The sequence below is a fragment of the Cottoperca gobio genome, chromosome 22 (genome assembly GCF_900634415.1).
Source record: "Cottoperca gobio chromosome 22, fCotGob3.1, whole genome shotgun sequence".
Taxonomy (NCBI): domain Eukaryota; kingdom Metazoa; phylum Chordata; class Actinopteri; order Perciformes; family Bovichtidae; genus Cottoperca; species Cottoperca gobio.
The window spans coordinates 3,152,511-3,287,510 of NC_041376.1; the positions used below are offsets into that span (position 1 = coordinate 3,152,511).

Genomic DNA, 135,000 nt, shown 5'->3' on the forward strand with positions numbered 1-135,000 from the left:
CTAAAATAGCTTAGTTAAATGTTAGCGGATAGCTCAGATTAGCAGCTAAAAGAATTTGGTTTTGCTTAAATCAGTTAAATAGTTAAATAGCTATGTCAGGTTGGCATCTAACCGTTTGATGTTAGCTACTGAGTTAGCCGCTAATACAGTTAAGATAAATGTTAGCTAATAGCTTATATGTATGCTAATAACTCAGGTTAGCAGCTAAAAGAGTTTAGTTAAATATTAGCTAATAGTTTATATGTAGCGCTAATAACTCAGGATAGCGGCTAAAAGAGTTTAGATAAATGTTAGCTAATAGTTTATATGTATACTAATAACTCAGGTTAGCAGCTAAAAGAGTTTAGATAAATGTTAGCTAATAGCTTATATGTATGCTAATAACTAAGGTTAGCAGCTAAAAGAGTTTAGATAAATGTTAGCTAATAGTTTATATGTAGCGCTAATAACTCAGGTTAGCAGCTAAAAGAGTTTAGATAACTGTTAGCTAATAGCTTATATGTATGCTAATAACTCAGGTTAGCAGCTAAAAGAGTTTAGTTAAATGTTAGCTAATAGTTTATATGTAGCGCTAATAACTCAGGTTAGCAGCTAAAAGAGTTTAGATAACTGTTAGCTAATAGCTTATATGTATGCTAATAACTCAGGATAGCAGCTAAAAGAGTTTAGTTAAATGTTAGCCAACAACTTATATGTATACTAATAACTCAGGTTAGCAGCTACACGAAATTCTTCAAAGATGAGAGAAGTTATTACAAGAGTTGTCGTCTTCTGAAGACAAATTCTATTCTTACTTTCGTACGAATCAACAACAATTTGATGGGATGGCGATCGTTAAAGAGGACATCAGTTAGGACCAAACAAACTTCAACAACCCCATCAGCGCCACAGACCGTTAAAATACATGTGTAGGCCTATGTATAATTTGCAACCTGATATTACTTAATATTAGGCGAACAGTTTTATAAATTGTATTCCACAAGTTTTGGGTGATTAGAACAGTAGACCTTCTAAAAGGTGTCACCTAAATGCCATCATTTATGTGGACCTCGCCAGTTTAAAACGATATATTTGTAGTTATAGTCATTCGTTCTTGGTGTTGACGGACCTTAACTGTTTTTACTTGTGTGTCTTGAAAACAAGGCGTTTCATTGGTCTCAACAGCCAATCAGAGAGCTCTTTGCCACGATAGACTGCATAGGGCCCAAAGACGGCCCACTGAAGGCTTGGTGTGTCTTTGGTGGCCCTTTGTTGAAATAAAAGAACACCAGGGTAAACAATGAAATGGATACTATTCATCACGGTTAGTCTTTAGTGTCGACTTGATTTTAAGCAACTACAGCGTTTCATGGTAAATTAATGGGGTTTTTTTTATCATTGCATTTAAGACATAAATTGACAATGTGGACTCAACCGGGCCGGTTTTTTATTTAAGTAATTTAAACCCTGAGTGAAACCTTACTTCTGACTTCTAATCTTATTTTAAACATTTACAGCCTAGTTTAAAATATAAAACTATTTTTAATCATTGTAGAAAGTTGGACTTTTTTTCCAGAAAGAAAACCTGTGACTCATATCAACATGTATAAAAAGACACGTCTTTAATGTGTAACTTTATTCAAACTAGATAAGTTTAACACCCTAATGTGATGAATAGATGTTTATGCAAATAAAATAACTTAATTTTATGAGCTCAACATTTAGCTTTACATCATTCACTCAATGTTAATGTAAAATAAGTTTTAAAATGAGCCTAAAAATGGAAAACAACATTTTTAATTTGACTGTAAATCTATGTTTTATAAGAGACACGGGTTCCGTATCGAGATGAAACGGCCTCCAATAAGATATCTGTGCGCTGTGAAAAGATGAAATGGTGCTGTGAGCAGATAAAAAGGAAGTGCTCTGCTGATCCGTCCCTGTTGATGCTCCATTGACAGGGAGCAGTGGAGCGCATGGGGATCAGCGGGCTTTTTAAAACAACAAAACCAAAGATCACACCAGGTTTAAGAAAATATTATTATGTCTTGTAATTGGCAGGACTGAACCAGGCGAGGGAGGGGGTGGGGGGGTCGGATGAAGACAAGGAAGGAAGGGAAGGAGGAAGGAGGAAGGACGGGGGGGCAAATTGAAACGACACCACTTTGCACTTTGACAATCGGATTTGGTGAGTTTGTTTAACCCGACAGGCCCTCATCGAGCCGCCTGCTTTTACACACTCATTAAAACGATTATTCACGACCCGTCGAGTGTTTTCTTGCTCGTTCACATGAACACCCCCCCACCACCACCAGCTACCCCTCCCAAAACCTACCAACACACTCACTTCTACTTTTCATGGTAAAGTCCCACGTTCTGGCTGTTAGTTCATACTTAGATACTACAAACTGTGTACTGTTCAAACAAACTATGTGCAGATACTGTGCAGTATATCCCACTTATGTGATGTATTATTGCATATATATACTCTGCATTTGTAGCCAACTGTACCAAAATACGGATAACTTTATCATGTTCGGAAGGGAAACAAACAAAAAATGACATACTGCTACAAAATGCATCATCACATTTGCATAGAAATCTTGACACCAGTTAAACCATTAGAATGGCACTCGGAGAGCACAGACGTCCGCCAAGTCTGTTTATATAAGTGAAATATAATGCTCGTATCTGCCCCGGGATTCGAATCCGCTCCCAAATGTAATGGGTTCTTCCATGGCCGATGCCACACGCATACGCATACACTAATTATTTTTCACTTTCGTTGACATTACGAAAAAAGGGAATTTGTGCTGCATTCATGTGGTGTCGCAACAATCTGAAAAAAGGAATTTCTACGTAAACACCCGATCAAGTTGGAACAAAATACTTAATTTTGGTACACTACTTTGCCAAATTTCCGAAACATGGTGAAGAAAAGGAAAGGAAACGTTGGGTGGGTCTGGGCGAAGAAATACAACATCTTCTCTGTAGCGTCCATGTTGTTCCCACATTACAACTTAATGCTCTTAAACACACCGAAGTCAGATCAACGACTTCCCAACTCGGGAAATGGAACCATGCGAGGAGCACGTGATTGGCGTTGGCGGAGGTCTGCGCTCTCTTAATGAAATTTTGCCGTATAACTGATGAGTCGGGCAAGTTCACTCTAAACACATGTACAGCCGGATGGTTTGGCTGTTATCACAAGAAGTTTGGGGTTTCAGTCATGAAATAGCCAAGAGTCGTATATAACAACCAACTGAGTACATTTACTCGATAACAAGTAAGTGTATAACAAGGGATATTGCTACTTTTACTTCCATAAACGATCTGATTACTTCCTCCACCACTGATGACAACTAAGTAAAACTTCATCGACTGCTGAAGTCCATGAGATGTGGCTGAAGGAACAAGAAAGTAGTGCTGTAAGAAACCGGCTGCGGTTGCCTTTTGATTCAAGAACAAAACAAAAATTACAAAATCCAACTTTACTGTTTTCAATATGGAAAGTAACTAAAGCTGTAAAAAGTACAATATTTACCTCTGAGATGGGTCGAAGTATAAAGTTGCATAAAAGGGAAATACTCAAGTAAAGTGCAAGTAGCTCGAATGTGTACTTAAGTACATTAATTGAGTAAATGTAGTATGTATTTTGTAACAATACTTGCACATTCCAGTCCATGTGACACAGGTCTGAGGTTCAGTGCCTTGCTCAAGGACACGAAGAAAGTTTATATAAACACCTAACATTTCAAATTTACATGAGACCACAAAGAATGTTAACTGACCACAGTGAAGACTGAGCTCCTGCTGAGTGAGTGAGTGAGTGTGTGTGTGTGTGTGTGTGTGTGTGTGTGTGTGTGTGTGTGTGTCCTGCGGTCAAACTGCTGCAGGAACCTCAGGCCTCATCTGGACCAATCAAATCCAGATTAGCTGTTTAAAGCAGAATGAAAAACAGAGCAGTCGACATTCCCGATCTTAATCGTCGTTGATCGACAGCCGGTCCGACGAGGCTGAAGAAAATAATGGAGACTTTACACACACACACACACACACACACACACACACACACACACACACACACAGTCTCACTATACACTAATCCTAATTATTTTTTGGTATTTATATGCTGCTCTTATGCCTCAAATCAGCTTTTTTCCACTCTAAGGTCACATGGCAGCAGCAGGTTTAACTGACCACTAACCCCGGGTCATCACCAGTGAAACCAAATCAAAGAGCTCGGCCTTAAAGCGTCTCCGGGCCCAGAGAACACAGAATAACATGTTCCGATAGCTCGACAGGTCACCTGTGATTCAATAATCTCTGTTGGGAAAAAGAGACGTTGGGAGATATATATATAATATATATATATATATATATATATATATATATATATATATATATATATATATATATATATATATATATATTATAATAGCTGCTTGTTGCTGTGCGTCATCACACCTGATCGCACTGGAAACTCGCACTAATTTAATAGTTTGATGAAACTTTACGGATCTCTGAGGCCAAAAGCGATCAGCAACATGACTCAGCAAAGGAACCAAATAAAGAAATCAAAATGATGCCAGTTATCATTATCACAGTATCATTATCTGCTGTTGAAGATCATGTGATACGACTGAAAGCTCCAGAGAAGGTACGAACTGGATCGTTTTGTCAGGATAAACCTTAAATCCAACATGAGCGAGACGTTCTTACAAATGTTTAGAAAAGCATCTACACTACTGGACAAACTCCATGTGCAGATGAAGACCATGTGATGTGATTGAAAGCTCCACACACACACAGCTACTAAATGGACCTTCCCGTCAGATGGTTTTGTTTCTGAGCGTCAGATTTACTGAAGGTTTTAAAGCACACATGGAGCTTTAAGATTTTATTCTTTCTAGTGTTTCTTTTAAATGTACTTTATTTGAGTCTTCTCTTTTAATGCCACGTTCCACTTCACTATATTTATCTGACCATTTTAGTTACTTTAAAAATCTAGATTTCTTTCCACAAAATATATGTTTTATTATAAATAAAACTGCCCCAACAGGTTATTCAAGAACAGCTGAAACAATTAGGTGATTAACAGAATATTTGTTTTTATGTCAAAAAATAAAATACTGCTTTTACAATAATGCATGAGTACTAATCTAATTATTATATATATATATATATATATATATATATATATATATATATATATATATATATATATATATATATATATATATATAATAAGAGTCACGTGGGACATTTTCAATGCAGGAACGTTACTTGTAACAGAGTATTTTCACAGTGTTGTAGTACTTTTACTGAAGTAAAGGATCTAAATGCTAGTATTTGTTTGTATTTATTATAGTTGGAGAGTCTGACAGTGGGGACAACAGAATTAAAGTAAGAGGTGATTTAGTGTAACACTCCAACTTATGGGACTTGAAGGAAAGGATTAAACTATAGAGACACTTGATCCTACACTTCCCAGAATGCAACTTAATCTGCAGCTTTAGACCAAACCTACATTACCTGGAGACCACTTGGCACTTCTCCAACGCTAAATTTCACATTTAATTCACACAGGTTTAGACTGTTTTTCCGACCTCTCTGCGCATGTGATTTTACCCCTCGGGGATCAATAAAGGTTCATCTTATCAAATTTAGAAAGACTTCCGAAAGAAGCTATTTGTTGTGAGATATCAGGAGCGTGCCGGCGGTTTGTTGAATATTAAACTTAAAATAAAGAGATCATTTTTATGCTATTTTGCAGCCAAGCTAGAAAATGAAGACGGGGGTAAAAGGGATTCTAAACATGTAGGGAGACTTGTTTTACTAATCTGGCCTGAGGGAGTGACTGGAGAGATCTGAAACTGAAATTTAAGGCTGGGTCACGGCTACAAGACCAACTGTGGCCTCAGACCCTGAGGGGCCCGCAAAGCCCCAAGTTCACTGTATGGCAAATGGTTCAGGGTACAATGAGTCATCGCAATTTTGTTTGTGAAAATGGGACTATTAACTACCAGAGTGGAATAGAGACACGATAAACTTTTGGTGCTATTCTATATTTGCCAATTGGTTCCTACTGAAGACGTAAATCTCGAGTTAAAATAAACGTATAGCTCATTAGTGAATAAATTAGGCCTAATAAATGAATCTTTAACCTGATACTGTGTTAACGTGTCCTATATTCCAAATTGAGTTTAATCTAATTACCACACAGCAACATTTTGGGACCATGATATCTGAGTCCAAATCAATTCTACCCTGGCCTTCGTCTCTCAGGCTACATACTGGCCTGTTGGACTGTTTTTACACCCTGACAGAAAACCTGCAGGTAGTCAGGGCTGCAAAATGCACTGGTGATATTTACAGTTGGTATCTCCTAAAAAAAAAGATTTAAAACTCAGAGCTCACAGCATTCATCACACCAACATGATTTTAGTAGAGTTAGTGGATAATAACACAGAGGTTAATGGCATTTATTTGTGTGCTGTAGTAGTACTTCAGTAAAATTAATAATTAAATTACCAAAGTACTAATTATGCAGAATGTTATATATTATAGGATGATGATTATTGATGCATTAATGTGTTCATTACTTGTATTTTACTGACTTTATATACTGCTGGTTTAATCTATAACAATAAATAATAATGTAATGGTTTATTTGTATTTTGCATTAATGATCTGAATCTGTAAATGATATTCAGCTGTCAGATATATGTGGTGTAAAATATTGTTAAGTACCTCAAACGTGTGCTTAAGCACTGTACTTGAGTATACTTAGTTACTTTCCACTGCTGATTTTTGGTTGTCTTACCATAATGGAAAGCATATATATATATATATATATATATATATATATATATATATATATATTATAATTTTATATATATATATATATATTATACATTATATATATATACATATATATATATATATATATATATATATATTATTATATTTTATATATATATATATATATATATATATAATATTATATTTATATATATATATATATATATATATATATATATATTATATTTATATATATATATATATATATATATATATAGTTTGAAACCAAACCTGATGTTGGTTCAAGCTATTTGATTATATATTTGTATATCCGTTATTACAACACGGACGAGGAGGAGACAATCAAAGACTTCTTTCCATTGATGTGAAGAGAGAAGAGGCTGCAGGTGACCACGAGACACCAACAAACCGACATTATATAATGCATCATAATCACTCAAAGCCAAACATCATGAAGTCAAATATAGAAAACAACTTTTACAGCGAGCTGTGATCTGCGGCAGCTTCTGCAGATACAACGTGTCTCTCGTGGGAGAAACGGGAGCCTTTATTCGGTAACGGAAGGCAACTCAGCGGGATCAAAATGTTTTCTGATGATAAAATAAAAGAGGAACAGAAATGTGTTCACAGCGGCGGCGGTGAAGGAGCGAGAGGCTCCAAGGCTTCAGAGGCCTTTTTCTTATTTATTTATTTATTTATTTTAAAATTGTGTCCCAGGATACAAGAGAGATTTATTTATTTTATTTCTGTATTTGTGTTAAACATCCTGACTGGAAGAGAAACACGAGTGTGGACACGGATGACTGAGATTAATGGACCTCCATTCGTGCGTAAAAGTGCGTAAAAGTGCGTAAAATCTCTGTGAAATAATAAATAAAAAGGGAGACCACGTGCTTCATGTTCACGCTGCACACGCCTCCTCTCTGAGCGCAGGTGGAACTGATCAACATGTGGTCACGTGGTGTTTGAGTCATCATATCAGATGGGGAGAATAAATAAAAAATAAATCAGGAAACACACACACACACACACACACTATATAACAGCCTGCACACTAATTTGGAGGAATTATTTATTTCTCTAAATATTTTGTGATTTTTTTTTCTCTTATTCATTATTAGTACTGTTTTAGTTTTTCAAAATAAAAGCTCGACGATTTAATGGAATTTTAAATGAAAACAACTATTTATGCTGCTGATGCATGATTTTATATTTTGAATTATAATTTTACATTTAGATTGTTTTAACTTGTGTTCTCTGTTTTTACTCATTTTGTATTTATATTGAAGGTTTTGTGTTTTTTTTATCTTCTGTTTCACCCTGACTGACGAGAGAAATGTTCATTCTTACGAAATTATGAGGAAACATACCCTGAGGGATTATATTAATAGAACATTTAGAGTGTTGTCTATGTGACATAGTTAAATACACAAACAGGGAGACAATGCCAATAACATAATAAATCAATAAATGAATCATCTTCCAATAACACATCTCCACTCTTAATGTTCGATGCACATCACTGTCGAACTGCAGTGTGTTCTTTATTCTGTGTTTCAGGAATATTTAGTCCAAATGTCCCTAAAATTCTCTTTCCACATTGTCTTTGTGTAGGTATCTGTTGGTGCATATTGGCTGATGGTGTAAATAATCCCATCCTTTCCCACACTCAATGTCACAAATGTCAGGGACACAGGGTTTCTGGTAGAACATAATTAAATACTTTATCTTAAGCTTGGTTTTAGCAGTGATCTCTTTTTCAGGAATTAGTTGCCACTGAGCAGCTGGGTTTTAAAGTCTTGCTCTGCTGGTTTAGGGATCAAACCGACAACCTTTCAGTCACCAAAGGAGGAAGAAGAAGTACTCAGATTATTCACTTCAGTAAAAGTAATACACAGTGTAGAAATACTCTGTACTGCAGATCATTCACTGCTCTTAACACTAGATTCATTCACATGTTCTCCTTGTTTCAGACATTTCAAAGAGCAAAGGTTTGATGAACCATCTCTAAATAAAACATTTCTGCATCAATACTGATGGTCCAGGAAGTAGCCTGGCCCGGCTTCTCTCCCCAGACCTACGGAGGCCTGATCGGGTTCAGTCAGCTGACCTTTGACCCAGAGGATTTAACCCTCCACGCCTTCAAACAGCCAATAGCTGCAGCCTCCACATCTGAACCCACGGAGAGGGATTAAAGACCAGTTAACCCGCAAGTAAACCAGCCGGTCAACAACATGTTCTCCTCTTCAAAGGAATCTGTTTTCATGTTAACTTCTACAACTTTGACACATTTCTGATCCTTTTCTGCGGTCAAATGACAAAAACTTCATTTCCAAACGGATTTAGTTTTTTGTTAAATTTTGGGATTTAAACTAAAACTATATTATATTTGTTTCTTACTTAAAGAAAAAGGATATGACCCCGTTTGAGTCCACACTCTCCACTTTATGATGAAAAAAAGGGTGACTTGGTACACAACTGATTTCTCATGAATCAACTGTATTTGATCGGTAAACCACAAAACTGCACAAATTAAATTTTACTTCAGGTCTTTTTTAAAGTTAAGGAAATTGTCTGAGTGGCTCACAAGAAACATTTGAAAAGGTTTCAGTCTGGTATATATGTGACAAAACCAACAAGCATTCAAAATCACGTAATGACCATTAGTCCCTGTTTTAAGGGATGCAATGGTTTAATATTGTACTTCTAAAAAGTAGAATTTCACAAAACACAGAAGAATTGTCAGAATCTGAGCAGCAGATATCCCGACTTTTAGCCCAAAGACTCTGGATCCTACATTTCCCATAATGCAACTGGATGGATTAGGTTCATCAGAGCCTCCGTGCCTGGTTAACTCCACACCTCCAGTTTGTAACACAGACTGCGTGTGAGACACAGAAGAGCAGGACTAAACCACGATGAGTGAACTGAACTTCATGTATAGAAATGTTGCTTTTCATCTTTAAAATCGCCTCCTATCAACTTACAACTTTCCAACCGTGCCAAAGACCTCGACTGTTCAACCGACGAGTCAACAAGTCAAACAAACTAGTCAGACGGACAAACATGGAGCGAAAGAACACCAAAAACAAACTGTGTGTTCTTTTATGTCCAACAGATCTTCAGGTGCTGCGGATTCAAGGCATCAGGGGAACAAAGCAGTAAAATCTGTTTGGCAAATTTCTTGAGTTTTCTCCAATAAAGTTTCATTTGAAACCATTTTGGGTCTATATATACGTTTTAGTTTTTTTTAACAAGCATGTTGTTTATCTATAAGTGGATAACGCACTTTCCAAAGTCTCCACAAAATCCCTGGTTTGGACAAATTGTTTGTTTTAAAGACTGATATCAATATGTTTTAAAGTGTCGCATTTATTTCTTTCAATTTTGATGCCAAAATATTCAACGTTTCTCTATTTCTTCTAAATTTAAGAGCCTTTAAAACTGCCCTCAGAGCAGCGTCGGACGACACAACTCTACTGAAACTCTGCTTTGGACAGTTTTGGGGTTTGAAGCCTGATACCAATATTTTTAAGCTTTGGTTCCTGATAAAGTTTTCAGAGATTTATCTTCTTTTTAAAACTGGATTTAGAGCAGCATTGGACATTTAAACTATAACCCAAGCTTGAACTGATCTTGGTCTTTGAAGGCGGATATATAAATATCCGAAAGAGACTGATTTATGCAGCGTCTTTACATTTCACAATTTGGAGCCAAAAAATAATCTGAATTTGTGTTTTGTGTCCAATTTTCCTCTTAAACGTGAAGATATAATTATTCTGCCTCCAGCTGCTTCAGACTTTTATTGTTGCAAGATTAAAATCTTTGTCATTTCTTTTCCTTCTCTGCTTTAAAAAGTAGAAACTTCAGCAGCTTAAGCTTGAAGAGCGACAGCAGAATCAAACATCAGCTACAGATCAGAAATATTTAGTGTTGCAGAAAGAAGAAAGTAAAAAGAAAGAAAGAATATCTCCACTTCCTCCCCCTTTCCTCCCCCGTGTCCTTCTGTTGCTTCTTTTGTCTTTTGACTGCTGGTCACCCCATTTAACATGGGACAGATAGCATCAGGCTGACAGAGATTGGGTTCCCCGGCAGTTCCATTGTTGGGGGGTGAGGGGGGGTGAGGAGGGGTGAGGAGGGGTGAGGGGGGTTCTTGCGTTACAGTCGGACTCGTTTAACTCGCAGCCTTCTTTTAGGAAATGAACAAATTGCTGCTGAAAGTCTCTCTTTGTTATTTTCGGCGGGCTGATCCCAGAGCAGCCGACAACAAACAGGCTGCAGAGAGAAAATCACAGCGAGGCAGAACTCAGATCAGCCGATAAGAGCTGCTGCTGCTATTACTGCTGCTGCTGCTGCTGCTATTACTGCTGCTGCTATTACTACTGCTGCTATTGCTGCTGCTGCTATTGCTGCTGCTGCTATTACTGCTACTGCTGCTGCTATTACTGCTGCTGCTGCTATTACTACTGCTGCTATTACTGCTGCTGCTATTACTACTGCTGCTATTGCTGCTGCTGCTATTACTGCTGCTGCTGCTATTACTGCTGCTGCTGCTATTACTGCTGCTTGCTGCTATTACTGCTGCTGCTATTACTGTTGCTGCTGCTGCTATTACTGTTGCTGCTGCTGCTATTACTGCTGCTGCTGCTGCTATTACTGGTGCTGCTATTACTACTGCTGATATTACTACTGCTGTTATTACTACTGCTGCTATTACTACTGCTGCTATTACTACTGCTGCTGCTGCTGTTGTTACTGATGCTGCTATTACTATTACTGCTGCTGCTGCTATTACTGCTGCTGCTATTACTGCTATTACTGCTGCTGCTATTACTGCTACTGCTGCTATTACTCCTGCTACTGCTATTGCTATTACTACTGCTGCTGCTATTACTGCTGCTGCTGCTGCCATTACTACTGCTGCTGCTGCTGCTGCTGTTGCTATTACTGCTCCTGCTATTACTACTGCTGCTGCTGCTATTACTACTGCTGCTGCTGCTATTACTACTGCTGCTGCTGCTATTACTACTGCTGCTGCTGCTATTACTACTGCTGCTATTACTACTGCTGCTATTACTACTGCTGCTGCTGCTGCTGCTATTACTACTGTTGCTGCTACTGCTGCAGTTGCTACTGCTGTTTTCACAGTTTTCTTCAAAGAAGGCTGAAAAAAGGGAATTTGAGCCAAAGTTTGGTTACTAAAACTGATTGTGTGATTATCAGTTACATGCAGGTGTTTATTGTTGTTCTTTTTCAGTTTGGTGCCACGAAAATGTAATTGTTTCAAATTTGAAAGGGTTTTTCTTTCTGTAAGAGCTTTTATTTTATTTTTTGGATTTAGAGCATCACCTAAAAGTCTCAAATTAAATCCCATTTTGTACAAATATATGGTCTTTGAAGGCTGATATTAACATATGTAAGACTGTTATTATCAGTTACATGCAGGTGTTAACAGCCTTTCAAATAGATGCAAAGCAAAACTGAAGAATAAAACTCCCCTCAATTGCAGCTTTTGACACCCGATAGATATTTATCTGACAAAACCAAATTCTGATATATTTGTTATTTTCCAATTTGGTGCAGTAAAGTTGGACCAGTTTGGTTTGTTGAGGCCTGATACAGTTCTCTCTCAGACAATACAACATTGTTTAATGCCAAACATTTCATTTAAATTCAAAGGATTTTTCTTCTTGTGGGAGTGTGAAATTTAGAGCTTCACTGGACACATAGTCCCAAATGTAATCCCAGTTTTGTCTGATTCTGTTATTTTAAGACAGGAATCATCAACACTATGTGATTATTTGATTAATTATTGTATTAACTTTCCAATTTATCATAAAATGGAAGTTTTGAAGCCCAATAACATTCATTTTAAGATGATAATCACCACTAACATGAAATTATCTTTTATAAATGTCCAATGTGGAGCCAAGTCCTCCGAGTTCAAGAGCTTTTGGAGCATCGCTGATAATAAAGACCTGATTGGACTGATTCTGGTTTTTAAGATTGAAATCATCATCATGTCTGATCAACTCTTTTCTTCAGGAGTTCTGACGGGTCTGAAAGCTGATATACAAATTTATATATAAAATAAATTCCAATTTGTTGCAACAAAAAAAATCAACCTTTAAAAACTGCATCCATTATAAAACATGTAGACATTAAAACTATGCTCTAATCCTAGTTTGTATTTATTTATTTATTTATTTATTTTAACACTGATTATTTTAAACATTGTCTCCTGATTATTTATTTATCTTTTACATTTTCCAATTCGGTGCCAAAGAATCCCAATATTCAGTATGATCCTTCAGTCTCCACTAAACCTGTATTTATATAAACATTTATAGAGTTTGGACAGCAGTTGGTGACATCACTCAGTACCGTCAAATGTTTTGCCAAAAAATGTCAAATTATTCAGAGAATGAAGTGAATTTAGATTGTGGGGCGCTGTAAAGTGTAAACTGTGAAACTGTGACGGGACTCATTGAGCTTCTTAAATACCAAACCCAACATTTTTAAGACAGCCGTCTCTACAATCGCTCACTTATTGAAACTGAATTCAGAGCATCGTGGGGCACTAACTAAGTCTGCTGAAAACATTTTTTAAGGGGGATAAATATTTTAAAGATCACCTATAACATCCAGCTGCTGAACTGAAACCCTGAGAGGATGTGGTGCAGACAGCACTCCCTGACATGTTGTCTGTAACATTTTCCAATGTGATGCCAAAGGAACAGCATCCAGAGCCTCGCTGGACACAAAGTCTTCTCCGACATCAAAGCTTGGATGCTATTTCAGTGTTTTATAAATATTTTCTTCTTGAACGTGAAGGAAAAAAATCCTCCGAAACAACATTTACAGCCACAAATCCACCTCCGACAGAGATCTTCAGCGTCAGTAAGCAGAAATATTCAGAACACTTTGGATCCAAACTTCCATGTGGACATGCAACAGTTCCCTCTGAACCAGAACCCCGGAGCATCATGGGTAACTGATGTCATCAGCGGCTCTTTCAGCCTCACAAAGAAAGAAAAAAACAATGCTTGCAGCTTGTGAATGAATTCAGACGTCAGGCGGATGATGAGACACAAACGTCCATCAGATCACTCAGATATCAGTGAGAGCAGCAGATACAACACAGAGGAGAGATTATTGATCTGTGCACAAACACTGAACCTGAAGAAGAAGAAGATCAGAAAGATACAAGCTGAATGTTTCAACTTCGTTAAACTGATAAAAGAAGTAAAAACAGAATCAGAGGAAAGTCCTGGATCATCACCACCAGAATAAAAACCTGAACAGCCGCCGCTGTGATTCACAGAGAAAAATAAACACATTATCATTATTATTATTATCATCTGTATACTTCTGAACCTCTGACTGAACACTCAACACAAATATCCACTAAATGATGTGGAAAAAAGTGGTTTGCTTCCGTCTACAGACTGTGACCTTTGACCTCCAGCAGCATGTGAGGTTTATTTTGTATTTAATATCCAGTATATTGTTCTTAAAATAAAAAATGTTTAAATGATGCCAAAGAAAAAATATTATTTTGTTTGGGGGTTTTCTGGTAAAATAGAATATATTCAGAAATCGTTGGAAAAACCATAAAAGATCAAATAAAATAGTAAAAATGTGCATTTGTGTGCAGCAGGATGCAGGTTTGACCTTTGACCTGCAGACAGACTTCAGGCCAAACAACCAGCAGTACAGAGAATACAGTCAGGCTTCATGTTGCAGCCAAAAACTGATTCCAAAATATGTTCCATGATTCACAACTGAAACGTCCAGTTTCCTGTCGTCGCGGATGTCTTCTCCTCACTTTAAAACATTTGTAGCAAAAAAACTACACGAATTTCAGATTTTCCCAAAACGAATTTAAACCAAAAAATTAATTCCGTAATTTAAACGAGGTCACGGACAGAGCACGTGCACCTGTACATGCATTATGGATTACATTTCAACAAAACAAGCGGATGAGGCTGAAAACAAACATCCTGCTGCAGCAGCAGCCGGACAAGAAACCCGGAAAACGGTGATTTTAAAGCAAATGTTTCATGAAACAGAAACGTTGTCAGGAGAACAGAGAGAGAAACAACCTGCAGATGTAAGCAGCAGCAGCAGGATGCAACATGTGTTATACATTCATCCCAAAACAAGCAGAGAGGCTCTCAGGTGAGGAAGAGGAAGAGGATGAGCGTCTGCATCATCTGAAACACACATTTGAATGTGCGCAAAATAACCGAAATATTTCTGATTCTGCAACATTAGAAGATGCAGGAGGAAGACACATTTAAATATATGAAATGCACTTTGAACTCTAAATATCCTGGTTTTATTTGTAGGCTTTAAACCCTCGGAGGACGCGCAGCCTGCAGGCACAACACGCAGCGGCTCACTTTTCACTTTTTCACTGCGACAAATATAAACTGTAGAAATATCTGTTGGAGATTCTGCAGAATCACAACCTGAAGACCAGCTGCAACAACAAACATGGTCACGATCATCTGAAGACACAGATACAGTCTCGTGCAGATATAAAACTTCAAAAAGAAGGAGGATGCGCAGAAACCAGCAGCATTAAATGTGGAGACATCTGCAGATGTAATGGTTTGATTTCATCTGCTTTTTAAATAGCCTACATGTCACAGCAGCTTCTAAAACACACACAACCACAGAGAAAGTGTCTTATACGTTTTATAAATGTGACGAATACACACCAGAGTGCAGACACAAGGAAACTAACGCTCAAATTCAGCTTTTAGTCAAATAAATAAATAAATAAAAGGCAAATCTGCAAATTTCAGCTGTTCTGAATTCAAATTAGATTTTATCTAAACAATCAGTCAAAGCGAAGAGGCAAAAAACGGAACCCAGAAGTCTCATTTATACAACACGGCGGAAGTGGCACCTTCAATTCTGAAGAATCCGCAATAAGATACATTTTTACTGGTTTCACCAGAAACAGTGGAATGAGATTAAAAAATATATAAAAAGATAAGTAAAAAAAATCAAACAGCTTCGGCAGAAAATATTCAAATGTGAAGCATTTAGAACCAAACAATAGCACAGAGCGAGAGTCGCCCACAGCAAGTGTCACACTGAGCCTTGAAATCTGAGTTTTGTTCAAGAAAAGGTAAAAATGGACTAAATTCTTCTGTCAAAGCACACCAGACAGTCTGAATGAGGCAACCCTAAACCAGCTCCACTTAAAATATTTAAATGCTGATCACAGCAGTTTCTAAAACCGAAAAAAGAACTAAAGTCCCTTTTACAAATATATAAACAGTGAAACATGGAAAATCTTACATTTTTAAAAGGAATATATTTCTGCAGTTTAAAGTTCATCTGTTAAAACAAGCGGCAACAGACAACATTGAAATCCGGATCACGGCAGCAACAGAACAGATCTGAACACTAAACACACTGGAGCTAAACCAAACTGACACCACGCAGCCAAAACAACACCAACGCCCAAATCCAGCAATTAATCTGACGATCATCGAAGAACAAACGCAACATCTGCAAGTTTAAATTCGACATTTAATCTTTTTCTGACACAATTTAAAGTTTGAGCTGTGAATTCAAACCAGCTTAAATGGGGGAAACGACACCAGCTGCACCAAAAGCTTCAAATGCGAATCTTTGTAAGAAGACATGAAGACACATGAAGTCGCTTTTACACATTTTGAAATGTGACGAATTTCAGGAAACACGCGGAGAACAAAACACCTCAAAATCTGACTTTTGTTTGAGAAAAGGCTGACAAATCTGCAAGAATACATTTCAGCTGTTTGCAACATAGTTTTGGTTTGATCTGCAAATAAGGATCCAAACACACACACACACACAAACAAACACACACACAACAACAAGCCAGAGCAGAAACAAAAACACGCTCAAATTCAGAACCAAAATCTGAGTTTTCTGCAAGAAATAAGGAAACATCTACACATTTAAAGAATAAATCAGATGTTTAAACACAGTTTGAGGTTTGAGATGTGAAATCAAAGCCAATGAAGCAACTGCAATACATTTAAGCCCCAGCAGCATTTGAATGATGTTAAAACAGCGCATGTGGTGATGGTCTGGGTGATTTCTGCACAAAAACACGCAGTAAAGCCCGCAGTGAGCCCCGCGGGCCGCAGCCTGCAGCGCCTCAGATTTCACTGTTCAAAAGGAGAAAATGTCACACAGTCAGTCAGGCTTCAGCAGCCTGAGCGCGACCTCTGGTTGCATCATTTGACACAGTTTTTCCACCCAAACGCGCGTAAATCTTTATGCGTAAAAGCGTTACGCACACGCGCTGCTGCGGCGCAGTTTTCGCTGTGTGTGCGTAAACAACAAGAAGCAAAATCCCCCCCAAAAAATAAACAAAAGACACTCATGTGGACGAGAGGGAATATTTCAGAAGTTTTGCTGTCGTCATTGAAATCACGGCCTTCAAAAGCATCTGTATTGTAAGTGATGTTTGCTGTCCAATAAAAGCATAAAATGATTTGGAGCAGTGAAGAACCGCGTTAATAAAACTCCAAATTATATTTCAAATTCAGAATAAAAGCTAATTTTACTGTAAAATGTTAAAATAATGATTAAAAAATAAGAACTAAATGTATTTTTTTTTCATTTAAGTACCTGGTGGTATAAACATTGACAACACGGAGGTCAGGAGTAAAAGAAGACAAAAGGATATGCGTTAGTTATGAATACAACCTATTCTTTTATTTTTATTTTTTTTATGATTAAAACATTTTTTTCTCTTTTTTTTTACTTCTGTAAGCGACAAACACGGGAATAAGAATAAGACCACAATAGTATCACAACCATGAAAAATTGTTTTTAGAGACGACAATTAAAGGACAATCATTCCAAGTAGTATTAGATAATGAGGCATTTTTTTCTTCTGTCAAACAAACGGGGTTTTACATTGTTCTTCTTTTTAGAAAAGAAGGAAACCCCTAAATTCAAATTACAAATAGACATTGTTTTCTCTCTCTTTTACTAATTATACAAAAAAAAAAAGTAGAAGAAGAAGCGTGAAGGTCCGTTGTTACCGACGATCACGTTTACAGTCAAAGAAAGCAAATCACAGGCTGCCACCGCGGAAAATATCCATCAAACAACGAGATATTCACGCTCAAAATTCAGTTTTTAAATCAGAATTTTTCTGTTAGATGAGGAGTTAAATTCACGCTGTTTCCAACGCAGTTTTAACCTTTAACCTGAAGACGAGGCGGATTAAGGCGAAAGACCTCCAGCTGCACCAACAAAACATTCATGTGTAAATCATTTGAAATCGGCGCCCACCAAACTCCATTCAAATTTCTGCTAATTCAAGAAATCTAAAGATTTCCTCAAATAAATTCTATAAAAATCTCGTTTAAATGGACATTTTCTGCAGTGAGGGAGGCATAATTTACCCCTCTATTCATTCACTCACTCATTTATCCATTCACTCTAATTCCTACGACATTAGGCCTCTGTAAGCTGAATAATGAACTCTAAATTTCCTAAAAACCGATTCTTTGGTCTATAAAAAGTACATGAGCAGTTCTTGAACTGGGAAATGAAATAATGGAGAAACAGCCTCAGGACTTTAACGGCGGGAGTCGCTTAAAAAAAAAACACATTTCAATGTATAGAAAATAATAATCAAAAAAGAAAATTAGTGTTTAAATTTTGTCAAATAAAAATCATTCTCCGCCGCTTCTTTTCTAACCAGCATGATACCTGATAATACTGCAAACATGCGGGCAAAAACCGGCTATTAGAGATATTATTATTATTATTTTAACCTTTTTTAAATCTCAAAATTAGACAAAACTATTTTTAAATACACATTCTATTAAAAGTAATGCCTTCTCGAACAACAACAACAACAGAAAAAATCAGCCTATCATCATTCTCTCTGTTTTAGCTCAAGTCACATTGCACGTCGCTGACTGACAGTACTATACAGAGACACACCCCGGACACTTATAGTAACAGACATTATGTACACAGAAATTAAAACTGCAGCAGAAGATGGAGCAGGAGAAGAAGAGATAATAATAATAATAATAATTATAATAATAATAATAATATTAAAAAATACCTGGAAACTTCAGGGCTGCTTTCTGTGAGTTTCTCTGCTGCTCTTTTTTGTTTTGCAGTTTAAGTCTCTCTTCTTTTTTTCTATAGTAGGTAGTTTATAATAATTTTGTTTTTGTTTTTTACAATGTAAATGTTCAGTGTAAAATGTTCAACTTACAGTTCCAGTCATTTTAAGAGTTTCACTCCTTCAGGGGTGGAATGGGGAGGATGGATGGATGGAGAGGTGAGGTAAGGTGGAGGGGTGAGGGTTTAGTGTGTTAGTGTATAAGTGGGTTGGAGGTCGAGCCCTGGTTTTGATGCGTAAAATAGTCAGACAAACCCCCGGAAAGTCCCGAGGAGAAGGCCGGCAGAGAGCCGGACAGAGCCGGCCTCAGAGAGTCACAGGGCAGCGAGGAGGACGGAGCCTGCGGGGAATTGGAGGCCGATGCCCGGGCGGCCTGCAAGGAGCTGGACTGCGTCATGGACGGGTGCGGGACGTGGGGGAAAAAGTAACTTGTCTGCCCGGCCAGCAGGTTAACCGAGCACGGGTTCAGGGAGTAAGTGGCCCCGGAGCAAGGCACGGAGAGGCCACAGGGCACCGCCGAGGCCGCCAGGGCCGCAGCCGTCAGGTGGTGCGTCGCGTAGGGGAGATCCGCGCCAACCAGCCGGTCCATGCTGAGCCCGTTGGAGGACGGGAACGACGAGTGGTTGCTGGCCATGTTCTGGGTGAGCATGGTGCTGTAGGACATGGGGTGACCGGGGTAGCCCGAGGGGGTCCCGTTGTAGCCCAGGGTGCTGCCGGCCCGCGGGTGATGCAGGGAGAGGAAGGGAGACATGGGCCAGTACAAGGAGCCGGCACGGTCCATGAAGGTCAGCCCGGAGGTCAGGCGGGCGCCCCGCTTGAAGGCCAGCTTGGCCCGGGAGGTGGTGGACCGCCGCCGGAGCTTCCCGGTGGTTCCACCGATGAAGACGTCGTCGCTGCTGGGGTCCAGCATCCAGTAGTTCCCTTTGCCCGGGTCGTCGTAGTGCCGCGGCACCTTGACGAAGCATTTATTCAAGCTGAGGTTGTGCCGGATGGAGTTCTGCCAGCCCTGCTTGTTCTCCCGGTAGTACGGGAAGTTTTTCATGATGAACTCATAAATGCCGTTGAGGGTGAGCCGCTTCTCCGGGCTCTGCCTGATGGCCATCATTATCAAAGCGTTATAACTAAAAGGAGGTTTTTCGTACTTGCCGCTTTTCTTCTCTCCGTCCTTCCCTCCGGCGCCGCCGTCCCCGTCTTTCCCGTCCTTCTTCTCCTCCTGCTTCTCCTTCTCGTCCGGGCAGCTATCCTGGCTCGAGGAGTCACTTTTAGGATCCGCTTTGCTGTCCTGCTGCTCGGCCGGGAGAGGAGCTTTCTGCTCGGCTTCGTCCACGCCACCGGGCCGGTGGTGGTTCTGGTGGTGGTGGTGGTTTTGGTGGTGATGCTGGTTCTGATGGTTGTTGTTGTCGCTTTGCACGGCCTCTGGCACCAAACTGTTTATACTGAACGACGATTTAGGAATCATTTTCACCTCTTTGCGCTCTCCCATATCCAACATCACCGGGCAATAAGGGGGGAAAATGGCAACGACCAAAAGCGACGAACACAGCTGGGTTTCAATCTGTCCTGTCTCTGCCTGCGAACCCGGACGGGAAGGAAGGAAGGGGGAACGATAGGAAGAAAGAAAGTATAGCCCAACAAACTATTTCATGTTCGGTTTGGGGAGAGAAAGGGAAACACACACACACAACACACATGTACACACACATCGATAGGAGACAGATAGCTGCAATTAATTAGGGAGCCACAGCCACTAAAGCAAGTAAAAAACATTGGTTGGACCTTTCCAGTCCTCAGCCAACCAGGGGAACATTAGTATTAAATATTAAGGCGTCCTCTGCGCTTTCAGCCAATCATGACGCACAGGGAAACACACACATCCACCAATGCCGTGCACGCTGCAAAAGATGTCTTTTTTTTGTATGTGCTATTGAGTCTAAAAATCATAGTTCGATCAAAATAAAGGTGAAAGTCTGACAGATTGTTTTTGAATTGTTATTGTTTCAAAAGCGAAACGATTGTTTTGGTTGTTGTGTTGATTGTTTTGCATTTTTATGTGGAAACTAGTGTCCCCAGCTCACATTTTAGCATCATTTTAAAACACAATCACGTTACCAGTCAAATAAATTGAACTTTATTTGAAGATTCATAATTTCCAACATTATTGTGTATTTTTCGGATCCTTTCTGGACAAAGATTAGACTTTAAGAGCGTCATACACGCCCAGAATGAGTCGCCAAATAGGACACTTTTTGCAGCGTAGAAAACACACTCACCCCTATCAACACTTGCCTGCCTTCCCCTCACCCCTCCCTTCTCTCATTCTCTCCCCCACCTAAACTAAAACCGTCGCTGGAAAACACACACCGTGCATGCGTACACCCAAATCCCCGCCGCTCCTATTTACACTCCTCCGATTCAAATATTTTCCCCTTCGGCGTGTTCAAAACTGTTTACATCCAGACTTGGAGGGAAAATAAACAGAGGAGAGGGGATCTGGAGGGCACGCGGACACGGTCAGGACACGCGGAGGTGATTTGTGTGTCAGATCGCAGCAGACTGTACGGCACAGAAAGGCTACGGGCTGTTTCTCCAAAGCCGATTCTCCGTGCGTAAAATGTGCGTAAAATATGCGCCGGAGATGCGTAAACACGGTGTCTGTCATTTCAGTCTGCTGCTTCCTGGAAGGTTTTTTAGATTCCTCCCGGTGGTTCCATGTTGGAGGACAATTTGACAACACCACAAAGTGAACTGGAGGCAGAAAGACACGCAGTTGAATGTTGAATGAATAAAAGACTGAAAGAGTGGAGAGCTGGAGGCCGCCGGCGGAGACGCGCGGGTCATTTATAAAAACGACGATTTAATACCAAAATGTGTTTTTAGCATTTTGAATTATTACTGATATTTGTGAAAACATTTAATATTATTTATAACCTCTGCAGGATGATTATTTGTATATTTCTAACAGGATTTCTTTCGGAAAACATCTCGACACATTACATCTCAAGTCTAATGTTAATACTTTGGTGATATAGTTACTACCATCCACCACTGTGCCTGATAGTACTACTCTTCTTATATACAGTCTGTGGTACTACTACAGGTACCAACTGCACCACTACTCCCTCATGTACTGCTGCTACAATGATACACACTGAGCATTATGTTCTTGGGATTTTATTAACCTGAAGACACTTATATTTATTTATATTAAACATTTATTTTGTTGGCTGATTAAAGTATATGTTGCACACAATGAATATTTAAATTTGACTTATTTTAGACCAAGTAGTTTATTTGTTCTTTGCAGTGAAACTAAATTATCTTTAGAGGTTTACACACAATAGCATATAATAATAATAATAATAATAATAATAATAATAATAATAATAATACTTTGCTAAATATATTTCCTACGGAGCTGCTACACAATACTACCAGAGCTGCTGCCATCACTGCTAGTACACCAATATATTAGTACTTCTTATACTACTTGCAGTAAATCATTACTAGATTATTATTCTCACTGTTACAGTTATGAATAAGGTTTTCAATTAAATAAAAAAAACGGGTTTATTAGTATTATTCTAACAGCTGCTACTAACAGTATTACTACATAGAAGTGTTGTTTTTAAGACATGACCACGAGGTCTGCAAACATGTGACCAACATAAATAAACACTGATGTTTCTCCTCAGCGATTAAATGTGTTTACAGATATTTTGTTATTGTTACTGATATTAAAGGAAACACAAGATATTATATTCAGCTTCTGTTATTACAACCACTGCGGTATTATTACTGCCACCACAGTTAACACTGCAGTTACTGCTGCTGTGGTGATGAAATGTTCTGCTACATTCACTTTAGTGTTACTGTTATTATCAGCCTGCTAATATCAGTATCGTTCATTCATATTATAGACAGAGCTGTTGTTGCTACCGCTTTCCCCACACAGCAGTCCTGCATGTATGTGACCACATAATGAAAATGAAACAAGCATATAATTAACAAAAAGATGCGAACTCAACAAAATAAAAGCTTCTGAAGGAAAGATGCTGCAACAACACAGCAAGTTAAACTTAAACACGTTGATCTGAGACACGTGGAGGCAAATCTGTGAGTCCACAACAGTTAATTTAACACTTTTAAGGCGGTTTGAAAGCATCAGAGTGACGTTTTAACTGTAAAAACAATCATTATTGTCGCTGAAATTACAAAAACTTAACCTGGGGACGTGTTGGCTCTGAAACAACAAAGTAAGGAGTCTGATGATACATTTATTCAGGACTTTCCTGTCACTCAGTTATTTAAAATCACTTGGAAATCTGCCAATACACAGAGAACAACGCAAAGTGTGTCCGAAGTGGTGAAAATCTGCCAATCAAGGAGATCAATCTCTTCAGAATCGAAAGTTTCCTCCAGTTTAACAAACTGAACACAAACTAAAGATATCCGTGTCTTCCTTCCTTCCCCCTGGAGGAGCAGCTGAAGGTCGGACCCATGGAGCCGCTTTTACTCACAGAAACCCTGAAGGGTCACTGAGCCGTTTGAGCTCCGCGACCAGACACAGATGTGAGGTTACTTTCTCTCAACAGGCTGATCTGCAGATCTGAAGTAAAGGCTGCGAGTCTCTCACATTCTGCTGATTAATAATAAATACAGGGAATATGTGAGACAGATGAAGGCGGAGCACGCAAACAACATCCAACAATTTACGTAAAACTAGTGATTTTATTTCAGTTCTCTGTGAACCGCAACATTAAATCTGCAGCAGCTGATTAAAACATAAAATATCAGTTTTAACTAAAACATTTAAATCCATTTGAATGAATCTCCATTGTTTGTCTGTCTGAACGTGTTTAAGTAGATGTTTCTTTCTCGTTCTTTTCCGTAATTTGTTGTTTGTTTGATGCTTTTACACTATAGAGTTATTCTCTTATTTGTTTTATTATTATTATTATTATGGTATTTGGACATTAATGACACAAGTGTGTGAGCAATGAAGGCAGAACTTCAGACAATGGGGCGGGGGCAATGCAAACATAAGACTGTAAAACATCATTTAAAATGCAATATTATAGTTTATTATTAGGCTGACTACTAAAGTAAATGCATAAATAATAATATTAATTGACCCAAAGAAAACCACAAGGTCCACTTACTTGGCTTTTCCGGAGCTCTCAGTCACATCTCGTGGCCTTTAACAATTAACTTTTAGTTGAACGCTCATTAAAAAAAACAAGCAAGTCATTTTGTTTTGTCAAAGAATAAACCTCATAATAATAATAATAATAATAATAATAATAATAATAATAATAATAATAATAGGATGCAGTGTGTAACTAACACCTTCCTTTATCTTCCGTCCTGAATGCGCATTTTGCGTCCGTTCATAGAATCTATTTTGAGGAATATTGTTGTTTTTCGTCATGCTTTTATTTTGATGGGGTAGTTTTACTTGCTGCTCGTTTGTCAGCTTCTCTGTGACTCAGTGAACTAAACATACTGCTTGTTTATTTATTGTTGTTGTTGTTAGTTTGCTCACAGAAGCTGAAGATGTGAGCGCAGTTTGGACCGTTCACCGGCTCTGCCTATGTTTTCTGCAGCATCCAACAGGACTGAGGAGGAGGAGGAGGAAGAGGAGGAGGAGGAGGAGGTGCAGAAAAAATACATCCATCCAGCCCCAGAGAGAGAAACCCTTGAAACAAACTGTGGTGTTTTAGCGTCCATTTCACCTGCAGGTACGTCACGAATCGTCTCTGTTTCCGGTCTGATTTCATTATTTCCTGGGATTGAACCTGTAAAACAAAAGCAGCAGGTGGATTCACCAGAGAACATTTGCAGTGTGACGGATGAAAGATATTTACTTGTCCTTGTCTGTTTTGTTGGTCACCTAACAACTAGGAGGTTTCAAGTTGAACCAGACTCAATTCGTTTTTGTCTGAACTTTAAAAACACAACGTACATCCTCCAAAGTGCAGTGCTCAGGAGAGTGACAGAGAAACCAGACTCCACATGTTCTCCATGTTCTTTTACATCACATTTAAAAAGCACATATGTGCAGTGTGACCTGCCAGGGAGTTTAACTTTATTGTCAAACCAACCAGACTCCATTCATTTTCTACAGAATTTTAGAACACATTTAAAAGCTTTAAAAGGATAAGAGGTTGACTCATGCCTCTTCTGTTGGCCATCTAACAATTGGGAGTTCAGAACAGCCCAAACCAGACTCCATTCATATATTTCTGATTTGTAAAGCATGTGTAAAAGTTCAAATTTTCAGCGTGACCTACGAGCTGTCTTGTTTCTTCTGTCAACTACCAACTGGGACTTCAGATTCAACCAACCCAGACTCCATTGATTTTCTTCCAAATTTTAGAAGACACTTAAAAGGCTGAAATCTGCAGTGTGAAGGGTGCGGGAGGTGGAACCCCCGTGTCTCTTTTGTTGGTCAACTATTTCAAATTGGTACTTACCAGACGTGGTTCATTTCTCTCCTGAATTTGCATCGGAGAGAAGGGACTCTCACCTCTTCTTGTTGGTGAACTACCAACTGTGTACAAACTCAGGACATTTAAAACATTTGTATTTCCTTAGAAAGGTAAAACAAAGTTGTGGCAACAAAGAGCTGCTGCTACAACAAGTAAGTTTCGAACTAAACTTCCCTATTAAAGTGATAAACATCTGACTGTTATTTAAATCTATGAGGAAACATTAAACATGTACAGCCTCCAGGTGTCCATCACAATGACATACTTGTTTGCAGCTTTAAACGTTTTTCTTCAATACAATAATTAAACTATGGACTTTATGCTCTTTAATCTTGATTTAAAAAGGTCAATCTACAGAACTACATTTATTGACTGATGTGTGTTTGGGTGGAACAAAAAGAGGGAAGAAACATGAAGGTGATCTCTGACCTCCATCATAACTAATATTTCAACCATCATTAGAAACAAAACTTCATTCTTTTTTCATGGATTATATTTAAACATCTGCTTTCAACTTTAAATCTGCAGTCAAAGGGAAACACAGAAAGATGTTTTATTCAGCAGAAACTTAAATATTGATCAATGAAGCCGAAGGAGTTGCCGATCCAGAAGAGTTTCAAAGCATTAAGGGGTTCAACAGGTTCTGTAGGGAGTCCTCGATCGCTTAAAGGGGTTTGTTAGGGAGTTCTTGGAGTTCTCAACGGGTTTCAGGGGTTCCCAAGTCAAATCTAATGTTATTAAGAGGGTTCCTTAAAGTAATACTTCACCCCCAAACGGAACATTTGTATCTCAATAACTCGCTATGTGTTGCCTTGAATTCTTCAAGGAAACTGTTTTACTTGCACGCCCTCTACGGAGAACCCAAAAGCAGAGAAAGTTCACTTCCAGATTTCAAGGTAACACATGGTGAGTAATTGAGATAAAGAAGAGACATTTGGGTGTGAAGTATCCCTTTAAAGAGGGTTTGTAAGGTTTTTATAATTGCTCAAAGGGTTTTAGGGGGTTCTTTAAGGGGTTCTAGCTGCTCTTAAAGGGTCCGTTGAGTTCTTGAGGAGGTTCCACTGACTCCTAACAAGGGTTGTAACAGGGTTATGGAGGTCTTAAGGAGATTCCAGGGTGTTCCTGTGGTTCTTATAAAGAATAAAGAATGCTTAGTGGCCTCCTCGGGGTCTAGAAGCTGTGTAAGACTTATTATAGGGTTCTTATAGGGGTACTAGCACCCCTTAAAGGGTTCCTTGGGTTTGTATAGTGGGGTTTATAAAGGGGTTCTAGAAGTTCATAAGGGATTTCAGGGGTTCTTGGCAAAGCCCAGGAGGTTTTTTTTAGAGATATTCAGACTCCTATGGGGTTAAAGGAAGTTTAGGGGTTTCTTAAGCGGGTCCATATCGTCATGAAACTGGTTCCTGTGTGTTTTTAAAAAGGGGTTCAAGAAGTCTTGACGGTGTTTAGGAAAAATGTTACAAGGTTTATTGATTCAGTTTTTCTTTTAAGGGGTTTGGTGGTATTCCAGGACATTTAAGGGGGTATATAACAAAAGACAGGTTGGTGACATCGTGAAGTGGCGTTGGATCATTGGAGCTGTTGTCCTCACCACCATCGCCATCATTGAAGTTAGCTTCTCCCGGTTAGCATTTCTTCAGTGTCCATTGTTCAAGAGGTTTTTACCGGAAGCCAAATCACATTACAGGGATAAAAAGGAAAGTATGCGACTCTTAAAGGTGTACTGGAGGTTTTTAATGCGGCTTCAGGTAAATGACTTGTCACACGGAACCAAACGGACCTCGTTGATCCAGTTTGACCCACTAAGGAGGAATGAAGGACGTTAATCTGCAGAATGTGTTTCCTCTGAGTCTAAAGGATTTCTCAACGAGCCGGCTGCATGTAAACAGCCTCAGTATTATTGTCATTGTGATTATTGGCTTTAAGGCTCAGAGGAAAGTTGTGAGCAAATAAATGAGAAGGATCAGCAGAGAGGACAGAGGGCGCCCCCTAGAGGCGGAAACAGAAACTACACTACAGCCAATAGTTTAAATTCAGTCTCATCGATTTACTTTAACGTTTTATCTTTGATTGATTGGTTATTCTTGTGTCACGCTCTTCTAAGCTTTTATTTGATTTCATCTCGAGGGATAAAAACATTGAAATTAGACTCCAGAAGAAACTTTCTTTAAAATTGAGGAAGAAAGCAAACATGATTCGACATATTCAACTTTTGAGACGTGAAGCTGAGATCTGTTTTCTATCAGATAAGTTAATGTATAAAATAAGTGAATGTTATAATATGAGTGTTTTAGATACACGCGTCTGATGAACACGTGTTAACAGATCAAACTCTCAGGTTAGATGCGTTAAAGGAGCCAAATAAACGCGTAAATAAACACTGAAGTTCTGAATTTGTGAATTATTTCTTCTATATAAATGAAATCTTGATAATAGCACTCTTCTTTCATCTCTGCTCATTGTGGCGTTTCATTGTGCTTTTATAATAATCTGATAATATCACCGTTGTGTTCTTCTTGTATGATATAATAACCTCATTATTTCAGTGTCCTGGTGCCACAGCGACGTTATTTCATTATAATGCCGTAATGTTTCTTTCAGCATGCGTTCAAACGAAAGGTGAAAGTGTTACACAAGTTTATTCAAACTCAAATGATGTCCGATTAGAAACAAAACGGTAAACTCTCACTATTTTCTTATTTTATTTCTTATGAGTGTAAATGTGTGTAAAAGAGATCAATAAATCCTGCAGCTTTTAGTGCCACAAACTCGCATTATGTGCACTGATTCAGTCATTTTGTTAACCCAATAAACATTTCACATTTAAATATATTAACACTAAATAACATCAGAATCAGCATTTAAAAACTCATTTAAAAAATGTGCAAAACATTGTTTTTGTTTTGGGCATGTTTGAGTGCTAAACCGATTGTATGAAGAGGATGAACACGGTGGAAATACATTTTAAATCCTCTGCAAGCAGCTGAAGCTTCAGTCTGTGGAAAAAAAACCGACTTATTTTGCAAATAAAAACATTCTGATATTCTTTACTTCAAAAACAGTCTGTGCAGTGATGCATGCAACATTAAACTGGTTGTTGAACTGGTTAAACTGGGTTTAAAAAAAAAAAATCTGCAGCAGAAACAGACATTTGTGTCTCGGATCTCCTGCTGGTTTCTGTATTTTCTTGTCGCCGTGAGCTTAATGGTGAAGCGAGAACCAGACGGAGGCCTGGAGGGACAAAAATGTGTCCAATACAAAAAAGAAATAAGGGTCACAGTGAAGCAGTTGGTCACTCAGTTCATTAATACTAGAGCCAAGATATCACAATCCGTTTTAACGTCATTTAATTAAACCTTTCATTTGTTATAAAGTACATTAATGTCCCTTAAATACAGTCAGATGTTATTAAGGGAAATGTAAGACTTAATCAAAACAGATTACATTTCTGATTTAAATCGCATTATATTCATGAGGACAACAAACATTTAAGAAGCTTTTAACATGTTAAATAAATGTTATCGATCCTGTTGCAACAGTTAACATCAACACTGGGTATTAATATTTCACTATTTTGGGTATAAATTGTATTTTCTTTTTAGTTACTGTTCTGTGTGCATGGAATCGATTATATTTACTTTAAGTAATTTTCTAATTAAAATTATTACTACAATTAAATACAAATTATTACAATAATATACTAAATATTACAGTAATATACCTTAGTTGGCTCGGCTCAGATTTTTAGTTATAGTTATCTATTTATTTTACTTTAAATATTTTGTGTTTATTCAACATGTGCTAAAGTGACGTATTTTTCCACCAAACCTTGATGCTGAATTTGTGTAATTGATGTTGAACCTTTAAACTTTATCTGAGAATCTGTAAACCAAATCAACAAACACCTCCAGCAGTGAAAACATGAATTCATGCAGGGGGAAAAACGGCCTCGGATTATTAAATTTAAAAAAAAGAGGACATGTGAGTGAAGGTGCAGAGAAGAAGAACTTCCTGCTGCCCTGCAGCACAAAAACAAGCAGGACAATCATTAGCTGTGTTGGCGCCGCAGGGTTAATGGTTCAATCAATGTCAAGCGCTGAAAATAAACTTTTGAACCGGACAATCTGCCGGCTGGAGCCCGCAGGCTCAAACTGAGAGCGCCGGGAGGAGACGAGGCTCATTACTGCACCGACAGCGCCCCCGTGCGGCCGCAGGAGGAACTACACATCTGCCTCATCAGGTATCAGACAGGAGGGAAAGCACTAAAACCACTCAGTTAGGAAAAAGGGCCCGCATGTACTGTTTTAGTATTATAAATTATATTATTATTATTATATTATTATCACTCAGATTAATGTAAAAGAAGGACACCCTCAAAAAGGTTGAGAAAGAATTTAATTGATTCTCTATTTTTGTCCATATTGTATTCTCTTTGGCGTCCAAATGCATTTCTATTTGTTCCCGTTACCTCCTCTGAGATTATATTCTATGGTACAACATACTTCCTTCTTTTTATCTAGCTTTGAAATGGTACCATATCATTTATGTCTTTACTATAGATTTGATTCTTTACATCTTGTAATGTACGTAATTTAGTGCAAATACTAACAACACAAACTATACAGAAAAACATAACCATATATACTTTTGATATGTTTTCTTGCATGTTCTTGTTGAAACTTTGTCCAATTGTGTGTTTTCTTGCGCTGCTGTTAGTTCGTAGTTTTGTTTTGTATAAGTAATGAATCAGATTGTGTGGATCCAGCAGTAGACCGACTGAAAACATATTGTACTTTACTGTTATGAGAAGAGGAAAGTTTGGAAGTTTGTAAAGTTCGCTTTGCATTTTTGTGGCAGGAGGTGAAATGCTGCCCCCTGTTTGGAGCACGAGCACACACACACACACACACACACACACACACACCAAGTGAAAAATAAGTCAAGAAACATAAATATAGATTCGAAAACACAACAGAAATATGAAAATGTGCAATATATCTGTTTTTAAAGCAGAGTAAGTGGAAGAAGGTGAGTTTTTGTCAGAGTTGGCTCTGGCTATTACCTGGAGATACTGATTCACTGACTGAATGAAAACTATGACCCGTTCTGGATCAATAAATCGATGGTGTTGCACAACATGTGAGGAAGAAAAAGAATCCGAAAGTTGATGAAATGTGGAAATATTTAATTAAAAACATTTAGTGCAATTCAATCAAAGTAATGAGTTTGCTTTAAATCCTCTACATTACGTTTCATAATCTGCTTTATTGTAAATGCAGTGAAGAAATCTTACAGTAATCAGTACAATGATTTTTACTTAATACAAAAATATGAAGAGTTTTAATTTAAAACCTTGAATACAAACATCGTCCTAATCAATGATGAAGTTACGTCACATGTTTATGATGTTTATGATTCATAAACTCTGAATGACTCTCACTCAAATCACTTCAATTGGCTTTAATTCCCCCAAAACTGAATGAAGTGTTTGAACTCCTGATTTCTCTCAAACGTCTTAATCTGACTCATTATTTTTAATGATTGACTTATTGATCTGATTGAATGCAGGAGGCGATGAGTCTGAAGATGTTTGGATTTGTTGCTCATTAATAAATAAATGGAATTCGTTTCCAAAAAAAACATTGAATATCATTAACCAAAGTTCATCTTTTAAAAATCACTGGAGCATCGTCTGCGTTAATGTTTCCAAATGTGACACATTTGTTTGCATTGATTTGCCGTCTGTCACTTTTCAGAAAAGGTGGAGATCAAAACCCTTCAGACGAAGTCGCTTCAAAAGTGTTTTAGAATCAAAAAACACACACGAGCAGATTCTCAGCCGAGGTAAAGAGAATGTTAACCGGCAGACGTGACATCCATCTGTCGCTGCGTTTCATTCACAAAAACATGGAGCCGGTTTGACAAACACTTTGACTCTGAGATTAAACTGATAGTTTTCAGATAGACGTCGAAACTAATCTGAGGAGTTCTGGATAAATGTGTGCGAGCGAGATGTTTACCTGCTGCAGGAAGGGATTAGATCCAAACCTGTGACGTACCCCGGATGGAAGTAGCAGCAACACGACTATTAATCGAGCAAGTTTCACCAAACAGGAGCGAGGAATTGTTCGGCGGAGCTCGAGTTAAGTTAAATATTTTCTACTCGACTGTTGAAAGGTCAAGAATGAATCTTGCGCTCATCTTCAATCACTGGTTTCTTTATTTCCTGTGAGGCACTTAAATAAAAAGCACTTTGTAAGTAAAACTATTTCCACTTAGCATCTGATAAGGTTTTTGTGACTCCTGCGTCTGGGAAGAGATAAACCTCATTATTCAAATATTAATGTCTTGGTCAGCTCAACTATTTGGCGGAGGAAAGAGAGTCGTGATGAGTCAAAATAAAGTTTTACTTCTTCGTGAAAAACTTCCTGAAGACGCTCCTCTTCGACTTGTCTCTGCTCGCGGTGTCGTCTGTTAGCTGGGGGGTCACAGTGTGGGGGTCCTGGGCATCGTGGTGGGGCGGCGGCACTGAAGAGGGACGGTGTTGATCGCTCTCTGTACCTGCGGAGCAATAACTAACAGTTAATTCACACGCTCGCTGATAACCGGCCGTTAGCATTAAAGCTGTGTGGCCTCACCGGTCCCGACCTCCCCTTCCTCTTGGTAGCGATGTTTGTCGTAGTATGTGTGGGGGGGTTTGGGAGGAGGCTGCCCCACGGTGGAAGATTGTTTCTCCAGGCTCTCAGCTCCGTCGAACGGTTTGGTCGAGGCCGAATCCTCCTGCGTCGTCTCCGTCAACTTCTCCAAGCTCAGGTTGACTGACGAGGCTCTCCTGAACAACAACAACGCTAAAGTTAATCATCACTAATGGCGTACAAAGAGTCGTGTCACAATGAGCTGATATCTTAGCGAGAGAGCTAACATCGCCTACGTGACATCACCAGTAGATTTAAGACAGAATTCAAACCAACAACCTCACGAGGAGTTCAGAGACGCTGCGCTTGTTGGTCAAATAGCTCCGACACTAACTTCATTAAGTCCTTTTTACATTTCCACTTCTACATCCGCTAAATAAACACATTTCTCCTGCAGAAACCATTATGAATACATTTGATTCATCCTTTAGTCATGCTGCCTCTGCAGTGCTTCATCTCCGCGCTGCAAACTAAACCAGATGTGATGCGTGACAGCTGAGTGGACCCGCGGCTGTGTCCTGAGCCGCCGTGTGTTTTAACACCATTGTGTGCCCTCTGAATGTAATCCACCACGTCAATGTATCTCATTAGAGGGGACAAATCCAGCCGGCAGGGATTTTCATTTCTTTGGCCTCTCACCCACCTGAGAGGTGCCCGATGTCCCCACAGTGCACAGTGTGAACATGCGAGATGTGAAAGTCAAATTACCTGACGCAGTTTGAAGGAAACCGTTTCGGTCTGAAACTCCATCAAACACTTCAGCGGCGACTGACAGACGTCGAGTGTGACTCCAAATCCCAAAACTAGTCACGCAATGCTTTTGTGTCCGTGTTCGTTTCAGAAAATCATTATGGAGTAGTTCAATCCTTTAAATTTAAATCAAAGCAGGAGTGAAATAATAAAAAATGACAGCCAGGACAAAATATTGATGAATCAAACGTCCATACTTTGAGTACTGAACAAAATCACATCCGCGGCGCAGCGTATCCGAGACTGTCGGGTACTTAAATTGGCGTTGAAAGCTCGGGGGGGTTGGGCAGATAATTATAATAATACCTAATATAAATTATTTTCTTGATTTTATACTTTATTTAAAGTTCAGGCTTTTTAAAAAGTTAAATTCAAGCCTTCAAGTTACCTCCATAAATAACAAATAAAGTGACCGTGTCGATCAAACACGAGCGACGGTGTCGATCAAACACGACCGACCGTGTCGATCAAACACGAGCGACGGTGACGATCAAACACGACCGACCGTGTCGATCAAACACGACCGACCGTGTCGATCAAACACGAGCGATCGTGTCGATCAAACACGACCGACCGTGTCGATCAAACACGAGCGATTGTGTCGATCAAACACGAGCGACCGTGTCGATCAAACACGAGCGACCGTGTCGATCAAACACGAGCGACGGTGTCGATCAAACGAGACGGGACAACACGACCGACCGTGTCGATCAAACACGACCGACCGTGTCGATCAAACACGACCGACCGTGTCGATCAAACACGAGCGATTGTGTCGATCAAACACGAGATCATGTTGAAAAATCAAGTATTTTTAACAAGTATATTCAAATACAAGCGTATTCCTAGCCTTAAAAATCATACGTTTTGTACGACCCCTGAGAGAATTTGCTGTGTGAGCTGCTTTTCGTTCTTTCTTTCCATTTCAAAGAGGCGTGAATGACTTTGTTGGTAAATATGTTCTTAAATCATTGTGTATTTAAAATATTTCCTCATTTGCGTGCTTTTATAAAACGTATATAACGTCTTATATGTGTTTATACGATTGGTTTTGTTGTCAACTCTGAATAAAGTGGCTCTAAATACCACAAGTGTTTCGACCCTTTATGCAGTGAAGAAGTCAGACGGACAGAGTTGTGATATATTTCAGAATTCATTTAAATCAAACAGAGGCGGAGGCGAGATGGAGCCATCACTGGTGAACCGTTTCACATTTCAAACTAACTGAACATGAAGCCCATTTCCACCTTTCGTTAATCACACACATGTAGCGGCTGACTGGCTGTTTGTGGTGACTCGACGTCTGTGACCGCTCAGATCAGGAACTCCAGTTTATTATGAAGTAAACAAACAAAGAGAAAACACAGAGGACTGGGCGATAGCGAAACGTCATAGCAATAAGACATGTGTTCGATAGTTTCACTTGAATGCATTGAATGCAAGCCGCAAGGAAAGCACATAAAGCGTGCTCCCTCACAAAGAGCCAATCATATCCCTTTATAATGGAGCGTACTCCACACAGCCAATTATTTAACAGGGGCATTGATCAGTTTTACACGTAAACATGTAACAACAACAGAAACAGCATGGAGTGAGGACATTGTGGATAAAAAGAAAAAGGACACGTCAGCTGGTCAGTATGGCAGGGTCTTTTCTCAGAACACCATTGTTCAGAGAAGTGTGTGTGTGTGTGTGTGTGTGTGTTTACCCTGAGTCGTCAGAGTCGCTGCTGGCAGATTCTGGGCAGTTTTGGAGCTTCTTTACCCAAAGCAGCTGGAGTTCTCTGCTGGACGCTGCAAAGAGGTACTGACTGCCGTCCTCCAGTCTGAGAGAGAGACACACACACACACACACACGAATATATATTTCAAATATGCAACAACAAAATAAAATCTACTTTAAAGCCACTTTTAAGGAAAATTGACATCAAAAATCTTCAATGAAAGCGTTGCTCTGCAGCTCACATCAGTTTGAACGTGTTGTCCTTTCTCCTGTAGTGAACGTTCTCCCTGCAGACAACTCCATCCATGTTGATAGGAGGCCACCTAGAGGTCCTCTGTGGAAACACAACACACTCCAGTGTTTCGTGACTGACGTTATAAAAGTGGGACTTTCTTTTTTGTCTGTTGTTTGGCCATTTTTCTCATTAAAGTCATGAATATATAACGTCTGTTATGTTCTGTGTTAACATGCAACTAAATAAAGACACGTCTGTGGTACCTCTGCAACAGCTGCTCTGTCTTTAAACAGGCTGAGCGTCTCTCCTTCCAGGACAGCAAACACCTCCTCCCAGTGCTCCAGACCCTGGCAGCCAATCACAGAGACACAAGACACACCTGTCAGTGGACATTTTAGTCATTAAGAGCTTAAATGTATTGTTCCTGTTACCTGTAGTGCTGCTTATCAATCTAGACTGTTTTGGTGTGAGAAGCCGAGTGTTGGAGACGTCGGCAGTAGAGATGTCTTTCTCTCGTATATATTGGAACTAGGTGGCACTCGGCTTGTGGTGCTCAAAGTGCCAAAAGAAATACATTTTTAAAAAACTCAACAGTAATGTCTCTTTCCAGAGATCATGACCCGGATACTCAAGATAGTCCAGAGAGCTCGTTGTGAGCAGTTTCAAGTAGGAACCATTTGTCTTTTTACCGAAACCGAAAATGTATTTTGTTTTCTTTCTTATTTTGTCTAATTGTTATTTTCCTCTCTTGTTTTTGTTTTTCATATTGTTGTTGTATTAAATGTTTTAGAATAATATTCTTTCTGATTCTGGAGCTCAAAGATCAAACTACACACCTTGATGGCGGACCCGCTCTACCTAAGTTACAGCCACTTCACGAGTTTTCATTCTTTCCACCGACTTTATATTCAGTCTGAATCAGACGTTCCTCACCTTGTTCCCTCCTTGTTTCAGTTTGATCTCCAGCGTCCCCTCCATTCTGATTGGCTGCTCTGCCGTTGCCTAACAACACACAGTTGGAAAGGTGTGAGAAAGCGACCAATCAGCTTTCAATAACGATATGACAGTTGATGAGTGAAGTTTTACCTCCGGTGTGGAGCTGGGGAGGCTGTCCTCGTCCTCTGGTAGATCTTCTAACTTCCTCTGCTGCGGAGGAGATTCTGCATCCTTCTCTGTGATTGGTGCAGCAGATTCTGCATCCTTCTCTGTGATTGGTGCAGCAGTCGGGGAGTCGGTCGGTGTAACCTGTTCTGCAGGAGGATCAGGCTCGTTGTGGAGCTCTTTCCTTGTTGAGTCAGGGGGAAAACGTCTTTGTGCGACTGGTGGAGGCGGCGGTTCACTGGGAGCAATAAGCTCTCTGATTAGCAGAGGCGAGTCAGGTGGTGTAGCAGGCTTCTCCAGTCGGTCCGGGGATCCGGGTGACGTCCGAACGTCTGCTCTGTAGAGGAGATTCTGGGCTTTGTAGCCAGAGGCGGTTTGGATCTGGGTGGAAGGTCTTTCTCAGGAGACGAAGAAGAGACAGAGGTTTGAGGGGGGGAGGGTGGAGGTGACTGAGGGCGTCTTAGAGAGGAGGAGTCGGGCGATGCTCTGAGGGGAGTGGCAGACGTCACGTTTGAGTGGCTGCTTCGACTTCTCCACGGGTTTACAGTCGGGCTGGAGATGGGACTAGCAGGAGGACTGTTGGCGTCTTCTTCCACCTCCTGTTTGTTTCTGATGGTACCGAAATGTCTCCGGGTGTCGGAGTCAGGGTGGAGGGACGGGCTGGGTGGAGGACTAGCAGAGGTCGTGACACTGGTTTGCTTGTCTAGAATGGGCGATCTGATGGTTCTGTCTGTTTTCCCGCCGCTGCTGATTCGACGGACGATGTCTCTGGAGGAGGAGGTCCACGGGGTCTTTGGATCAGACGGTTTCCTCCTCAGGGATAAAACTCTGGCCGGAGGTTTTCTGTCCTGAAGGTCCGTGTTCTCATTTCCATGAAGTCTCTCCTCCCTCTGAGGAGAAATATTTATATTTAAACTCAAATCAAGAACTAATGTCAGTCTAAATTTCCAAACAACTACAACGAAGGCCGATTAGTGCCAGTACAAACCATCACAAAGTAGCGGGAAAACTTCTTTGTGAGGTCATATTGTGATGTCATCATATTGCCGTGTTTGCTTTGTGTATTATTTTGCACGTGTTAAAAAAAAAAAACACTAAAAAAAACTTTAGAGCAAAGAGAGAAGACAATAGAGTTCAAAGAGGTACCAACCGACCTGCGTTTTCTTCTTCTGTAGTGCTATGAAGCGGTCGCTCTGGGCCTGGATCATGGCCTCCAAGTCCTCCTGCCTCTTCAGGAGCTCCATCACATCTGATACAGAGTCCTGAAGGAACCAACAAACTATCTGTTTTTAGTAAAGCTGCTGGCACCAGGGCTGAATGTGTCATGGAGACTGGTGGAGACCTACCCCCCCTCTCTGCTTTTCGTATATTTTACAGTCATTTGCAGATATTTTCCGTGTTTTAAAAGTATAAATACACATGTGCAGATGCTTCGTGGCAGTGCTTTAATGTATAAAACCTTCTGTTATGACTCATTGTAAAGAGTCACACTGAAGGACCTACCCCGTAGTCCTCGGCCATCAGTGTGTTTTCGTAGGAGCTCAGCCAGCGCTCTGCCTGTTCCAGCTCCCTCTGGAGAAGAGAACGCTCCAGCTCTTCCTTGTACAGGAGCCTCGTTTCCTCCCAAACCTTCTCCATCTGCGCCTCCAACTCCTCTAACTCACACACACGCTCCTCCACCTGGGAGCAGGGAGACAAAGACCCAGTTGTCAGGTAAGGAGATATCAGCAGACGATTTTAGATGTTAACATCTTACCTCTGAGGCCATGAAGCTTCTTCCTTCTATCAGGCACCTCCCTTCCTCTTTCACAGCCTGTGATTTGCTGAGCTGTCTGTCAATCTGGACGCGGTACTCCTCGTGCTTTTTAGTAAGATGCTCCAGGTCGGTTCCCTCCACACTCAGCGCCTCCCCACGAACCAGTGACAGCATCTCCCTCAGCCAGGCCCTGGGACACAAGACAGGCGTCCAGTTTCATGAACACAGACAGAATCTGCTCTACTGTGACCTTTAACGTATCCGGTCCCAGTCAAAGAAGTCCTCTCTGATGCGTCTTTAAAAAGATGTAGATCTGTCTTTTTCCAGCTAAATATTAGGGATCACTAGACGCAGAAAAGTGCTGACAAGAGACAAAAACACTGAGTCCCAGATGATGTCCCCGTTTATAGAGCAGCAGGTGATGACTTCCCTTCACATTGACTTGTTTCATTGGACTGATCATTTTATATTTCAGTGTTTAGGTTGAAATAAACCATAAAAACAAGAGTGCACCAACGTGCTTTGTCCATCAGAGGTATTTTTGTACAAAAAGGGGAATTTCTATTTATTTAGTTTAGTAACAAAAGCTCATTCAAAACTTTCAGATCGTTTGTATCAATATTATACCCGTTTTAAATAATGTTAATGAATCTGGATATCTTCTCATTTGTGGGTTTTATTCATCTTAAATGCTTGAATTTAAAGTGAGAAACTAACATCTGACATACGCTGATGCTCTGGTGGATAAATGAGCTTCAAGAGCACATATGAAGTGTGTTAACTGAGCTGATCATATACGACCAGCTGATGCTGCTCTGTAGTACACGTAGAAATGTTACAGCTTGTTGAAACAAACGCAAGCATAAAGCTCTCATCTGTTTGTGTTTGTATCAACACTGTGAGATGTGCGGAGGACCTACATGAGTTCAGTCCAGTGGGAGAAGTATCTCTGCACAGTCTTCGGCCTGGCCCAGTCTGGCTCGGCGTTGGGAGGCCTTGTCCTGGATGTTGGTCCAGCAGGCCTCCAGCTCCTCCAGCCTCTGAGTCACAGCGGCTCTAACCTGAGGCTGTCGTCTGCTCAGAGCCCGGCCCTCCTCTCGGCTCCTGGTCACCTCCTCGGAGATCAGAACCAGGTCCCTCTGATGGCACGCGTCAACAACAAGGCAGGTAAAGCTTAAAACACTACTCTAACCAGCAACATGATAAATAATCTTCCTCACTTCTTCACAAACTATTACACAAATCTGGTCACATGAGTATTTCTAACTTCTGCTACTTTCCTTACTTTACATTTCAAGGCAAATAATGTACTTTTTACAGCGCTATATATATTTAACTTTAAATTCTGCATTGCCCTCCCCTCCCTTCAGGCTTCCCCACCTCCAGCGCCTCGTGTTGCCTCAGCAGAGAGTGGATTGAGTGCAGGTCTTGCTCCTGGTCCTCTGAGTCCAGCACTGCCTCCTTCTCAGCCATCCAACCCTTCAGCTCGTCCACATCGTGATTGAACTGATGAACCTCCCTCGCTGACTGCAGACTCTGGAGGACACGGGACAGACCGTTACCCTCACCACCTGCATCAGATCAATGTGTATTCTGCAATGTTTACTGTGTTCTACCTTTTCTCTGGTCCTGATGCTGCTGTTGAGGTCGTCCCACAGCCCGCTGAGGGCGTCATCCCTCCTCCGGGCCTGGCCGTCCTGCTGCAGCCCTCGGCCCAGCTGCTGCACTGAGGTCAGCCGGCTCCGACCCAGACCGGACATCTCCGACACCAGAACCTCCAGCTTCTTCTGAAGGACCTGCAAGTGGAGGGAGGAGAAGTGAGGAACAGGAAGATGATGAGGAGGGAGATCTGGGCTGCTTTACAGTGTGAAGGAGTTTCTACAACAGCGAATTAGTGCCATTGGAAAAACAGTATAATGAGGATTCTAGTGCGACTCACTTCTACAGCCTCCAGATCTTGTCCGCAGTCTTTAGACTCCGCCACTGCCTTCTTGGAGGTCAGCCATGTTTGTAGTTCTTTGGCTTCTCTCTCAAACACGTAGAGGCGGAGCTGATCTTCCAGAGCAGCGCGACGAGTAGAGGAGAGTCGGACGAGAGTCTCGAAGAGTTCAAGGACACCTTGGAGAGACTCACTGACCAGGTGGCTGAGACAGACACAGACACAGACACACACAGACACACACACACACACACACCAGTAATTCCCGGTTTTAATGTGAAAATAATTCCCCCTAAGCACAATTTGAATTGTATGAAAACAGGCTAAAATTTCATTTCTAATCATCCTTCTATATAAAAAACATAATCGTAAATTATTATTATTATGAATGTGTAGCAGTGAGAGGGTCGTCTCCGAATCAAAACAGCGCAGCAAAGTTGCCTCGGGGAGGACAAGGTTAAACTGTGGAGACACACGTGGCACTTTTGATTTTAAGTCATAGTTCAAATGTTATGAGTCCGATTTAAATCTTCCAGGACAGGTGGACCGGCACAAATGGAAACACTGATCCTAAACAAGCGTATGAGGACCTCATACACACCCCTGTCTCTCCTACCTGTTGGGATGTCCGAGGTGCTGCAGCGAGGCTCCGCTCTCCTGCAGCCTCTCCACCGTCCTCCTCTGGTTCTCCAGCTCCACGTCCACAGAGTCCAGCCTCCTCAGCAGAGCCTCCGTTGCTTCCTCGCTCCTCCCACAGTCCTGAGACTCCAGACCTGCCCGCTGCTCCTCTGACCACAGCTCCAACTCCGACACCTCAAAACACACACACACACACACACACACACACACACACACACACACACACACACACACACACACACTTATATAACAATTCTTGCACAAACAAGGAAATCATCCGACAGGAAAGCCTCCCAGTTATGCACGAAAAACTTGATACATTTTTATTTTTACCTTCGCGAGGAAGGTGTGGATGCTGAGCGCCTCCTGCAGGAGTTTCCCTTTCCTCTCCGCCTCCATCAGCAGCTCCTCGTGGAGACTCTTTAACTCCTGCAGACGCTCCCGTATGTCGTGAGACGCAAAGTGACGACCTCTGACCTGCGGGGGTCGTAAACCTTGTAATTTAATTCTTCTAAATTATATCAAACAGCGACGAGTTTTAATAATGAGCGATGGCTCCTCACCAGACTATGTCCCGCCTCCTGAACTGCCTGGACCAATGGGGCGCGGCATGAGATCTCCTGTACCACAGCCTGAGAAACAAACCAATTCCATTATATCCGGCTTTTAATCTAGAAGCATCTTCAAACTTAAACTTCTTTTACTCATTATTCTCCACCTATATGATTGTTGCATTATTTCCGTTTCCTCCATAGTTATTTTATCAATGGTTAGAGTACTGTGAGGTGAGTACCTGGTGTTTGTGGAGCAGCTGCTGGGTGCTGCTCAGGGAGCTCCCCCAGTCTTTAGCAGTGATGGAGGGCAGCCTGTCGCTCAGCCAGGCCACCTCCTCCTCCAGGTCTCTGTAGAACTGGAACAGAACCTGCCAGGCCTCCAGGGTTTCCCTACGACACTGCAGGGGCTCCGCCAGACCATTGTACCTGCCAGAGCGGAGAACATCTCTGAGGTTAACACTCAACTGTTACTAACACCTCCGGACATGACGTAAACTTCTGGTGTTTATAATTGAGTGCAATGTTAAAGGATCATTTCAGTTCATCACCACTTGGGTCTTATTTTGTTTTGTCAGTTAGAATAAATCTCATATACTGTATATGTATATATATATATATATATATATATATATATATCTTGTACTTCGCTGTATAACACTGACGGCTTTAGTTACTTTTCAGATTACAGTGTTTCATCTCCTTCCTGTACAGTGAGCACCATGCATCTCCAGACGTGTCGATTCTGTGATTAATTGATGGTGTTCCTTCTAATCTTCGACTTCTTTAAGCTAAATAAACTATTATTTAAAAACCCTAACTGTTGGATAAGCAGGAAAATGCATCACATGGATGTTTTTCAGAGCAGATACGTGGTTCTCATAGGACAGCATCGCTACAAACATAGGTTGATCTTACTTCTTCCATCACTGGTTACACAGAAAACAAACCCAGATTGCAACAGTCTCACACCTGTTGATGGTGTGTGCCACTCTCGTCTGGATCTCCTCAGCCAAGAAGTTTCCCTGAGAGCGGAAGCTGTTTGCCGTTTCCAGCAGACCCTGTTAGATTAAACGACATGATAAAACAACCTGCACTAAACTATATCGTCGCTCAGATTTCCACATCAGCTGGTCTGAACGTTGTGCACCTGGATTCTGTCTCTGTGTCCGTCCACCTCCTCCTCCAGGCCCTGCAGAGCCTTCAGCAGCCTGTTGACAGACGGCAGGTCGCTTCCACAGTCCTCATCGGTCAGCTGGCTCTCCACTGAGCCCACGCACTGCTCCATGTCATCCAATGAACGCTGGAACTGCAGCGCCTGAACAAAGCACACAAATGGAGTGATCTAATTAGGCCCTAGGCGATAAGGAGAACATTTTAATACGTTAATATCGATATTGTAGGGTTGTCTTTTTGTGCTTTCACACAATATTTACGCTAAATAATCATCAGTTATGTGGATATAATGATAAAGTCAGTAAAGGCAAAACATAGCACAGCTAGAACAGTCTGATAAGTTCAGAAAATGACATCACTTTACGACAAAGCAGTTTTTAAAACCAGGAAGACACTTATGCCAAATATTGTGTTGATGATCTGATCCTCTGCACAGTTCATGTTGGTCCACAGAGTTCATCACAAACACAATTGACTGAATGCATCAGAGTCAGTACGTGGTTGTGTGTGTACCTGGTAGGCCTCCTGCAGTCTGGTTTTCTTCTCTTTACAGTTGTGGATCAGAGCGTCCCAGCTGTCCGTCAGCTCTCTGAGTCGAGGTCCAACCTTCACGTCGGCTGATCGAGACTCAGACAGCAGCTTCTCTGCTTCCTGCAGAGACATCAAACACACTTCCTGTCAGTACTCTGATCCTTTATTTCAGTAAACATATATATTAGCATCGAAATATACCAAAAGTACTCAGAATGCAGAATGACCCATTCTAAAACTATTTATATTATATCATTATTAATGTGTCACTTTAATGTTGCAGCTGCAACGATTTATTTACAGCATCACAGACACACACACACACACACACACACACCTTGGTGAGTGTGTCCATTCTGTAGCGGTTAGCGAGGATCTCGGCTTCGAAGCTCTGATGTTTCAGCAGTTTGGCCTGAAGGTTGGTCGGTTCCCTCCAGCTCTCATCCAGCGCCACAGCGTTACGCTCGTTCAGCCACACACACACCTGGAAAACACACACATTTACTACACGCACCTGGAGAACACACTGCATTTGCTACAAGGTAAACGCACACAACCACAGAACAAAAGTGAACAGATGGAAAAGAGTCGGACACATTAGAGATTAACGTCCAGTAGAACTTTGAGCAACAAATATTAACTTAATACATTAATAATACATTATTGTACGAGGTTAAATATGAAAGCTCTTAAAAAAGTTTAGAGATAGCAAGAGTTGGTAATAGCAACCGGAAGATTGAGATGAAACAAATGTGACAGAGCAAAGGAGGAACGTTAACAGTAAAGTACCTGGTAGCTGCTGGACAAGAACTGCTGCAGCTTCAGTGATTGATCCAAAGCTTTGTGACGAGATTTGCTCTGCTGCTGCAGCTGGCTCCGCCTACACACACACACACACACACACACACACACACACACACACACACACACACACACACACACACACACACACACACGATCAGAAAGATTGGTGATAACAATAACAATCTTGTAACAGCAGCAACATCTCTGTTGATAAGAAACTGATCTGATGATGTCACCTGGCAGCGAGTGCTCTGCTTTTAACTCTGATGTTGTCAAAGTCGTAGTGTTTCTGTTGGATCATCTTCTGGCCCAGTTTCTCCACCTCGTCCAGCTGGTCCACCTGAGCCTCCAGAGCCTCCTCGAACTGAGCATGCTTCCTCTGCAGGGTCTCCACCTCCATCACCAAGCTCTGCACCAACACAAGAGGAGATGACGCTGATGCCGAGCTGTCGTTTTACATTAAATGATCTTTTCCACATCAGAAAGGCCGACGGGTGGTTCTTTCTTACCCCCAGGTCCTGGTTGGAGAGGAAGGCCTCTTTGTTGCTGAGCCAGCTCTCACACTGCTCTACAGAGGCCAGGAAGACCTGCAGGAGGGATAAGCAAAAATAAACTGATGAATTAAAGTAGCAATCCTGTGATTTAAATGTGTACTCTAATGTTTTAAAGTTAAACTCCGCTCCTCACCTGCAGGGTGCGGGCCTGCTCCAGGGTCGTGTTGCGGTTCAGCCAGGCTCGGTCCAGTTCGGATTTGGCTTCCTCCAGCTGGTTCAGTGCCTTCTGGATCTCTGCCTTCGAACCGTCACCCGACCGGATCAGACTCCGACCGTAGTCCCGGACGGAGTCGATGCGCTCGGCGCGGGCGTCGATCTCCGTCTGACAACACAGTTACATTTGATCTGTGTTAAGTAGAAGTACTCCACAGTACTACACAGAGCTGGGACTCTAGAGATAACACTCACTTTCCAGTCCTGATGCTCCACGATGAGCCGGTCCGCCTCGGCTCTGGTCTTGGGGAGGCCTTTCTCTGCCATCTCACTGCTCTGTTTCACACTCCACTCCAGCAGGAGGCGCTGGTTGGCTTTGAACAGCTGCAGATGGAGAGCCTCCTGCAGTTTCTCCTTCCTGAACAAACAACATTTCACATGAGTCTCTTTTGCCTTTGAAGGTTGTTAACAGAGTGAAATGACCCAGAGGCATTAAGTGGCAGCCGTGATAGGAGCCGGTTGAATTCTCTAAATGCTAAGCAAAGGTGCTTCCTTTCTTATCTCGTTCAGCACCGGGTACACTCGACCGTCCTAGCAAATAGTTGTTTGCTGCCATTTTAATTCTCCAAATGTCTAATTGAGAACCTTAAACTAAATCTAAACTTCTCCTCACCTGACTTTCACCTCCTTGTCCAAAGTCTTCAGAGCTTTCTGCACCTCCTTCTGTTTGTTCTTCAGCTTGTCGCTCATCACTGATCGAGCCTTCAGGTGGTCTGAGACGTCCTTCTCCAGGGCCTGAGTGAAGAGAGAGTGAGGAGAGTAATCTCTACGACAGCGGTGGGGAACCTCCGGCCCGTATACGACCCGCGAGCCCATTTGATCCGGCCCTCGAGGTAATTCGTAAAACGCACACAAAAAAATCGACTAGCAAAAAACGGCAATATTTTTAAACGGGTTCCGCTCGTGTTGAACACAACACGAGCGGAGCGCCCTGCCTGAAGTTCAAGGTGTTTTTTTATTTTTTATTTATTTTTTAATATATTTTCATTATTCACAACTCACTTTTCACAGGTGCTCTTTTATTAAATAAACTAAACGTTTATGCTATTGATCTAATTTATGTGCACGTTTCAGTTTGTACTGTCTACTTTGCGCATTCACATTCTCTCCTTCGCTCCGTTTTACGAAGGGCGGGGCTTCACAGCTGACACACACTTGCGCACACACATACAGAGCGGAAGAAAGGAGAGGGGAGAACTAAATAGAAACCGCACGCGCACACAATCTCCCCGCGCCACGCACGCAATCACGTGCACGCAACCCCCCCAATTTCTGATAAAACAGATACATGGATATAAAAGTTGCTTTTTTGCACAGCATAAAAGAAAGGTGAAATGAATGAGATGCGTCTTAAAGATTTTTTGCAGAGGTTATGAGTTCAATAATTAGTACGGCGCTCGAAGGATGTTGTAAAAAAGAAAATGGCCCTTGATAGGAAACAGGTTCTTAACTTTAAATACACACCGAGATCCAGATGAATCGTAATAATGCGTGACTTAGAGAAACGTCTCCACGCTTTCATCCAGCAGGTTAGATTGCTGCCACATCTCTTTCTGGGTTTCCCCCCCCAAAAAATGACTTAAGTGAATTCAGAGTGCAGTTTAAAATAATGCATCAGGTCTATAAATCTCTCAAAAGCTCCTTAAAAGTTTAGTAGATGTTGAAACGAGCCCTCCAACTCACCTTTGACCTCTCCTGGATGACCCCGGCCTCTCTCTCCGTTTCCTCGTGGCGTCTGATCAGGTTCTCCACGCTGTCCACATCAAACCCGCAGTCCTGACCCTGCAGCAGCAGCATCTGCAGAGACAGTCCCCCTGTACGTTAGTCTCAGAGGTTGAGACAACATGTAGTTTTCAGGTAGCATCAGATGACTGACCTTCTCGTTGGCTCTGTCTCTGACCTCCTCCAGCTCTCTGATCAGGGCGTGGAGCACCAGCGCCCCCTCCAGCTTCCTTTTGTAATTGTTCAAATCTCCGTGAAACTTGCTCCACCTGGAGGCGACGAGAAAGTTAGTGTAAAACTGAGAGACTAACCAAGACCGATAAAAGTGTAAGTATCACCTGTCGTTGAGCTGCTGTCTCCTCTGTCTAACAGTAACCAGTTCATCAGCGCTCTGTCTCTTCTCCAGTCTGGCGGCCAGTCTGTTGATGGCTGTGATGTGAGCGTCGTCAACCGTCACGTCCTACAGATCGAAGATACCGAATATAAAGCCTTTTATTCTAATTCCCTCTGTTTGATATTTGCGGCCTTCTTTTCTGATCTTCTACCGTTTGCTCTGTTAAACGTTACAGCATTATGCCGTTACTACAAACTCAACGCTTCCTGTATCGGTTTCAAATTCGAAACCCTCAGTGGACAGAATCCCTCCTTTTCTTAACAATGCTTTTATTGTGAAACATTTTCAGTAACTTTCCGTGACTTGTGACTCTAACCCTACCTGACACAGTTAGCAAGATGATTTAAAATCTGCACACAGTGAATGAACAGATTCACACTGACAGAATTCAGTGGCATTTTCTCACCCCATCTCCAGTTCCCCTGAACTCGCTGAGTTTCTTCAACAGCTGAACTCCATGTTCGTAATCCTTGCCAACGTCTCCAACATTAATCATCACCTCCTGCAGAACAGACAGGTCCGAGGCAGACATTAGACACTGTGAATGCATTGTAAACACACCATCCCTCCATTATCTTCCTACCTTGTGTCTGATCCAGGCCTCCACCTCTTCGACTTTCTGCAGGAACTCCAAGAAGTCTCTGTTATCTTCCAGAGCTTTCCCTCGGGTGGCCAGGGCCTTCTTCAGCTGCTCCCAGTGGAGCTGCAGGGCGGCTGCACTCCTCTTCACCTCCTTGGACCTCAGGTGTCGAAGGGAGACCAGCTCCTCCCCGGCCTGGAGGCAAAGCACATGAAGAAGACGGTCTGCACCAGAAGTTTGAAGCAAGAGAAGTCAAAGACGCTTTCTAAAGAGAACATTAATCTCATTTTACCAGCAGCACAGAGCTGATGATCTCTCTGTGAGCCAGGATCTCGGCCTCAAACACTTGATGTTTCTGGAGAAGCTTCATCTTGGCTTGCAGATTGCTGAGGTCGGCTTTACCGTCCTCCGCCATCTTCTGCATCCGCTCAGACACCCACTCTTCAGCCTGACACAGAGACAGGTAATCGCTTATAACAAACACACCGGGTCTCTGAACATGTTGTAGAAAAGTAGAAGAACCTTCACAGAAACACAACTCAGCGACGGTTCTTTGGTTTCATATCATTTTGGTCATGTTATTTTCATTAAAAACTTCCTTGACGATATTGTCGTATACAGATGGAGAGTCTCTGATCAGTAGGTCACCTCAGCAACGTCTCTGTTGAAGATACAAAGCATCCTGGAGAGTTCCAGCTCCTCCCTGCGTTTGATTGACAGCTCCTTGATCCTATCACGTCGCTGGAGGAGGGCCTCGAGTTTGGTTTTGACCCGTCTGCTCTTCTCTTTACTCAGCTGCTTCTTCAGCCGCTCGGCCAGCTCCTTCAGGGAGGACAGCTGCACCAAACAGAGGAAGGGAAGATTTAAATGAACAGCCCGACACGTTATCAAACCGCCACCATGCCACGCTTAGATTCACATTTAGATGTATTGTCCCAGAGGGAGGTTTGTTTTTCACAGCCACTCACGGATATAGACGGTACACAAATCTTGAACAGACCTTGTCCTCCTGCGAGCTGAGCAGCTTCTCGAAAGCGTCGTGACGTTTGATCAAACCCTCCGTCTCATCAACTGTGTTTCCCAGAGTGCTGTTCTGCAACAGGATCTGTGGAGGGATTTAACCGCCGATCAGACACTGAGCGTGATGTTACTCTTTGCCTCTGGAGGACAAACACAGAGGATGCGTTTACCTCCTGTGAGCTGGAGGTTTTGTCCATGCTGTTAACGTCTCTGTAGAAGACCTGCTCCAGGTGAATGGTTTCTAACCAGCTTTGTTTCTGGTTCCACTGCTCCTCCAGTTTGTCTCTCTCCCTCTGCAGGGCCTCTAGCTTCTCCAACACCTGGAAGAAACACAAGTAAAGACCTCCGGCACCAGACTGGCGCTGATAGCTCCATGACTTGTTGTCTTATTTGTGTAGGTTTAGAGGCAGGATATCGACGCAATCCATTTGTGGATTCGCCCCTCAGTAACTCTCACCTCCTTCCTGTTGGTCCTCTCCTGCGTCTGCAGCTCCTCTCCCATGTCCAGAGCCTGTTGGAAGGTTTCCTGTCTGGCCTCCATCTCAGCCCACAGCTGCTGGTGCTGGGCCAGCTGGAGGTCGGCCGTCGCCACGTCGCTGATGCTCTCCTCAGCAGCCATCGCACCGATCAGCTGGCTGCACCACAGGAAATAATCCTGCGCCTGTAGAGCACAAGACGCAGTTAAGAGCTGAGAATCATGAACGTTTTTAATGTTTGTTCATCCAGCTCTGTCTTCACCGTGTTAAGGAACAGGTATCTCTGACACGCCAGTTTTAGCTCCTCCTCCCTCTGCTCCGCTTGGAGTCGGAGCTCCTCCCACCGCTCCACCACTTCCTGCTGCACTTCCTGTAGGCGGAGCTTCAACTGAGGAGTGCAGAGGTCCAGGATGGAGTCGACGCCGTCCAGCTGCTCCTGCAACTGCAACACACAAGAAGTACAACATCGCCAACAACATAACTGTGATTGTCCACGAGCATTGTAACAGGAAGCCATTTTGATGGATCGCTTTTCAACTTCAGAATAAAAGTCCTCTGAATTGTTTTGGACCTGCCATATACAAGTCTGGTCTGTTAGTGGGGAATGAAAAGAATGTTATTTATTAAAATCCACTAAACAGCAAAGCATTGTTTTAAGTTTTGAATCTGTGAACTACCATCTCCTATCCTACACTTCAGGTTTGATACTGTACATGTATATCTATATGCAACACACAACAGGCCTCATTGAAACCCCTAAAACCAGCAGCACGCTCCAAAGCACCTGCATCATACTTTCATCTCTCAACAGGTGTCTCTACCTGTTGCTCCGTGGCAGCCAACTCGTGAAGCAGAGCTTCATGTTTCCTCAGCTGTGACATCACTCCTCTCAAATTCTTCGCCACGTCGTCAGGGATGCTCTTCTGTCGCTCCTACAGAGAGAGGGAGAGAGATCCTGAGGGTTTGACTTCAACATGTCTGAATGGATGCATGTGATGTACAGATTTATACTGTACCTTGATGAGTGTCAGTGCGTCGCTCAGATCTTGGTAAAAGCGGTGACATTCCTCGGCTCTCTGCAGCTGATCCTGACGCTCTCTTGCCACGCCCTTCAAATCCTCCCAGCATGCACTGCAGACAAACAGAATTAACACAAAGGCAAACACACAATGCTGCATCTTCCATCATCTAACTATTCTCTCGCTGACTGCACCTCCCATGTGCATCGATTCCCTGAAGAAGTGAAGAATTATTTTTGTATTCTATATTAGTGTGGTATAACTGATTACTTATCAGGCTCACTACCTCACTGGCTGTCTGAGTGAACACCTGAGTGAACACCTGAGTGAACACCTGAGTGAACACCTGAGTGAACACCTGAGTGTATACCTGAGCTGCTGCAGTGTCTCTCTGACTGCAGAGCTCTGTGGATGTTTGTTGTGGATCAGTCGAGCAGCCAGCTCGCTGCAGCTCTGCAGTCTCTCCTCTCCAACTTCCAGCTGCTTCAGGAAACCTTCAAACTTCCCACGGAGCAACTGAAACGTTCATCACAAACACAGAACCTCTTTACTCTACTGTGACCTTTACCGTCTTTACCCTAAATCACCTGAATCACAAGAAATGTTAATGAGATGTAACCTGAATATGTTGGTAGTCGTTGCCGAGGTCCTGAGACTCTGCCGTCAGTCTCTGCTGGTTCATCCAGTCCTCCAGCTCCGATGACTCCCGTCTGAACTCGTGCATATGGAGGACTTCCTTTAACCTCTGGCCTCTGGAGGGAGCAACATGAGGTGAAAGGGTAGGTGAAAAGTAATCCAGTGATAGTTGTCTGTACATCCTAGAGTACACTGCAAACAGGAACTGCTGATAGCTTATTTGGTACTTTTAATGGTGCCAGCTCAAGTTGTAGTAAAGCATTGAATCAGAATTTACCTGAGAGCAGCCTGGTGCTGCAGCTGCTGGTTCAGACTGCTGAGGCGACTGAAAGGCCTGTTGAGCTCCTCCAGGCTCCAGTTCTGGATCGCCTGCTCCACCTGGTCTCCTAACTCCTCCACCTCCACCTCGAGCACCTCCAGCTGGCCCTCCAACACCTACAGCCAGGGAATCATCAGGATACTGTTCACAGATGCACACGCTGCTACATTTAATATATGCTATGTTATATGTTAATATATGCAAAAGATACAAAAAAGTTGACAAATACAAAGTAAAGATACCTGTAAGTATCTGCAGATTTCAGCTTTACTTTGAGAAGGAGTTCCACAGGGAAGGATCTGAGGTCCCCTATTGTTTTGGTTAAGTACAGAACTCTCAGAGTGTGTGTTGTACCTGGTGTTTGGTGAGTAAACTCTGTGTGGCCAGATGGTCTTTGCCGTAGTCCTCGGTGTTCACCAGAGTGAGTGTCTCGGTCAGCCTGGACTCCAGCTCTGAGCAGTCCAACAGCAGCTGGAGACAAAGTCACATTCAGAGAAGATTCAGCACAAAATGCTTCAAAAACTGTTTCTCAAATGTGTAATTGTATCCCATCTCTACGTATCCCTCTCACCTGTTCTCTGGTGATGGCCTTGCTCAGGTGAGCTGCTCTCCTGTTGCAGGCCTCCTCTAGCTCCTCCCATTCTGCACTCAGGTGCCTGCACCTCTGGAGCACTTCCTCTCCATCTGATTTACTGGATTTGGCCAGGCCCTGTCCCTTCTCCAGGACATGGCTCAAGTGTTTTTGATGGGCGTTCACTTCCGCTTGCAACTCCTAAGTAATCACATCATGTTTTAACGGTTATGTGAATTTGTAAAGATTAAGATAAAAAACCCCCTTAGTTTATTTTCACCATCATTATTTTATTCTGAGCGGTTAAGATTAATGTAAGGAGAAAAATTATCTTTTTCTAAGTGACAAACTGTAATCCAGCTGGTACCTTGTGTTTCTGCATGAGGCTGATGGCTCCAGCCAGAGACTTGTCGTATCCTGTAGATCCAGAGGCAGGAACATGTTCAGAGATCCAGCTGAGCTCCAGATCCACGTCATGATAAAACCCAAACAGCAGCACCGACGCCTCCAGCTGAGCTCGACGCCGGTCCAGAGGCTTCTGGAGAGACTTGAACCTGCAGCACAAAGATCATCAAATCATCTGCTTCATGAACCACTACATCTAAGATTAATCATCTTCCTCCTTTATCCTCTCCTTATTTCTACTGTAGAACCAATATAAACTGAAGACAAGAGGACCAACGATAGAATCCCGAGGAATTCCTGTTTTACTCTCCAAGAAAGATGATTTCTCATCGTTTATAATGGTGGAGCTAGAGGAAAAAGTCAAAGTGGACCATCTAAGTCGGTAAGATTCATCCTCTGGGGACGATGAATGTGAAAGTGGTCAAAGAGGACTCACAGAGTGAGGTAAGTGTCGGTCTCCTGGAGGATCCTCTGGGAGTCAAAGTGATTAGAGGCGAGGTGTTTGGCCCTGCTGACAATGGAGTTGATCTTCTCCGCCAGCTCCTTGGCCTCCTGCTCCAGCTGCTGATGCTCCTTCACACAGAAACCCAGAAGTTACTGACCGCCAACAAATTCCAGTTCCACAGTAAATACTGCATGTAATTAAACTAGAGTGGACCACCACAGATGTTATATAAAATGACTTTACTCACGTCTGCTGTTCATATTTGTAAGAGGTACATCATTTACCTACCTGGAATAACATCTGGTTTAAGAATAGCTGAGAGGGTCCCTTACCAATAAAACATCTAACACTTCGTATAGTGGTAAAATAGATTTTTCAAAAGTTATCTAACAATTGGCTTTGCAAAAAACATGCAGATGGGGGCCGTGATGTATAAAAAGATGTTCTCCTCACCTTCAGAAGCTGTCGGCTGGAGCGCAGGTCGTGACCTTGGGCAGCGTTGTTCAGCATCCACTGGATTGCCTCAATCTTCAGCTTGGCATCCTGAAGTAACAATAAGGAACTTAAAAAATGTACTGAAACATCGTTACCTTCAGCCTGCAGTCGTCGTCAGTCAGTGTTTTACCTGCAGCAGCTCCATCAGCTGCTCCTGCTGTCCCGCCTGTCTCAGTTTGTCTCCTCTGTCGGCCATCTTGTCCTGAAGTCTCCTCCACCGGCTGCTGAGCTGAGTTGACTTCCTGCTGATGCTCTGACTGTCGTTGTGCTCTTCAGTGAGCATCTCCTGCCCCAGCTGAACATAGACATGCATGAGTTAAGCGGTGTTTACACAATGTGAGCTGCACGTCTTTGGACTGGGGACCAGCGAGAGGCAGTTTACCTGAACCAGTCTGTCCAGCCAGACCTGGTTAGCCTGCATCTCCATCTCCGCCGCCTCGTGTCTCTTCAGCTTTCGGAGAACGTTTGTGGGGTCGCGGTATGACTCGTCCTCCGCCACCTTAAACTTCTCCTCCATCCACAGCAGCAGCTCGTCCGCGTCTCTCTGGAACTCCTGCAGAATGAACCGATCATTGATGACTGAATTAACATTATAATATCAAGATATAACATTCATTTAAAAGGTTTCTCCTACAGGAACTACTTTTAAAGTTGTGTCATGATTTTGACTTTAAAGTCACAATATTCAGCACACATGTGTTGAACAGAACAAACCCAAAAGTTGACCAGGACTCCCTGGAAGAAGAGATATTGCATCTCAAATGGGACCTATATGGAAACTAATGGTGATCTGTAGTGGTCAATGTATGGTATATACTGTATGGTCAATATATAATAATAATACCTGATATTTCTTTGAGGCCAGCAGCAGACTCCTCCTCTGCCTGCTGTTCTCCTTTAACTTCCTGTTGTCCATCTGGATGCTCCTGCTCCTCTCATTGATGCTTAAAGATAAACTCAGCATTATACACATATCACTGCTATTGAGGTAGTTCGATGTGTTGGACTTGTACTGGACATTTGTAGAGATTGTTTTTGTCTTTACATCAGCATTGTTGCTCTATTATATATATATTACTTTATTCTTTCAGTGGTGTCATAATGATATCATCAAATCATGTAATGGTTTTAACAAACAAACCGTGATCAACACCTAAAGAAAGTAGTTATTGAAGGTTTTTTATACCTATATATTTTTATCTGATCTCTTTGGAAGCCCATTTCTGCCAATGTGAAGAAATGCATTCATTATAATGACAACTCTTCTCAAAATAATGACTTAGTAGGCACTGTAAAAAAGTCCATGGATCTCAAATTGTGTCTTGTTCATCTTTAATCTTAATCATATTGAACTACATATTTATCCGTCTGGACGCTGATGTTTCGGTTGTGTTCTCTTACTGTTTCGCGGCGTAGTGTTGCTGGTTGACGAGCTCCTGGCTGCGTTCAGTGAAATGATCCACTTGTTGATCCAAAGCCTTCAGGAGACCTTCGAGCTCCTCCTGTCGGCCCAGCAGACTGTGGACACTGTCCACCGAGTCCTGCAGCAATAAACACACAGAAGATGAAACATAATGCTTTCATGTCTCAAGTCACTGTGAATGTATATTTAGGATGGACCATGAAAACAGATCAGAGTGAAGCGTCCTCACCCCGACGTCATTGACCCTCAGTCGGGCTTCGTGTCCAGACAGCGTCGCTTCGATCCGGTCTCCCTCCTGGTCCAGCCTCTGGAGCTCCACCCCCTGCTCCAAATGCTCCTTCCTACTGGTCCACAGCTTGTCAAGCTTGGACCAATCAGCGTTGAGCTTGTCCAGGGTTTGTTGGACATCGACACCTCCCACCTTCCCATTAGCTGAGCCCTGCTGAAGAGATTTCCCCAACTTTTCCATCTCCTTCGACCTGAGAAAACAAAAACATGGCAGATTCAATCATTTACACCGACAGTTTTAATGTTGAGCTTTTCTGTGTGGCTCAAATCTCTTGCATCTTACAAATTAAATAACCACAAATACATCCTTCTCATTCTGCAGCCAACAAGGGAAACTCCTCATCTTTACCTGCTCCTCTGCTCCTCCATCTCCTGCTGGAGCTCCTGGTGTTGCTCCAGCAGGGCGACGGCTGATGCTACGTCAGTGGCCGTCTCATCCTGCAGGAGGCGCTCCTGGACCGAGCCGGCCCAGCGCTGCAGCTCCTTGGCCTGTTGCTGGAAGCTCTGCAGCCGACGGGCCTCCTCCAGGAGCCGCTGTCTGTCTGCAGCCTGATGCTTCAACTGGTCCACAACAGAACAGGAGAACAGTGTGAACGAGAGATGCTGTGAGTTCTGACTGCAGGGTCTTCTTCAGTTTATCATGAATTAAACTCAAACCTGATTCAGCAGAGCCTCCAGACCCCGAACCTCCTCCACGATGGCTGCGCTCTCTGCTGGACTGCAGTCCTGCTTCCTGTAACACAGAAAATATACATCATGGACTAGAAGACAGTTACTTCTACACTGTTGACTTTTCCAATAAATTGTGTGTCTCCAGCCTAGATCAGGCCCGTACATCTTGGCGACGCTCTTCAGGTAGGCGATCTTGGCCTCCAGGGTCTGGATGTCTCTGAGGGTCTGAGTCTGGTTCTTCTCCTCAGCCAGCAGGGTGAAGGAGCTGCAGCCCACGTCCACGGTCTCCAGGCCGGACAGCTGGCCCTGCAGCTGAGCTTTGGCCTCCTGGCAGCTCTGCAAGAAGGACTGCACGTCTGCTGTACTCAGCAGCTCGTGTCCTTTCTCATCCTTCAGCTGCTGGATCCGATCCCACCTGCAGACACGAGGGACGGGAGATCAACGCCAGGTTAATACAGGCCGGCCTGATCCCTTCAGCCCACATCAAAGATCATTTGCAGTCGGAACCATCAGTGTCACTTGTTAATTTGATTCTTTCTGGACCGAGTTGCTTAGTTTCATGTTCAGTTTGTACCTGTTGGAAACCGCCCTCCGTCTGTCCTGGATCTCTCTCTGTTTACTGTGTCGGCTCTTCACCAGCTCATCCGCCATCTTGATGATGTCATCAAACTGGCCACGCCCACTTACCAACTCAGTCACGAAGTTCTAAAACAGGAAGTCAAACCTAAAATGTGAATATTTTACTTGATCTGAGTTTATGTGGTTTCTTTAATAAGTCGGTCCTTTCGATTAAAAAAAAACTTTTCATCATTATTTTATGGACTTTTTTAAAATCCAGTCCAATATTCAAAAAGTTAAATTGCTCATAATCAATTAGTCATTTCAAATCTAAAAACTAAAGTCAAAGATTAAAATGCAAAGAAATGATAATAAATACAGAAAGTGTGTCTGACCTGTAACAATATACAGGATTTTAATGAATGTGCAGATGCTTGTAAAACCGTTTGAAATAATGGGAAACATGCAGAGATATTCCACTTAAAGAAATGAGCGTGATTTAAACACTTTAGGTTAATGTGTCGTGCGGAGTGAAGTCTTGACCTCGTATTTAGCCTGAACTACTCCCAGGTTGTCGCCGTCGGTGCTGAAGGTGTTCAGGATATTCTCCTTGTCCTCAATCCACGACTCAAACTCCTGGCAGCTGTTGTAGAATCGATGCAGACGCAGCGTCTCCTGCAGGCGCAGCGTCTTCGACTGCAAACAAACAGCCATAAAATCTGATTTTTACTTTTCATAGAAGCTGCTTTAAATCTCTTTAAATGTTCACTGCAGCTTCATGACTTCCTTTATTTCAATCTTCACACTAACTATAGTCAATGCTGCCCCTCTCACCTTGACCAGGTTGTACAGGGAGTTGTAGTCCCGGTCCAGGCTGGCCTGCGTACTCTCCACAGTTTCTCTCTGGTACTGAGGGTCCGGCAGACATGTTGTTTGGCTCTCAGCTGTGACGCGACGCATCGAGCGGCTGCTCCTCGGACGACTCAACATCCTGTTTGGGCTCTCTGGCTCGCCATTGGTGGAGACAGGCGGCGAGGAAGGAGGAGCCTGAGCAGAGTGAGGGAGAAAGGACAATAATTAGACTTATTATTGTTTGAAAATGACTCATCTTTACAGGCAGGTCTTAAAGACATAGATTTAAAAGGTTACTGATTGATCTAAATGTTATTGATTACTGATCGTACCGTGGCTGGCAGCAGGCTGAGGAAGGTTTTGGGGACGAGCTGCTGGTTTCCTCGGCTGTCTCTGGCCAGAACTCGGTCACCATCCGGCTCATTGCTGACGATGGTGACAATCTCATTTCGATCCCACAGAAACTGACCTGAAACCAGTTCAGTACACAGATAATGTTGTGTGTTCCTTTGATATTCTTCCCCACAAACACATTTGCTTCTTTGTTATTGGAAGTTAGATTAATAGGACTTAAAAAAAAAATGTTTGTGTCATTTCCCATCATGCCTTGCTGTGACACACAGAGCAGACCTCCAGTACCTCTGCTGTATTTGAAGCGGACCTTGGCCTTGCTGACCTCACTCTGAGAGGGGGAGCTCCCGGAGCCCCTCCCACCCCTGACGGTAGACGGCTGGTGATGTCACCGCTCCTGTCCCCTCCTCGTCTCCAGATGAGTCGCTGCATTGGATCATCTTAATCTGCTGAGGCTCCGCCTACACAGGAAGAGAGTCAGCGTAGATTTTATTTTAGTTTAGTCACTGAACCGTGACTTCTGTGTACCGTTTCACCACGGAAAGTATGATAAAGTATGATTTCCGTGTGTACTTACAGTCAGAGCGGTTTGCTGCATGGCGCTCCTCGCCTGCTCCGACAGTCTCTTTATCTCCGAGGTGTAGGCTGCCATCTCCTTCTCCAACCGCAAGTGTCGCTGCAGCAATGCCGCCGTACTCGATTCATCCTTCCCATGATCCTCGCTGGTCACCAGCGGTTTCCTGTCGCCCAGCCAGGAGTCGGCCTCTGCCACATCTGCAAAGTACTGAACGGAGATAAAGTAGTTAGATGTGTAAAGATTTTGGCGGTTATATTTTTATTTTAATGAATACTTCTGCATTTGTTTTGTTTGTTTTACCACCCATGAAGAACTGCTCATCACTACACCGGAGTATTGTGTTATCTTATATTACCTTTCCCTTATCTACCTGTTTGATGATGGAGGCGGCCTGCAGTCTGTTGCGGCGTCCTGTTGCTTCATCGGTGAGGTTGCTCCACTTCTTCTTCAGGGTTCGGATCCACTTCTGGATCGCTCGCTGGTTGAGCTGACTCTGTTTGGACAGCAGGTCCTGACCTCTACCCAGAACCCCCTGGTACAGAGACTCCTGGGCCTGGAGCTCCGCCTCCAACACCTTTCAGGAAGTAATCAGATTAAATTACAAAACATACAAATCAGTATTATGGAGACATAGGAGTGCCATAAAAAAATAATACAAATATAAAAGAATAAGAAAATAAGAAAATAGATATGGAAATATAAAGAGGAATAATTAAAAGAATAAATAGGTCAATTAAATTAATTAATGTGATTTATGTCATTTATCTTCCCGATAATTTTTATTTTTATGTCTGTATATATGTATTAATATTTTTAATTATTATTTGCATGTAATAGTAGTTTGAATACTATTTTTCTGTATATATATATATTTTATTTTTAAATGTTATTTTTATATAATGTTTATTTATTTGTATCCCTTTACTTTTCCTTACTAGTTTCCTTAGTTTAGATAAAGTTTAGATTAATAATACCCTCCAATCTAACTGAGGCCCTAAAATTACAAATCATTCATTTAAATGATTTAATTTGTGTGGTAAATATACTTATTTAGACAAAGCAATGTGCCAATAAAAGGCATTGAAGAAGGCAGCGAGCAAGCAAACATAGTTGTTATTTTAAATTGGCCTTGCAAATGTTTTATGTTGAAGGAAATTAATTCAACTCGTTTGTTAGACCTCAAGGTTGAACACAGAAGAGTTCTGATCTGAAACCTCTCTTTTCTGTTTTAAATAAGATAATTGGTGAATGCCAACTCGTGAGGTCCACCTTGTGTTTGTGTTGGGCCAGCTGGATGTTGTTCAGGTCTCGTCCGAGTCCGGCCGTCTGCAGCCTCAACCAGCGTTCATAAAGCCAGGCCTCCATCTCCTCACAGTCATAGAAGAACTCAAACAGCCTCAACTGAGCCTCCAACTGTCTCCTCCTGGCAGGGGAGAGGGGGAGGGAAGGGGAGAGGGCACAAGAGAAGAGAGAACAGGAGACAGATGGAGGTGTAAAGAAATGATATGTATTCATGTCTGTTGATTAATAAATTATCAGTTTCTCAATCAGAAATTATAAAAGTGAAAACAGAAGTAAACCTGTTGCTGCTGAGGGACACCAGAGATTTGTACTGAGTCTCAAGAGCTCTCACTCTGCTCTGAATCTGCTGACCGTCTCTCACTTTCACCTGCAAGGCAGAGAGAGACAGATCAGTGGACAAATCACCCATGAGCTCCATCTAAAACTTCTCCTGACAGTATGGTAATATAAACACAATCAATATCACACCTTCAGCACCGTCCTGCCGATGGCGGTGATGGTTTCGCCGTGAGCTGAGAATTGAGCTTCGAGGAGATCCTGCTTCTGAAGGAGAGACTCCACCTCGGCCAGCTGTTTCCCCAGTTCAGAGGAACTGGCCTGGGACTGGGAGACGGGAGGAGATAGAGGGATGAGCGACAGAGAAAGTCAAGTAAATAACGCAGTCATCACCAACTTCTTACATCATAGTTTTGTACATTTTAGTCTAGAATAAATCATTTTACCGTCTTTTTTTCATACAAACAGTCTTTTTTAAACTATAATATAGAATGAAACAACATTTTACTCCACTTCTTTATTTTACACTTCTTTTCATTAATAAAAGGTCATACTTTACATTGCCTAAACTTTAAATCAGAATCAGCTTTATTGGCGAAGTATGTGAGCACATAAAAAGAAATAGACACTTCTCTCAATGTGCTCACACAGAGCCAAGAGAAAGGACAACAAAGCTGCACAAATAAAAGTAACAAATAGACAGAACTATTATGAACACAAGTATGTGAAGAAATAGGCTTTTATTTTGTACAATCAGACTTCCTGTTTTCCTGACATGTACACATTTCTACTTAGCATCTTCCTTATTAATTAATAGTTTCAGTGTGAACTCACGTGCAGTTCTTTCAGTTCCTGGGAGACGAAGTCGATGTCTCGGAGGACGCTGAGATTCTCAACTACATTTCCCAGCAGCCCCCTCTGCTCTTGGAGCTGTTGCAGTAGGTCCTTCCATCGATGGCTAATGTTCTCCTCTCTTAAAAAAAGAAAACCCGCACAAAGTTGTATGTATAATCAGTAAACACACACGAAATGTAAATCTAAGTTTTATTTCCATAACCTCTGTCATTTATAATAAACAGGGCATGTTCACCTCCTGATAATCTGCTCCTTGCTGTGGTAGTTTCCTCTCTCGATGGTCTTTGCCATGTCTCTCAGGGCGGCGAACCGTGGCTCTCTGGCCAGAGCGTCGGTGGCCAGGGCTTCCAGACGGCGGCCGGCGGCCTGAGCCTCCTCCAGGCTGGAGAGACCTCTGTTGTCCTGCCTCCGGATCAGACGCAGCGTGTCCTCCAGATACCCCTCCCTCAATGCTGCCTGAGATACCAAAACAAACCGACTGTTGATTGAATTTAGGATATGCACAATTACAGTCACGCATGTAAAAAGACATTAAAGAACTAAGAGAAAGAAACTTTTAGGAAGTTTTTCTTTTTTGGGACAGACGCTGTTACCTTCCTCTCAAACTTCTGGGCGAGCTGCTCCATGTTCTCCAGGCGGAGCAGTGCCTCCTGCAGGGCTCGCTCTCGCTCATGCTCAGCTCTCTCCAGCAAAACCCAATTCTTCTCTATGTCACTCAGGGTTTTACCTTCTCACACACACACACACACACACACACACACACACACACACACACACACACACACTGATGAAACAATTATAATGGAAGCCACAGAAGTCAAGGGTGTATTTCTTTCATGAAAGTTAACTAAATATAATATTGCCTGCATGTGAATGTGTCTATGTATTGTACACCAGTGAGTGTGTATCTGTGTGTGTGTTTTATACCCTCTGGAGGATTGTAAGCCCATTGGTTGTTGGCAGCCAGCTGAGTCTTCAGACTGAAAAGATGAGCTTCAATTGCCCCACGCTCCTAAAGACACAGAGACAAAAAAAAAAAAATATATATATATATATATATATATATATATATATATATATATATATATATATATATATATATATATATATATATATATATATATATATATATATATATATATATATATATATATATATATATATATATATATATATATATAGAAAATAAAACACTGATTCCTTTGATTATGAGAGACAGTATCATCAATTGTTAAAAAATATCAAATTATATTTATTTATTTAATAATAAAGGATAAACAAGAGATTTGACCTGAAAGCTGAGAAATACATCAGCTTGAAGGCTCAGTAGGTGAAGGGGAGATGCTTGACTCTTGTGTCTTCATACCTGATATTTGGGAGGTTTCTCTACCGTCCTGTAGGTCTTGAACGCCGTCATAAGATTCTGCATCTCTCCTTACAGAGTTTGGGAATCGTCTGTCATTCAGCTGCACCACCTTCAGTCAAACAATCAATCAGTCCATCAGCAACGTAAGAATCGTGTCATCGCATCCAAACATCAACACGTTTATTTGTTTTTGTAACCTTGGTTTTGATCCAGTGAAGCAAATCTGAGACCAGCCTCTCATACTGGACCTTCATGTCATCCAGCTCCATAAGCATCCCGACTATCTGAGGAGACAGAGAGGAACATTCAAAATGATTCTGCCGTCCCATTATCCCACAGAAAGCACATTTTAATATCTCCTTACTATGGATGTAATGGTTATGATGGCGTCTTGAAAGGCATGCCTGTGATTTCAACAATATTCTACTAGAGCTGCAACTAAAGATTATTTTCATTATCAATAATCTGCCAGTTAATGTATACTGTGTAGAATGACCAACCAATGACCAGTTTGAAAAGCAATAAATCTGAACAATTCAGAGGCTGTAACTAGTTTATCACTTTAGCTTGAAAATTACTTTAACAATTAATTAAAAAAATTGAAAAGTATATAAAAATGTAATCTGAGAATGAGACGGTGGACTTTTTGTTTGGTTTCTCTGCAACATGAATTAATACAAAACAAAAATATGTTTTTCCAAACTTGTTATTAATTATTTATTTTAAGAGACACATTCAAACCTGGCTGAGCAGTAAAACATTGTGTGAAAAAAAAAAGAGCATCAATTGTTTCTGTGTCAACAGCAGAAACAACCACAGACAGCAGAGTGTCATCAGCAGATTTGGAAAGTCCACCATCAGGGATCAACATTTAAAAGACAGTGGCACTAAAATGAATCCCTGAGGAACCTCACACTTTATTTTAGAGGGTTTTGAGAAGTTATCAGTCTGTTAAAACCTTTGCATGACTTTACACACAAGACACGTAAACAATAAGACAGGATGATGCTCTAGAGACACATAACAAACCTTGTGGTGGGATCTGGTGGAAGGGTCTCTCCTGTGCTGCCTCTTCCCCCACTGACAACTGAGACTTCCTCCCATTGACATACTGTAAACCCAGCACATACACACCTACAGCATATTACCCCGTTAAACACCTAGAACACAACCTGTAAATGTTTCACCTCCTGAAGAAAACATTTGTTGGTCAAAAAAGACCTGAACCAAGATTTGACCAACCTGCTGGGCTTATTAAAGGACGACATGTGACGTAGGTAAACATGGACACATCTGGTACGTACAGTGAAGTACCCAGAAAATCACTATAAATATTCTTCCTTAAAATATATATAATGGAGGAAATCACGAGAGATCACACTTCATACACCTCCACACATTCAAATTGACTCCAATTTAAAGCTCAAATATACCTGGAACACACCTGGTACAGTGTTACGGCTGGAGATGCTTCTAGATAACTCAACCACAGCTAAAGCACATCTGTGTTAACTCCAATTCTTTACTGAAACCTCTAAACGTACCTGGAACACACCTGGTGCAAACATTATAACCGCTGGGAATGTTTCTAAATACCCTCGACCCTCCTGTTGCCACCAATTCAAACTTTGAAAGCCGTTGTTCAATCTTCTGCATACCTGGAATCATCCATTACAGATAGACTTGCAAATCCAATTTTGCATCTACATAAGGTAAGAAACTTGGGACCACTGCATCAGAACACAGAACTGTTTGAGTCCAAGAACTTGCGTCTGAGAAACAGGAGGAATAATATCTTTTATCCGACACAATGTCTGAAAAGCAACATCTGTTCTCGGTCACAATGAAGAAACTCAACTTTGCAGCTACAACCAAACTCTCAAAACAAACACGAAAGCTTACCAACAACCAAACAGAGATAACTGACAACAACTACAAACAAAAAAACTTAAAATTCCTCTTAAGTCCTCAGTAAAATCTTCAGCTTAGTTTTGAATGAACTGATACAGACATCTCTGAGCCATCAGCAGGTAAAGGTGTGACACTTCAGCAGCGGTCAGCTCTGAATGACTCGCAGCGTCTCAGAGTGTGTGATCTGATCTGATAAGCTTAGTGTGTGTAGCTCCGCCCACAGTGAACTACACCAGATAGAAAGCCTCCATGGTCACCTGATCTACTAACATCAATCATCCATAAAGTACTAATACTACACAGTACAGATACTCTTTTACAAGTAAAAGTGTTATTATGTTATTACGTAGAACAAGGAAAATGTCCCCTGTGACTGTTATACTATTATATATCATCCATTATTAATCCATTGATTGTTTGGTTCGTGAGAGTAGTGAGAAATGTTGTGACAATTATCCAGAGCCTAAAGTGACACCTTCACAACGTTTGTTCAGTCCAACCAACAGTCCAAACCTCAACGTTAATATGTTACAATTAACATTATTAAAAGTGAAGGCCACAAATCTTCACACACTTCATGTTTCTTACATGAAAAATTACTTAAACGATTATCAAAGTATTGCCAAATAATATTCTTAAAATCACAGTCGTATATTTGGTCTGCAAAAAAAATAAAAGCAAATAAAAGTACAATATTTCCTGATATAGTGGAGTAGAAGAAGAACGTGGCATGAGAAGAAAATACTCAAGCAAAGTACCTCAAATTTGTACTTAAGTCCAGTATTTGAGTAAAGTTCTCTTCCTTTTTTTTTTTATCTCTAGTCTACTGCTCCGTTATAATTAAAGTGACCCACAGTGCTGTTGTGGGTTCTGTGTGTTGTAGCTCTGTCAGCAGGTGACTTCCTGTCAGCCTTGGATCTAATCCAGCAGTAATCCACACTGACTGACAGGCAGGAGGTGGAACCTGACGGATTAAAGGAAGTCCTGATGAGAGTGTGAGCTGACAGATGGACTACAGGCGCTGAACGTTTCTGCAGTTACCTACAGTATGCAGGCGAATGCCATGTGTGTGTTAATCAGACAGCTGGCTGCTGCTGCAGTTCCTACAGCAGCCTGCAGAGGGCAGAAGAGTCCACGGTTTGGACAGTGACGATAATGAACTGTATGTGTCTCTCTGTAAATCAAGTCGTAGTAGCTAGTAGTACTAGTAGCTATAGCTGCAGTGGACTACAAGTAGTAGTATTATCTCTGAAATATAGTGGAGTAGAAGTATAAAGTAACATAAACCGTATAACATGCAGCTTAATCAACAGGCCTCTTAGCTGGTCACTTGCAATTTGTATCAAATTTAATTTTACTGTTGTTTTCGTTCAACTTTATTGTTTATTATTATTATTGTTATTGTTATTGTTATTGTTATTATTATTATTATTATTCTGTGGTCTTATTTTTTATGTTATTTTCTTGTTTTTACTGTGGAATTTATAATATCCTCATATCTGAGGCACTGGACCAATAAAAATGTCCCCGTGCGGATATTAAAGTTGACCTGAACGTGAAACGTGAACATTAACTGTGATTTGGGTGTTCGTGTTTCAGTGCTGGTTGGTTCAGACCTTAGCGAGTCTCTTCTGGATCGTCTGGCCCTGCTTCATCTTGGAGAAGTAGTGGTAGTACAGGGACACGTAGGTCATGATGGACTTTTCGTCCGGATGAGGGACCACCATGTCCTCCACCTCCAGCAGCTGCATGATCCCGAACTGCCGCTCCGCCAGAGAGAAGGCGTGCTCCAGGTTTCGGCGGGGGTCGTCACCATGGAGACGGCGGTAGTCAAAAAGGTCAGGACTGGGATGGAGAGAGAGAGAGGATGGAGCAGATTGGATGGAGAATAGAAAGTGTGTGTAAGTGTGTGCATGTGTGTGTGTTTTACCGGTGGGCGTGGATGAGGGCGTTGAAGGCCAGTCCGCTCCTCCAGCTGGACGAGAAGTCTTGCACGTCGACGCCGTCGTAGCCTGACGTTTTCCTCTGACACCAGATCAGCAGAGCCTCCTTCGCCGAGCGATGAGCCACGCTGCCCCCCGCCTGAGGGGGAGGAAAAAGAGAGGAGGGGAGGAGAGCAAAGTGAAGGAGATTAGTTTTTATTTTATTCTGCAAGGATCATTTTGCACACATAAACCACAAAGAGAATAAAGCTGAGGGTTCTGGGTATTATTACCAACCTCTTGTAGGTTGATGGGTCCGATCTGGAACCTGAGGATGATGATCCACAGCAGACCCAGGATCAGCGTACGGTCTCCGTCCACAACATTCTCTGGACCAATCAGTTCCACCCGAATCTGAGGGAAAAGACAGTGATTGGTTTGTGTCTCAGACTGTGTGGGTACAACATGGAAAATATTATACTTATAACTTATTTTATTTAGTGTAGGAGTCAAAATAACAGCTGTAAAGCAGGAACACAACTGTCACTTTAAATTGACTTGTAAATCATGAAAGATCTAAAGTTGATTTCTTGTATAACTGAACAACGGTACACTGTGAAGATAGTTTAGTTCGGCCGCGTTGGCATGCAGTTTGTTTTGTTAAAATGTACGACTTTGAGCCTGTATGCGCAGATAATCAAAGAGAAGCAGGCGGTGAGATGCTCAGGTCTGTGCCTGCTTTGGTTAGTGGATGGGTTTGGGGAGGGGACTTTACATTGTTGATTAGGACGCTGAATGACGTGGACAGGTGGGTTACCTTTGTTTTGAGGAAGGTGATGGCGTTGCTGTTGTTCTCCAGACAGTGGACTCTCAGTTTCCAGCGGCTGGGCGGAGGCAGCTTCTCCTGGGAGATGAGCTCCAGCAGACGAATCAGGACGACTCCGGTCTTCAGCTCCGTGTAAACGTCAGTCAGGTCCACATTCTCCTGCAGGAGGTGAACACAGGTAAACACAAAACTCCACTATGGTTGCATATATATATATATATATATATATATATATAATATATATATAATAATATATATATATATAATATATATATATATAATATATATATATATATATATAGCAAAATAAAACTAACACACACAGTTTTTCTTTTCCTCCCTTCTCTTTATCTGAAGACATTAGGAAACTAAAGATATATTTCCCTCTGGATGCGGATGTTTTCAATATCTTGGAGACAAAAACTAAATTCTAAAAGCAAAGATTAGATAAATAAAGCTGGAATTTAACAACACATTTAGGAAAGCACAACAAGTGCAAGATAAACTTCAACTTATTACAGGAAGCTGAAAACAATTGTGTACTTTTACTTAAAAGGATAGGTTGCCATTACAACACTGATACAGGTTTTGCTTGCTGTAATATTTTCTCCTGTTCATTAACAGGAATCTGAACTTTTACTGGTAATAGAGTATTTTTACATATTGGTACTTAAGTAAAGGATTATACTACTTCTTCCACAATTGCATATGCATAGTGTGAGAGTTTCTCTAAGATGTAAGGAGACATGTTGACAGCTCTGTGCGTGACAGGAAGTTCAAAGTCAAAAGGCTAATTTCCCTTAAATCATCCTGAGGGTCGAGTGCTTCTTCCCCCCCGAAGTGTGTTACATAATGTCTCCCTCCAGTCTGCTTCAGGACATCCTGGTTATCTGCAGGTCAGGTAACATCTTACAGATAAGAGCAGCTCGTCAAGTGGAGAGAATCCCACCAATGAGATTAGTGTCGGTCCTAATTTTAAGACTCAAGTGTTTTGGAGTTACAACTGCAACAGGAAGTCCACCATGTCTTCCAACAACTCTTTTTACTACATGACCACAGGGCCAACAGTCCTGATGATAGCGGTCTTTCAAATTCAAGACTCCACTGAGCTAACCAAGCCCAACCTTTGAACATGACTTACTTCCCTTCTTCCTCTCCAATGTGACAAGGCTCAACAATAAGGAGGAAGTAAAAGGCCAGGTCGTCGGGCTAGCAACTTGCCGAATCGGAACAGAAGATGGAAGTATCACATTTATTATGAATTTTTGATGAATGAAAAAACTAACTGAAACATTTGTTAATGAAAATAGTCATTAGTTGCAGCACTAGTAAACAGTTGTCATAGAGTATTTCTTCATTATAAAGTGTAAACTGTAGTTCCACTGAAAGACATAGACAACAAACTAGTGTGATGGAGGAATTGTTGTATTCAAATAAAATAAATATACCTGAGTCTGTAAACTTAAATAAGTTCTTCAATTGATTATTTGATTTATGTAATGAAAAGATTAACCTTTTTCCATTAGACTGCAAAAGAACAAGTTTTTGAAAGTTGAATATTTTACATTAAACATCCATCATTTGGTTAATGTTGATTTATTTGGTTTTTATTTGTTGTTTCTTAAAATGTTCTGATAAAAATCAACTTAGTTTATATAGCACTTTTCAAAACAAAGTTACAAAGAGCTTTACAAGATAACAACAATTGGAGACAAACAATAATAAAAACTATTTTAAAAAGGTTGAAAAGTGAACACTGAGCAAAAGGAGAGAAAAAGTAAAAGTAGTAAAAGAAAACGAAAAAGTCAATAAATCTCTGAATCTCAAAGAAACTAGTAATTAGCTGTCAGTGAAAGTACATTATTTGGATGGAAATACATGAATTAAGTACAATTTAATTATATTTTACTTAAGTAAAGGGACTTTGTTGACTTACATAGTTGAATACAGGAAATTATTTTAATTGAATTGAAGTGCCATATGTAAAATATGTCAGTGTACAAACTGAAAGAAGCTAACAGTTGGTCAGCTAACGTTAGCTTACCTAGCCTGAGCGGCTGTTAGCAAAGCTCAATGATGCTAGCTTGTTGCCGATGCTAGCTTGTTGCCGATGCTAGCTTGTTGCCGATGCTAGCTGGTTGCCGATGCTAGCTGGTTGCCAATGCTAGCTTGTTGCCGATCCTAGCAACATTTTTGAACTCACAGTCGGTTGAAATATTTTATTTAAACAAAGATCATTTTAAAAAGTGTAACCTGCTCCAAAAAAAACACTTTTTGATGAATCCGCTACGGAATAAAACATTTCAGACTAGTATTAATAATGTGAATTAAGCGGAGAGATACACTCACCGGAGAAAAGACAGTCCTCTAAGCGACTTGTCGGGCGGGGAACATTTGATGTCAGGTGAGTGTTTAGTGACAGAAAACATGATTAACTCCCAACTGTCAGACTTCAATTATAATTCAAACAAACAAGGTTAATTCAAATATGGCGCGGAGTTTCTTCCTCACCGCCAGACTGGAGTTCTGCTCGGCAGCAATGTGTTCAGTGCTGCCACTAGTGGCCGGAATACATATTACAACAATACTAATCAAGGCAGTTATCAAAATGTGTATGGCCAAAAATATGTGGGCATAGTTTTTTGTCTGCCTTTACTGGTTTGTGGTGACTTTGACTGATGACCTCAGTTTTCTAAAATCCTTGCTACAGCCCTGGATGGTACAAAGCACTTGCATTTTTCCTCCCTGCTGCCATCCTGCAGAAAACCCAGAGGAATTCTGGGAATGAGGAGCAGCAGCCTCAGTGTACAGCCAACAGCTGGCATCCAGTTATCAGAGAAAACACGCTAAATCAAACCCAGAACTACATGAAGCGACTGGAATCTGTCAAACCTGCCAGAGACCGAGCAAGAACACATCTATTTTTATTCGACAATGTTTGTGCGAGAGCATGTGGAGGCTGGAACTGTGTCAATTAAACGTACTGGTGATTAATGTGTGTTTGTATATGAGCTGAGACTGCAGTAATAGCTGGTTATCTGACAGGAACATGCAGCACAGTCATAACAGAGAACAGGAGGAATAACACTGAAATCATCACAAAGCACAAGCTCTGACATATTTTCTGTTAACACAAACGTTCTTATTTGTTTTTATCCATTAAGAGATTATTTATCAATCGACTGATGAATTAATTGACTAATTGCCTAGTCAATTATATATAATAATTATATAATAATACAATTCACTGAATATGCTCCATTACAAGTAAAAGTCTTGTATTTAATTTTTTTTTACTAAAGTAAAAGTACAGAAGTATTAATTTAGCAGCAAAATTATACATGTAAATATATAAATACAATATTCTGTTAATTAATTAATATTATTATTGGTATAAATAATTTTACTCTTTTATATCCAGTTGGGTAGTTTAATCTATAAAAAATAAATCAGATTTTATAAGGTGGTTTTGTTTGCATTTCTTATCTGCAAAGTAACTCATCCTTATAGCTGTCAGGTAAAAGTAGTGGATAGGAATATATAGTTACAAGTAGAAATACTCAATTAAAGTACAAGTACCTCAAACATTTTAACTTATGTGAGTAAGGGGATTTACTTTGTGTGTTTCCAAAATCATCACATTACCAGTTTCAGATAAATCTCCTGTCTTTCATTGGTTTCAGGTACATTAAACAAATACATTTGTATAAAATAAAATGTTTAAAATTACTTTTGCAAAATCATCCAGTAAATATTTGAGTGTTTCCGCACCGTCAGTCCTGCATGTTTGTGTTAGTACAGTGTGTTCAGCCCTGCTGTGTTTCCACGCGTTAAGTACATTAACCACACTTTGCTCATAATACATGCTTTCACTTCAGTGAGGTTTTGAAAGCAGGACTTTTACTTGTGGTAATATTCATTTCTCAGTAAAAGGATGTGAATACAAAAACCCATTTCCTCACTTCCCTCTTGTGGTATCGGTTCATACAGATGGTTTTGGGTTTAAATAACTACAGGTAATATTTTTGGTTTTGTTTAAACCAGCGTTAATAGAAATTGTTGAATCATGTCTTTCTGTCTCACCCCGTTCTTAGTGAAGACGCTGTTCATCCACTTGGTGAAGGTTTTCTTCTGGACAGTCATCCTCTGCTCCTGCAGTTCTCTGACCCGCCCCGCCCCGTCCTCCTCGACCTCCATCTTGATTGGCTGGAAGAACACAGAGAAAATATCAGAGGGTTCAAAATGGAGAATCTAATTTTTTTTTCAGGTAAAAACCCTCAAAAATCATATTAGACATATTCTGAATCCCTGGTAGTAAAAAACACAAGATTAGTGGTCGACAGACGGCCAGAAATGCTGCATCTCACACATCTAAACTGATTTTACAGCCATGTGGTGACCATGTATGGTGACCATGTACTGTCAGATGACCGTTTGATCTGATCTCACATTCACTGAGTCATTGATTAAAATGTTATATGTGTCTTTTTGCTGACAGAAGCAGTCACACCTTTAATAACACTGCTGTAAAAATACCTGAGCTGTCATAATCCAGGAGCCGTCCGCAATGTCATCCCCTGTTCTGCTGTGTGTGTGTGTGTGTGTGTGTGTGTGTGTGTGTGTGTGTGTGTGTGTGTGTGTGTGTGTGTGTGTGTGTGTGTGTGTGTGTGTGTGTGTGTCAAATAAAGGTCTTGCAGTAAAAAGTACAATATTCCCCTCTGAAATGTAATAGAGTATAAGTATAAAGTGGCATGAAGTGGAAGTTAGATGGTACTCAAGTACAGTATTGAAGTAAATGCACTTTCCACTGCGTGGACAGAGCCAGCTCTCCAACACAATGTAGAACTATTCATTTAACTCTTTACTGTTTCCCTTTTACATTTTAATAAAGTACTTTAGTTATATTTTTAAACCATCACTTCCTTTCACTTTAAACAGACAAAAATAGTTAAAGGCCAATAAATATACCTCCCTGATACATTTCTTTACACATCATCACATCAACAGGAAACAGAGATGCACAATCACACAGGACTAAAATAACCTGCAGATAATAAACAAGAAAACACTCCCAGATCTCTGAATGGCCACTTTATACACACTTAGAAAGAGAAAAAAAGACACAGAAAGAGTCAAAAAAGGACGGGCAGAGAAAGACAGGAAGACAGGAAACACAGTTACTTTTCTTACCTTCCACTCTCGTCCTCTTTATTGTTTCAGCTGCAGAATGTCAGACAGAAACCAACATACAGTCCGAATGTTTCTGCATGCACCAAATGTTACCATACAAGAAGAAAGTGTGTGTCTGAACTTTGAAACCATTGGATTTACAGCATGAGCAGCTCCACTCACCTGACAGCAGGTGCACGGGTCAAAGCTCACACAGACAGTATACACGCACACACTCTTTAAAGTAAACCAGAATCAGCAGGTTAACGTTTCAGTTTGTCGTCAGTGTCTAATTAGTGCGAGCGTTTAGTTCACTCGCTGCAGGAAAGATCAGCTCCTGTGCAGCAGCAGTTTCAGCTCAGTGACTGAAAACAAACGGAGCCAAGTGTCCAAATAAAATATAGAATATTACAGATAGTAATGTTATTCTAAATTATGATATAGGATTGTTATTTACTGTCATGTCACTGGTTTGCAGTTCATTTGAAGGCCACCGGTGTCATTAATACCGAGGGTTTTCAAATAGCAATGGTCGTTGAAGCCAAATGAGTGTGTCTGCTGAAAGAAAAACCTTCACGTGTGTGGATACAGATAATAAAAACATACGCTCCCTGCGGAGTTAAATATATGAAACTGAATAATGTATTCATGCTTTCATTATTCACAGAATGGTAACGTACACAAAGAAAACAAAGCTGGAGAGGAAAAGAAGGGAGGAAGGTTTCCTGTCAGGGTTATGATCAATGACACACGTCCATCTGAAACAGGACGTTATGTAAAAGACACCGTTTGTCTTTAAAAAAAACACACCAGACTGTTTTCATTGGAACTACTTTTTGCAGAAGATATAGTTCCTGTTTAGGTGTTCACTTTAAATCTGTGCTGAGGTTTTCATTTGGTCACTTTGAGGTTAAAGTCTTGGACCTTCGGTTGAACCCGACCTGAGCTACTACTACATTCAGTAATGTTAACTGGAGTGTGGGACTTTTAAATAAAAACATCCTATTTTATGAGATTATTGTCTGAATCTAAAATATATTAACTGTTAGCTGTTAGCCGCTTCAGTTGTAGTAGATGAAAAGTAAACACAAACTTAACCCAGAGAACATGTTGAGTACATGTGTAGAATAAACTTTATTAGTCTGAGATCATCAGGACAGAGTAACAGACTTCTGACCAGTAACACGTTCAAACAAGAAGAATACAAAATACATCAAAAATCACAAAAATAAAAACTTTTACATTTCAGATAAATGAAGATTTATAATTTGCACTTTTAGTTGAACGTACGGTCTGACAGAGAAGCATCTTTACACGCAGGAATCATCCAAAACTCTGTTGAGGCTCCCTAAACCACCAGACAGCTGATTTTACATGTTTATACAATAAATCCTGAATTTTATGGACATTAAATCAGAGAGAACTGACGAGTTAACGTTCCCTTATGCAGAGATGAAATGTAGTTTAGTTTCTAAGCTTTACTCGTTACTTAGATGTTTGTGTTTCTTTGTATGTTATGTTGAAGGCACTGAACAGAAGCCGCCCAGCTGCTGAATCCTCGAGGATGACCACAGTCCTGTCATGAGAACAGAGGGCATCGAAACACGCGCGTTGAATTGAAAAAGGCACCGAAAGATTTAAAATATGCAGACTTGACTTCTAAAAAAAAAAAAAAAGAAGCTTTGAGAAGAGTATTAATCTTGGCTTGTGTACATATTTTGGTTTTGGTACTGTAGCCTGGACGCAAAGCTCATTTTAAAGTGTACACAAAGACTGACAATGAATTTGGTCCAGCTGGCACAAGTTGAAGTCTTCCCATGACTCCAACTCATCGTACGGAGATAATAGAAGAAGTTATTTGCAGGGTCGACCATTTACAGACTGAAAAAAACCCTCCAACGTCCAAATATATGCGAATAATGCAGATGTACGCTTCACATTCAGTCTAAATACACGTGGAGAGTTCAAAGCGTAGTGGTCTTGCAGCTAATATCTGGATCTGTGGTTGTGGTCTCAGAAAAGGCTAACTTAACTTTACAGAAGATTCACGTCGGCTTTTGTCACTTTCATTGAAGCACTTCCTCATTTTTGGAGAGCAAATAGAAAAAAATGTTTCCCTGTTCCAATCACAGCTTAGCAACCGTAACTAGGCAATGTGAGCTGGTAGCGTTAGCATGTCCAGCTAACTAGCGCCAACTAGCGGTCTACCTACAGTAGTAATCTAAAGACTTGTCAGACGTTTGTGTCTTTCCTGTCACACGAAGACAGCTCCATAACAGACAGCAGAGGTCAGCGGCTCTCCTCGTGTCTGCCGCTGTTTACAATGTAAGGAAACACAAACTGTCGACTGCGACGCGTTTCAGGACGTCGTTAAGTCGTCCCGGAGGACGACGTAATGGCGGCCGAGCGAGTGTTACATCCTCCCGAGTGAGCGCTGTTCAAACAGGACAGACCCTGACTGTTGACCTCTGGCGACCCACTGAACTCTGCGTCCCGGTTCTGTACTAACTGTGAACTCGTCAGACGGTCAGTAACTGCTTCCTGCTCTGAAACATGGGCGTAAAGACGAAAAGAAAGATCTTGTTGAGATTCTCTGATTTGCTGAATTTTGTGTACGTCCGAGATGTGATCATGTGAACCTCTAGTGTTAGTGCACATCTTTTATTCTGAAGGATTTCATTCTAAAACACAGTGAAACACTCATAATTACAATTCTGATAACTAATTGTTAAAATCATTTTTAAAATTCTGGTTACAACTGACAATATCTTTGGGGATTAGATGTTTTCATTTCTTTGGTGTTTGAAAATAGAAATAAAAACAGAATGTATTAACATATAAAATATTTTCTTCAAAATACAAGAAGGCAGCCGGGGATCATGTGGTATTATTATTATTATTATTATTATTATACTGAGCGCTATTTTAGGAGAAACTTTCAAGTAAAGCTTCAGGAAAATACATCTGGCCTTCAGAATGTAAGCATGGAATCATAATGCTGTTGTTGGAGATAATGTTATCATTCATTGCCCTCACATATGTGTTATTTAGACATTCAGAAGCAGAATATGAAGGAAAATTAAGGCAGGAAGTTAAATATCACAATATTTCTTCAAAATGTCCTTTCAAAATAAAAGAGGCTACATTATAATGTTTCTTTGGTGGATTGAAATCAGCTGAAATGTACTATGTACTATATATATATATATATATATATATATATATATATATCAAATAAAAGCGTAATATTTAGTTATACTTCCTAAGTCATTTAGGTAGTTTGTCTGCTGGCCGGTGGATTTATTTAAAGGTGCGATTAGCAGGCGAGTTGATGGTTGAAGATTTCTTGGTGGCGAGCTCCTCGGTGAGTAAATCCTAAACATTGACCTTCGACCTTCTCTCAGTTTGCTGATAGGTTCTCCTGTTAGCCTGAATATCAGCCGCAGAGAAGTTGGTGATTTTGTACATTTGGACTTCCTCTCAGCTCCATCAGTCTCTTTGAGGTTAGCTCTGCGCTCCCGTTATCGCTCTAGTCCTCGCTGTTGTTGTATAAGGCGTCTGCGGTGGGGTCTTTGCGGTGGGACGGGGGCACCAGGTGGCCGGGCAGCACGTTGGGCAGCTCGTAGCCCTCCAGTTTGACCTTGATGAGGTGCTGGGCGAGGGCGAACTCCTCGTCGTCCAGCATGCCGTCCCGGTCGCAGTCGGCCAGCTTCCAGATCTTCCCCAGCACGGTGTTGGGCAGCCGTGAGTTCATCATCTCCTTCTTGGCATTGACGCCGGTGATCTTCCCGTTGACGGGCATCAGCATGTAGAAGATCTCGTCGTAGCGGTGCTTCTCGCGGCTGATGATCCAGTCCTCGGCGTCGGCCCCAGCGCAGATGCCCTCGCCATAGCCATGGCCGAAGGGCCCGTCCTGGGAGCCCTCGAAGGCTCCGCCTGACACCATGGCCGGCGGCTGCTTGGTCTCTTCATCCCGGATCATCGTCATCAGACCGGCGATCTTTGTGGCCAACATCTTATCCACCGACTCGACCAGCTTCATCTTCAGGGATGGGAACTTACTGAAGTCGTAGTGCTGCAGCATTTCCTGCAGGAGAACACGCACAAATATTAAAATCACAAGTAGAAGAAACTTTACTTTTATTGTCCAACATTTGGACTTTTTCTCGAGCGGCCTGAAACACTGAGACATTTGTTTGAGTTAAAAACATAATATTGACCCTCCTCATACTTCCATGTGGGTGTGACTCTGGAAATATAGGAAACCATCGATGGAAGGACTCTTTGTCTGGGAGATAATTATAACCTGGTCTTAATAACTGTGGACAAATGTCTGAATTTGGGACACTGGACATGAACCTCATGTATATAATAGTAAACCACTGACTGACTTTACTGCACAATGAGTACTTTAACTTCTCATACTCAAAGTACATGTCGCTGATAATACTCTCATACTTTTACTTAAGTAAAGTTTTGAATGCAGTACCTTTTACTTGTAGTGGAGTATTTTCACAGTATTAGTACTTTTAGTTAAGTAAAGGATCTGAAAACTTCTTCCCCCACTAATAATCACAAGATGAGACGAAGCAGATCTGCAGCTGGACACAGTGTCCTCTGCTGCCCTCTGACCTCTAAACAATAACACACACGAGTCCAGATACTGACAACGTGTGTGTGTGTGTGTGTGTCATGAGAGTACACATCTCACCAGGGAACTGAACATTTGAAAATATCCTCTCTTGCCAATAGTCCAATAAACACACACAAACACACCTGCAGTGCAGCATCTCTACAGGCCCGACAGACCAGCTGCAGAGTGACGGTGTTCAGTTCCCCGAGTCTCTTCTGACATCAGTAAAAATGTGTTTACTTTCTGAAAATCACATTTTGTTCTCAGATGTTCAGACGCTCAAACGTGACGTTAAGCTGCACAAATAATCATTTTAGAATCAAGACCATTCACGCCTCTACGTGGTGAAGCAAGCACTCAGATCTTTTACTGAAGTAAAAGTCCTGCATGTATAAGTATTAGCAGCCAGGTCAACCAAGTACTCATTATGCAAAAGTTTCATGTGCGTTACTTGAGTATTTCCATCTTATGCTACTTTATACTTCACTACATTTCAGAGGGAACACTTGTACTTTTTACTGCGTTACATGCATCACGAACCTGTAGTTACTTTAAAATCAGCATTTAGAACACAACATGTTATCAAGTAAGTTGCATTTTATAAAATCTACCTAACTGCATGCAGCTACAATATTAAAATACATCTTGCATGTTACTGCATGAATAATTATAATAATAATAATAATAATAATAGTTTAATATATAATAATGCCTATTTTGGCTGCATAGAGAATACTTTTGCTTTAACTTAATATGTTTTATTTACTAATATTACTTGATTTTAAATTGTGGTATTGGCAAGTAAAATATCCTAATACTTCTTCCACCATTGGAGAGTGACTGAACTGTGGTATGATTTATGTCCCCAACAATCATAGGAGATAAAATCATGTGTAAATAAATGAAAACTAGATTCTCATTGTTTCGTACCTGCATCTTGGTGACATTGGGGAAGTCTCCAGGGCTGATGTGATGCTCTCTCTGCAGGATGGTGTAGATCTCCGGCAGCCTCATGATCAGCTCCTCCTTCTTCTTCTCCCTCCCAAACAGGGACGGCATCTCCTTCTTCAGGTAGCTGATGATGTAGGCGTGCACCTGCAGGAACAAGAGCAGCAGAAGAAGAACGTTAGCTGTCGGTCACAAAGGCTGAATGCAAAAAGTACATCAACCAAAAATCAGCTGGTGGTTAAAGGTTTAGTCAACTGGCAAAGAAGTAATTAACCAGTTTGATAATCGTTTGCTTGTTTAAAGGTTTAGTGTGTAAAGATATGCATGAAATTTATACTTAAAACATTAAAACAATTAACTAACACAGTGTGAAGAGGTAACAGTGTTGACGTTTTGTCAAAGACGTCTAATATCTATTACTATTTACAATGTATTGTGTAATTTGTGATTCCCCCCCCCCCCCATCATAAAATAGATCCTTCACATATCTCACTGAAATCTACAGAGTTGTTGTTGAGATGTCTCACTCTGCTCCAAAACCATAATCCTAAAAGCAGTTCAGTTATTATTGAAGGAAATGTTCCTCTGTGACAACAAACAATCAATAAATAACACATGAGTAATAAGTGAAGCCTGAAGAGAGGGAGCTGAAATAAAAAAGACATAACTTGAAGTCTGGATGACAATGAGGGAGGAGTTTTAGGAATGAAACAGAACAGGAGACTGAGCGGCGCCGGCTCAGAGGGTAAGCTACACTGAGGAGGAGGAGGAAGAGGAAGAGGAAGAAGAGGAGAGACCCTTCAATCCATCATACAACAGCATTATGGGAGGCAGAAGAAAGGAAGGAAAGCGGGGAGGAGGGGGAAGGGAGGAGGGGGGAGGGAGTATCAGTGTCATTAATCAATATTTTATTGAGGGTGGAAGAACAAAAATACGTTCTGATTGATGAGCTGATGGTCAGAGAGAACATTTTTAAGATATTTGTTTACTAAAAGTCATTCATAACAGCTTTACTCTAACTCCTACATGCGCTGTGGGAATGTCCCATTATAACAGCAGAGAGGAGGGATTACTGAACGGGCCAACAAGACACAGGCCCAGGGGCACAAAGAAACATAAATTGAATAGACAAAGAGACACAAAACAACTACAAAGAGACACAAAACAACTACAAAGAGACACAAAACAACTACAAAGAGACACAAGAGACACAACACCACTACAAAGAGACACAACACCACTACAAAGAGACACAACACCACTACAAAGAGACACAAAACCACTACAAAGAGACACAACACCACTACAAAGAGACACAAAACCACTACAAAGAGACACAAAACAACTACAAAGAGACACAAAACAACTACAAAGAGACACAAAACCACTACAAAGAGACACAACCACTACAAAGAGACACAACACCACTACAAAGAGACACAACACCACTACAAAGAGACACAACACCACTACAAAGAGACACAACACCACTACAAAGAGACACAACACCACTACAAAGAGACACAAAACCACTACAAAGAGACACAAACCACTACAAAACCACTACAAAGAGACACAAAACCACTACAAAGAGACACAACACCACTACAAAGAGACACAAAACAACTACAAAGAGACACAAAACAACTACAAAGAGACACAACACCACTACAAAGAGACACAAAACAACTACAAAGAGACAACACCACTACAAAGAGACACAAAACAACTACAAAGAGACACAAAACCACACACACACACACACACACACACACAGTGTGGTGGTGGGCCCTTTTGCACGTCTGTGCCCCGGGGCCCATTGCCTCATAACCCACCATGGGGACTGGGTGTCACAGTTCACAGCTAACACCAAGAGAAGCCTGAGATGAAGGCCTCCTCTACACCAATAAAAAAGTAATGATAGTTATATTCTTACGTTACATCTTTCAACAAACGCAAAGAATCTTTGACACGGTGATGACGATTAAAAGAAAAACTAAATATTGTGCGGCCCGGGCACACACACCAAGACAAAACGTTTGTGGCAAAGAAGTAAACAAAACAAAGTATATAAGAAATATTAGAGCAGTGCAGGTGGATGAGGTGAACTGATACTTTTCTTTGTCGCATAGTCATCACAGTCTGACAGCCCCATACAGCACAGACTGTTTTATTATTATTATTATTATTATTATTATTCATCTCACACTGTGAGACATGCGATAAACTGGCACTGAAGCAGACAGAATTTTGAATGTTGTATTTTTGGATCAACCCTCTGTTAGTCCCGTCTTTAAACTGGTTCCAGATCAGATGAACTGAACTTCATTTGATCCGGAACCAGTTAAAAAAAGATCCATTGTTGTCCTATAGAACTTTTTTGACTTCTAGTTCTACAGCTGAAAACAACCATCAGTCCTAGTCTGGATGTTGGTGTGAACAGAGACATGAAAGGAAGTCAACCACCTCCACCCTCTGAACTTCAAACACTGGTGGAGCACCTTCAGGTTTCACACAACAACATTTCAAACTTATTATTTAGAGCTTCCTTTCCACCTCAGAAAGCTTAAAGGAACAGAAAACTGCGTCAAAACAACAGCTCTAGGATCAGTTCTCAGGAAAAAGATGCTTCTTCTGAAAGTGTTTTAATCTGAATCAAAAAAATGAATTAAGTTTTCAGTTACTTTGAAAACAAACTTTTAGAAACATGGAATAAAAGCAACAAAGTTAGTTAGTGCTTTGCTGTTGCAATTAATGTTTTAGTAAATGAATGAATGACTGAATGAATGCATCATATCAGACCTATTCTAAATGTCCTGCGGCTGTTTAAATGACTTAATAAATGAATAAACCTCCACAGTTCTCTGTGTTCTGCAGGTTTAAACGAATGAATGGATGAATTCATTAATATCCAGGATAACCACGTCTCTCTCGGCACTAAATACTCAGAGATGAAACCGAAACGTCTGACCTTTAAAACGTCCTCTAAAATGAGAGAGCGATCACATTTCCTGACACAATAAACATTCCAGGATATTCCCAGAGTTCCAGGACCAATCGGAAACCAGCAGGTTGAAACCAGAAGTTCTCGGCGTTAACTCCAAAACACAACACATCACTTCCTGTCTCACCTTGGCCAGCCTCGCTCTCTTGATGAGGTCGTTGAGTTTACGAAGCGCCGCGTTTCTCGGGAGACTCTGGATGTCCTTGAAGAGATCCTGAGACTCCGCCTCAAACAGACGCCTGACGAGGATTCAAAGAACGAGTCAATTCACTCATTAATAAAGCAAAACATAAGTGAGAGAATAAACAAAATCATCAAAGAAATAACTGATGAAGTAATAGTGTTGTATCCTTAGACAGCTAAATAACAGAATGAATAATAAATACTAATTTAAAGAATAAGTTTATGGATAAATGAACGAGATCTGACCTTTTCTCAGTGTTCACCACGGGTTTGAATGAATGAATGAACGATTAAGTTAATTGATGATATCTGAGCTATGAATGACTGATGAATGGATGATTATCTGACCTGTTCTCCGTGTTCTGAAGGGGTTTGGCCCAGAAGGATCCCAGATAAACTCTCACCACCTCTGGCGTGTTGATTACTTTCCCCAGTGACCACATGAGGGCGCCGTAAACCCTCATCAGCTGCTGCGTGTCCACCTGAGAGCACAGGTGACCAAGAGGAGGTTATTTTATCTTTCCAACAACGACGAAGCTCTTCAGTGTCTTCATCGCCCTTCGTCGCCCGTCCTACCTGGTCGGCCTTGTTGAGGACGACTCGGATCTTGTCGTCTTGTCCTTTGAAGGCTCGGATGGCCTCGGAGAACTCGTCTGAAATGTCCAGTTTGTGAGCGTCGAACAGCAGAATGATCCGATCCACTCGCTCCCCGAACCAACGCAGGACCTCCGCAAAGTCATAGCCTGCAGACAAGAAGTTCATCCCTTCATAATCATGTCTGGGTGAACACTTGGGAGTATGTGTGGGAGAGGGTGTTACTACAAGTCAACAGTGTGTTTTAACCAGGGTCAGTGAAATACAGAGTCCATGTTAAATGGGGGGGGAGGAGCCAATATTTAAGGCTCTATTGAGCTAATGCTTTTTGCCACAATATTTCATCATATGTTAAAAGAAAGTAAAGGCACAAACACGTCACATGTGGAATAAAGGATTCACACGCCCTTAAACCCTTGAACAAAACCAGCTGATTTCTGAGTCCCATTGCCCTGGTAACTGTAATGTACATTGGTGAATGTCAAATCGCTTAAACATTAATGAAGGTGGAATGTGAAGCTTTACGATAGTCAGAGAGAAATGCACTCGTGCAGCTGAGTTTCAGTTTTCAGAAAAGGACAACAGAAAGCTCTGAGGGCAGAGCAGCGGCTACACTAGGTCTTTAAATGTGTATGTGTGTGTGCATGTAAAGTGATATGTGGCAGCAGTCTGGGTGTGGTTCCTCTAAAACTGGGTGACACTTGGCTCTGAAACCTGGAAACGAAAGGACAAAAGCTTTAAACGGAAACATTTTTGTCCAGCCGTCAGAAAATCTTACTCAGATTTCTATCAATAATCTGCTAAATTATACTTTACTGTATTTTCTTCCCGTCTGCTGTTTTAAACCACCAGTTTGTGGAAATAACAGAAAGTCTGTTTTTAGTTTTTCCTCCACTGACTGTGATTCACACGGAGCCGTGTTGCTCCCTTCTGTCCAATGAGACAGAAGTACATGTGGGTAACAGTCAGGAGGACTTGACTGAAATAGTTTTTTGAAACCAACAGAAAAATGTGATATTATTATATTTGTTTGATCTTAAAAGGAGAGTTTGTACTATGTACATGTGTGTTCCATATCAGATCCCGCCTCCTTTTAAATAGTAACTGTGGCTATAAAGCACTTTCCTACCTTCCTCCTGGACAAAGCGCTTACAGTTGACCTCATTTACCAAATAAAAGTTTTTCCATATTTGAATTTTGAGACAATAATAATAAAAGTGACACACTGGTGATGGCGTGTCCACCGGAAGCAACTCAGTGCTCAAGGACGCCCAACGACACAGGAAGGCCAGGGATCGATCCGCCAACCTTGTGGTTAGTCGATGACACACATCGACATTTTTAAGTAAGCCTCAAGTTGATATCATGGCAAAACAAAACATTTGTATTTGGGTAGAAATGAGGGTTAAAAAAGTTCCACTCTGTCCGTCATTCTCAAAGATAGCCGCTGCCAGTAGACAAACATGGCCGCTAATCCAGCCATTACTCAACCTGTCAGAACCCTCTTTTCATAAATATTGATATAACGTCATGATTTTTCTCTCGGTGAATGGTCACTTTCTTCTTTGCCGTCAGTGGGATTGAAACATCAGTAATGAAACACTGAAGATGCAGATGTTATACTGCTGCTGCTGCCATGTTATTTTGTAATGACCCGACGCTTTAGGAGTCATAAAAGCAAGAACTTCATCTGTGTCACCAACAGGAGAAACGTTCCACTTCCTGACAGGATCTCTCTATAAACTGCAGACTGGATTCTGCATCAGCTGTATTTTTCCTTTGACGCACTCGTGCATTTGTCTTTAAAGGTCACCTTTAAAATCTACAGTTTACACACCACACGCACAAACACCTTCAGTAAACACATCGCCATTCACATTTTCACTCCAGTCTGCCAACTGTACTTTTAAAATAGTTTCAGACCTTTTTAAAATCAACACATCAAATCTCTCAATAAAAGTGAAAAGAAAGTGAAGTGCTGGTGTCCATTACAGAGTGTGGGGGGGGGGGGGGGAGGGGCGATGCTGTCCACACACACAACATCTCTGCAGGGCAACACACCCCTGAGTGTTTGTGGACATAACACACAGACTGTGCCGGCACACTGGGCATCATGTCATCAAGGTCCTACAGGGAACACACACTTTCTTAAAATGTGTGTGTTAGCACTACTACACTGGAGATAAGACAACAGCTGTTGTTATGCATTTAAACATGGACATTTATTTGGTTTATTTAAAGTGTAACTTGATTATATTATATATTATGGTTGTGTATCATAAGTTTACTACATTTAAACGTATCACAAAAGCTTTAAGCGGGTTAACTTTAGCTGAAACGTTAAAAGTGTTGCTGGAGCTTTGACTTCTTCAGAATAACGCTCATGTGACCAGGACTTTACTTCTGCTGTGGAGAATCGGCTGCATTGGAAGTTGTCCAGCCTGTAATGGACCCTTCGTGAATACATGTGTGATGTGTGACGCTGTCAGCACTGAGAGGACGGACAGCTTTAGGTTACACCTGCAGGTTCAGGTTTGTGTCGCAGGAGACGTGATGGTGAGTGAGTGAATGAGTGAGTGAATGAGTGGTAAATACATCAGCTTCATCAACTTTCTGCACCTACGAGACTGATTACACCTCAACACAGAGAGAGAACTCTCCTGCAGGTTTAATATCTGTTCTCTGGTTGTTGTATTACAGGATGACTGATTACTTCACTAGTTCCACTTCCTGTTCAAAGGGAAACACCTTCAGTCTAACAATACTACTTCCTCTTTGGTGCTGCAACTTACTGTATTTATGTCCTGGAAAGAATGTGTGCAGAGTTAAACAGAGGAAACCTGAGAGTAAATGGATGGGGACTGGTTAAGTGTTGCATTGTTACTCATTCTACGGCACGCAAGCTTCATGTTGCTGCCGTGATATGATACCTTATTGATAATCTTTATTGTTTATATTTTGTTTTATTTTCACTCTATAGATTTGCCCTCTTTCCCACTTTTTACTGCACAATTTGGGATGGATAAAGTTATATCTTATCTTTGATGATTCAGCAAATACACATCATTCCTAAAACACTCAAAAAACGTTTGACTACACACACATGTTCCAGTACAGGCTACAAACAGGGGACCTGCACTAACTCACTGCGCTGTGGGGACGACAGCAAAAGTGCTGTTAGATGAGTAAATAAATACAAAGCTGGAGTAAGATAAACATATATATATATATATATATATATATATATATATATATATATATATATATATATATATATATATATATATATATATATATATATATATATATATATATATATATATATATATATATAAAAAGGTCTCTGCACTACAAACATGAAATCTTTTCATGTACATTTCGGCTTTTACTAAATTCCTAAACATCACTTCCGAATTGAGCAAGAGGAAACTGTCAACAATCTGGCTCACTCTTGTAGTAGCGTTATTAGTTGCATGTTTATTGGTGTTTCATAGTGAGCTGGATATCAGTTTCATCTCTGTGTGCTCAGTACAGAGCTAGAGTCTGGTTAGCTTATCATAAAGACTAGAAACAGGGAAACAGCTAGCTTGACTGTGTCCAAAGTTTAAAAACTACCAACACCTCTAAAGATCCATAATTAACATGTTGCATGTAGTTTGTTTGATCTGAACACAAACAGAAATGTTGAACTATTCCTTTAATAAAAAATAAACGCCACTTTCCATTCGTATTCCCGCTGTGGAGCAGTGATGTCATGTTGGTCACCGAGTTCATTTACTGGACCAGGTCTTAAGCAAACCAGTGAAATCAGAAACCAGTACTGGACTAGAGTGGGATAGAGGAGTCAGGGGATGAAGGGAGGAATTGTTGGCTGAAAGCCCGGGAGGACGAGCTGTCAGATTTAAGAATTTTAGTAGGTAAGGCTCAGCTCCAACAGTGACTCAATGAATTACAGAGCTTTACAGAGAGGAGCGATAGAAGTGAAGGGAAGGGAAATCAAGAGAAGATAAATAAGTAGAAGAGGAGTGAGGAACAAATGAAATAAAATTAAATAAAATGGGGAAAAACAGCACATTTACTGACCATGTCTGTGGAAATGTGATGTAAATAACTGACACATGACGCTACCGTCAGACTCCACCCTCTGATGGTGGCAGCAGACCAGTCTGAACCTTTCTGTGCACATCAGCCAACCGGCCTGCAAACAGCAGCAGCTCCACCCTGCAGACAATCTGCAGCCAAGCAGGCAACTGTAATGTTTCCATTAAACACCACATTTTAAAATGTTTTTAAACTCCATACAGTCAGAGACTTGACTGCAAACACATTAAGGAAAACATGCATCCGTAAATTAATTCTCTATCTTTCAACCGGCTCAACAGTTATTATTAATAGTAGGTAATGGATGTTACGCAGAGCCTTGACAACATATCTACGCTTAACCCCGTGCAAATGTGCTGCACAAAACAAAGACAGTGGGGGTCATTTCTAAATCACATGAGGTTCCCTGGTAATACTATTCCTGTGCAGACAGAGCTTAAGACGCATGTACTTGTACAAATCATACGTGCAGCCTGGCAAAACAAACATGGGACACCTGCAGGTGGTAAAATAAAACATGTGTACTGTGAAGCAGCTGCAGAACACACATGTGCACTTCAACATGTTCGCTGTACTTTCAGAGCAGTAGCTGTGATCTGTGAACCTTCAGCGTCTGTATGGTAAAGTTCAATCTGTCAGTGATGCTGCTGACGTCAGCCTGCCTCTGTGTTTGTGTGTGTGTGTCTGTGCGTGTGCGTGCGTGTGTGTGTGCGTGTTGAACGTCTTCAGGAGGATTTCAGCCTCAGCTGAGCAGCTCTCTAAACATTTCCAGATGGAGGGAACGCCCCTCCGCTGCATCCTGTGGCATTCAGTCCCTCCTTCTAATCCTCCCTCCATCCCTCCACCCGTCCAGCTGAGGCCTTTAACTGATGCTGTCATTCAGGCTGACTCAACACAAGAGCAACGGGGACACAGTGCTGCAGGAGAAAGTGTATAATGTCTATACAGAGCAACATAGGCTCGTGCCTAATCCTCTGCACGCTTTTTGGGTTCATCAACAGGTAATATTCTCTTAAAAAAAAGGCACTAAATTGAACTTGAAATCCAAGACAGTAAAGGATAGTTTTACCTCAAACATACAGCAAATCTTGGTAACTCTTCCAGCCTCCTAATTCCAAACATTTTTGCTCCAAAAATAAATCTGCATTAGATTCCAGCTGTCATCTCTTTCTCAGCTGACTTCCATTTGCCAGATTTGTAACAACTTGTCCTCTGCAGCTGACGGATCTTCCTCTCTGCTTCCTCCGGAGGGCTGTCTCAACAGCACATCAGAACAGTACACAAAGTGCACACCGAAGAGTGGAAGTCTCTGAAGACTCTTTCGGAGTTCCTCTACTGAAACTACACGTGGACTCCAGGAGGAATCCATTTGCAACGGTTCTACGATGACTAACAGGACCGTCTCCCACATACAGAGAAGATGTTTGAGATATTTGACAGTAACGGTTTCGCTTCAACGTCTCACTGCTGTTATATAAAACCGTCAGGAAAGAGTCCAAACTGTGGGAATCAGAGAAAACAGGACGACACGGATGTTTCTGATCCGATACAGAAGATTAAATAAAACCACCAAAACTAACAGTGGAAGGAAAGTTTAAGCACTTTAAAGATGCAGTTCCTCTGATGGCCTCTAGGTGCCGACTGTCTGTGCGGAGTCACAACCATTTAACACCTTTTTAGACAATGTCGTCAGGAAATGCTGCGTCTTCTATAAACGATCAAGTTTCATTAAGATATACTCCAGTAACACTACACTCAGACACAACTGTAATACACAAAGACGACAAACATCCCTGATCGTTTCTTTGTGAGTGAATGTTGTTGATCAGTTTCTCTTGTTTCAGATCTGCATTTATCGAGTCTTGTGGTTTAAAATCAGCAGCTGTGAGTCAGAGGAAACAGGCAGAGAAACAAAATAGGAAGTGAGAAAAAAAAAAAGAGTAATAAAGAATTTCACAAGAAAAACAAAATTCATCGCACCAAGGTCGTCCTGAGGAAACAGTGTTTTCTGACTGTCCAGAACACGTTTACCAGCAGCAATGAATGACTTCTGGTCCCTGGGTGGAGTCATCAGACATTATTGAGGGTCAAAAAAACCTTTTTTGTTTTCATTAAGCGTTAATATTCTCCTGGAAAGACATACATCAAAGATAAGACACTAACGTTTTGCAAATCTGTCGTTTCAGCTCTCCATCATTTGTATTGCCTCCTCCAAGAAGGTCATGTTTTCGCGGCTCAGTTTGTTTTTTTTTGACTGTCAGCAGGATTACGGAGAAAACTACTGGTCCGATTTTCATGAAACTAGGTGGAAGGGTGCAGCGTAGGCCAAGGAAGAGCGCGATATATTCAAATCACAGAGCGGATACACAAATGACTTTTCACTTTCATTAACATTGCAAGATGTGGCATTAGAATAATCAGATAAATGATGTTAAAGTGTTGTTTAAACGCTCTTAGCTATAAAATCCACCACATCCTCTTTGTTCATGAACACACCGGAAATGGGACGATCTGAGGAGCAAGTGAATGCGGCGTTGGCCTTGGCGGAGGTCTGCGCTCTCCGAGTGCCATTCTGGCTATTTGTTTTTATTTAAAAAATGTTTATAAAAACAGGAAATAGTCTGAATTCTTTTCTTAGTTGAAGGACCTTTGACTTTATTGTCTGACTTGAGTTTAAACTCTGCAGTTAAACTCTAAGTGATGAATGAATGAATGAGGAGATGTTTGGATCCCAGCAGGACGACTCTCTGACTTCATACAATATGAGGCAGTGAAAGAAGCTCAAGGACTATTATGCAACATCACAAAAGGACCAACAGCTTAGTCAGCTAACACACACACACACACACACACACACACAGTTCATTACCTCTGCTGATTCGTTGTTTCTCTCCAGACAGGATACCAGGAGTGTCGATGATGCTGATGCTCTGAAGAACCTGATTGGGCATCTGAGAGCAGATAAACCTGCACACACACACACACACACACACACACACACACACAATCCAAATGATTTAAACACTTTTATAAACATTAATGTATTACTACATCAATACCATAGTTATTTATTTCATAAGAATAACTATGGTATTGATTGATTGATTAAAATTATACACTTTTCACCATTTTATCATAAACAGAATCTATTCGTTAGGGACCTCTAAAATCTCCCAACAACATCAATCACGAGGAAGAAATCATTATCTTGTTGTAGAGTCTGAATAAACAGTTATTACATCATGTTCCAGTTCGGTTTGTTTTCTTTGTTTTTTTGTATTTCCCTATCTTTAATCTATAAAGTATAAATAAAGTAAATGTGGATTGCTGTGATCATCATTATCAATAATCATCATCATCACAGAGTCTGCCTCCTGCCACTACGACGTCATGTTGTGTTGAGTTTCTCGGTCACAGATCAGCGCTGCTTAATCGATTTATTATTCAGGTCTCTGCTTGCTCTATTGTTTCAGTCAGGAAGGATCCGGGTTGTTTAACAGACGTGAAGCTCACTCGTCTGTTGTGCAATAAACTGGGTGTGATCGCAGTGTATATATACACACGTGTGTGTGTGTGTGTGTGTGTGTATATAAACAGTTGGAGTTTAGCTGGAGGGTTAGGGTTAGAAAATACTTCAAAATATTGAGAAATGTATTAAAACAGTAAAGGATGCAAAGCTTTGTATTGTTGGTGCTCAGCTCTTCGTTTAGTCGCCTACAGATCCTGCCTACGTTATTAATGTGCTGATGATCAACTACCGTCAGTTATTGCTTACAAAGGGTTGTCCAGCGTATTTCAGGGAACCTTCGATGAGTTTGTAAACTTATTTTAAATGCTTTACTTTGTTTTCAAAACTATACGTGTTGATTTACAGCATTTAAAAGTGTTAACATTACACTGAACATCTAAATATAAAAAATAATTGGAATTAAAATATGTTTCCAAAATGTGGAACTATTTATTTAAATGATTTAATCGAGATCTAAAAAGAAATAAAAATTGATTATGGTTTTGCTCGAAATCAAAAACCTGTGTGAGTGTGAGAGAGAGACCTCTCTGTCACCTCTTCAGAAATATAAAGTTTAAAGTTAAATTTAGCCGAAAGACTTCAGCGGCGGGAAAAAACAAAATGACCACGCCAACACGTGGTGACGCACACACACTTCCCCCTGGAAAGAATAACTTATTGTGTTTCCTTAATCACACCGGGACAAGGTGGGATTGCTTTTAAAGGAATGCCTCGACCACATGTCAACAGACAGACACACACACACACACACACACACACACACAGTTCGAGGGTCGACTGTCCCTCCACTTCCTACTGCCAATCTTAGAAATATTTCTGGACAGAGGAAATAGGTTTAAATTTAAACCCTTGTTACGAACTGTGTGTGTGTGTGTGTGTGTGTGTGTGTGTGTGTTTACATGTCAGTCAGGAGTGGAGGGGTCATATCCAGGGTTATGAATGTTTTGAGGAAAGCAGTGACAGAAGTGTGAAAGGCTGCCAGGATCTAAGTGTGTGTGTGTGTGTGTGTGTGTGTGTGTGTGTGTGTGTGTGTGTGTGTGTGTGTGTGTGTGTGTGTGTGTGTGTGTGTGTGTGTGTGTGGAGAGAGATCGGTCCAAAAGGGAGTCATTATGTTTTTTCAGACCAACAGCAGCAGTACTTCAAAAATATGGCTGTGACTAAAGATTATTTGCAATATCAATTATTCTGCAGATTATTTTCTGGACCAGGGAATAAGAGCTGGATCTGCAGTTTCCCAGAGGTCATGGGGTTGTCTTCTAATTGCTGTTTTGTGTAATATATTTGTATTCAGGTCACATCAGACAAGGGAAACCTGGTCCTCTCATCTGTAATGTCAGTGTAGCTGTTTTTACTTTGTATTATAATGTCATTCTGTATTTTATGTGCTGTGAACCCGTTTTAAATAAGCTAGTCGGCTTTAGTCTTCGCGGTGCGTTCAAGTGCAACTTTTTGGCCAAGACACAGTCCTTAGATGACGGTTTGGTGTTTCTGGGCCTTTACACATTTAATGTTACTTTCAATGCCAATTGAATTCAAATGCAGTGTGTGTGTGTGTGTGTGTGTGTGTGTGTGTGTGTGTGTGTGTGTGTGTGTGTGTGTACCTGTTGAGGAAAGAGTTTCCAAACGCGTTGAGCTTCCTGAAGGGTTTATTGGGGTCGACCACCAGGGCGTTGCCGGGGACGACGCCCTCATTCTCACCGTACATCACGGCGATGAAGCCGTCGGTGGTCGGCTCCGGACCGATCCGCATCCCCGGAAAATCCTGCTCCAACAGATATCTGAAAACAGAGAGAGAGGGTGAGATTTAGATCTTTAGCGGTCAGTCTCTCCCGTCTCCCCTCCACCACCTCACACACTACATTTCCCACGTATCCTTTCATCTTGACATTGACCTTGTCGACCTCCCTCACGGTTTCCCTTGTCAAAGAAAAGTGAGAAAGGAAGGAAGAGATGGAGGATGGCTGCAGTGTCTCTGTCTTCTCACTTCCTGTTGTCGCAGCCAACGTGGACATCAAAGAGAGGAGAGACCATTATTATTAACTCTTCTTAGTGTCACATCACAAGTCAACATGTTTTCACTGAGCTGCTGATCCAGGAGGAATTTCCCTTTTGTTATCAGCTGTAGTTTAGGGAATGATCACCAGGCCTTAAGTGCAAACACTGCAGAGGCTCCTGACAGACTACACCCCTGCTCCCTTTACTTTCACCGTATCTTAGATTTTTCTGCACTACATTTCATATGAACTTGCAGGGTGGGGCTTTCCATATCATTAGCGTAACACTACAGTGAAACAAGGGGTATCAGAGAAGCCTGGTGTAGCTTCGTGTCGGTATCTTGCGAGCTAAATTTCACCAAAGGATCTGAAAACCGGAGAGAAGTGGATGCAGTTTATTTGGAAAATAAATCTTAATATGTCATTTTAAATTTGTAGGGGTTTATGTTGGCTACTCAATAAAAAGGGGCCGCTACAACGTTACATCCACGTAATAAAAGGTCATCAGAACCAGTGCAGCGTGTTAGCACGAGTGACAGAATCCAGATAATATATCCAGAAAGACACAGATCACAGGTTTACTGAAACTTTATTGATAAAGCTCCAATCTGACAGGACAAGATTACAGAATAAAAGACACGAACAAGGTGAAAGCATAAAGTTTAAAGAGTTATAATACAGATTCAGTTCATAAACACTGTCACTGGTTTTACTTCACCTCGAAGAAGAAGAAGAAGAAGAAGAAGAAGAAGAAGAAGAAGAATGAAATATGTCTACTCTGCAATTCACTGGCAACTTCCCATGATTCATTGCATTCTTTTCAGTTCCCATGATTCATAGCATTCCTCGGGGCAGGGTGTGGGGCCTCAGTAGTGGAACACACACACGAACTGTAGCAGCAGCAACAATTAGTCTGCAGTTTGCGTTGGACGTAAACTGATTGAAGATCAGTTCTGGTTTGCTGCTAAAACGTACAACTGTACCTGAAACGTACGCAAACACACGCACACTTCTTTCCTTCCAGGCCACCATAGAATTCACAATCCGTTTTTAAAGAATCTAGACATGGAATCTTTTTTCTAAATGTCTAAAACATTTCTTAAATTACATTTTTACACAGTTTTCGCAATTTCTTTCTATTACTACAAATGTTTCTCTTGAAGGTTTTGCAAATGGTCATAAACAAACAAAATGCTTTGATATTGTTAGTGAACATCATTTCACAAGCTCCAACACTTACCCTTGACCCTTATTTGAGCCCATACACCAACTTAATGGAAGAGCAAGTTACACAAGCCGTCAAATGTCTCATGACATCCGCGCTTAATGTTGCTTTTAACTGGCTTTTTAATAGGCTGACGTAACTCAGTGTTGTGAATCTCTGCAGGTCACAGCTCGTCTCTGCTGTGAGTGATACAGCTGAAAAGTCTCTGGGACTCAACACTACAGAGCTGTATGACAGTACAGACATGCAAGCGCTGAGTCCTGACACCCTGAACACACCGTGTCTGAGGCCAACTGGACTGTCACCTGTACTTCTGGCTGTCTATCTGGCAGGTGTCAGGAGTTCGCAGCAGCTTCAGATGAAGAAATAGAGAGAGCTGCACTGACAAACCTTCTGTTTTGTCAGCCAAATTTACCAAAAGACTTGATTCATTAGTTTGACATCTTACATGAAGCTCTACCTTTTGTGTATTTGTGTTGCTAAGCAAAACATTATTTAAATATGAAGCTTTTCATATGAAGTCTGGCCATGCCTTGCATGTGGCACTGCAACCACAGTACAAAACTAGAAGATATTCAGTAGATTTATTTAAAACAAAGAAAAGCAACAAACCCCCACATTTAGGAAGCTGCAACCAAAGAATGTTTGACATTTTTGCTTGTTAAACACCTTAGTGATTAACTGATTAAACATGCCAATCCCCCTAAAAGAAAGCATGCCAAACTCCCCTGAAAAATCTGCCTATTTAAAGCCCCCTTACTATGAGGCAATTTAACATTTGTAGTTATATAGTATAGACAGAATCAGGGTAAATTCTTTAGTTTAGCATAAGCTTTTTAATTACTTTTGATGACATTTTAAGTTCTTTAACAGGCTTGCTGCTACTGAAGGGAGTAGCAATAGGAACCATCGACAACCAAGATAAAAACATCTCTTTACATACAGACCTGCGTGATACATTTTATGTAGGCCACATATACCCTAACACTGGATTCATTTGTTTGACTAAGAATATTCTCTACCTCTCGTGTATGTTTCCTGCTAAGCAAGAGAGCTCTCAATAGGTACGTTTTCATATGAAGTCTGGCATTACGTTTCTTGGAGGTGCTACCTGTTCTCACACCACATTAATAAACACACAAAAAACTAATATATTCCGTCTACAATGATTTAAAAGTGGAAACCAGACAAGTGCTTTTTGTGTATTCATTTTCTCTTGATCAATCAATCGATGAATTAGAAGCAAATAGAAGCAACAGAACTAACACTAGCAGCCAGAACAAACAGTATACAACAGTAAGGATGAAACACGTTCAGGTACATTTCATGTTTCATCTCCTGCTCATCAGCTGAAGCCTCGCTCGGACTGACCTTCAGTCTAACTACATTACGTGGCCCTCAGCTCCAAAACAGGATGTGATGTCACCGATCTGATCAAGGTAATGAGGAAATATTGAGCGGAGCGTTAATCGACAGATGTTGGAGAGGGATGGTGTAGAGTCTGGTAGTGAACAAAAACCAGGAGGTGAGACGCAACAAGAATTATAATTTTGTTGCTGTTTACATTGGCTAAATCTGTGAATTAGCTGCAAGTACATGCTTTAGTGTGTGTGTGTGTGTGTGTGTGTGTGTGTGTGTGTGTGTGTGTGTGTGTGTGTGTGTGTAGCTATAACAGTGAGGGGCAGCATTGTGTTGATCAGCTCTTTATCTCGTGACGAGCCAGCCTTCAGGCCGGGAACAGCCAGGATTATAAAAATAAATAAAAGACTGAGGTCATGAGTCCTACATGCAGCTTTTATGAATGGTTAATTAGAAAAGTGTATGATGATTAGTAGACTTACAGTTGTATATGTATTATAAAGTTTGAAAATTAACTAAATCTGTTTATATCCATTCAAAACTGGCGAAGATCGTTACAACTCTATTCTCTTAAACAGAGTTTTTCTTTTAAATAACATTCAGTAAAGAGAATAACTCTCAGCTCAGCTGTCTCACATCAGTCCTCTTGTCTTCAGATCCGACTCAACAACAACAACAAAAAACCCAGAAATATCACAAATGCCTGCCAGAGCAACAGAGTAAAGGGACAAGCCGTGTAAATAAAAACAATCGCAGATCGATTACACAGAACTAGCGATCCAAAGAAACACACAGAGAGGAAATCTCATTATGTTGTCATATTGAGTACACTTTCATCCCACAGACCCACCCATCTGACAGGCTGTCATGATTAATAATACTACAGTACCCATGAGCCTCAGCTGCTGCTCAGGCTGTCACAATGCTCTGAAAACTCTGAGCTTCGACAATAAAGTTAGATTTGCAACTAGAGCCCATCTCAGTAACAGTAACACCCATAGACTGTATTATTGTCTTTCACAATAAAACTCAAACTCTCAGCTTACCAAGGTTAAATAATGTCATAACCCTTAAGGATAAAACACGCCAATTTCCATTGAAAAAGTATGCCTATTCAGACCTTCTTGCTATTTGGCAAAGCTTTACATATTGTAGAGAAAGACTGGACATATTTTATAGGTAACAATGTTACATTATCCACTTCGGCCAAAACGTGATTCCCCTAACATCACACATTTGTAATGATATTTTAAGTTTTTGTGTTGCTTTCATTGCCGCCTTCTATCAGAATGGACAGACTAGGGGAGCAGAGAGTTGACATACGAGTCATAAAAACAGTACTTTTCCTAAAAAAACTAATCGGTTTTGGGGGGATTTTTATTCGCCGAATTTATCATAAAACACGTCACAATTGTTTGACATCTTAGATTATGTGCTGCCACTTCTGTATCCCTAATCTATAACGAGAAAGCCTTAAATAAGCAGATTTCCACATGATGTCTGGAATAAAGTTCCACCAAACACCGTGTAGGGATCTAACACCTGATAAAGGTGGATTTACCTCATGCGGTGTAACTATCTGGCAACCAGCCAGCATTGTAACTAATACTACTGATAACACAAGCAGGTTGAACAGGCTCACCCGGGCCTCCTGGGAGACACCGGCGGTGGTTAGTACCTGATGAAGGTGGTTTTCCCGGTGGAGTACTGGCCAACCAGCAGCACCATGGGTTTGCTCTGGAAATCGGCGGCCTCCAGGGCCGGAGAGTGGAAGTCATGGAAGAGGTAGGTCTCCTCTAGCGGCAGCAGCTTCTTGAGGTAGAGGCTCTGCAGTCCCTCCGTCACTGTCTGGTACATCTCTCCTTCCTTGTTGCGTCCACCTTGCTCCTGCTTCACCCAGCTGAACATGCTGCTGATGACCGACTCACTTTTCCACCACTGAAACTGACGCGCTCGAGACCAACTTCCCTGTTTCGATATTTCCAAATGTTCCGGCTGTTTTTCGGCTCCTTCTCGCTCCGTTAGTCCTCCAAACTGAGACTGTGCGTGTGTGTGTGTATATGTGTGTGTGTGTGTGTGTGAGTGTGTTTGGCACCTGGGAGTCTCCGCTGCTCTGAACACACTGCCGCCTCTGTGTGTGTGTTTGTGGTGATGTGACCACCGCTGGTGCTCCTACCTGGGGCCACCGCCCTTCCCCCTGTGACGCAGCCTTAAGAGAACGCACGCGCACACGCACAACACACACACACACACACACACACACACACACACACACACACACACACACACTTGTTTATTATGATAGAAGCAGATACAGCAGCTGGAGTCTCTCTGTTTTCTGAATATGTAACAGTTACCAGTTTTATAAATTGGTAAATTATAAATTGAAGTTCTCGAAGAACATGAAATATTTTCTCAAAAATTAAAATATTCTTTTCACTTTCTAAGAAGTCATACTTTTAAAAAGGTGTATACGTTGTAACTAATGGCTTTATTAATGGCTAATGAATAATATAATGATGCATTATAGATAAGTTTATTAATTTCATTATGAAGTACTCATTGATTTTATTATAAAATGTTATTACCAACAGTCAAGATTGTTAACAACCAGTCAGCTGTTATTAATTGCTGATAAAACTGATGTATAAAACATGGGTAATTCAGCTCCCTTGGGATACATTTGATCCTATTTTATATATTTTTTGTTAAGCGTTAATAAAGCCATTTGCTATAATTTACAAACCATTTATATAGGACGAAATAATTTGTGTCAATTTGTGTTGATGGCAGGAAATCTCTGTTTCTCTTTAAAGTGGTTTGCTTTCTTAAATAAATAAGCTTTGTGTGTAGCTGCAGGTCATTCAGAGCTCGTGCCATCATCACCACCATGTCTCTGTGTCCTGTAGCGCCTCCTGTTGGACGAAGCCTGACAATACACTACACACACTGGCTATATACTGCCTTTATTGGGCAGTGCTTCACACATAAGTTAAACTTGTCAAGACCCCAAAAGAGAAACTAATGCCAAACTCCACTGTCTGTATTTAACACATCCTTGCTATTTGGCAATGAAACAATCACATACTTGTGGCTTTCCTAAAATACAGAACTGCATACTGATTTCAATTTCAGACGAGTTAAATAGGGGTTTGAATGCAAAGTTAAAAAAAAATACAGAAATAAATACATTTGAAAACTCATTTAAGATAAATAAAATAAATAAAAGGAAAAAGTAAATAAATAGGGGAAATATACAAAGGTAAATAAATAAAGAGGCAAATTACCCAGAATGATAATTTTATCAAATAATTAATGCCTACACTTATTTTAAATATTATTGTTGGTAAATTTAATGAAATATTAATTTATTCATAGAATACGTCATTTATTTATCTAAGATTTTGGCAGCATCTGTCCCCATAATGCATATGTGAAGCTGTACCACTCACAGCCATCCAAGCAGTGACCAATTATAGCCATCTAGACCAATATCACTTGGGGGGCCTGGCTGGGGCCAAGTGTTTTGTCAGAGGGGCACATTCAACCCGAGCTACATTCAACCCGGGACAAAAGAGAAGAAGCATTGTTCAAGCTTTCAATATTTTTAGTTAGGTATAAATGATAGCGCACAACAAAAACAATACGATCAATCATGGCATGCGTGTTTGTTGAACAGTTGCTCTTGAACGTGCCCTTCACAGACCACATGGTCCAGAGAGGGGGGGTGTGGTTAACAGGTCTCAGGTGTTGCAAATCAATAAATGACTGCTTGCTCCAGATGCTCAGGTGTGTGCATGCCGATCAAACCAACCCGATGGCTGTGTCAATTATTCCTCCAACATATTGAAGTCGGCGTTCCAGCCCCTAGTGATGGGCAAATGAAGCTTTTGTGAAGCATTGAACCACTTCAGCCAATTGCTTCGGAAATGGGTTCATTACTCGAAGCTTCAGTTACAGTGACCTCTACTGGCGAAGTGCAAGGCTGCAGCGGATTCGCCTTGAAAATTATTTGATGCACACACACACACACACTAAGACTGAATATCATGTTCTATTTACAAATAAAGATTAATTAAATTGTGTTATTGAGGAGAGTGCTGGGAAAATATGGCATAGGTTGGGTGTGCTTGTGTAACAGGGGGTGATTATGTGGGATGGGGAACATTATTCTTTCAACAGTTTTTGGATTGAGCCGGTTTCTTTATTTGCTCACAACTTCCCCACATTTGGAAAACACTCGCTCACAAGGAACAGATGATGCTGGGGTGCATAACAATTGTTTCGCTTTGATGGTTCAGCCAGTAAGCCAGTGGATCTTCTGATCTTGCCAGAGGTGGATCAGTCATGTACCGCTGCACCTCCACTGTAGCATCCGCTGGTGAGACTTCCTCACCACTACATTTAGTGACTGAGCAAAGCAAAGTGCATGTCTCAGATTTAAACTTCTGACAGAGGCAACCATATTAGCTCCTGCATCTGTCACAATCGAGGTCACTTTGCCTTCAGTGCCCCATTCCTCCATGAGAGACCTCATTGCAGCAGTGATGTTAGCAGCTGTATGAGCTTCAGGGAAAGGCAGCACTCCCAAAAGCACTGTGGCCAGCTTCGCAGAGTCATCCACATAATGGCAGGTCACTGCTAGATATACGTCCATATTAATGGAGGTCCACATATCAGCAGTCAGGCTCACAGCCTCGACCCTCTGCATGACATCCTTGGCCTTCTCCTCCTCCTCGTATTTCTGGACCACCATGTTCTTTAGAGCCCGTCTGGATGGAAGAGTGTATGTGGGATCAAGCAATCCAATTCAGTTGAACACGTCGAGCACCGGACCTGTAGAGAACGCCATTTGTAAATAAAAATGCAATTTCAATCTATTACGACAACAACCCACAAATTGTGCATTGTTTAGAGCGGTTATAAAGTGTTGAGGCGCTCAAATTCAAAGCTGTCTCAACCTGTCAGAATCGAGACGAGGCAGTGGCAGCGGATCACCTGATTGGACCAGTCCGGTGATTCATCCAGGAAATGAAGCAGTTACTGCTTCGGACGTCATATGTCACGTGATTTGAAGCAGTGGTTCTATGTAATTGTAGTCCAGAGTTTGAAGCACGTATCGAAGCTTCAGCATCACACTGCCATCACTACCAGCCCCGCTTCATTATGGCAGCTTCAACAGTGTCTTTATTTAGGTTCCCATGGTAACGAGTCGGACCGTTCACTAGTGATGGGAGGTTTTCAAAGATTCGGCTCTTTTGGCTCAGGCTCCCTTAGAAGAGTGGCTCTTCATTTAGTATCACTCGGAGCCTTCTAATTTAGCCCATTTGTAACAATGGCATGGAAACAGTTAATGATGTAATTAGAGGGGGAGGTCCCAGAGAGGATTGATTGATTGATTGAAATATGTAAACCTTTGTCATGTTTAACAAAACATGAGCAGAATTAAAATCAACGTGAATGAGACTCCATATATTGTGTTGTAATCTGCAGTGTGGGCACCAGGTGGCGCTGCGTCCCTGTCTAATAGTTTGAGCTTCAGTTATCTGAACAGACATCACTGGACAAGCTGTAAAAATAACTATTATTTATTGAGAGACAGAGAAAACAGTTAATAAATACAGAAAAAGGACATAATCATCATTTAACATCCAAATCGCATAGGTTTAATTTACAGAGACAGAAAATCAGATTTCTTTCATGTTGTATATCTTTTCTTAAATTATGATGTCCAACTCCTCCTGCAAAAACATCATGTTGGCCAACAGGACCTTGTTTCCCAAAAGAAAGGAACCAAACAGGTCATTCTATCATTTTGTATTGATGGTTTATCGATGGTAATCTACATTTTAAAAGCTAGTAATCTAATTTCTTTCCAAAATTAAATAAAAAACACTATTATGGACTGAAATCTATGCAACCTGACATGTGACATGGAGGACACAACAAATGAATTTGTATGAATGAATAAATTGTTCTCTCAAATGAACAGAACGTTAAACAATAGTTGACATTTTGCTTTTGTTTGAATGTCACAGGAAACATGAAGCGATGTTGCTGAAATGTGCTGTAACCTTGCGACGTTTTAACATGTGTTTAAACATATATTTGAATATAATGCACAAATACAATTTTGTTAAACAGGAAAAATTGCAAAGTATATCCACATATCTCTGTCCAAGATCAAGACAAGACTGCATTAAACCCAAAGCAGCTACATTAGATTGTTCATGTTTATTTTGCTTAAACCTCGGTTCCTTCTGTTGCATTAAAAATGAACGATGTAATCTAGATTAAAAGGTTGGATTTAATGCCGTTTAATGCATTAAATGCAGCACATGGATGTACTTCAGATTTAGCTACAACTCCTAAAAACATGCTAAAATGTCAACAAAATAATTTATCAATTTCTGCATGCAAATAATAAAGAACACAAAATAAGTATTTTTTTTAGCACAAATTGTTTTTTTCACATCACATGCAAAACTTCATTGAATTAAAAAGATTTGACGAATGTTTAATCTGTAGTCAGATCCACATTGACATAAAAGACGTAGTTTACTTTTGGCACATTTCTTATTAATATTATTAACATGAATGTATTCCAGCTGTGCATTAACAACATAGTTACAAATCAGGCGTTTGTCTCTGTGAATCTATTTTCCTGCTTCTGTTCGTAAAATAAACAGACAAGCGTTTAAATGAAAACACTTTCTTATGGTTGAAGTGAACATTTAAAAGTCAGATGTTTCTGCTGACGCGGTGCTATAGCTTTTTCCTTGTAGAAAGAATTCAGATTCCAGTTCAACAAAAACACAGAAATCCACATGTGGGTTAAAAATGTACATCAGGATAATTACAAAATATAAAACTTAGAACTAAGAGAGAAAGATATGTATGTTAACAAGGAGATGATTGGGGAAATAGTATCTTTGTTCATTTTGCTTGTGAATTACAAGATCCAGTATTTATAAGTGGATCCCCGGAAGGCTTTTATTTCATAGTTCAAATTAGTTTTATATAAAGTAGCTTCCTTAATTGAACCTTGCAGTAAAATGACACAAGCTGATTTGTGCTGTACTTTAATGTATTGAACTAAATCTAAGTTTCTACTGTTGATGATGATGATTGGTGCTTTGTTGACTTCCCAACATCTCCTTCATTAAATAGTTTTCTTTTGGGTATATATATATATATATGTGTGTGACTTGCTATGTTGTGTGTATTTTATATACATGTGTATTTATCAGTAATAGTTGAAATATGTTTACAGTATATATACAGTGTGTGTGTCAATTCTTGTACTCATATCCTTGTGAGGACCGCATAATCTGCCTGCAAAGTGGGGACATGTTAAAAACTGAGGATATTTGATCTTGTTTTCGCTTATTAAAATGTCTGTTTGAGAGTTAAGACTTTAACTATGTCTCAATTTGCGGCTTCTCGAACCTACACTTGCTATTTTGAATGCATAAGAAGCTTTCACACTTACTGAAGTATAGCAAAATGCAGTGCAATGAGTGGATGGTGTACTGATAACTGTCACAGTGTGAAACGCTGATCACAAGTATAAAAGTACAAACACGTGTGTGTGTGTGTGTGTGTGTGTGTGTGTGTGTGTGTGTGTGTGTGTGTGTGTGTGTGTGTGTGTGTGTGTGCGTTTTTGTTTTTTTCTTAGTTATTCTCTGTGAAGTCTCGGCAGACACCTCGGACCAGCAGAGGGATGAACTCAGCGAGGCCGGTGAACTCTCTGGTGAAGAACGTGTGGCTGTCCTTCGGCTCTGATGACATTGATCTGAGGTCATCCACGGGTGCCCAGGCCACGCCCACCGAGTACATGGTGATGCCTGGTGATTGGTGGATGGGAGAAACGTGAGATTTCAATAACAACAAACCACAAACTGTTGTTGTTTTTCTTTACTTAAACTAGAGCTGGGGCGAGTCGCCGGCACATAGAAAGCATTGATTTATATTTTCTGTTTACTTTAACAGCTATGTATGTTTAAGCAAATGGCTGAAACTAACGTTACAAACTGTTGTTATGATCTGTCAACTGTTTCAATTATTTTCCTTGCCCAACACTGATGCAAAAATACATGCCAGTTCTTTAACTGCATATTACTCCAGTTATGAAACTAATCCATGTGCATACTTTGTTTCTTGCTACATTTGTTATAAATAAAATGTTATATGATAAAAATAATATTAAGATAATATTGAAATATTAATAATACACGTTTTTGATTTTAAATTATTAGTAATTATCTTTAGAATGATCAATAAATTAGACGTTAGATTAATCGACTAATTGAAAAAACGATTAGGTGCAGCCATAATTTTAACACACCTTCTTTCTGTGCAGCCATCGCCGGATCCCTGACGTCGTCATATGATTGGCCATCTGTAATCACGATGAGGAAATTGCGGCCTGGTCCCGTCCGCCTGATACAGAAAAAATGACAAATTTAGTTTAACTCAGGCGTCTTCTTCCTCCAGACACAACAAATCCTGCACAGAGAAACTTCAGCAATTCTAGCATTACTGTGTGATTGGATTATATTTTGCAGCAGTGAGTTTCAAGCACTTCAAAGTTATTCTTTAAATTAAATTCTTCCACAAACTTTGTCTTTTTCTCCAGTGAGCTTTCTGCGGTAATGTTTGATTAAAATCTGGTCTTGCTTCAGGCAAACATTTTGTCATTTTGCTATCATATTTCAGTGGTTGTGAGATAAATAACATAGTAAACAAACAAAAATATTTCTGCAACATAAAAGTCTGTTGTTTTAATTAAAAATCTGACTTTTTTTTGTGTAAATACTAAATAGCTTTACATCCTAAGACCAGTTTGGGTTCAGAAACATGCAGAATATGACCAGCCTGGTTGGTGTATTCTAATGGAAGTAGAGTTCAACACTCAGGTGTGTTTCTTACCTGAACAGGTTCTGGGTGGTGTAGCTGATGGCGGCTCCGGTGGCCGTTCCTCCGCTCATGTAGGGGATCCTCTTCAGGGCGTTGATGGAGTCCTCTTTGTTGGAGTGGTCAAACAGGCTGAACTCCAGCCTCTGATCGTAGGTGAACTGCACCGCACCTGGATATCCAACAAACAGTCAGTCAGCCAATCAGTTCATCAATTAATTAGTTTAATCTATTAATCAAATAATTTGTATCCTGTAAAGCTGACCGATGCGAGCTCCCACATCTGAGATCTCAAAGCTTCTAGCGATTCCGGCCAGGAAGTCCAGGACGAGCTGGAAGTTTCCCTCTCCGACGCTGGAGGAACCATCGATGAGGAACCCGATGTTCACCGAGTTGTAGCAGGTTTTACCTTAAAAATGCAAGTTCATTTTACACATTAACATTTTCTCAACTTGGCTATAACTATAACATGTGGCTATATAACATGTACTATGACTTGTTGCAGATCCAGTTTCTCATATAATCTGCTTTAGGGTATTCACTTCTGTACTCTTTTGGCCTTTTCTCTAGCTCCGCCATCACTACCAAATTTCACATATGCTGCATTCATTTTGTGTCGGAATAACTGGAAATGGTTCCCAACTGGGAAAATGCATGTGAACACCCCCTCAATTTGACACAACAACTTGGAAAGCTGGCAAAAATGTTGGTACACGACTTGCCAAGTTGACGTCACATAAGTAAATGTATAGTTAACACCTGAGTCGGAAGAACTTGGTTGAGATTTATGATTTGCTGTGTTCTGTTTGAGATGGGGGAGAATTGTGTCTTACTGCAGAGCAGGTTGTCCAGCGAGCAGAGCTTCTGAGCGAGAGGTTTGACATGTTTGGTGGTGCTGAACCAGCTGGGGATCAAATAACTGAAGAAACCGTTATCTTTACACACCGCCTGCAGGAGGAAGAGACAGACTGCTGTCAAGGAAACATGTTAGATATATACACTAGTACCGTTTTAAAGTTTGTAATCTCAAGCTTGATTTGATACAGTCAGACGGCTGAGAGGAATACTCTGTGTGTTAATGGTCTTTCATGTTGTAGAATGTAATGCAATAATGCAGATAACAATTATGTCTGAATGATATGTTTTTATCTCTGTTATGATAGGAAACATAGGAAACATAAACATACATTTCACAGCTGATTCATAACTTTTCAGAGGTAGTGTATGAGGTTTTTAAATGTTTAATTAATGACAGCACATGTGACTAAAGAGCGCACCTTCTTCATGAAGTCCTTGTCTCGCACCATGGCGAGCTCGTCAGCCGCCGGTTTGGCCACAGACACCAGGAAGACGTTGATGCCAGACTCTCTGGCCAACATGGCCGCCTGCTCCAGGTCGTCAGACGGCCAGCCGTCAACCAGCACCATCATCACCCGGGGGTGACCGCGCCTCCCGCCATTGTCCTGGCTGAAAAAGGTCTCTGCCGTGTGCATGATGGCCTTACCTGCACGAGACCAACAACAAGAAAAGAAACCGGTTAAAGAGACATTTTAATGTCATTTCAGCCACAGAGGTGCTGCCAAAGCTATTTCACAGCTCTTTTAAGGAATTTAGATTATCCTGTGTGTGTGTGTGTGTGTGTGTGTGTGTGTGTGTGTGTGTGTGTGTGTGTGTGTGTGTGTGTGTGTGTGTTTTCTCTTATAAGCCAATGTGAACATTTTAGACCTAGAAAGGGTCCTCATGAATACAGTATAAAGCACAGACGTGCATCCGTGTGTGTGTATTGTACCTGTGTTGGTGTCTCCTCCCAGGTAAGCCAGCTCCTTGATGGCAAACAGCAGCTCTTTAGGTTGAGTGTAGTTGCTCAGCAAGAACTCAGTCCTTGGAGAACCACTGCACACATAATCCAGGTGAAAGACAAGACAAGAAAGTTCAATTATTTTGTATTTTATTATTTATTTTTTAATCAGAATTCGCAAATGATTGCGTCGTGTGTGTGTGTGTGTTTGTCTGACCTGGCCTGGATCAGTCCTATATGCGGTCCTGTTGATCCGACTCTCAACATGGCTGCCAGTTTGGTGACAAAGTTCTTCTGTAGGTTGAACCTCCGCTGCCCAATGTTGTTACTGCTATCGATCACCATAGCTATATCCATCGGACAGTCTGCGCACACACACACGCACACACACGCACACACACGCACACACAATGTGCTAGTTAAACAATCTTAGTTCATGTTCAATCTGTAAGTCCTGCAGCAAAAACAAATAGACAGTGTACCTTTGTTTCCACCTGTCAGGGCTTTCTTCACTGATGGCTTCTTCAGTGGTTTCTTTGCTGCTGCAACACACACACACACACACACACACACACACACACACACACACGGAGGTCAGCTCCACATTGTGTATAAGAACATCTCTTAGCTCTTGTAAATCACAGTCATTTGTAACTATTACTTTTTACCTGGTTGTGCGGCTGCAGGCAGAATTGTGGCAGTGATCTCACTCGTCAACTCCAGTGGGACATCAACAGGCTCTGGTTAGACACACACACACACACACACACACAACACACACACACACACACACACACACACACACACACACACACGCACACACAAAAAGGCAATTAGTTTTGTATATTAAAGTAAATTCTGGTATATTTCCTTCATTTCAATGAAACAGTTTCCAAGTTTAATCGTTGGACAATGATGTTAATGATGACAGATGTTAAGTATAAGTAATATTCATTTATATATCACCACAGTTACAAAAGCTAATCACAAGAAAACACACACAAGAAAAATCAAAGCATAGTAATATAAAGATTACACAGTAATGAGAGGATGTGAACATTTCATGCTGCTTTAAGTGGCTTTTCCCCTCTAGGGGGCGGTGGAACTCCACAACTAGCTGTAAACCCTGACACACACACACACACTCACACGCACACACACACACACACATTTCTATAAATAAGTACCTTGTTCTTAGCGGTTATGTCTATGTCTACGTAATAATATATAAAAGTAAAAAATAAAATCCAGAAAGTGTTCAAGTTTGTGATGAAGACAGTTAGATACTGTTGAAAGCTCCAAAAAAGGTTAGTAAGTGGACCATGAGTTGAGTTTGTTTTGTGAAAGAAACAAATGTCATGGCTTTCAGACCGATATGTGTAATTTCAGATAATTCTGGGTGACAAGAAATGTCATCATTTAATGAATCTAATGCAGCGAATACTAAACAGTGTCTTCAATGATCTTGTTTTTTGTTTCAATAATCCAAAAACAATTTATTTAGCTTCACAGGACAATCGACAAACCAATCGATGTATGACCAAAACGGCTCCACCTACTGGTGAGGCTGAAGGAGGCGGTCCAGCGGGACAGGGCCTGTGATTGGATCCCGTGGGCGTAGGAGCTCATGTAGTTGTGTCGTCCCTGCAGCCTCAGAACCCTGACGGTGCCGCCAGACTGACCCAGCACTCCACTGCAGAGCAAAGACAAGCGTAAAGTTTAAGTATAATTCTGTTTTATTTCTGCTCTTATTTTCCTTGTTTTCTTTAGGCCTAGTCCACAAATACACAGGTATGTTTTTAAATGTGGCTTTTTCTTTGGGTTTTGGCCTTTTCTAAAACCAGCAGCTGTTTGGTTTCGCGAAGCAGACTTGAAACAGAGTTTAATAAAAGTAACCTATAATAAAAACGGTCAGGTTTAAAATGGAAAGATTTCCCAACAGGTGTCGATCAGGTGTCCTTGATCTTTGCATAAAAACATCTAAGAACAGGTAAATATGGTTTAAAAGATTCAGACTTCAGAGGAATCAGAGAGGACAGGAAGATGAGATATAAGGAAGTGAAGAATTGAAGGAATGAGTTTTTCCCCCCGTGGCCCTCTGCAGAGGAAGGAGGAGGTCATTCAGGGTTGAGAGCTTAATCCTTCAGTCATGCACATTCCTTCGTAGTGTTGGTGTTTGGTTGAGGTTCAGCAGACAGCAGGACTCACGCTGCTCATAATTATGTCACATCTGTAGCTGCTGTCGGTCGCTTACATTTCATACAGAGGGTAAACAGGTCCGGCAATAACAATCATTTAGTGCTGCTAAACATCCACACATGCGCAATGATATTATATTGATTGAATATGATCCAAATCTTGCAGATAAACCTAGAAACGATGATGAACATCTCCCTGAAAGGATCTGGCCCCCTTCAAAGAGCCGTAATTCTCATCACTACCTCCATCCAACCTGACTTCAACTCATCAACATAAAGATCTATCTGTGTTGGACGAACCGCTGACTTCAAACTGGAGAAAACCAGAGAGAGAAGAAAGGTATGAAGAACGCTCGCAGGTGTAACATGTTAAGTCCTACTTGTGGATAGCAGCTCCACAGACAGAGGAAACGGAGGCGTAGATCTTCGTCCCGAATACCGACACCCTCCACTGGCTGCAGTCAGTAGGACACAAAACTACCATGCCGTCCTTCTCCAGGTCTGCTCCACGGGTCACACAGGTCACCGGGTACGGCGCTGATCGATAACACACAACAACAATCATGTTTGACAAGATTTCTGAAGGGAAATGTAGTCAGCAGAATAAGTTTAGAATAAGTAACAATAACATCTCTACAGAGCTAACAGTGTGAACCTGAGGGGGAGCGGGAGGGAGGCCGTGGGTCGTTGAATCAGTGATTGGCTTGTAATAACTTGTAGGCGATTTAAAGATAAAGTCAAAATAATACACAGAACACCTTTAAAAGAGATAAAAATGAATCAAAAACAGGAAGAAATCCTCTGGATTTACGACGGGATATCAAAAAGTTTACTGTTACATAACCCTATTCATGAGAAAGAGCCAGTAATGTATTCAGAATAATAAATCTGCTCTTTGAAAGGACTGACTTGGGATAAAAGGAGCTTTTCATCTGTTTCCTCTATTAGAGAGAAAACAGAGTTTCAATTTTGGGAATTCTTTATGATTCGGGGCTCAAAATAAACACGATGGAAAAAAGGTTCTGAGGATCGACAACAAGTCATACAGGAAGGTTTAAAGTTACCGCTGCCTGCCCAGAGACACAGAGAGACCCACAGAAATAATTCATCAAAGTTAAGAGGCACACACTAAGCTTTTCTTTTCGCAGATCAGGTTTAAGACTCAGTATTTTACTAAAACAGGTGGTCACTGTAGTTTTTATAAGAAAAAAACCCAGAAGGAAATAGTTCATTTGTTGGGGTCTATTTTCAACGGCGGATTAATCCACATTTGGTCTCTAGTGAGTTATGGAGCAGCAGGACGGTGTGTGTGGAATAGATGAGTCCATGTTTGGACAACAATGGAGCTCTGTGGCACAGAGGAAGAAGAGATCAGGCTTTGATACACACAATACTTGTTTGTAGGTACATTCACTGTTGGATGGAGACTGAATGAGAAGAAAAATGTAGATTATAACCAGAACTACCCTAAAACTGCAACCTTTTTAGCTTTTGACCCCTTCAGACAAAACTATTCCTACAGTACTTAAGACTTTCATACGTTTCCTTTCACAGTGGGTTTTTAGTTTATGTTAGTTTAGTTTAATTGTAACATTTTAGAAGCGTATAAATGCCTTGTTCAGCGTTTGGTTGTACTTTGCTCTGACCTCTTGTGTCACTTCTGGTTCCAATAAAACAAGATGGCAACGGCAAAAATGCCAAACTCGAGCCTTCAAAACTGTCATAGTGAGTAAATGCACTTCTTATACACAGTCTATAATAGACAGATAGACAGACGGACAGACAGACGGACAGACAGACAGACAGACAAACAGACAGACATACAGACAGACAGACAGACAGGTAACATTCAGGACTGACTGGATTCTGAGCCAAATGTTGCGGAGATCAAGAAGAAAAGACCTGCAGAGAAAAAGAGAGATCACATTAACCCGTCATCAAATACACAAGAAAGAAAGAAAGAAAGTTAAACCACAGAACAGTACCTGTCAGAGGCAGCAGGACAGACAGCTGAGACATTTTTGCACCTGAAACACAGAATAATGTGAAGAAAACATTAAAAATGTCAGTAAATATATATATATATATATATATATATATATATATATATATATATATATATATATATATATATATATATATGTATGTCTATATACATGACACATGATTACACAGTTAGTAAACAATACACACACATAAAACATGGTTATACATGGATGAACCAGACATTAACCTCCAGCAGTAAACAATCTGTAAAACAGTCACTAAATCCGCCTGGTCGGTCAGTTAGTAAAACAATTAACAGCTAATCCAGTAAATGAGTTAATACTGTTATCATGGTACAGGAATAAAGTGTAAGAATACACCGTGAGCGGAGCAGGCAGATGATGGTTAACAAAATCAGTCATCTGGTACTGAATGAGCATATCGGTAAAGTCAGCAGTTAACAGCCATAAACTGTTTGTCCCTAAACTACGGAAGCCCTGAGAGGCAAGTGAGAAAAAAACATTCTGGTGATCCATTCTTTAAGTCTATATAGTTTTCTCTTCTGTGTGTGACTTAAGTTTTAATTATTAATTTAAAAAATCTGTGAAAACAGGTTAAAAATAAAAGATATTTTGTCAGAACTATGTTTGTTGTTGTAATACTCAGTCCGGCCACACGAGGCAGAAGTGCCTTTAAAATGCATTTCTAGCCAATAGAAATAAAACTTGCTAACATACAATATGTGTACCTTATGTTTAGATTGCATAGTCAAATTAAAACTCACCTGGAGGAAAACATGAATGTTTTAAGTTAGGGCTGGGAGATATGACGATATATATTGTCAAAACTATATAAAAATGTCTAATTTAATTTATAACTGTTAAAGAAAATAAAAGCAGAGATCAGGCCTTAACGTTCTTAAAATGATTAATACTTCACAGAGGTGTTGGCTTTATGGTTATTTCATATTGACTTTTTATTTATTGAATTACCAGAAGACATACTATATCAAGTTATATATATTTATATAGAAATTAAATGATCTATTTAGTGATAGAAGATTTAAGCCATATCCCCTAACCCTATTTTTAGTGCTATTTAGAACATGGGGTAGTGGTGCACTTCAGCCTCTTGTGGCAGGAATTAGTATTACAACAACAAACAAAACCTTTTTTTATCTACATAAAATTAGAAAGATAAACCTTTTTTGTTCACCTGTTCCTAAATCATTTCCTAAACACATGCATTTTTGCTAGCCGTACTATTTTAAAACACTTATAAACAGTCTCCAGCACAGACTATTTCTTCATGCAGGCACTGTTAATGCGGAAGTGTTTAGAAGGTTTTAGAAAATAATGCATGTGTTTGTGAAGCACGGAGCATATGACTGGATAAATGAGATTTGGATTATACAGCATGAGTTGTGTCAGAGTTTGTAAACTGATGTTTTGAAATAGTTTTGCTGTTGTTAAATGGGCTCTCAAGGATTTCAAGGTAAAACAAGGTGAGTAATTAACAAATGGTCAACGTGGGGGTGAAGTACTGTAATGTATATACATGATACATAGTTATACTGTGATTTCCAGCCAATAAAACCAGTAAACAACAATAAAATGACAATTTACTGTATGAAACAGCCACCATGTCAGCAAACCACTCATGCAATAGTTTGTGAACCAGTTGGCAAACCAAGCAGTAAACCCTTAAACAAGGTTGTCTTGTAAAGACAGTTAAGCAGTCAGCCAGAAACAATCAATCAACTGGTAAAGCAGCGGGTTCAGCAGTTAACAGACAAAGTCAATCAGCAAACAATATTCAAGCCAGTTTTCCAATTCCTTGTCAGACAAAACCAGTCAGCAAATAAACCAATAATCAAGCCAGTAAATCATAAGTCATAAACTGTTGACTAACTAATTATTGGCCAGCCATTAAACCAATCAGGAAGTTAGTAAACCAATCAGTAAATCAGTGAACTAATCAGTAAACTAGCTATTCGTAACAGTCTGTAAGTAAAGCAGGCAGGAACAACTGTTACTGTTAGTTACTAAACCAGCGCTGCAACGATTAGCTACTCAATTAGTAGTCAATCGACAATTATTACCAGTTATTTTGAGAATCTCTGCATGTTTTTTATGCAAAAATGGCAGAAAATACTGTTTTCAGCCTCTCGAATATAGAGATGTGCTGCTTTTCTCTGTTTTACATCCTGTTAAAATGAATATCTTTGTGTTTTGGACTGACAAAAACAAGACATTTAAAGACCTCACCTTGGACGTTGAGAAACTGGACATTTTACGGACTAATCGATTAATCAATTCATCAATAATGAAAATAATTGTAAGTTTCAGCCCTAAAAACAATCAGTAAACCAACTAACAGACAAATCAAATTAACACTTAATACATGCAAACCAGTTAGTAAATAAATCTGAGCCAATCACACAAGTCAACCAGCTAACTGGTTTACCAATCAGTAAAACAGGCAGGTAACACATTATTGGTCAGTCAGTAAGAGAATCAGGCAGATAGTAAATTAATTACCATTCAACCAGTCAGTCAGTCAGTCAGTCAGTAAAGTATTTGGCAGCAGGAAAGAAAACAGTCAGCAAGTCACTCTGTTTGGATTTAAAGCAGCCAATCAATCAGTCAATAAACCAGAAAGCCGTTCATTCATTCATTCATTCATTCATCCAGTTAGCAAATAAAGCAGCAAACTCAGTCGTCTTACTGACTGTTTCTGCAGCAGTCGTCTCAGGAAAACTATTCAGAGTTTATTCCCTGGAAGGAGCAGGCGGTAAGCCGATGATGCTGAGCTGGTGTCGATCGTCCAGCGAGAGAGAGGCAGCCCTTTAAATAAGCTGTCTCACACACACACACACACACACACACACACACACACACACCTTACCGTTGTGACATCAGAGGGGGAGGTGGGAGGGGCTTCACTGACAGGTTGACATGAAGGGGAGAGAAACAGAAAACAGAATAATGAAAAACTTACCACAGTTAGTAATGATTCAACAACTGAGAAATGTTTATTGTTTGTTTGCGTGTTCGGTCATTTTATAACGTCTATTCCTGGAGCCCAGATTATAATAACACAATTACCGGATCTAGCGAGACGTACGTTTGTCTTGAATAACAAACTGAAGCAATTAAAGTTCACACTGAAAATATTTCTTTAATTTAACGACGGCTTTATCCCCACTTTTCTTTTTCCTTTCTCTCTGTCTTTTATTTTACGTAATGTTTTCCAAATGTTGTGTCCTTTAACAAACACTGTTTCCACAGATGGACTAAGTGTCTGACCCTGGGCCTCCTGATCAGATATGAAACATTAAAAAAACAATAAGCGATTGTAATGTGTTCTTACTTCTGCTGCGAGTAAGAACGTTTTATTGTTACAGCTAGAAGGTTGGAAAAATTACTCTAATTTTATCTGACACATGCAAAACTGCTGTTGTTGTTGTTGTTGTTGTTGTTGTTGTTGTTGTTGGCGGTAATGTGCAAGTAGCATAATAACAACAACAAAAGTAAGCACACAGACCATATTGCAAAGAGATCCCCAGACGCCTAAACAGGCCCAGAGTACTTCCTCACTTCATACCCCTCTATTTCGGCCCCCCTTGCTCCGACCACACTCATCTTCCACCTCAGCCTTCAGTTTGATCTCAACGACACACCTGTTAAGTTTAGAGACTGCATCTTGGACGGTACTGCGGTGACAACATCTGTCCACAGACACGCCAACACCTGTCAAAGTACTCAAAACAGCCTCTGTGGTAGTTTCTGCTGCAGTAGGTCTATCCAGGACAACATTTTGTCTCGATGACACACACACACACACACACACACACACACACACACACACACACACACACACACACACACACACACACACACTCACACTCACACAATCTAAGCCTGAGTCCAAGTTCAAGTTGGTAGTACTTAAAGGAGTAGTTCACCCAAAAAACATATAAATGATACACAGTGCTCACCTGCCTCTCTATGGTCCCAAAGAGAGAGGAGCCCCCGGAAAATGAAAGCATATAAGTGCAAACAGACTTTGATGGAGGCTGAAGGAAAGACAGCAAAAGACGTTATAAAACGTCCAACAAACTTGTCGAAAACTTTCCAGAAGGATAATCCGGAAATGTTTTTGTTTAGCGAAAATAATTGTGTTTGGATTTCCATGAGACGACTGGATACAAGATACTTGAACAATTTTGCTCTGAAATCTTCCCGACGTTTCATAACTTGTTTTGCCGCCATTCATCTTTTTCCATAGAGAGGGACGATAGAGAGCCTTGGGAGGGGGGAGGGGGGGAGTTCTACATACAATTTATATTGTGTTTGGGTTTAAACACTGAAGTTTAAGTACTACGAGCAGGACTGGAAATGTAAACAGGTTGCTGTGAGGTAGGAGAGAGAAGCAGGTTTGTAGCTGCAGGACTCTTCATGTTAGCCTCGTTCCATCACCTGCTCGCTGTGGAGGGCCGGGCGGAGCTCAGGGCCAGCTCGGCAACGTTACCTGTGTGCAGGTATACAGGCACACCAGACAGCAGCGGTCAGGAATGCAGCTTGGCAAGCTCCCAGCATGCAGCTGGTAAAATGAGAAGGGCGAAGAAAAAGTCTCGGGGAAGAATGTAACTGGAGAGAAAGAGGACATTTTCTGAAGGCTTTCATGGAAGGGATACTGAGATAAATAGATATGAAATATGTGAGAAAAATATGAAAGACTAAACTCTGTGTGAGGTTCAGAATTAACTTGTTTCAGATGGAAAACCGACTCAGTTTTCGGGGGTTCTTGTGAGTGTGTTTTGGGTCTCAGCTCCTCGGCAACACTAATACTCTCTTCCCGTATGATGGAAGCTTCAGTCAAAACAGTCTTGTTGCCAGGCAGATTTCTAAGAGCTGATGAGTATCAGGAGCTTGTTTGTCGGAAAGCTTCACAGCTTTCTGTAGCTCAGAGGTGCTATTGTATAACGATAAGATATGGAACAAGGGACTGAGCAGCGTAATATCATCCAGGCTGGTTTCTTTTCTTTTCTCGGAGAAAGGGAACATTTAATCTTTTTCAAAAACATCAGATGTTCTACTTTTGTCTGGGTTATAGAACAGTCTCAGTGTCAAATGGACTGTGACAGTGTCCCGATGTTCAGGGTTTGTAGAAGTTAAAGTCTGGTTCATTCCTGCCGTAGACGATGTGAGGGGACAACAGTTGGAGCTCTTCCCGTCTCTGATTCTGAAGCATCAGAACAACAACCGAGTTCGGAAAGAAATCTGGTTTCTTTGATTAAAAAGTCAGAAAATGTACAACCTGTGGGATTCAAAACATAACGATGAGAAGTCAACAACAACTCCCAGGGTGCATTTCAGTCAGAAACATCCAATCACAGAGCTTCACCTTCTGCCAACAGAAAGCTGATAAAACGTTCAGTAGTTTAAATCAGTTCACCTTCTGGATCACTTTGGGATGAATTCAGTTCTGGAGATCTGGCGAGGATGCAACCACCAGTGTCCTAAAAGAAGCAAACTATAATTGTAATAACTGACATTATCCCCGGAGAATTGTCGCCCGCATGCTCTGCGTGATATATTACTTGATTCGCACGGGATTAAGATCACAGACCTCCACAATCATCACAAATTACAAGAGGTCCCCAGGTAATACTAGTCCAGAGCAAACAGGGCTGTAGTGATACTTAATACCACTGAATCACTGAACGTCCATGTTTGCTTAGTTCAAGTCTCCTTTGTTTGACTTTCTTTCAACACAACTCATGGATGCATTGCAGCATCAGAGTGTCCTTGAACGCATCAACAACACAGAGTTCTTGATGGATCGTCTCTCAAGCAAGTTTGGAGTCTCTGCAGGTTTTTACTCCTGAAGGAAGGAAACCAATCTGATGGATGAAATAGAAAATGGCCCCCCTGCCTGAACACCTGTATCGTCTTCCACCTGGATTAGTGTAAATACTCCAAATAACTTTCTCCTGATATAAAAAGCTGGTCTCTGTATCCCCTGAGAAGCTGCTTACAGGTGCAGACACCTGATCTGTGTGTGTCAGAGAGTCCTCGCCGAACAAACAGGTCTTTGTGTGAACCACCATGTTATCTCTGTCCTGTAGAAACCTCGTATCGTCTGGGTACTGTGACGACAGGTCGACAGATTCAAGTGTTTACATGCTTCATGATGCATCTGATGGTCGGCCGAGGTCACAGCAGGAGCTGAACAGGAGCCAATCGTATATTTTTGTGGCTGTGTGCTTGTGTTGTCAGCAGGACGACATCTGGAGATGGAAAATGGGTCAAAATTAGGTTGTACAACAAAGTGCACCACAATGTCCTCACTGCGATACAAGACACCGAGCAGTCTCTGTGTTTACTGGCTCAGCTGTTTGCTCCTTCCCCACTTCCTATCGCCCTACTTCTGGAGCCTATGCTCGGATCTTCGAACTCGGCCTTCATTTTGATCACCTGTAAAGTGTGTAGTTGAGGAGAGGAAACAAGAAGAGAGGAAACAAGAGGAGGATACAGGAGGAAAGGAAACAAGAGAGAGGAAACAAGAGGAGGATACAGGAGGAGAAGGAGGAAGAGAAACAAGAGGAGAGAAAACAAGAGGAGGATACAGGAGGCGAGGAAACAAGAGGAGGATACAGGAGGAGAGGAAACAAGAGAGAGGAAAACAAGAGGAGGATTACAGGAGGAGAGGAAACAAGAGGAGGATACAAGAGGAGAGGAACAAGATGGAGGATACAGGAGGAGAGGAAACAAGAGGAGGATACAGGAGGAGAGGAAACAAGAGGAGGATACAGGAGGAGAGGAAACAAGAGGAGGATACAGGAGGAGAGGAAACAAGAGGAGGATACAGGAGGAGAGGAGAAGTTATCCAACCAGTGGAACAGAAGATTTGTGGTTATACTCACTCAGAGTCAGATTCTGTTACAAAATCTAATGAAGCAGAAAAGCTGTGAAAATATTCAGAGCCGTTGTTCTCTCGGTGACGGGGAAGATGATGTTTGTTTTGTGTGGAGCGCTCAGACTCAGATCGTTTAGCTCCATGTCAGAGGTCTCAAGACAAATATATTTCTTGGTCAAATTTAAAGAAAAATAAAAGCTATTATTACTTATTACATTTTTATCTTTTGGTCTGATGTGGGAAAAAGAAACATCGAGGAGTTATTACCAGTAAACGTATTTATATACAAATATACTTTCTTACATGCGCAGGTACAAGTGTGTGTAACGAGTTCTTAATGATCATTTGTCAAAGCATCACTGTGTGTGAAGACAAGTCATCTCTGTGTCAGGATGTGTTCAGCGTAGCTAGGCTAGGGTTAGCGCTAAGCTAGTGTAGCTAGGCTAGGTTAGCGCTAAGCTAGCCTAGCTCCATTGAAGGAGAAACAACACACCTTCCAGCAACACTCTGGCCTCTTTCTAGGAACTCAGCGGGAGAGAGTTCTGCTTCCCCAACCTCCACTATTATGATCATGTGAGAAACTCTCTCACATCCTCCGAACACGTAATGTCAAACTACGTGTTCTCTGGTTTCAGTCGTCTCAAAGTTTGGCTTTAACACAATGTTGTTATATCAGCTTCAAAATCTTGTCATGGACATGTATTTATTTAAATTACAGTGTTAACTTTCAAACAGCGTCACCAGGACACTGTTACACTCTTTAACGTGTTCTGTCTTTAGCATGAAATATTCATGACTTAATAATCAACAGTCAAAATGACAGTTTGGGGGAAAACATTCTTAGTTATGACAATGGTGTAATATAATGGACTTAATTATAACGTTTACCCAGATTTGAGCGAAATGAATGGATCATTTAATGGATTTGCAACCTTATTATTATTAATAACACCCAGTGTTATCTTCAATTCTTGAAGAAACTCATCAACGAAGAATCAAACTTGCGCTCACTACTCCCCAAACATGTGCATTTTCACTCCACTTTGGACGAGTAGCGCAATGTGTTGCCTTGTTTACCTGCCTCAGTGTCCGAGATGAAGCCACACTTCAGACTGTGCAGAAACCAAACGCTCTTCTTAGCCTCCTTGCACTTGTTCCCTTTTTCTTTTAGAATCCATTTCAAAAAGGTACTCATGACTTACAAGGCTTTACATGGCCAAGCGCCAGCGTACATCAGTAAACTTTAACTCCCTACTGTCCAAGAAGGCCTCTCAGATCAGCTGGTGAGGCCTGATACTGTGCATGTCGGAGGTCAAAGGTGATCGAGCTTCTGCTGTACCGACAGCTCAGCGTTGGAAAAGTCTTCAGTCGGTAAGTATTCGATCTGCTGACACGGTTTCTGCTTTTGAATCCTGTGACTTGGGTTTGTACTTTACATGATACAGCTCTGATGTGCAACCACCTGATGTTAAAATAATGTGTGTCGTGCATTTGGCTGTTATTGAAGTGTTTTTACTTATTTATTGTTTTTCTAAGGTTAGCTTTGTGCTCTCAGTTTAAACAGTGCTGTACAAATAAATGATTATTATCAGTAATATTATTATATATCCAATAATTCCCCATTACAAAACATAATTAATGGAATTTTAAGGGAAAAGAAAATTGAAGGGGTTGAGTTTATCTTTTCATCCTCCTCATTATTTCAGCTCCCGGGTCAATAAGTCAACATAACAGAGTCGACATCACTGACACTGAGCTGGGATTAACGGTGTGTGTGTGTGTGTGTGTGTGTGTGTGTGTGTGTGTGTGTGTGTGTGTGTGTGTGGTCTCTGCGGTAGGAACAATGGAAACAGAAACACGTGGGTTTTCTTGCCGTCACACTGAGCTGAACTCACATATTTCACAACTAATACGTGAATCCGTCACGTTTCCATCAGAGAATAAATCCCAAGGTTTTGTTTTGTCTTTTGGAAATATGGAAGGACAAATGATTATTGTTCAAGATGTTTCCGTTTTTAGTTTTGTGTTAGTCGGGAGGCGGTGAGCCAGCAGTCTGATCAGAGCTTCTTTTCAAGGGAAAGGACGGAGGGACGCGCAGAGCTCATGAAGAGTCAGGGGGAGAAGTTCTGGTGCATCATCATCACAGTGCCAATATTTCACCTTCACCCAATGTGTCCCGATCCCCTTGACTGTCTCTAAATCAGACTGTACAGTTTGGGCTAAATGACATCTGTCGAACAACTATTGGATCCTGACTTCATCAGCTCAACAGCTTGATGACTTCAGTGCTTTTGTTTGTGACCTGCAGACCTAAAGATTCCCATCAGCCTCAGCTGTACTTTTTGTTTGCTAAATAGCTAATGTTTGCATGCTGACACGCTAAAAACATTACACCTGCTAAACATCAGTGTCTGGTCGCATGAAGCATCTTAATTTACGGTTTCCTTTAAATCCTTGTTCTTTCTATTTGCAGTGTTTTGTCTGAATGCTGTTCATGTGTCGTCTACGTGGTGAAGAGCTTTTTCTAAACTGTTGTTGCAGGGCGTCGAGCGATCTCTGAACTGAACCGTGAGTAACAGGAGCACAACTTTGTCATTTGAGGGAACAATCTGTCATTTTATCAGCTGTGTCCAATGATGTTTACAGCATGACTACTGGACCCTTTTCATTTCACTCTCACACACAGATTAAAATGCCGCGGTGACATAATCCTCAGACTGATCTCTTTGTTGTTGGTTCTGTGGTGTTGGAGGAACATGGCAGCAGCAGAGCTGAACCTCTCTGTGCCAGGCTGCTTTTAAAGTGATGGATATGTGTGTGTGTGTGTGTGTGTGTGTGTGTGTGTGTGTGTGTGTGTGTGTGTGTGTAATACTAGACAGTCGTCATCCTGCTCCTCTGAGTTGAGAAACTTTCCAGTCTGAAGGGGAAAAAACAGTTAATGAGAGTTAAATGAGGCGGCGAGTTGAAGCTGCTGCAGACGGAAACACTTTGTTTTCTCTTCAAGCAACAACTGTAGGAAACATTTTCTAGTGTTGATTGCAAATTATATTCTCAGTTTGCTAATTTATTGAAATGGTAAAGTTTAAAAAGAAGTTCAAAGAACAGCAACAGAAAACAAGCTGATGGTACAAACACAGTTACTGCCAAACAAAGCTGCTTTAAACTTTACTTTTTCCAATAGTATCATTCATAATCATTTCTAGTTGTGATATATTTGTCTAAATAAAAGATCAGACTCCTGCTCCCTCGACATTAAAGCTTTTAAAACCACCTGGATTTTCTTTTAAGTGTGCACCGCTTCGCGTTTCTGGGTTGAACGACATGCAGAACTCCGTAATGTTGCATGCTGTGTGCAATCAATTGGGACTGCCGTATTAAAAAAAGAATCCAACCAAGGTCCTTTACAAATGTGTCCACTGCTACTTGGTGTATGCAATAATGCAAGACTCGTTTGTCCTTCTCATCCCGAGCAGGAAGGAGTTAGCTTTGGTTGCTCGCAGCTTCAGACATCAAACTGCATTTCAAATGTGCAGATGAAGAAAATGTACTTTATTATTTATGCGTCATGAGAAAGATGTACAAATACAGCAGAAACAAAAGAAAGAGTGACGCCAACTTGAGTTGAGACTTTTTTTAATTAGCTTTATTAGTGGAAGAGACAGAAATGACAATTAAGACAGGAGATGTTTTATCCATTTACAGAAGAATTTAATATAAAACAACTGGAATAAAGAGATCAGCTACGACCTCGAGAGAGAGAGAGAGAGCGAGAGAGAGAGAGAGAGAGAGAGAGAGAGAGAGAGAGAGAGAGAATTTCACATATCGTTGGTGTCCTTGTTACTTCTGGCCGAGTTGGGAGAGCTGTGGAAGGAAGGAGAGGAAAGGTGAGACGGTCAAATGGCGGACTGTTCCTTTAATGTTGGTGTTGTACAGGTGGAGCGTCTCACCTGTTTGGTGAACTGAGCAGCGTTGGAGAGTTCGCTGCAGCCGTAAACAACCTTCTTCCCCTGTTTGAACTGAAGACACACAGAAAGTTAATCGTTTCCTGCTGCAGAACAAGAGAACCTTTGTTTCCATGTCATCGCAAACATGAAACAACAAGAGCACAGATCAGTTACAACATTACGTATACAAATTTCAAATAGTACACCGAGTACAAAGAAACAGCTTGCAGTAGTACAGCACCTTGGCGTAATCCACCAGGTTCTGGTACTCGATGTAGTTTCCTCCTCCGACCACGAACACGATGGCCTGAAACAAACACAGTGACCTGATGACTCTGCAGGAACAAAGTCCGTTCTTTAGGACGTCTACACATTCAAAGTGTTTCTCAGAGCTGAAGCTTAAAACCAACAAACATCACTGGGACAAACTCCTGCTAAAAACAAAAAACCTTTTTCAAAATAAAAGCCTTAAAGATCCCCTCGAATGAAAATCCAGTTGTGTCCATTTAGTGTTTCTTTAAATGCTACAAGAGAAATCATATAGTCACACACATGGCTGAGCATGTGGGGCGTTCACATCATTAGCATAATAAAACTCTGAAACGAGGAGCATCAGGACAGAAGAAGAACTGTAATGTCCCGGTCAAACCTCCAGAGAAGACTCGGGTTTGCAGCAGAACTTCAAGATATATCATTTTGATGAATAGAGTTAGTTTTCAGGGGTTAATGCCAGGAGAGGAACTTTAATAGATTATATGTGAAGATGTATTTTCACTCTGAATTCCTGAATTAACTAAAGAGACAGATTTCTGACGTTCAGCATCATTTCCTTTCCAACTTCTGTTTGTCCTGGAAGTAACTCTGACTCAATCAAACTTCAGTCCAGAAAACAGAAACTCTGCTCACCTCCTGAAACGGGTTCTTGTTCCTGGGAATGGAGCTGAAGAATAAGAGGAGAAAAGATGAAGAGATGAGATTTCTACCACTCGACAGCGAGGTGACAGAGGAGTGAGCAGCTCCACTGACACCGCCTGAACACGTCGGGACAATCAACTTATCAGCAGTGATTACAGACATGTGTTAGAGCGGTACCTCTCGCTGCCTCGGAGCATCTTTGGGTCGAAAGTATCGATAGTCGTCCGTTTCCTGTGAGAGACAGAAACATCAGTCAGACGTCCAAACAGCTGATTCATCATCAGGTCGCTTCCACGTCGACCATCTGCACACACACACACACACACACACACACACACACACACACACACACACACACACACACACACACACACACACACACACACACACACACACACACACACACACACACACACACACACACACACACACAAAGGGAATGTGCTCTTCTACTTCTTTCATCTTCATCCCAGTCTCATCTCCCGTCTCCCTCCTCCTCTCTCAGATTCCCAACAACAGGATCTTTGTTAGTCGTCTGAAACTGCAGACGCTGAGAAACCTGCAGAGTGAGTGTGTGTGTGTGTGTGTGTGTGTGTGTGTGTGCGTTCAGATGACTACATGAGCTGAATCAAAACTTTCCCTCATTCATCATCATCGATCTGTGTGTATTAAATAGTGTGTTGACAGGTTGTCACATGCGACTTTAACTCTGTGTGTGTGTAAAATATAATCCCCGTGGTTTATTTTGACTCAATCCCACCTACACCATCCTGCTGCTCCCAAAACTCCCGAGAACGCCAAATGTGGATTAGTCCGCCGCTGAAAATAGTCCCCAACAAATGCACCGTTTCTTACATAAGTAAGTACAGTGACCAGCTGCTTTACTAAATAACTGAGCCTTTTTATTTCTTTTATAAAACTATATATTTGTGTTTTTAAAGATTTCAGTAGGAACCAACAAACTTTGAGTCAGTATTGAGAGACGGACTAACTTCCTACACGTGTTCACAAACAGACACAAACTCACAGGGTTCGACTTCATCTCCATCAGGTTGTCCAGGATCCGAGTGACGGGGAGGTTCTGGAAGACATCAACAGATCATATGGTGTAACATTCAATCTGTTTATTTTAATGAAGCGTTGCTGGAGTTTTGAACTCTTCAAACTTTTCCGTGCACCTCGGAAGAACGAATCTCGCCTCCTGAAGCATTTATGTTGAAGTGACTTAAAACATAAGCAGCGTCCATCCAAACCTCATCTGTGTACGTCATTTGTATCGTATGAACTTTGACAAGTGTTGCTGTTTATAATCTGTATTTCCACCAGTGATGCTCTAAAGTCATCTCGTCTTTGTTCAAACGGTTTAGATGAACTACAGTTTGTTTTGTTCTCACCGAGCAGTGTGTGTGTGTGTGTGTGTGTGTGTGTGTGTGTGTGTGTGTGTGCGTGCGTGTGCGTGTGTGTAATGATTATAAATGACTTCATGTTGGCGCCCGTTTCACCATCATCATCATTATCATCATCATCGCAGCTGTGCAGTAACGCGGGGTAAACTTAGCGTGCAGAAGCTGCTCTGAATAAGCCGGCTGCTCTCAGGTGAAGACGTACAGCCGAGGACGGAGGAATGTTTGGAGGCTGGATGCCAACAGTTACAAGGGGACGTGCCGCCGTGTTGGATGAGTGTCAACAGGAGGGAAGACACGAAGAAAGAAAAGGTCTCATAAATCATGTGGAAGGAGAAGAGATGAGGATCGCAGTCGTTCTCCTCCAACATGGCGGCTGGTCACAAAGACTTTCTCTCCCGACTATTGATCGCTGGCTCGTTTCAGTTTATACGTGTGATGGTCAAAAGAGAAAAGAAGACCTTGGAAAGGACCTGACCCCTCGCCCGATCCCAGATCGATGCCTTTACCTTTAAAATGTACAACATGACGGCGTAGACGAGCAGCCCTATAACAGTCCTGCTAGCACTCGATGTACAGTTTGACCTCCGACCTTATGGCTGCAGAGAATCTGAGCATGAAATGATTTATTAATAACTTTTAGAAAGTGCCGTTTTCTTGGCTGCAGCTGATGTGTGAATGAACTTGTTTGGCTTTTCCAGCAGTAGAAAGACTTTTACTCACATGTTGTTTTAGTACCAGGTTCTTCACTCCCTCCATGACGAACTGGGAGCCACTATTCATCACTCTGGAAAACAGCCTGCAGAGGACGGAGGAAACAAGGGGGGGGGGGGGGGGAGAAGGGGGAGATTAGGAGGGAGGAGGAGGAGGAGGAGGAGGAGGACAGGGTTAGGCTGGTAGTCTGAACACAACCCCTGTTTCGACTAAATTAATAAAAATACTGTTCCTGATACTAATAATACTGCTGACACCACACTTTCTGCTTCTGCTGCAATTAATATTATTATTCTGGAAAAACTATTACAAGGTGATAATGTTTGGTTTTCTTTTAACTGTTTTAGATTCAGAGGTGTTTATGAGAGTTGCATTTTAATTGACACTTAACTTTTATTGAGAGTTTAAAAAATTATACTATGTAACATTTCCATATTAAAAAGTCTAAAAAACAACCAGATGTACATTTTGTTGAGTCGTGTCCTTACATTAACCCAAACAAATCCATAATTGTATTTTTATTAAAAAGGCAACGGTCCGTTTCATTTAGTTGCCTGTAGCAGCGTCGTCTCCCCGATATTAGAAAATATTACGTAACATTGGAAAGACAGTTTTAATTGATCATATTTCTCAGCTGCAGCAGCTTCATGAGGTAAGACCTCATATTTCCACCAGACGACTGAATCACATCCAATAAACACACTAAATATAGCTTAATAACATGTTTTGGAATATTCTAGTGTGCATTTATACAATTAAAGAAGTTTAAAACCAGCTTAACCTCTTACAGTGTGGGGGGGGGGGGGATTTACCCGAAAATACCTAATAAGGACATACCCAAAGTCAATTATAAGCTGCTCTTCAACCATTTGCACCATATGCATGGTTTTAGTCTCATTCAAATGATAACATGTTCAGAATCACTCCAAGTGCTTCTGCACTGAGTAATAGGTGGTCGGAATATATTCAATTTGAAGAAAATAAACTCTGTTTTTGTTGAAAAAGATGCCTGAAGATGAGAACAGCTGGAACATAGCATCAAGTGTTGAACTTATTAAGAGTAAGAGTAACACGAGGCGTTCACAAGCTGTGCAATTTGGAGATATTATAATATTTATTAATAAAATATTATTTGTATTGCTCATAAATAACTATTATATTCCCTGTTAGTAGTAATGACACAGAAGTAAGTGAAGAATAAACACATTTGTTGTAATAGTTTTGTGCTTTTTTTATTTATTTTTATGAACTTGAATATAATAAATACATAAAACATTTGTAAAAAAACATTGAATCAAAATTCTCCGTATTTCATTGGCTACACGAGACTCGGTTGCTACAAGAGGGCTGGCACTTCCTTATCAGGTTGACACTGATTGGCTATTGAAGGCTGTAGATAAGGCATGGGAAGCTCCGATTGGCTCAAATGAGATGTCAATCGAACGCATTTTGGAATGAAGCGCTCGGAGCTGCAGACACGGCAAAATAAAACTCCTGGAGGGTCCGCACGGTAAGAGGTTAAAGCTAAATATGTCACAACATTTCTCATGTTACAAACTCACCCCATGGGTTTCACTCCACTGTTGACGTAGTTGGCCGGGGTGGCGGCCATCTTGGTAAACGCTCTGAAAAAGAGGAGAGGAAACCAGAATGACTGAATTACACTCTGTCAGTTTTATCATCCAGACAATAGATCAAAGATGTGACTGTAAGCTGCTCGAGGACATGGATCCAGGAGCGCCACTAAAGCCGCTCGAGTGAGCCGAACAAAAGAAGATCATCGGAGGCTCGGATGATACAAAAATGATGTTAACAGACTTACTTCCACTGTTTGATGTAGTTGAGAGGTGAAAGGTCGCAGCCTGCGTCCAACAGAGCCGTCTTATACTGCTCCAAGTCCGACTGAAACACACACACACACACACACACACACACACACACACACACATTAGACAATACACTCTGGTAACAGGCAACGATAACACAACAACATGAAAGAACCAGATGCCTCAAAGACCTGTTGTTATTACAGTTAGTCATGTGCAACTAATTAAAGACTTTTATTGAGCATTTCTCTCTCGTTTGGAAAAATAATTATCCTCACACTCTGTAAACATAAAACGGCTGCAATTAACAATTATTTTCAATATCTATTATTTGCAGATTATTTTCTCGATTCATTGAAATTCTAAATACATTTTAGCTCGTTAGTGTAACTGTGCTTTTAGCATATTTCATGTTGTTGTTACTTAAAGACTCATTTTGAAAAATGTATTGGATACTGTTTCTGTTGATGTCAGGTGTGTTCCTTAACACGCCACGCCACGCCACGCCACGCCACGCCACGCCACGCCACGCCACCTCAAACAGTGTCAACTTCTGTGGTTTCATTCACAAAATCCTCGTCAAACCAGCTTGAAGCTGTCGTTTCAGACGTCTTTCTGTGCCGCCGAGGAACCATCACATCACATATTTGCACTGCAGGACTAAAAATGGTCCTATTTCGAACGCGCAGCTGGTAAAAGGTGACGTCTGGTGCATCATCTACTTTAATAAGCTCCTGACATGCAACTCAGCGGCAGAGATTACACAACTGCTGAGCCACGTGAAAGTGTGGCTGTGTGTTTTCGTAAGACTGAAATCCCACCACATCAGGCAGAAACTCGAGCAGCACTCTAGAGACTCTGCAGAAGGTAGGGGGGGGGGGGGGGGAGGAAAGGGTGAGAGAGAGGGCTGAGAGGGGGAAACGGATCAAAAGGAGGGAGAGGAAGAGAAAAGAGACAAGAAAGAAACAGACAGGAGGCCAAGAGCTGGTCACAGAGGGAGAGGGATGACCACAGATGACAGGAAGAGAGAGAGCGGGGGTGGTGATGGAGGGTGAGGGGTTAATCCCGCTGTGATCCATCTCTCAGGTGGATGAAAGAGGAATGAAAAAGTGAGGCTCATTTCTTGGCAGAGGGGAGAGTTGTTACACCATCCGTCAGCAGAGGAAGCCGAGGACGAACTGGAGATCTGAGCAGACGAAGAGAATCGCAGCGTCGCCGCGAAGACCTCAGTGTGACACAGGAGGAGCCTTCACACTCCGTGTGTGTGTGTGTGTGTGTGTGCAAGAGGCTCTCTGATGGCGGCATCGACTGTCTTTAACCTTCTGAAACACACATCTGACAGCCACGCACAAGTCACAGAGCGCAGGTGTTAAAGTAGGCGGGGTTTGACCCGGTCATCATCATAGTCTTCTTTCCATGACGAAAATGGAGAAAACTAAATAAAAAGGTAACCATGGGAAACCAGAACTACAAATAAAAAGTCAAATCCGTAACAGATTGGACGCAACAGTCTGGGAAAAACAGCTTAGAAATATTTATGCGTCTCCGTCGCTGACCAGACTTCTGCAGCATTGTTTATACGTATACGGTGAAGTCTTGGCTGTTGTACGCACGCTGACTGATCACTGACTGAAGAATTGAGACGGATTGTTTAAAGTATTTCTGCAGGCGTAAGAAACGCAGCGGCTGCTGGAGGCCTGGACCTGGAGATCACTGGAAACTTCAGCGCAGCGCTCTGCAGGCGTTCTCTGCTCTTGACTGATGCGAACACTAACTGGAGTTCAGGGAGTTGTTTTTTTTAAAACCTGTGGACTAGTCTGTGGATATAATAACAATCACAGTCGCTGTCATTTCATAAAGGATGAGAGACGCCGTTTATCTGCCAAACTAAACCTGATCCAGCTGTGTTCCTTTTACAGTGACCAGGTCTTTGTTTCCCCGAGAGGAACTTGGCGCTTCGGCTCGATCCTCTTTGTTCTATCATTATGGCTCATAATGAAATTAGGAAGACCGTAGAGCCAAGAAGATGCTTCTCATAAAGCCCGACCAATATGTGTCCGTTGATGGGCACAGCTGACTTGAAACCATCTGTCGAAACCATTTCTCCTGTTTGCCAACCCACAGCTGGTGATGTAAGGGTCCCCTGTGCGGTGCAGTTTGAGCGTCGGTGAAGCAGCCAGGCTGATGGGAAGAGCTGGAGGTCTGACATCTGAGATGCCAAGTGAAGTTTTGTTTGTTTGAATTTGTCTAACGACCAAAATCTCAAGAGGAAATTCATCATTCCCAGAAAATAAGCATCAAGTGAGGTGAAACCACCGGTCTGATGCTTCGCCGGTCTTCAGCGGGATCCTGCAGACACACCTTCGCCGGATGAAACATCTGAATGGACATTTCATTCATAGCAACACTGTGTTGACGGCTGTTCAACCAACGTTTGTATGTTGACTTACAACAACTTGTACAGCTGGTTTGTGGCTCTTCATCCATCTCCATTTGTCACGGACGTAGCGTTGTAGCTATGCAGTAAAGTGTCTGTGTACGATTTCTAAGTTGATTTATAGACATAATAAACGGAATGAAAGTCACAATGAATCTAAAAACATGTGCATCATGTCTGCGTGTGAAGATTTGACGGAGAAGGAAAGAGATTATTTAGGAAAATTGCAGCACTCCTGCAATCAATCCGGCACCATAACACATAAACACACACACACACACACACACACACACACACACACACACACACACACACACACACACACACACACACACAACACTTAAAAAACTTATAGTGGTTTGAGTTTTAAACGTAGCTCCAACTCAACAGAGAATAAGCTGCAAAAGTAACTCCCTTATCGTAACATTAAAAACCAAACAAAAACGCACTACTGTGAATAAAACAGTCAAACCGCTGGCTCCTGACCTTTGACCTTAACGGTACAATAGGTCCGTTTGCTCCAAAGAATAGAGCATTGTCGTGTTTTGTTTTTAAATTCCCCTCTCCTCGGATCTGTTTTGTTCCTGGGAGTAAACACTGAAGCAAAGAAGGATCACAGAAAGTTCTCCCAGGAGTGACAGTTCTCTTCTTCAGTGTGAGGTTTTATTTTGGCAGAACTGAACCAAAGTGGGACAACAAGCTAAACCTCAACCCTCACATCACAGAGTCACCGCTGGATCATCTCTGCTGTCGCACAACTTCCAATGCATCTCATAAAACACTAAGTGTCCCCATGAAAACACCTTCTACTGCTGCCTCTCAGTGTACTTCTGCTTCTCTCGTGGGTTTATGATAATAGGGCTGATGTGTTCATGCTTTGTAAGGTGCACGAAGCTTTGAAGGACTTTAGTCCGTTTCAATGCAAGAAACGTCCACATTTACACCATACGTTTCACACCATCTGTGTTTGTCTTCCGAGTTCGATTTTCCGACACCAGCTCGCCAACATGTCACTTATCATCAGCTCACTTTAAAGTATTGGACGTGTGAGGGTCCTTCAACACGCCGCCAAGAAACACTTTCAAAAGCTCCCAAAGTGCAACAAAGTCTCAAGTCTCTAAAGCGGATTTTCTTAGAAATGAAGTGAAACCAACGGCTGTCTGGAAGGAAGGATGTGATCTGTAAACTATTCCATAAAGCGTAAAGGAAACTTTACACGCTTTGTCGTAGTTGTGCTGAAAGATGCGACATCACCAGTGACCTTCAAATGGCTGCGCTGGAGAACTTGAAGCTTGTTCGTCTGACATAAAACTTAAGACAAATCATTTTAGCTGCACCCGAGGTGTGTGGAGTCAATGTTCCTTTAAGACAATAACTTCCCAAAGATTTTACGCTTTATCATTCACGTTGTTTTGCGCAAACTGAAACAGAAACAGGTGAATGAAGACGCAGCTCGTGTACGCTGTAGCATCAAGAGGCCCAAACCAGGAACAACTGCTCCAGATGAGAAGTACACCTAAGTGTGTGGATCGAGCTTTCCACACATCTTCAATTAGCTACAGCAACGTACCCGAGCTCTGCTAATGTAAAAACACTGTCACCTCTGTGTTCAGTGAACTTCTCCTGAACGTCCTTTACTGACTTTAAGAGAACAAGTGAGACGTCAGAGCCAAGTGGTGAAGGTTACTGGTTAATTCTGTGCAGGGGTGTTTTGGTGACTCACATCGGTCTGGTCATGTGATGACAGCTCTAATGACTGACACACACACACACACACACACACACACACACACACACACACACACACACACACACACACACACACACAACCCCATCCATCACAGAGGTGGTTTGGACACGCTGACATATTTGGCGAAGACAAAGTGAAACGGATTTAACACACATTCCTTAACATGGAAAGTATTTGGATGTTGACGAAACGAAGCTGTATTTTACTCATGGATTTTATTAGATGCTCTTAGTTTGTTGTCAAAGAATTCATTGTTATGGCTTGCTGAAGATTCGGAAAAACGATACACATGGGAACAGCTTTGTCTACGTAATGTTTCAGCACTTCCAAGCTTCAAGATGTTCAAAGGCTCGTTGGAAAAGGTCGTGCTTAAGTACAACTCCAGAGGGCTTTAAGGGCTCAACTCCACTTTTAATGGATCCCACTAGTATCCGAGAACGCCTTCGAGCACTGAATGAAACCGTTATTATAATGTGATGGAAGCTGGCAACTGGGTTTACTCAATTTATTGTACGAGTTCTGAAATGAATAAAAAATAAATACAGTGTTACTATTTTGCTGAAGCTATTTTGCGGTCCAAAATGTCACAATCTGTGTGTGTGTGTGTGTGTGTGTGTGTTACCTCTGAAGGAGCCTGCTGAGCAGTGATGTAGTAGATGAGGAAAAGTCTCATTTTGTCTTCAGGGGTCCCGGCTGATAAACACAAACATTCACACACACTTTAGAGTTAGTTACTTTTACTGTAATACACAATCTGCTCTCTGTCGACTAACATGGCATGTGTGTGTGTGTGTGTGTGTGTGTGTGTGTACCATCTGGGTCACTGATGATATCCAGCAGAGATTTGTCTAAAGTCGACTTGCTCATCAGTTTCTCTTCGTACTCAAAGTAAACATCCAGTTTGCGACTCTGAGGACACAAACAATTTAATTTCATTTGAGTTTAATAACTGAATTAAACTCCATTGACGTCAGATTTACTATTTCACCAAGCAGGACTTGTTAACTAGCTCTCCTCCTGCCGATTGCAACAAGGATCTGTTGTTCATAAGATTGAAATAAACTTTCACCGAATTATGGAAAAACCCTTTTGATTTAGGAACAACATGAAACTTCCTCTGGACACGAAACGGGAACGCTTCGTACCTTGATGTGGTCGAGGACGGCCGTGGCGACGTTGGTGTGCAGGTCGATCAGCCTCTTCTTCTCCAGCAGCTCAGGCAGTGAGCTGCGACACACACACACACACACACACACACACACACACACACACACACACACACACACACACACACACACACACACACACACACACACACACACACACACACACACACACACACACACACACACACACACACACACACACACACACACACACACTTTGAGAAAGGAAACCATTGCAATCTGCAGCTGAACTGTTGTACCCCTGTCAATCCCATTTTACAGCTAAATTTAATTCTTGTGGAGACCGCAGGTTGTGTTTCATGGTTACAGATAAAAACAAGAAGCTCATTGTAATGTTGGATATCACAACCAAAGATCCGACCAGATGTTCGCTGGCTCGGAGCTCATCTGTCCTCTGAATGAATTATTTAGAAGTTATTGAGAAACCTTCTTACAGGCAACCAAAGATATTCACTGCAGAAGTTAAAACACTTGTCAACTTCCATTTCTTCTTATTATTTATACTACAGTGGCAATAGAGAAAAAACATATACACACACACACACACACACATATATATATATTATCCGTTTGAGTCATAGTATTATTTTGTCAAATGTAATTTAATCATAACTAAACTATTGCAGTTGTTTTCATATGTAGTTAGAAGCTGTGATGATGTCATGACGGTGACACTGATCTGTACCTGACAGCAGAGGTGAGTTTGGCTGTGTTGTCTGAAAGCATGCTGATGGCTCCTTCATCTTCTCCCTCTAAACCCTGAAGACACACGGACCAGTAGAGAATAACCAAACAATACTAAACTGGGATCATCTGTAACCCGCTGGACTCATGAGCCCGGGGACTTGAGGTTCCTCTAGGTCACCACAAGACGGCCATTTGTTGAGCATATTAACCACCGTGTTGTTTGTGTCTCACCATGATGCTCTTCAGGTGTTTGACCTCGTCCTCCTGGGCTCTGTAAGTGTCCAGCTCCTCCTGGACCGACTCCGCCACCTCTGGGAACGGACTGTAACGCACAACAATGTACGCTCAACTTCAAAACCAATGAATGAGCGCCTAGATTGGAAACTAGGACTCCACAAGGAGCCAATCTCAAAACTATAAAAGGATATAAAAGTGTATTAGAAGACACTTACATGCAGGGATGTTAATGTTAGCATGAATATTGTTTGTTAAATAGAGACACTTTGATACTGATGAGTTCACAACACAACAGAGCTGAACTGTCTTGAACTGGATAAAACACTATTCACAAAATGAGTAACGATAAGGACACTTAATATTTATAGTCTTTACCAAAACGTAATGAATTAAATACTATAAATCAAACACCTTCTTCTTCTTCTTCCAACCTTTCCTCCAGAAGAACTCACCTGCCCTTGTGTTTCTGCCAGAACTTGTCGGCACCAGTCAGGTCGTAGGTCTTTCTGTTCTTCTTCTTTGGTCTGGCGCCGGCAGGAGATGGCTCGCCCCCCGCCCCCTCCTCCATCACCACCCTGTTCAGTTGGTAGTCCTGGTGGACACACACACACACATTCATGAAGATTTGTTCCTCCTACTGTGAGGTGATCTTTGACTTTTGACTTCAAACGTGGTTGTTTTGGCCGGTTACAGCCCACAGTTCTGCCAGTACCTGCGAGTAGCTCATCAGAAACCCACGACTGACGCCGTTCTCTACTCTCAATTGTTTTTCCTGCTTTAAAAAAAAAAAAAGGTCTAAATGAGCTCTTTAAGTCCGATGAAGCTCTGTCGGGTTAAAGATATCTGGGACGAAGTCCAAAACAAAGACACCACAGAGGTTCCTGACAAGAGACGGGGAGAAGATCCTCAGCAGCGGATCATAATACCGCTGTTGCCATGGGAACAGCAGAGGGATGAGAGAGGAGTTTTAGTGTTGGGATCCCGCCTCCTGCTGGGTGGTAGACGGCTGTGTTCAGACCGTGACATGTTTATAGGAAAGAGAGGAGAGAGTGCCGCCATCTGGACCGGCCGTCGCAGTGGGAGCTGGCAAAACCGGGCCACAACAGAAACTAGATCAGTGTCTGGATTCTGAACCAGACGTAATGAGGAAAGAATCTCCAAAAAAGGGAGCGACGTCATTTCACCTGTTTCCAAAACAAAATGTTTGAAGTGTGCTTTTCTTGACTGATGCAGCGACAGTCTGACTCGGTTCAAGATGTTGACAGTCGATTGTAATTCATTCCTAAAACAAGGAATTATATATAAATAATATTATATTTTGTTTCCTTTGTAGGAAAACTGCTCTGCTGATCCCAGTAAGTAGAGGTGTGTGTGTGTGTGTGTGTGTGTGGATGAAGTGTTACATAACTCATCCATGTAACTCTACATTCCAGTGCTGTCAGCTTTAACCTCAGAAGCTGGCAGCACCCTGGCTCTGCATGAATTACTATACATGTCACACACACACACACTTAAAGATTAATAGGTCAATGTTTCAGTATCAATATTCTTTCTCAATAAACTTCATGATCAGACTCAAACCGACAGTGACTGTCCAAGTATTGTGTGTGTGTGTGTGTGTGTGTGTGTGTGTATCAAAGCCTGACATGAACTAAGTCCAAAAACTATTAAAAAAAAACATAAATGATTCACACGGTTGCTATGTGAGACACGTTCCTTCAATACCATGAACACACACACACACACACACACACACACACACACACACACACACACACACACACACACACACACACACACACACACACACACACACACACACACACACACACACACACACACACACACACACACACTGTCCTGCTGCCACACATACATAGTCCACAATAATTGCACTGTTTCCTCCTTTTTTAAAACATAAAACTATATATTAGTGTTTTTAAAGTAGGAACCAATGAGCTTGGAGCTGAGAACCACACACAGTATTGAGGGACGGACTAACACGTTGTTGACAATCAAACATTTCTAAAAAGTTAGCAAAAGAAAATGTAAAACGAAAACAATACATGTTTGCATCTTAGGCAGGAGTAAAGACCTTTTTGTAGCGTTTATTTTGAACATTTTCAGTGTTTAAATTCTTGTTTTCTTATACATCAATACAAAATGTGAGAGATGATTGACAGCTCACCAGGACGTCGTGGATCAGCGCCTGATAGGTCCAGGTGTGGTGAAGGGGCGTGGCCATGTCCACATTACGATCTGCCAGGACGAACAGAGGCCTCTGGAAACTGGAGAGGCGAAAAGAATCATTACACACAGAGGCCTGACCTGATATTGAAACCGCACTGCATTATTGGAAGTGGAGTTTCCTATGACCTCACACCGTTTCAGATTTATACTTTGTGACAGATATTTAACAGAGTGTTTACCTGAACTGTCCGGCGGCCATGTTGTCTCCAGTAAAGAGACTGTTTCTAGCGTCCCTCAGGTTCTCACGGAGCTTCTTATCCAACTTCTACAACACACACACACACACACACACACACACACACACACACACACACACACACACACACACACACACACACACACACACACACACACACACACACACACACACTTCAATGAAACTGTGAAAGTGATGTTTCTGTTTTCACGTAACTGTATGGGGCTGAGAACTGCATATTTACAAAAATACCAGACAATTGTTGGTTAATCCTATAAATTAAACACATGACATTAAAAGATGCTTCGTCATATTGAGGGAAATTTTATAATACAATTCCATTTTACCATAAATTAGTACTTAGAGTGATTTTCAACACAGTCAGATAGTAAAGTACAAAGCTACTGTCTTTTAAACGGTATATAAAATATTGTTACATCACTCCTAAACGCAGTAGTTGATTCCATTTGCTAACTAAATCCGTCGGTTAGCTTAGTGAAGCAAATTTTAGATCTTTGGATTAAATTTAAAGTGTTAAAACTACAAACATGTCTGCTTGTATCGTGTCTGAATTATTTACTTTTAAAAGAGACAGTAGAAGAGAAACCTGAATAAAAAGTTTGATGTTCTGTCATTGAACAAATGAGATTGGCTCACCACGGCAACCATCTCTGCTGCGTTTCCACGGGGACAGCGAATGATCGGCACCGCACCTGAACAACAACAACAACAACAACAACAACAACATGCACTTTAACCCATTTGTGCTCACAACTGAAATGAAGCAGAAATCTGAAAACATCAGTGAGTTTTTCTTTTGATACTATATTTAGTCTTTGAGCACATGACTGGCTCTTCTTTACATTTAATTATATTTAGGAACAGTAGAAACAGTAGTCCCGTGTGCCCAAAGACCAGTTATAGTATAAGAAAATGGCTGTAAGGGAAACTACACGGAGCACAATCACGTATTTGGTCTTTTTAACTCATAACAAGTTAAATATCAAAGATATTCACACATAAGAAAAGAAAATCCTGACTTTGATTATTGATAAAAGTGTGATTTTTGATGATCTAAACATTTCCAGTTGTACCGTTAGATACTTCACAGTGTGTCTGTGAACTTCAAGATGTTAGACCAATCAGAACAAATGTCTCCTTATCATACTAAATTAAGTCTTTGTTGAACACATGGAAATATTAAAGACAACGAAACAATCTCAAGGACTCCTCTGTGTTTTATCATCTATAAACTTCTAGAAGAAAATTTAGATTTTTAAATAAAGAGAATTAAAGAAGATTAAAGTAAACACTGCCACCTGGTGGACGGAAACAGAACTGCACTGAAAAGCTGCTTCAACCGGGATTACAAATCTTTTGAGTTTCAACAGTTTCTACTTAGGAAACATGATCCCGCTCCTCTCGTCTAATATACTTCAAATGTATATTCAATTCATTATATTCATTTGAGTGAATACATTTTAACAAGAAAATTGTATATATCCTAATAATAGTCATTGCTGTCCCGCACAATCACATCTGCAGTCCTACATCAGCTCAGACAAACTCACCCAGGGTGACGAAGAAACAGAAGAGACTGTCCACGATGGTGTCCATGATGGCCTCCATGTCTGTGTCCTTGATGTCTGGTCTGTTGATGGCTGAATGTGACACGTACAGGTGAGACGTACAGGTGACACGTACAGGTGACACGTCCAGGTGACACGTCCAGGTGACACGTACAGGTGACACGTACAGGTGACACGTACAGGTGACACGTATGATTTGTAGGAAATAAGCAAATCTTCTCTCGTCTTCAGTTGCACATTTGGTATTTAGGTAATCCGAAAGTAACAAAGTAATTAAATTACTTCAATATTGTGATACTGATTAGGTTACTGACTACGTTTTTTAACTGGTCATTAATAATTGCATCATAAAACATATTTAAAGTAACGCTCCCAACCCTGCGTGTGTGTTACCGTGGTAGGAGATGAGCTCTTTGTTTTGATGGCAGAGGGTGAACATGTCGTCTTCCAGAGTGATGAAGTTCAGGTACTGATCATACACCTGACACACACACACACACACACACACACACACACACACACACACACACACACACACACACACACACACACACACACACACACACACACACACACAGACGTTATTCATCAACCAGTGTTCCTGCTGACACTACAGAGTGCATAGGGGGGGGTTGGACACATAAAATGAATAACTCGGAGTAAAACAAGATTACATTTTTAACATAATATCGCGATACAGTATTGACATTTTCTTACACACCCTAATAATACTTCTACAATCCCACGATACTATATTACTTTACAAACTTAGATGAAATAACAGAATAATAAAATATATAATTCTGAGTTTTCTCTTCTTATCTAAATCTAAAAGAGCTCTGGCGCACCGACATATTATTATTAATACACAAAGAGATAAGAGTAACCATAGTAACCTTGGTGACTTGGGTGACAGCGTTAGCAGCCAGAGCAGCGCTGGCGATGTCCTCCAGTTTACTTCTGCTGATGGCAGAGATGAAGTTCAGACAGTACGACTCATACAGCTGGTTCCTCAGGTCCTACACACACACACACACACACACGAATCAATACGATGCTGTACAACACAAACGTGTAGGTTGAGAAAGTCAGATGGGGGGGGGGGGGGGGGGGTGTATATTCTAATGAACCTGGCATATCCTGTCGATGTTCTCCTCTGTGGGCATGACGAAGTAGATGGCTGGAACATCTGGGATCGGATCTCTGTCCGAGTGAAGCAGACTGAAAACAATAAACACACAAACTAAATGTACACGTTGTTTTAATGACAGCTGTAAATGATCAACTTAACTTAACAAACAGAGACAAGCGTTTCTATCTTTGTGAGGATGGGTTTGAGTTTTAGACCACCAGAAGACGGACATTGTTTATGCAAACATGCGCGTGTCTCTTACAGGTGCAGGGTGATGCCCATGTCTCTCAGCTCTTTGACAGACAGCAGAGGGGAGATGATGTCTTGGCCAAACCTGTCGTATATCAACACCTGCACACACAAACACACACAGAAGTTAAAGCACATAACAAAAAAATATATAACATAATATACAACATTGATTTTACTTTCATGTCAATTGGGAGAGATATTGAGTGCGTTGTTACCTTCCATACTGGCTCAGCTGCTGTGTTCTTCAGAGGAGGAGCGTTAAAGTTCAGCATTCGCTTCAGAGCGACTGCAGATACAAACACACACAAACTCTTTACAGCCCGAGAAACAAACAGCATGTGGGAGAAGAACTCTTCATTTCCTATTCTGTGCTACAATGTTGGGGTTAGGTGGACCGATGTTGTTGTCTATATATCTTAAATCAAGAGAAGAGAAACTCTGTCTGCAAACACTATTCTCATATAATCTTTTGAGTATAAACTAGATCACATACTAGGACCCAAGACCCACCCTACATTTACTTTGTAAGTCGCTGTTT

The 135,000-nt window shown here is 41.2% G+C and overlaps 5 protein-coding genes across 7 annotated transcripts in view; all 5 read right to left on the reverse strand.

Annotated features, from left to right (window-relative positions):
• Positions 1 to 17,711: 17,711 nt before the first annotated feature.
• Positions 17,712 to 20,743, reverse strand: foxg1a (forkhead box G1a). The gene has a single exon (XM_029461421.1). The coding sequence runs from the start codon at positions 20,457 to 20,459 to the stop codon at positions 19,161 to 19,163; it is 1,299 nt and encodes a 432-aa protein (XP_029317281.1). The 5' UTR covers positions 20,460 to 20,743; the 3' UTR covers positions 17,712 to 19,160.
• A 9,886-nt stretch (positions 20,744 to 30,629) lies between these two features.
• sptbn5 (spectrin, beta, non-erythrocytic 5) lies at positions 30,630 to 64,421 on the reverse strand. The gene is given in 77 exon segments (XM_029461165.1): positions 30,630 to 32,016; positions 32,094 to 32,287; positions 34,609 to 34,725; positions 34,865 to 34,956; positions 35,121 to 35,204; positions 35,791 to 35,859; positions 35,944 to 36,196; positions 36,238 to 36,848; positions 37,113 to 37,220; positions 37,462 to 37,638; positions 37,715 to 37,904; positions 38,635 to 38,672; positions 38,674 to 38,853; positions 39,095 to 39,250; positions 39,331 to 39,510; positions 39,654 to 39,858; positions 40,270 to 40,466; positions 40,626 to 40,769; positions 40,856 to 40,924; positions 41,086 to 41,272; positions 41,816 to 41,904; positions 41,994 to 42,161; positions 42,533 to 42,670; positions 42,888 to 43,034; positions 43,340 to 43,430; positions 43,591 to 43,763; positions 43,864 to 43,941; positions 44,042 to 44,230; positions 44,317 to 44,479; positions 44,735 to 44,856; positions 45,805 to 45,918; positions 45,998 to 46,112; positions 46,182 to 46,303; positions 46,644 to 46,739; positions 46,821 to 47,012; positions 47,110 to 47,265; positions 47,466 to 47,654; positions 47,818 to 47,922; positions 48,008 to 48,157; positions 48,295 to 48,498; positions 48,576 to 48,755; positions 49,135 to 49,245; positions 49,330 to 49,444; positions 49,703 to 49,848; positions 49,952 to 50,084; positions 50,246 to 50,403; positions 50,642 to 50,758; positions 50,859 to 51,059; positions 51,226 to 51,412; positions 51,700 to 51,836; positions 52,162 to 52,251; positions 52,334 to 52,498; positions 52,586 to 52,756; positions 53,048 to 53,147; positions 53,605 to 53,744; positions 53,856 to 54,105; positions 54,264 to 54,475; positions 54,572 to 54,647; positions 54,750 to 55,001; positions 55,161 to 55,291; positions 55,688 to 55,840; positions 55,979 to 56,191; positions 56,329 to 56,465; positions 56,718 to 56,808; positions 56,925 to 57,131; positions 57,295 to 57,498; positions 58,194 to 58,347; positions 58,505 to 58,593; positions 58,695 to 58,829; positions 59,337 to 59,475; positions 59,593 to 59,813; positions 59,951 to 60,084; positions 60,285 to 60,369; positions 60,724 to 60,789; positions 60,791 to 60,832; positions 60,921 to 61,007; positions 64,251 to 64,421. Coding segments are annotated over 77 exon segments (11,571 nt in total). The 5' UTR covers positions 64,386 to 64,421; the 3' UTR covers positions 30,630 to 31,861.
• A 9,373-nt stretch (positions 64,422 to 73,794) lies between these two features.
• ehd4 (EH-domain containing 4) lies at positions 73,795 to 94,215 on the reverse strand. Its single transcript, XM_029460824.1, has 8 exons — positions 93,800 to 94,215; positions 89,145 to 89,321; positions 86,884 to 86,981; positions 79,896 to 80,062; positions 79,668 to 79,801; positions 79,264 to 79,375; positions 76,115 to 76,279; positions 73,795 to 74,638 (listed from the first exon to the last, which is right to left on the reverse strand). The coding sequence occupies exons 1-8, from the start codon at positions 94,027 to 94,029 to the stop codon at positions 74,081 to 74,083; spliced, it is 1,641 nt and encodes a 546-aa protein (XP_029316684.1). The 5' UTR covers positions 94,030 to 94,215; the 3' UTR covers positions 73,795 to 74,080.
• A 3,505-nt stretch (positions 94,216 to 97,720) lies between these two features.
• coch (coagulation factor C homolog, cochlin (Limulus polyphemus)) lies at positions 97,721 to 109,840 on the reverse strand. 3 transcript variants are annotated; one of them, XM_029460731.1, is made up of 15 exons: positions 109,751 to 109,840; positions 107,019 to 107,060; positions 106,894 to 106,935; positions 105,414 to 105,570; positions 104,395 to 104,528; positions 103,504 to 103,575; positions 103,318 to 103,374; positions 103,053 to 103,200; positions 102,827 to 102,930; positions 102,315 to 102,541; positions 101,871 to 101,985; positions 101,303 to 101,446; positions 101,053 to 101,209; positions 100,469 to 100,563; positions 97,721 to 99,968 (listed from the first exon to the last, which is right to left on the reverse strand). In XM_029460731.1, exons 2-15 carry the CDS (start codon positions 107,050 to 107,052, stop codon positions 99,796 to 99,798), a joined length of 1,659 nt encoding a protein of 552 aa, XP_029316591.1. In that variant the 5' UTR covers positions 107,053 to 107,060; positions 109,751 to 109,840; the 3' UTR covers positions 97,721 to 99,795. The 3 variants fall into 3 exon arrangements, with proteins under 3 accessions (XP_029316591.1, XP_029316589.1, XP_029316590.1); XM_029460729.1 differs by having other exon boundaries at positions 103,318 to 103,377; XM_029460730.1 differs by having other exon boundaries at positions 103,318 to 103,377; positions 109,747 to 109,837.
• A 7,846-nt stretch (positions 109,841 to 117,686) lies between these two features.
• Positions 117,687 to 135,000, reverse strand: part of scfd1 (sec1 family domain containing 1) — an 18,381-nt gene continuing 1,067 nt past the window's right edge. Inside the window, 25 exon segments of the mRNA XM_029460850.1 lie at positions 117,687 to 117,804; positions 117,891 to 117,959; positions 118,129 to 118,194; positions 118,794 to 118,827; positions 118,980 to 119,011; positions 119,013 to 119,033; positions 119,830 to 119,883; positions 120,929 to 121,004; positions 122,482 to 122,544; positions 122,742 to 122,821; positions 127,555 to 127,625; positions 127,745 to 127,841; positions 128,078 to 128,159; positions 128,805 to 128,878; positions 129,038 to 129,128; positions 129,496 to 129,635; positions 131,232 to 131,331; positions 131,473 to 131,558; positions 132,147 to 132,202; positions 133,061 to 133,150; positions 133,472 to 133,559; positions 133,975 to 134,097; positions 134,209 to 134,299; positions 134,473 to 134,561; positions 134,678 to 134,748. Of these exon segments, the coding sequence (XP_029316710.1) occupies positions 117,781 to 117,804; positions 117,891 to 117,959; positions 118,129 to 118,194; positions 118,794 to 118,827; positions 118,980 to 119,011; positions 119,013 to 119,033; positions 119,830 to 119,883; positions 120,929 to 121,004; positions 122,482 to 122,544; positions 122,742 to 122,821; positions 127,555 to 127,625; positions 127,745 to 127,841; positions 128,078 to 128,159; positions 128,805 to 128,878; positions 129,038 to 129,128; positions 129,496 to 129,635; positions 131,232 to 131,331; positions 131,473 to 131,558; positions 132,147 to 132,202; positions 133,061 to 133,150; positions 133,472 to 133,559; positions 133,975 to 134,097; positions 134,209 to 134,299; positions 134,473 to 134,561; positions 134,678 to 134,748 (1,868 nt within the window). The 3' untranslated portion in view covers positions 117,687 to 117,780.

Coding starts and splice junctions, on each gene's coding strand:
- ehd4 (XM_029460824.1), bottom strand. CDS start 94,029: ATGTTCAGCTGGGTGAAGCAGGAGCAAGGTGGACGCAACAAGGAAGGA. Junction 89,322..93,799: donor GGGAAAACCACCTTCATCAG/GTACTAACCACC, acceptor CTCTGTTTTCAG/ATATCTGTTGGAGCAGGATT. Junction 79,802..79,895: donor TCCTCAACAAGGCCGACCAG/GTAGGACGGGCG, acceptor CTGTGCTCTCAG/GTGGACACGCAGCAGCTGAT.
- foxg1a (XM_029461421.1), bottom strand. CDS start 20,459: ATGTTGGATATGGGAGAGCGCAAAGAGGTGAAAATGATTCCTAAATCG.
- coch (XM_029460729.1), bottom strand. CDS start 107,052: ATGTCTCAGCTGTCTGTCCTGCTGCCTCTGACAG. Junction 103,201..103,317: donor CCTGACAGGTGGAAACAAAG/GTACACTGTCTA, acceptor GTGTGTGCGCAG/ACTGTCCGATGGATATAGCT. Junction 101,210..101,302: donor AGATGTGGGAGCTCGCATCG/GTCAGCTTTACA, acceptor TTGGATATCCAG/GTGCGGTGCAGTTCACCTAC.